We start from the raw sequence: 144,179 nt of genomic DNA, 5'->3' as shown, positions 1-144,179 counted from the left end.
CAAGGGTTATGATGCATTCTAATGTAAAGGCATAAGGTCATTGCATACGTATCCCGACAACTTAAACCAAACGAGACAAACAACATGACCCATGACATAGAGTTGGGAGTTGTAGTGTTTGCTTTGAAAATTTTTAGGCACTACCTATATGGAACAAAAGTGTGTCGTTGAAGGTTTGTATCGATCGGGTACACTTCAACAATAAAGAGCAAAAGAAAACTAATCTAAAAAAAATTACATAAAGTATAAAACAAAAGATATTCTACGAATTGTCTTTCGCCAAGAAAGAGTTTGTTTTCACCAAGAAAACGGGTTTGTCATAAGGACGGTCAAAAGATGATCAATGACACCAATCCGTAGATATATACATTACGGTTTCATCCTAATGTTGAATATATACTAGTCTATACAAGTATATCCCATTATTGAAGAGATTGTATCTTATCTATACTAAGAATCTGTTGGATTATATGTCTAAGCCCATAAGTATTATTGGTATGTATTCGACCCGACTTGGCACGGTACGTTTGGGTTGCACTTCACCGGAACTATTTATATGGATAGTCTTTTGAGAATCGTATGTTTATGGTTTATATTAATATATTATAAGTTCTAATATATTAATATGGAATCATGTTATTTAATTAGTATTGACACTAGTAAAAAAATTAGCTACGGGCACACTAAAAGTGTGACCATATGCGTATAGTGACATTTTATTTTTTCACTAAAAGTTTGACAGAAGGTGACTCATCGTATGGGTGTTATGGTCACTTTAAAATGTAGTGCCCGTATGATATGAAAAAATGTGACCATATTATAAAAGTGTGGCTAATGGGTAGGGAATTTTGTTACTAAAATTAATCATTTTATCCAATATTGTGACATTAAACCATCAGTGGACACATTTATTTAATAATTGTAGTGACTGTATATCACCAACTTGCGACATGCATATTGTTTTAGTATGTTGTTTTACTAATATATTGTCACACAGTTTAAAGTTTATTAAGACTATTCAGTATCTTTTGTAAACATGTAATTATGGTGAACATCACAATGTTCGCTAAATGGCCACATGTAATTAATTTCATAAGTGGCGATTTACTAATAATTAGTCACAAAAATAATCTTTCATTGTGACTATTGCCTATCGTATATAAACAATAGATGAACATGACTATTGTCTTCCATATTGTCACGTTATATGTATATTAACATGTCGTTTGGTTTATATTCTGACGCACAAATATTATCTAATCGTGATGATATAGGAATTATTAGTCACAGAGTATTGAATTTAGTGAAATGTGATTTATTTGACACATATTTTTTTTCAATGTTGTTATTGGTTAAGTTGTCGTCACAAAAACTCGACAAAACATGATCTTAAAAGACATGTAGACACATATTTAGTTTAGATCATGGTTATTATTAACCATTTAGCCACATGTCAAAAATAATGTAGAGCGACTATTGTATAATTTTAGAGACATTGAAAAACTTAAAAATATGGCCACATTTATATTATAGACACAAGAAAAATTTGAAGTGTTATTATTGTTTAACATTCGGTGACATTAATTCAATTTTTTTATTGTTACTTTAGCTTTATTTCATACACATCAAAACAATATAAATGAAAGTAACCATAAATCAACAATATGAAACAATAAAAATAAATCAATATTATTAATAATTGAAATACAAATTCATACATAAGATCCCTAATTAAAATAGCCAAAAGAACTTGTACTTATAACAAATCTAAAAATATGGTAAAGAAAACAAAAAAAAAACATAAGCCAAAAGTATTGAAATTTCTACATATAATAACCATTTATCCTTCTAAAAAATTTCATTAATGCAAATTGTGATATAGAATATCAAATGAGATCACTCCTTTTCGTAGATACTCATAATCTGCATTTCTTAACTCTAGGGCTTCATATATGCTAATATGCTTGTGAATAGAAAATAGATATAAACCATTTATAAGTCCAATCATACATGATCTTATAAAAAGAATCTATAAGGAAGCATGTTTTTGTATAAATTATTTATTAGTATACTACATCCATAACATATACTATCAAGAAACCAATCGAAACCACACTATACCAATAGAAACCACACTATAATACATGTTAAAGCAGCAGTAGGCGGTATGTCTCTAGCTCTGGCCAATGTTCCATTAGAGGGTGTAATATGAACCTAAAATTTGGAAATATTAAATATTAATATCAATTTCCACTTGTTTTAGTTTAACAACACCAACATCAACATCAATCTATCATCCAAGTTACATATAACACATACATATAGTTTCCAATTTACATAATCATACATCCAACCTATCAATCTACTACTGCATCAAGTTTTAACTCCATGGACCTAGACCTACAGTGGTTAATCCCTATTGAACTGGGTTTTATAGAAAAAAAAAAGAAAAGAAAAAAAAATGGGACCAATATTGTTTTGTTAGATCGTGTTTCAACTAGTTTTCAAAAAGAATCACCAGCAGTAAATAATAAAGTCCAATTCCATATAATAAACAACTCCAAATCCCTGTACAAACATCTCCAGGAAATCAAACGAAACTAGCGCTTGCTCTTTTAATTTCCTTTTACCAAATCACAAATTAAATAATTAAAATTTCATAAGGAATACTGACCTATGATTTTTAGTGGCAGAAATCAACATATAATAACACCTAAATCATATTAGATATATTAAGATTATGTGCGATATTATAAACCATGAAATCTAAGACTTGGTGAATCTTGCATCGTCGTCACAGGGTTAAAGCCAGGAGTACCCATACCAAATCAATGGTTTTAAAACCTTGGAAACAGCCATACGACAAATTCTTGGAGGTGTCGACCACGTTGATGTTAAGGAAGCAGAAGTTTCCGCAAGACAGAGGTTGCACCTAATTCCAAAATTAACTAAAGTCAGGAAAAAAGAAGAGTTAAATGATATTTCCCTATTAGTTGAACTTTGATTGTTAAAGAATCAGAGGATCTAGGGTTAAATTTGTGATGAAGGATTGAAAGGTATTATTGAATTCGTTCGAAATTATCGATAGAGCAAGTTCCTCTCAAATTTCTAGTGACGGACGACCCAATTCAGAAGTTTGGAAGACTATGTAAGAGAACATCAAGCATGCAAAACCACATAACTAGGAACAAATGCAAAGGAATCTGAATTATTACATGAAAAGGTACTCACAAGTTCTTTAGAAAGGCCATTAGATTTGAATGATTTATAATGATTCCTCCTTGTTTTACCCTTTCCTGAAACTCTAACAATGTCACCAATTGGTTTCGCATCTTCCACAGGTACTTCTTCTTCCTCTTCTTCTTCCGGGGCTAGGAAACTTCTTTCTCATCCTCTTCATCTTGGGTTTTTTCTTGTCTCGTTTAGAGGTCGAAATTGACTCATACAAAGATCGATCGACAATCAGATGTGTGAGAAGCGAGGTCACGGTGTGTGGACCGAAAATATGTGTTGTCAGCGTAGGTTATAGAGAAGATAAAGGGTAAGGAAGAGAGGGATGAGCGTATCAGGTGTGTTTAAAATGGAATTAGGTCTAGAAATAGGGAAAATTGAAACGGGGAAGGTGGAAATTAAAATGAGAGCGGCAACCTAAAATTATCAAGTTTAATTTTGAATATTTATAAAAACCTAAAATTTTCAAACTCTCAAACTTAAAGTTATGTTATTTAATTTTGAAAATTAATACAAAAAATAAAATTCTTAAACTCTCAAAGTGTATGTTGATATATATTATTAAATAAATTTCAAATAAATTAACCGATATATATACACATACACACACACACACACACACACATATATATATATATATATATATATATATATATATATACACACACACACGCACACACACAACAAACATAAATGGAGATTATACTTTTGTTGTGATTAAAAATAAATTTGAAATGTGTCTTGTTAGTCTTTAAAACTTCACATATAAAACTACACCTCACATTTAAGACCCAAGGTGTAAGGATTAGGTGGAGTGGGTGAGTCTAAATTCATGGGGTGATGTGTATGTGGTTTTGGATATTAGGATGGGTAGAATAGGGGTGAGGTGTGGTTATGGTTGGTGTAAGGGTGGGGTGGGAATGTAGGTGTTGTTATGGGCATGTGTGCGGAGGGTGGTAGGTAGTGGTTTGGGTTTCATCTATCTTATAGAAGTATGAGGTGAGTCAGAGGTGGGGCAGGTGGGTGGTGTATAGGTCACGCATGTGGATGGGTGGTGTAGGTAATATAAGGTGAGGGTGTGTGGGCATGGGAATATGGATATGGATGTAGATATGGGGTGATGTGGTGGTATGGGTGTGGGTGGGGGTAGAGTTGGGTTGATGAGTAGGTGTGTGTGGTGTGTGTGGTCTTGAGGTGGAGCGGGGTAGGCGTTAGTATGGGAATGTAGGAATGGGTTCTAGGCAATAAACTATAAACCAACACATATACCCTACCATATTCCAAATCCCTATATCCACCCACCTTACCCAAATCCACTCAAAATATATATACACTTAAACTTGAAAGGTCAAATATGAGTATAGGAAGGTGGCAAGAGGTTGGTGTGGGTATATGATATTTAGGGTGTATGGAATGGAGGTATAAGTGGGTTGGAGGTGAGGTGAGCCGATAGGATACAATGTGGGCTTGTGGGTGTGGGAGTGTGGTTACAGATGTAGGGTGAGGTAGGTGGTATGGGTGTAGGTGTGGGTGGGGATAGAGTTTGGTAGATGGTTGGGTGGGTATGGGGTGTGGGATGTGGAGGTGGTTGAGGTGGAAGTCAGCCTTTGTTTATAAGTTGATTCCCTAAGTATGCCTTATTCCTTATGTCATAAGCCATTCTCCTTAAGACCTAAGTTTTGACACCTAAGCCTTAAGACTTAAGCCAAAAGACATAAACCATTAGGCATAAGCTATAAGCAATAAACCATAAATCATAAGTTATAAACCATAAGTTGAACCCCATAAGCCCTAAGCTCTAAGTCATACTATAAAATCCTTATGACCTAATCCCTAAGTGCTAATCCATAAGACATAAGCCTTAATTCATATGACCTAATCATAATCCTCATGCCATAAGCCTTTAATCCTTAAGCCATAATTTCTAATATCCAAGCCATAAATCATAATACCCAAGGTGTATGCACTACCCTATACGTCATAAGCCTTAATCCATAAGCTATAGGTCATAAGGCCTAGGCCTAAGCCCTAATACATAAGCCATAAGCCGTAATACCTAAGCTATCAGCCTTAAGCCTTAATTCATAAGTCATAACTCATTATCCATTTGGGTTGCCCTAGGCTAACCTAAATCATAATTCATAATACATAAGTCATAATATATAATCCATAATCCCTAACTTATATGTATTAAACCATACATCATAAGTCATAAGTCAAAAGCCATAACCTATAATCCTTAAGCCATAAGTCATATGACACACACACACACACATACATATATACACCGCCACTTATTGGGAGGTTAATTTAAAAGACATTCAAACAAAAATTTAAGCATCAGGCATCAGCTAACCCCAAATTCATTTTCCCGCTATATTCAACAACATACACCGCCACTAATTGGGCGTGTGTGTTTGATAAATTCAGTAGGAAAAAGATAGGAGATATGAGATTAAGATAAGAGAGGGTGAGGAATCAATAGAAATCAAAAGAGAAAGATATAGATTTAAATGGAGAAAGAACAAGATTGGTGGGGGGAGGAGGCAACGCCCACCGACTCTACTGTGGAGGTCGACCCACAATGATAGAAGTGATCTCTGCTCCATTAATTTTACCCTTCTGCTTCCCCTTCTCTTCGTAAATCGGTAAGTTAAACATTAAACATTTCTTTTGTAGATCATTATCTATTATTGTTATTTTAATTGTCTGTTTATTTTGAAAATTGTGTGGATTTTAGCTAACATAATATACATATAATGATCAGGCTTCCTCTTTATCGTTTTCCTTTTTTTTGTTGTTTTAACAAATTAACGACTTTGCGTTTGAAATCTACACAAATCAATGATGAAATAGTATTATGATGTTCGATAATGATTAAGCTCCATGACATTAGTGTGAACTATGAACTAATGATCACTACATGAACCTTCAATTCGCTTTAGTTGTAATCAAGGGTTGATGATCAAGTTACCCTTAGGCAAAGGTTTAAGAACTTTAGGCCTTTAATTGAATATAATCAATGGATTGAAAAAATTCATCTTTGATAGCTTTTGATTTATTACTTATAAAAAAATTATGGATGCCACAGTTTTTCACAATCATATCTCGTGTTGCAACCATATTAAAGACAAGATACACCTCACCCGAATTTTGGAATGCTGGATTAGGGCTCTTTCTAGAAGTTGAACAAACGGTGGCTAAATCTTCTGAAAAGCAACATCTGAAGACTTACGTAGTTAACTGGTTCTTGATAAATTGTATATAGATTGGTCACTTCTAAGAAAGGGTAAAATGGTCATTTTTTGCAGGGTATTTTTTGAAGAACATTTAACTGTGGACCAAGAGCCTCCACAACCTCAGTGGTTGGTTCAATCAAATCTGATGATTGCCCTTGCTGCTACATTGTATCAAGCTAAAACATCTGAAAACAACACGTCAGATGGGCACACCAATATCCCACGAGAGCTCATGGATAGACTTCAAGAGTTTATGCCCAACAGATGAGATACCAGGAGCGAGTCCCTATCTCACCTTGTTCCACCTTTTTCAGTCAGACAAAAAGTTACAAATATTGTCCGGTTGATATCGGTCTTAGCCCCAGTCCAATGCATGACAAACGGAGTATACGACTCTCATGTTGTGTCTGGTCCAGGGGAAGGGCATAATAGTAATTTTTTATTGATGTTTATATACAATTTCCATAAGGGGATTCAATAGCGAGAGCACCACCAACAAGTAAAGAGGTGGTTGCAAAGCTTCTAGATATTGTTATTACAAATGAGATCTTGGCCAGTTTGGAGTTTATTAGATATATGTACGTATAATATTTTAGTAAATGTTTATATTCTTTTAATTGTACTATTTCAAGCACACATTGCTGTCAATTCATGTTTGATATTGTTATAAAAAATTATTTTGTACTCAAATGACAAAATACTTTCGTTAATCTCTTTTTACCATATTATACCATCAAAATTTTCTGTTGTAATGTTGTTATAACACGAAACTAGTTTTTTTTTTAGTTTTTTACTGTAATTCTGGATGACATTTTATAACATAAACTGCATATTATAGCAATGTACTTTCGTTATGCAATGTTAGAAAAAGTTGTATTCTTTTCATTTATTTGTCAAACTTTTCTGTTAAAGAAAGTTGTATTTTTTTTCATTTTTTAATGGTGTATGATCTGGTGCAATTAAAAGAGTACATGGCAAAAAAGGGCAATTCGGACCTTTATTATGGTTGTTACTGAAACTCCACCATTCAATATAACTTAACTAGGAAACAATTTCAGTTTTATAGCAACAAATTTTTAGTTTATGAGGACTATTCTTTAAACTTACAAATACAATAGTACACCCAAAATGAACATTTCATAATTATAGTAACATAATCAATGAACGACCCCTAATTATACTGATAATACGTTATTGTTTTTTTATAAATATATTTACATATAGACACATATAATAGTTGTAATCATAACTAAATGCTACCTATACTCACAATATTTGTTTCTTCTTAAAGCCAATTCAACATATTTTGACACTCATAATAAAAGGTACATGACCATAAACAACTAATACTAACTTGCTTTGTTTTCATGTGTTAACTAAGTAGAACTAGTACTAAACCGTCCTATGGACACACAAATATTTAGTGTGACCATATGTATCACATCTTAGCTACTTTGAATATTATGTGTCTAAAAAGGCACTAGGTTATAGACACACATACAACTGCCTCATGTCACAATACATTTATCTATTGTCTCTTATTAAAAAAGTATGACAATCTTAATCGATACTTGTGGCTAATTGTGACCTATGGCGTCAATGTTCGAGTGTGACTAATATTTGTCACTTTTGGTATAATTAAGTGTGGTTAAAGTTTTGATTATCTATACAATGGCCACACAAACTAATTTAATTGTATCCAAAAACAGTTTGTAAATTTTTTTAATGACCTTTGGGCACACTTTTAATAAAAATTGTGACAGGCCGTTTTTCGGAAAGTGTGACCGTAGGTCATTTTTGTACTAGTGTGATCAAGAATTAATTTAGCATTAATTTAGTGATCAAAAGAAACTAATTAAATATGGACTCTTATATATAGTATGGGCCAAGTTCATTTAGGTTGGGCTAAGCTTGCAAGGATAGTCCATGGAGTTTTTAACACATGGATCCTATGGAAATGAAAGGTCATGGGTATTAGGGTTTACATGGATGAAACCCTAATCCTCCATAATATATAAAGAGGTCTTTGGCATATGAAATGGGACTAGTGTGTGAGGATACAAGAGTGGGCCAATTTCTAGTGTGCTTACTATTCTCTCAAGTTTTTCCAAGGTGTTTTGGTGATTTATGATTCCACTTGAGGCTTCCACACTGTCACACCCCAAAACCAGAACGGCGGAAACGTTCTGGGGCAGGGACGTCATGTACAGTATCACAACACAGAATAATAGTAAACAAACAAACAAAATCATCCATTGCATTAATAATGTATTTTAATACAAGCGTGTTCTGTACAGTTTACAAGACACCAAAAATATGAATCAAAATAAAAAGATGAATCTTGAACTATGCTCCATCTTCTCAAAAGCTGATCTCGGTACCTGTCTACTGACGACCTGAGAATACAAGTTATTTTGAAAGAGTTTATTGGCATTAAAGCTGGTGAGTTCATAAGTATTTTAGTGTCGTTGATTGAATGAAAATGATTGTAAGTATTGAGTGTGTAATTTTGTAAAAATGTTTGTAGTAATTGCTTGTAACCCTTACAAAAACCTATATTTTCTATTAAAAGTAGCCTTCTACCAAGGCATCAAGTGATGTACGTTTGCTCATTGTAAAAGAGGTATTTCTCCCAATGTGACTATCATTTAATAAAATATAGTTCTATCATTACTATTTATGTGAGAAGGTCACAAAGTAGATGTAATGGAGAAATAACGAAGTATTTTAGTGTTATGATATAGTAATTGCTGTTGTACTTATTACCTTAAACCAAACGTTAATTAAGGTATAATGTTATATAATTGTAATCGTACTAAATGACTACGGGAAATCACGACGCTGTAATACATCAAACATTAATGACATTTGTCACCCGAAGATCTGCAGATCCCACTGTAGCTAGCAGTAAGGTGTAGGATTGTCAATCCAGTATAGATCTATACACAAATTCATGTTCTCCCTCCAGGAGATTCTAGATACATATCGAGCCATGGCAGGTGGTGCCATGCCATGAAACAGTGGTTCATATATATGTTATAGTATGTATGTATTGTTTGTATTAGTGTAGTGAATGTCCTCCCTGATTCTCATCATAGTATGTTCTTTAGTATAGTATTTAGTGTGTATGAATAGTGTGTAATAGTGTATGTTCTCTCTTTCTATGTTTAGTATGTTCAATTGTATTGTGTAGCGTATGTATTGTTTCCGGTATGTATTGACTCATGTATGAACTGACTCTTTGTATGTTCCATAGTATTAGAAATAGTAAGTAGAATACTTCTAAACTATACTTATTATAGTTTACTAGTAGTGTTGTATAAATGACTTTGTATATACATCTTTGCTACCCAAAGTGTTGGAACTAAGGTAAAAGCTTTATATCTATACATATATACATGATATGTAACTAAGGATCAAACGACACTCGGACAAGCAAAAAGGTACTCTAAGTCTGCAACCAAATAAGGAACATGAAGTAAAGTGAGTTATTAGTCCTAAGTCCTTCAAACCTTACTTATATAACTATATATGCATTAGATATGATTTAGCAATATATAAGTTTAAATAATTGAAAGTAAAGATTTGGTAACTAAAACTAAGTTTTATAAATCGTTTAACATGTAAAAGTGTTTGATAATCATTTTGAAATAGTTTTGTTGACAAAACAGTTAAAAGTATAGTAAATCCATTTGTTTGCAAATTATAAATCACATGTGATTGATATTATAACTAGTTTGATTCAACTTGTATTCCCCCCCCCCATAAAGCATTTAAAAACATTTCAAAGGCTGATTAAGGGGTATGAACTCACCTGTGGTGAGTAGATAGTATGGAAGTGTTGGACAAGGTGCTAGGTGTCAAGTGAAGACTTGAACACACACAATGATCCTAATAACATATAAAGACATATGTATGCATCTAATTACTCATTATAACACTAATTAAGTAAGTATAAACACCCTAAAGTGTGGAAAACACTTTGGTTTAAGGGTTAGAAGGCCAATGGGTTGCATCAAAAGAGGATGGAACGCATTGCTATTGAGTTCATGGCCCAAGGACCACTTCCCATGGAGTTTACGGCCCAAGGACCACTCCCCATGGAGTATACGGCCTAATGTTTATGGCCCTAGTGGCTTTACGGCCGTAAAACCATGGCAAAATCCACAAAATCGAAGTTTAAGGTCCCTAGTTCAATGGTGAAGGGTTCTATTCCAAGTTCTAAGCATTAGGAAGGAAGTTAGGGCAACATTGCACCCCTTCATGGAGTTTACGGCCTTGGGAGATGCCTTAGCCGTAAACTCTCATCCATTCCATTTTTTGTGATGTTTCTAAGGTGTAAACAAGTTCATTCAAGAACACAACAAGCTAGGAAAAGAGTACTTACAATAAAGAAGATTGTTTGGGTGTTTAAGGTCCAAGAACACTAATGTGTGTTCTTGGTGATTTGAAGAACACTTGAAGATCTATGTAAAAGTGTAGATTTCATGGATGAAATGGTGTATAACAACTAGATGAAAGCTTATAACAACAAATCAAAGAAAGAAAACACTTACATTTTGGAAGATTGGAAGAAAAGTGTTATGATACTTGAGAGAGAAGTTGATGTTCTTGAGTTTGAAAGTTGAGAAATGAGGAAATGAAGAGTAAAATCATGCTATATGCATGAGTTTACAGCCATAAGGGAGTTTATGACCCAAACTCCAAAAGTTTGGCCATGAACTCCTTTTTAAGGTGTTATGTGTCTGTTTACTACTCCAAGACCCTAGAAGGTACTTCCTTTTATTCATTCGTTTGAAGAAATATTAATAAAACACCCAAAACGGAGTTTAAACCGGCTAAAAATTAGCAGAAATGTGTTTGAATTTTATTTGAAGTGCTTGACTGTAGGGTTTGTACGAATGGAAATTTCGGGTTGTCACATCATCCCCCCGTTAGATGGAATTTTGTCTCGAAATTAGAGTTTAAGCAATAAAGTAGTTACAAATAACTAAGCCAAAAGATGAGGAAATTACAATTTCATTTGATCCTCCCGCTCCCAAGTGAATTCTGGTCCTCACTTGGTGTTCCAGTGAACCTTCACTATTGGGATGTGGCTTTGCTTCGTTCGCTTGACCTCACGGTCCATGATCTCTACCGGTTCTTCCACGAAGTTGAGGCTCTCGTTGATCTCAATCTTGTCGACTGGAATTACAAGAGTCTCGTCAGACATACACTTTTTCAAGTTTGAGACATGGAATGTAGAATGTATGTTACTGAGTTCGTGCGGTAGATTGAGTTTGTAAGCTACAGGCCCGATTCGGGCAAGAATCTCGAAAGGCCCTATGTATCTTGGATTTAGCTTTCCATGCTTTCTGAAGCGTATGAAGCCCTTCCAGGGTGAGACTCTCAAAAGAACGTGGTCTCCCATGTGGAATTCCAAAGGTTTCCTTCACTTGTCTGCGTAGCTTTTCTGTCGGTCTCTAGAGATTTTCAATCGTTCATGAATATGAACGATCTTTTTTTGTCGTTTCCCAAATCATCTCCGGACCTATGAGAGCGTTATCAGGAACTCGACCTTTATCTAACTGTGTGTCACCCACCTCAGCCTAGCATAGAGGGGATCTACATTTTCAGCCATAGAGAGCTTCAAATGGAGCAGCCTTTATGCTCGTGTGATAACTATTGTTATAGGAGAACTCGATAAGGGGCAAATGGGTATCACATGCTTTCCCAAATTTGATCACACATGCTCGCAACATATCCTCTAGTGTTTGGATAGTTCTCTCACTTTGTCCGTCGGTTTGTGGGTGGTAGGTTGTACTCATGTCCAGCCTTGTCCCTATGGAACTTTATAGCGACTGCCAGAACCTCGAAGTGAACCTACTATCTCTATCAGAGATAATGGATATAGGGACACCATGAAATCATACGATTTCCCTAATGTAAGTTCTTGTAAGCTTCTCCATCTTTTCAGTCTCCTTGATTGGTAGGAAATGCGCGGATTGGTCAATCTATCGATGATGAACCAAATGGTATCAAATCCACTTGTTTTCTTGGGTAACTTGGTTATGAAGTCCGTAGTAATCCGCTCCTATTTCCACTCAGGTATCTCTGGTTGTTGAAGTAAACCAGATGGTTTCTGGTATTTGACCTTAACCTTGGCGCAAGTAAGGCATTTACTCACGAAGGTAGCAATCTCTACTTTCATGTTAGGCCACCAGTAAAGCTCTTTAAGATCTAGATACATCTTGTTTGAACCCGGGTGGACAGAATATCTAGTGTTGTGCGCCTCGGTCACGACCAAGTCTCTGAAGCCACCATGTTTCAGTGTCCAGATCCGGTTCATGAGAAATAAGGCTCCGCCATCCTTGACTTCCAGATTCTTCTCCTTCCCTCGCAGGGATATACCCGGCACATTTTCAGGTTTCAAAGCTTCGAACTGAGCCTCCTTAATTTGTGTGGATAGATGCGAATGGATAGTCATAGTCAGTGATTTGACTCTTCGGCCAGAATATTCTTTCCGACTTAGGGCGTTTGCTACTACATTGGCTTTACCCGGATGATAACGAATTTCATAGTCATTGAGTAGCTCGACCCACCGTCGTTGCCTCATATTGAGTTCCTTCTGGTTGAATATGTGTTGCAGGATTTTGTGGTCTGTAAAGATAGTGCTTTTTGTACCGTACAGGAAGTGTCTCCAGATCTTTAGAGCAAACACAACTCCTCCTAGCTCAAGATCGTGTGTAGTGTAGTTCACTTCATGTGTCTTCAGCTGCCTTGAGGTATAGGCGATGACCTTACCTCATTGCATCAGAACACACCCGAGACCTTGATTTGACGCATCGCAGTAGACTACGAAGTCTTATATTCCTTTGGGGAGGGATAGTATCGGCGCGGTGCACAAGGCTCGTTTTAGCATTTGGAATGCCTTCTTACTTTTCTCTTCCCTGTCAAAGGCCACACCCTTCTGGTCAACGTTGTAAGAGGTTTCACAATTCGGGAGAAGTTCTGTATAAATCTGTGGTAGTAGCCAACGAGGCCTAGAAATTGACGAATTTTGGTAGGCTCCTTTGGTGCTGACCAATTCTCAATGGCCTTAATTTTGGAAGGGTGCACGTGGATTCCTTCTTCACTAACCACGTGTCCTAATAATTCGACCCTCCGGATCCAAAATTCACATTTAGAAAACTTGGCATAAAGCTTCTCTGTTCGCAGGGTTCCTAGGACTTGCCGCAGATGCTCACTATGTTCCTCCTTACTTCGAGAGTAAATAAGCATGTCATCGATGAAGACGATGACGAACTGATCCAAGTAAGGATGACATACTCGATTCATTAAGTCCATAAACACTTTTGGTGCATTTGTCAATCCGGATGGCATCACCACAAACTCGTAGTGTCCGTAACGAGTTTGGAATGCTGTCTTTTGAGCATCCTCCACTAACACTCGCAACTGGTGATATCCAGACCTCAGATCAATCTTTGAAAAGTACGACAACCCTTGTAGTTGGTCAAACAAATCGTCTACGCGAGGCAAAGAGTAGCGATTTTTAACCGTTAGCTTGTTGAGCTCCCTGTAGTCGATGCACATACGAAACGATCCGTCTTTCTTCTTGACGAACAAGATTGATATTCCCTAGGGTGAGAAGTTTGGTCTAATAAAGTCGTTGTTGAGTAGTTCGTTAAGTTGACCGGATAGCTCCTGCATCTCAGCTGGTGCTAGAAAATAGGGAGATTTGGCTACTAGGGTAGCTCCTGGAACTAGGTCGATTCTGAACTCGACTTGTCGCTGCGGGGGTAATCCTGGTAGTTCTTTTGGAAAGATGTCGAGAAAGTCGCATACTACGGGGATGTTTTTTAGGTCTTTGGGTTCTTGACTCGTATCAACAACGTGTGCAAGGAATGCACAATATTCCTTACGTAGGTCCTTTTGAGCTTGAATACTTGAGATGATGCTAAGGATTGTGTCGGGTTTGTCGTCGTAGATAATAAAAGTTTCGTTAGACGAGAGATTAAGGCGAACATCCTTTTTGTAACACATAATGTCAGCACGGTGTAGACTCAACCAATCCATGCTGATGATGACATTGAAACTTTTAATCGAGACGGGCATGAGGTCGATTGGAAATGAATGGCTATCTAGAGTTAGGGTACGTCCTATGTATATACTACTAGTGCTCCCAGTCTTCCCACTAGCCATTTCTACAGTGAATGGTTGTTTAAGTGTGCGTGGTTGTTGTTTAAGTAAGTGTGCAAATTTATGGTTCATGAAACTTGTCTCCGGTCCACTACCAAATAGTATGGATGCATAAGTGTTTTCAAGGAGAAACATACCAGTCACCATTGTTGGGTCAGCAACTGCTTCCTTGTGGCCTATAGCCAAAACTCTTCCCGCTCCACCGACATTTCCTGCCTTGGGGCAGTCACTTTTGTAGTGGCCCACTTCGCCACATCCATAACAAGACTGGGTCACACCAGATCCATAACAATTCCCGGCAAGGTCCATTGTGGTGGAAGCTACATTTGTTGCACTTCGGCAAATTCCCCGCACACTGCTTTATCAGAGTAGCAGCGACCGGTGTTATCGCGGCATTGATGAGATTAAAAACCTTTAATCTATGAAGATCGATTAGATCTCAAACAGGTAAGTAAATATAAAACTGTAAGAACACGAAAATAAGAACAAGACAAGAGTGAATCAAACGTGTCGAATGATTAAACAAAATCCTCAGAAGAGCTCGATTAAGAACATCAACTGTAGAGGATTAGTAGGTTACAAGAACGATCAAAGAAATCTATAATACTATCGTTACGCTATAGCATAATCGTTAACCTAATATGCATGCAAGCATATACTTATATATTAAACAAAATGGGCTCTCGGTTGGACAGGCCCAAACCGGAATACAAATAAAATAAATAAACATTCGAGCCCAAAGACGCAACACTTGAGCAAATCTTCAACCCAACAATCTCCCCCTTTGCGTCAATTGGAGCGAGACCTTCATTTGTTACTTGGGCCAGCAGCGGAGCCAGGTACCTTCTTCTTCACAGTGTTAAACAGACGAGAGATTAAAGCCAGAATCGTCTGCCTAAACCTGATGTACCACAGGATCATGTCATTGAAGTACTTGACATCATCTGCTGTATTCTCTTTACACCTTCGAATGATCGATAATACATGCTCTAGACAAGCAGTGGTGTAGAGATGTTTGTCAGCTAAAGCAAAGAGACATTTCTGTCCTTCTGCTCTAGTGAACATGATCGAATTGCGTCTCGGGTCGATCTTGCCCATCTTCATCTGATTGAGATCACTGGCCGATCCCACAAGAGCTATCTTCGGTTTCTTCTTGAAGACAGTAGCAACCTCCTGATCCATCAGGGCAACCTCCATGATATAATAGACAATCATCCTCTTGATATGGTCTATAATCGGACCATATTCAGCTTCATTCATCAAGAGGATGTTGTGCAGAACAATCCAATCATGAGGATTTAAGTTCGGTAGATCCGCCAGGGAGATATGATGTGCAGTTCTAGCAGATCCTCGAATCACCTTGAACCGAACGTTTATGAATCTACCTTCGGTGTAAGGCTTCAGTACCCGAACGCTTACTATCTTCTGGGCGCTCCAAGTTAGATATTGAGGACGAGCAGCCATCAGATAGAAGTCGATGAGCTCCCTATCAAGCTCAGCGTTCGGATGAGGGACTTCAAAGATATTTGAGAAGGCATGGAAGATGAATGCCTTTCGAGTCAACGACATGTCGAACTGCGAATCGACAGAATTAACGCAGTCGAACGAAATCACCGGCTCGAGCCATAATATGTTGGGAGTGTCTATGGCCTCTTTGATCATTCTCTCCCGAGTCCATGCAGGGAAGAGAGTCTTCCTGCTCTCGAGGAGATCGTGGGCTTCCTTCTGCTTTCGTTCGGCTTCTTCAGCCTCTCGCGCCACACGATTTACGTCTTCATCCACATTGCAACTGTTCTTTCGTTTCAACATGTCCGCAATGGTCTCGTTGTCTTCATCTTCATCTTCTTCCTCAGCTATATTTTTCCCTTTGTCCTTCACACCCGAACCCGAAGCTTGACCAGTCGGAGGTGGTTCGGTTGTGTGAGTAGCTTTGGAGGAAGGAGGTGGTTTCGATCCGGTCTTCTTCTCTTTTCCCCCTTGTTTCGGAATGGACACGAAACTAGGTAAGCCTTCTATTTTGCTGAGAAGGTCCATGGCCGGAGATAGCTTTTCAGCAAGGGTTCGCCTCACCGAATGGTTTAGAATCGGATCATGTGCTTCTAGGATGTTGGATAGGGCAGCGTGTACATCCGAAACACATGTCTTGATGACCTCCCTTTCGGATCGAAGAGCTTCCAGCTGTTGTTGAGAGTTGGATAGCTGAGTGCTCTTGACCTTTAGGGCGGTGGTTTTGCTTGCGAGAACATCCATCAAAGAGTTTTCAGCCGCAAGATCCTCTTGTAGCTTAGCAAGGCGTTCATCGATGGAGGCACGAAGGGCCGAGTTGTCGTCGCTTATGGTTTGGCGAAGGGCAGCGAACGAAGTCAACTCCGTTGAGACGAACTTTGCCAATTGCTGAACAATTGGTTCCAAAGTTGTCTTGGTGGAATCCGCACTCTCCTGCAATGACTTCAGCAGAGAAGAGGCGTCTGAGAATAGTTTATTGACTTTTGCGGTCGAAGCCTCACAGGCTTTGGTAGAGGCGTCGATGGCGGCAGTTGCTGAGGCTACCGAATCATGCTGAGCCCTGGAGAAGGCATCAACAATCTTCTGAAGAGCAGCTTCAGATAAGGAGGACTGTTGGTTGGAAGAGGAGGCGAGAAGTAAGTCAACCTTCTCGTTGAGCTCCTTAAGATGCTTCTTTGTCACTGAAGCATCATCCTCTTCATCACTTTGAACCTAAAACGGACTGAAATAGACCGAATCAAAGGTCATGTGATCACCGCCAAGAAAAGGGTTTTCTCCATCAGAGGCATTTTCTGGAGATGGAGGGGGTGGTGAAGCTGGGGGTGTTGTGGGTTTTGAGGATTCAGGTTGAGTATGGGGTGGGGTAGTTTCGGGTGGTGGTTGAGTGTGGGTATGTTCGGTTGTATGGGTTTCGTTTCGTGGTGGTTCGGTTGCGGGTGGGGTTTCGGTTGCACTGGTATGAACCCCCGTATCAAATACGTTGGTTGTAACCTTTGCAGTGGTTGTTGTTGTAGTAGTGAAAATGGGTGGTGGTATAGGGAAAGAGGTTAGGGGAATAGTGGTAGTGGGGTTTATGGTCAGAATGGAAGTAAGGATAGTTTGTGTGGGTGAAGGGATGGGTGAATGATGGATTTCCATGTCTGGAGTAGGGGATCGGGGTGGGGTATTGCCTCTTTGAGGGGTTTCGCCTCCTTGAGAGCCGTTCGAACCCGAACTCTCACCTTCCGATTCACTTGAAGAGGAAGGGATGACAAGCTTGCGCTTCGGTTGAGTCTTCCTCCTCTTCGGCTGTGGGGACTGAGCAGTCTTTGTCTGTTTCCTCTTCTTGGGAGAAGGACCCTTAGTAGCTTTGGTCGCTTGCTTCCCTTTGTCCGCCTTTTTGCCCCTTGGCACCGGTTTGTCCGCATCGTGGATGGACTTGAGCATTTCCGGTGTGAGTTCCCTTGGCCCTGACTGTTTGAACTCCTTGATCGTCCTGATGATCCTGCTATCAGAAGGAACATCGCCATACATTGTCTCCGGAATTGAGCCAATGAAGGAAAATTTGGACGCATCAGAGACGATTATCTTGGTGGTATGAAAAGTACCAACCGAAGACATCACTGCACCAGCAGCAGTAGGGATATCCAGCTTATCCATCGCCCACTTGGTGATGAGAATCCAGAACCGGGCCAGCGACACCTCAGAATGTCGAGATGAAGAAGAAAGGCTCTGGATGAGCTGTTGCCAGAGGTCCAACCCAAAGTCCAAGTTAATCCCGTTGTAGACCGCATACATGATCGACAAGAAAAGTCGACTGGCACTGTCGGATCCTGAGCTCCGTTCCGACAAGCCCTTGAAGAGGACTGTGAACATGCCATTCCACTGCGGCGGCAAGCATGACTTCTTGAATTTCGCAACGGAGACGGGCGCCTCCGTGTACCCCATGTTATAAAACATGTTGTAAAGATGGCCCACTGGAATCGATTCCGGATGGATTCTTGAAGAGTCAGCAGCAAACCCTAGCAGAGTGCAGAATCGCTACCTTGAAATCGAGGTCTTGTGATCGGCAACTTCAAAGAATACCCGCTCAACTGCTTTGTCGTAATACGCAGTTGCATACACCTGTGAGAGAGCCACCATTGGTACAGACTCAATCCTTGAGAGAGCTGGAGCTATTTGGGAGTACTTCAAGCACTCAATGATCGGCGACATGTAGGAGTCGTACGCCAGAGGGTTGGGATCAATCACCAAACATTGTTGTGGACGAATGGGAAGGATTTGTGAGGTAGCATGGACGGAAGAGGATTCTGCCATTGTTGAAGGTATGAAGAAGATGATGAACAGGAAAGCTTTTTGAGAGTGTTTGGTCGCTTGAAATTTCGGAGGCAGTAAAGAGGTAAATAGTGGTGAAGACGGCCTTTTATAGTGGATGATAGGAGAGAGAAAAATCGTTTCAAATCTTCTATGGAGATACGAAAAGGTTTCCTGAGTGACAGATGGATGACAGTTGAGGCGTGCGATGATCACGTAGGAGAGAGAGTGTCAGTTTCCTAGGATCACGCCACCCAACAAGCGCCGTTTCAGGAGAAAACCGTTTCAATTCCTCACGCGCCTTTAATGTTCAGAGAGATGACGCTTGGATTTTGCACACGCGTCCACGTTGTCAGTAAAAGTATGGCTGTTTCAAATTCAATCCTTGGATTTTGCACACGCGCCCATTTTTAATTACCGGTTGAAATTCAATCCTTGTAATTTCCCGCCTGAGTCAGCAACTCTTCGTCTTATCTATTTGAATCGCATCTTTTGAATTAACTGCCCACGTGGAGGATTGTTGATCACGTCTTAATTATTAACCACCAATTGAATAAATCATCCTGAAATTAATTAGTAACGGAATTTTGGAAAATCAATGATTTTCGTGCAAAGAGTGTAAAATGAAAAGAAATAAAGCAACTCTTTATAGGATTAACTGTGATGTCAATAATGACACGAAACTGATGATCCCGGGCACGAATCTCTTCCTTCAAGGTCAAGAGAGACCTTAAAGTGTTAATGTGGATTCCCGTTGAATTACGATCAAACACTTTTTAAGAAATGTTGAAAGGCTTCTTTTAATTAGGCTACTTTATGGTGGGTTTCGCTTTGATGCAACAATTCTAATCTTAAAATAAGAGAGAAAGTGATCAAAGTACTTGTGAGACCGGTTAGTCTGTTGAACAAGTAGGTAGGAATTTATTTGAAATTGGCTTGGAGAATATAAAATCTCAAAAAAAAAATTAAAAACTGGATCCCAAGGGAAGAAATGTTATGGTGTCTAACAATTTCATAGGAATCACACAAAATAAAATTTGAGATTTCATGAAAGGTTATCCGTCAATTCTTTGGTGAAACCTTGAGCAAATTAATTGATCACCGTCAATTCAGTTTCGGTGTTGAATTTTGGGTTTCACTCAGCTCGTAGTGACACAAAACTAAGATCATAAACACAGATGTTGTGTAACCATAAACCTCAGTGGTAATTTCTGAGAGTCTCAAGGGTTATGTTGATGAAACGAATGTAATGGAGAAGTGTAATGGAGATGGTGTAAGAAGCTAAAGTACCTCTGCTGCGAAAATAAGGACCAAGCAGAAAAACTCTTAACTCATGTGAGAAGAGAGCGAGGTAGCTCATGATTAGAATAAATGAGGTAGCCTTATGGGGATGACAAGGTTTGTGTATACCAGGTCATGAAGGCTGTTATTCAAAATCTTATGAGGCTTGGGACACATACAGCAGCATGCTTCTAGGGACACTTAAGTAATTCATCAATTATAACCCCATAAACGAACGAACACACATCAAAAAAATAAAAAATATTTTTGGAGTTTTTGAGATTTATTAAAGAAATAAGAAAGAAATAAAAGAAAAAAAATTGAATAAAATTAAACAAATAGTAAGAGAAAAAAATAAGTCTTAAAAAAAACTTTGGAAAAAAAATGAAAAACCGAACCCGAACGTTCGGTTGGTTTCGGTTGGGAAAAAGTTGAAAAACCGAACCCGAGCATTCGGTTGGTTTCGGTTCCAGAAAATTTTGAAAAACCGAACCCAAACGTTCGGTTGGTTTCGGTTCCAGAAAATTTTGAAAAACCGAACCCGAACGTTCGGTTGATTTCGGTTCAACAAAATTTTGAAAAACCGAACCCGAACCTTCGGTAGGTTTCGGTTCAACAAAATTTTGAAAAACCGAACCCGAACCTTCGGTAGGTTTCAGTTTTGGAAAATTTTAAGAAACCGAACCCGAACCTTCGGTAGGTTTCGGTTTTGGAAAATTTTGAGAAACCAAGGATTTTAGACATGCAATTGGAAAATATTTTCAACACTAAGAAAAACAATTTTGTACAAGTAATATAGAACCAAGAAAAACTACCTTTGAAGTGATGAGCGAGTCAGATGGTTTAACCGAACCCGAGCGTTCGGTTGGTTTCGCTTCTTATGTTTGAGGTTGAGAGGTAGTGTGAGGTACTGACTCTGATTCCATCATACCTAGCCCTTGCAATATTCTATTGAATGATGCTTCAGGAAGAGCTTTGGTAAAGACGTCAGCCAGTTGATCAGTGGTCCTTATGAAGTGAACTTCGACGTTTCCATCTTCCACGTGATCTTTGATGAAGTGATACCTCAGTGCTATGTGTTTGGTTTTAGAGTGTTGCACTGGGTTATGACAGATCCTAATTGCACTTTCAGAGTCACAATATAGTGGGATCTTCTTCATATTGAGTCCATAGTCTCGAAGTTGACTCTGGATCCAAATCACTTGTGAGGTGCAGGAAGCAGCAGCAATGTATTCCGCTTCGGCAGTAGACAACGACACACACGTTTGTTTCTTGGATTGCCAGCTGACCAACTTCCCGTCAAGGAATTGACAGCCACCAGTAGTGCTTTTTTGATCGAGTCCACATCCTACAAGGTCAGCATCAGAATAGGCTTGAACGAAGAAGCCTGAGTTGGATGGATACCATAGACCTAAGGAGGTGGTTCGCTTGAGATAGCGTAAAATGTTCTTCACTGCAAGCATGTGAGGTTCGCATGGGTTTGCCTGAAATCGAGCACAATAACACACAGAAAACATGATGTCAGGCCTGCTAGCAGTAAGATACATTAGTGAGCCTATCATTTGACGATAGAGCGTAATGTCGACAGCCGGTTTGTCTAGGGATGGAGTTAGCTTGGTGCCGAATGCCATTGGGACTTTGACTTTGGAGTCTCCCATCATACCAAACTTTTCTAGGAGAGTCTTCGTGTAAGCTTCCTGATTGATAAAGATGCCTTCGGGTCCCTGTCTAATATTTAAACCAAGGAAAAAGTTAATAGGACCCATTGAGCTCATTTCAAATTTAGTCTCCATCAACTTTCTGAATTCAGCTGTTAAGCTGGGATTCGTAGAGCCAAAGATGATGTCATCGACATAAATTTGAACTATCATAAGGTGGTTACCTTCCTTTTTGCGAAAGAAGGTTGGGTCAACCGAACCTTGTTTGAATTTAGACATCTTTAAGAATTTAGTCAGCGTTTCATATCAGGCTCTCGGAGCTTGTTTAAGGCCATATACAGCTTTATCCAGAATATAGCAATGGTTTGGATACTTTTCGTTCACGAACCCAGGAGGTTGCTCCACATACACGGTTTCTTCGAGTTCTCCATTAAGAAATGCACATTTGACGTCCATTTGGAAAACTTCAAAGTTTTTGTGGGCAGCATAAGCCAGAAATATTCTTACAGATTCCAGCCTAGCTACAGGAGCGAAGGTTTCTTCATAATCAATTCCTTCCTCCTGACAGTATCCCTTTACAACCAGACGAGCTTTGTTCCTTATAACATTCCCTTCCTTGTCCATTTTGTTCCTAAAGACCCATTTGAGACCAACAACCGAAGCATCTGGAGGAGTTGGAATAAGGCGCCAGACTTTGTTCCTTTCAAATTCGTTCAGTTCGTCTTGCATTGCTTGAACCCAATCAGAGTGGTCGAGGGCAGTGTTAACTGTCTTCGGTTCAACTTTTGATACAAATGAGTTAAACATACAAAACTCAACCTTTGAAAATAAGGATGTTTGTTTTGCCTTCAGTTGTGCTCGGGTCAGAACCTTCTCAGAGACATCACCAACCACTTGAGAGATAGGATGATCTCTGGTCCATTTGGTAAGAGGAGGATAGTTTGGATCAAAGGTAGGGTCTAGTTCAGCATTGATCATTTCTTCTGGCTCAGATTGGCTATCGTAATCAAGCATCATATCATCATGCTCCCCCTCGATTGATGAGCTTTGAGAAACTTGAGGTTCAGAGGTTTCTTGTGGTGCTGGACTTTCAGGCGTTGAAGCACCTTCGGTTGGAGAAGCACCTTCGGTTGGAGAAGCACCTTCGGTTGCGGTTGTAGAACTTGGCTCCCCCTCGACATGTGAGCTGGTCTCCCCCTCGACATGTGAGCTGGTCTCCCCCTCGACAGAAGCATTGTTGAATGGAGGTTCATTAGAAGTCGATCCTCCTTCATTCATTTTTCTTGCAGCTTCTTCGACAATCTGCTTCATGTGGTCAACCTTGTTGTCTGCTGCACCTGCTTCTGAGAGAGAAGCTTTCTCTGGTTCATCAAAGAGCTCCAGAAATTTCTCGTATAGATTAGCGATCGAGACTGTGACTTGGCCAGTTTGAGGAAAGATTTCCCCAGCGGTGTCTTCTTTGGCCTGTAGCTTTTTGACATAGCTATCGTCAAAGGTCACATAATATGTCTCTTCAATTTTTCTCGAAGGCTTGTTTAGGACCCTGTATGCCTTGGATGTGAGAGAATAGCCCAGAAAGATTCCCTCGTCGGCTTTGACATCGAACTTGTTGCGGTGTTCTTTAGAGTTAAAGATGAAACACCATGAGCCGAACACATGGAAAAATTTCACATTGGGCTATCTGTTGTTTAGTATCTCATAAGGTGTGAGCGTGAATCGCTTGTTGAGATAACACCTGTTCTGTGTAAAACAAGCAGCAGAAATAGCATCAGCCCAAAAATAAAGAGGTAAGGAAGCGAAACTTAGCATAGTTCGGGCAGCTTCACACAAAGGTCGGTTTCGTCTTTCGACTATTCCGTTCTGTTGAGGTGTGTAGGGAGCTGAGAAGTTGTGACTTATTCCCTTTTCTGCTAGAAACTCTTCAAACTCCTTGTTCTTGAATTCCAGACCATTGTCGCTCCTAATGTTGCAAACGACCTTCTTGAGTTGTACTTCAATCTGCTTGATAAACATTTTCAGCTTATGAGTCGCTTCAGATTTGAGCTTTAAAAAGAACACCCATGTAAATCGTGAAAAGTCATCAACAATAACAAGAATATACTTGCTACCACCGATGCTTTCGATAGATGAAGGACCACACAAATCGATATGAAGTAATTCGAGTGGTTCAACAACTTTTGTGTTAATTACAGATGGATGACTTTGACGACTCTGCTTCCCCATTTCGCATGCAACACACAAATGATCTCTATCAAACTTGAGCAATGGAAGACCCTAACATGACCTCCAGTGACAAGTCGGTTGATATCTTTAAAGTTGAGATGAGAGAGTCTTCGGTGCCACAACCATCTTTTGTCAGATTGAGCTTTTGATAACAGGCATATAGCTGGGTTTCCTTTGATGGGTTTAAGGTTTAGAGGAAACATTTCACCTTTTCGCTCCGACTTGAGAATTACTTTCTTTGTCTTTTTCTCAATAATTTCAGAACCTTCATCATCGAATGAGACTTTGAGACCTGTACCTCCAACAAGCTGAGATACACTGATGAGGTTGTATTGGAGTCCTTCCACATAAGCCACCTTCCTTATAGTAAAGTCACCATTTGTTATCATCCCGTATCCTTTTATGGTGCCGAAAGAGTTATTTCCAAACTTGACATTGCCACCATTTGCAAGAGATCTGTATTCTCTGAGCTCCTCTTTCCTCCCTGTCATGTGACGAGAGCAGCCACTATCGATGTACCATTCTTCGTCGAACTGCTCGTCACTTATAACCTGCAAAAATTAAGCAGATTTAGGAACCCAAAGTTTCTTGGGTCCACGTGAGCTTTTCATGGGAACAGGAACAATAAGAGAGACGTCAACAAGATATGTTCGTTTTATGAGTGTTGTTTCATCTTTATTTTTAATGGTAAAAACTTTTATCTTATTAGGATTGGGTGCGTTTGGTTTGGACTCTGGTTTGGATTCATTGACCTTCTGTTTGCCCTTTTGTTCAGCTGACGAATGAGATTTTTGAGAACGAACAGAATTAGCTTTAGAGCAAGATGGAGATGAATTGGTGGAAGTAGAAGAATTAGATGAACTGGAAGGAGTGGGTTTGGATTGAGAGGACTTCTTGGCTGGAGACTCTAGGTGACCCTTTTTCTTTTGATCATTGGAGGGACTGACTTTAGAGTTTTGTTCTCTTTTAACTTCAGAACCGAACCTTTGCATTCGGTTGGAATCATTCTTTGAACCGAACCTTTGCTTTCGGTTGAAGTCATTCTCAGAACCGAACCTTTGCTTTCGGTTGGTATTCTCTTGTGAACCGAACCTTGGCTTTCGGTTATTGTGGCTCTCAGGCTTTCCGACAGGATTGTTTTCACACTTCAGATTCTTGTCTTGATGTGAGAAGTATGTATTTTGGGATTGCCAGAATTGCCTCCTTTCAGAGAGATTCTTCCTGTATCTTTTGTTCCTTTCACGTTTCTTATTCCTCATCTGCTTTGGTTGATGATGAATATTTGCCTTCATTTTCGGTTTTTCCTTGGCTGGTTCCTTTTGAACTGAAGGAGTTTCACTTTGAGCTGAGGGAGTAGAGGGAATGTCTTCTTTTGCCGAACTTTCATCCTCCTTAGGAATGTCTTTCGTACCACTGGTGCTTGGCTCATCGAAATTATCTGGCTTATTCAAGGGTTCAGGTATGTATCTACATTTACTCATCCAGGAGGTCCTTTCATATAAGCCTACAGTTTCGTTTGCATTATCTATTGGAGCTGACCAGAAGTACTCATCACATCCATCAGCATTGTCTTCGTTTACAATAGCTGTGAGTTCAGCCGTCTGATGTTCGGTTACTCCAGTGACCTTGTATACTTGATTTGGAGTGGTCCTGACCTTTTGATACACAACTGCTTTCTCTGCTAAGATCGGGGACTTTTGTTGGGACAATCGAGCGAACTCCACTGAATTTTCAGAAATAAGATTCTTGTGGTTTTCAGGTTCGTTTTTAACAAATTCTGAGCAGTCAACCGTGTCCTCTACAGAAATTTCACTCATGTTGTCGTCCTCGTTAAGCTCAGATGCATTTTCAACATCAATTTTGTTTTCTGAGCTTACGTTGGCGTTTAAAGAGTCAAATTTTTGTATGGTTTCGGTTCTCAGTTTAAGTCTATCATTTTCATCCAAAAGGTTTTTAAGCATGTCCTTGTGGTCCTTGGATTTAATGAAGGACTCAATTTTGTCCAGTCCATACATGTAGGTCGGATTGATATCATCAGACGATATCACACTTTCACAATTATAGGCTTCAGCATCGATCTCATCCTCCTTAAACTCAAGGAAGGGCAAAATCATGCGATGGATCTTTTGGCCTATTTCACAGTCCAAGTGAAGCTGAATAATATTAGAATATAGACGTTTTGCAATTACACAAAAAACATTCCGCTGTTTTAACAACTTTAAATTGTCTCTTTGTAAATAAATGTTTTCGTCTTTTATTTTAACTAATTCAGACTCCTTCAACTCGATCCACATCCGCCGCTCCTCACTCTTCGAAGACACCCTGCTTAATTGATCAGTTAGGTTAGAATTGGTGACTCGAGTTTGAGTTAAGCTACTATCTAGATGAGAAATTCTTGTATTAACGTTTTTTAGTTCTTTCTCATATGAGGATTGTGGTACTATAAATATAATGAAAGCCGATTGTACCTTCTTTATCAGTTCATCAAGCTCATTGAACTGCTGGCTGAGTGGTTTGGCCGTAAAGCACATGTCCTCCTGCCCCTTCGGTTCATCGCTTCCACCATCAGTGTTGTATCCCCTCATCTGAGATACATCAGACACCATGAAGCATCTTCCTCCACTGCTCTCCTCCTTTGCCACATAAGCCTTTCCATGAGTAGGCTTCCTCACTTCATCGTCTTCTGAGTCGGTAGACCAAACTTCCGTGCTACCGAACTCGTCATCAGCAACCGAACCCTGCACAATAAGAGCATTAATAGAAGGGTTAGCGGTAGACTTCTTCTTTCTCAACTCATCCAGCCTTTTCTGCAACACAGCTTCCTCATCCTTTTCATCATCCTTTTCAGCCATCTTCTTAAGGACACAATCTTTAGCATAGTGGTTTTTCCCACCACAGTAGTAACAGCTTACTCCGGAATCGCCATCCACCTTCGGCTCCTTCTTGGGCTCCTCAACCTTCGGTTCATTGTTAACCTTTTCTGAACTGTAACTCCCCTGCCAGTTTCGGTTTTTATTGTTGGGGAATCTCTTCTTTATGAACCTCTTGGGATTGGACACCATCATAGCATAATCCTCAGACGTGAGGTCATACTCCTCCAAGTTGAGGTCTTCATCCTCCATCACAGCTTTACTTTTTGATAGGAGGGCCAATGAACCAAGGCTTGAAACAACGTTCTTCTCCTGCAGCACAATCTTCTCTTGGGATTTGAGAATACCCAGCAGTTTCGCCAAAGAATATGATTTAAACTGCTCATGGGCTTTGACTGTAGACACCACTGCTCTCGATTCAGACCTCAGACCATTTAAGAATGTAACCTTCTGCTCGATAAGCTTCCTTTCAATGTCATGTTTGATCATCTTGCTGAGAAGATGATTGAAGCGATCGAACGTCTGGGTCACCGTTTCTTCGGCTCCTTGCCTGAATTCTCCAAACTCAGATAAGAGCAAGGTTTGGATGGAATGTTCAAGATCCTCGTCTGTAGAATACAGTTCGCGAAGTCTATGCCAAACTTCCTTTGCCGTCGTGCATGAGCTGACCAACCTAAAGGTGTCAGACTGAAGAGCGAATCTTATCAACCTTAATGCCTTGATATTGCACTGGAATTTGTCCTTTTCATCTTGTGCAATATCCTTAACATCCTTCAGCAGATCATTGTACTCCTTTTGTGTCTTAATAATCCTGGACGTTGCAGAATGAGAAAACGGTCCATTAATGATGGCTTCCCATATGAGGTACCCATTATCCTCAGATCCTATCACGTAGTCTTCGAAGTGATGCGCCCATACTTCATAGTCATGGGTGTATAGGATTGGAATCTTCGTGGTTGAACCGATGCTGTTGGAAATATTGATAGGATTTGATTGCGACTCGTCCATTATGATCGAAAAAACCTGTTCAAAGATCAGACTTGTAATAAAGCAGATTAGGGCAAAACAATAAATATCAAGATACGTCAATAATGAGATGACGGCTCAATAAATATCGGTAGTTGTGGAAAAACCCTAATTGAAACCTTTTCACAGAAAAGATGTGTATCGATTACACAGCCTCCTGCTCTGATACCAATTGATGAGATTAAAAACCTTTAATCTATGAAGATCGATTAGATCTCAAACAGGTAAGTAAATATAAAACTGTAAGAACACGAAAATAAGAACAAGACAAGAGTGAATCAAACGTGTCGAATGATTAAACAAAATCCTCAGAAGAGCTCGATTAAGAACATCAACTGTAGAGGATTAGTAGGTTACAAGAACGATCAAAGAAATCTGTAATATTATCGTTACACTCTAGCATAATCGTTAACCTAATATGCATGCAAGCATATACTTATATATTAAACAAAATGGGCTCTCGGTTGGACAGGCCCAAACCGGAATACAAATAAAATAAATAAACATTCGAGCCCAAAGACGCAACACTTGAGCAAATCTTCAACCCAACAGGCATGAACCACCACAATCTGTTGCTTTTTGGCAGCCTTTTGTTTCTTATTGTCCTCCCAGAACTTCCGCTTGTTGTCAGCAGGTTTGGAAGGTTCAGGGATGGCTATGGTTGTTGTTGCAGATAGGGTACGGACCCCATGGTCAATGAGACGTTGTGCCAATCGCTTGGCACTATTGAAGGTAGTGGGGTTTGAAGCTAAAACATGCCCCTGAACTGGCAGCAACAGCCCCCAGATATACCTCTCTATTTTCTTTCCATTCGTGGGAACCATGTTGGGACAGAGGGCCGCCAGCTCACTGAATCTAGCGGTACAAGACACTATGTCAGAGCCCTTCATGGTTAGGCTCCACAGTTCGTGTTCCAACTTATGGATTTCGCCCCTTGGGCAGTATTCCTTGATCATGAGGTCTTTCAAGGTTTCCCAGCCCATGTCGTTAGCCACTACAAGAGTTAGTGACTTGACATGGCTATTCCACCATGTCAGGGCTTTTTCTTCGAAGGTACATGCAGCAAACTTGACTTTACTTGTTGCATGGCAGGAGTAGATCTCAAAGATCGACTCCTTCTTTTCGAACCATTGCGAGAGGGCAATGACTCCGTGAGTCCCTTTGAAGGGCTTTGCCTTAAAGTTAGTGAAGTCCTTGTAGGAGCACTCCCTCGAGCGCACTAGGAGCTCACCTTGAGTAGAGTTAACAAGGGTTCCACCTCCGCTGGCACCAGTAGATTGATACTGAGACATGGTTGTTGCCACAGCCGCAGCTACTACAACATTTAGAGCTACTGCATTGAATTGTGGAGGAGGTGGTGGTGTTGGAGTTGGAATAATCGGAGGATTACTCCTTGCCGACTTTCGAGGAGGCATCTTTCAACTATAAGCTTAAAAGATGAACATCATAGTTAGAATCAATTGTATGTACAGTGAGAGTGATCCATGGGCTAAATCGCCATAGTCCAATAGTTGAATGAGTGTATGTTTTGAAATAGAAGTATAGTAGAAAAGTAGAGAAACACAAGAGTACAAATTTTTCCAGCAGATTAGATAACTGTCATTATTACTAGTATTATTGATGTAACATGTGACAACCCAGAATTTTCATTTCGTCAAACCCTAAAAGTCAATCACTTCATATTATAAGTCAAGTTCACTTTTATTTGTTTTTAGGAAATCTAAGTTCGTTTGATTATCTTAATAATTAATCTTTAAATGAACGAGTGAACGGATGGGCCGTCTCGGGTCTTGAAATTTCAAAACCGCAAATACCACGTAGCTTAGAAGTTCACGGCCAAACTTTTATGTTTGGGCCGTAAACTACCCTAAAACCCGTAAACTCATGCCTTAAGCATGAGTTTACTCCCCAAAGTAGATCACTTTTCATTTTCACCCTAAAAGAGTAAACTCAAAACACTCTCAAGTATCATCCCGGTTTTCGCCCGATTTCCCAAAAACGTAAGTACTTGTTGGCTTGATTTGTTGTTATATCACAACATCTAGTGATTATACATCCTTTAATCCATCAAATTTCATGTTTTGATTAGATTTCCAAAACACCAAGAACATACACTAGTGTTCTTGGACTTTAAGTTCATTTCAAGCTTCCACAAAGTAAGTACTTCCATCCTAGAGTCATTTAAAGCTAGTTATACATATTAATATCAAGGAAAAGTCCCAAGAACACCAAGAACAAGGTGTTCACGATTTTGGGAGGCTCCCAAAACCGTAAACACCAAGTATAGTGCCAAAGGGTGCTTTAGGGTGTCTAGATGCTTCACAATGCCTTAGGGACTTGCCTAGATCATTCCTTGAAGTGTTTACCACATGAAAGAACAAGAAAACACTCATTTATATGTGTTTACGGTTTTGAGATCTCCCAAAACCGTAAACACCCCAAAAAGGGTATAAATGGCCCATATTCCTTCCTTTTGCCTTTAATCTAACCAAGGCTATTACCTTGAAGTGTTTAGAACTTGAAAACATCATAAAACCTAAGTCCATGAGAGTTTACGGTAGTAAACTCATGGATAAATGGTCCATAGACTGTAAACTCCATTTAGGAGTGTTTTGATGCCACACAACACTTCCTAAGGCTTAAACATGAAGTAGGAATTCTTGGATTGGATTAGAAAGCTTCAAACAACAAATGGTCAATAAGAGGGTGAGTTTACGACCATAAACCCAAGGGTTTACGGCTGTAAACCCTTTTCCTAGTGACCACAAAACCGTAAACTCCTTAAAGGAGTGTTCCTTGAACCCCAAGCACACTAGCCCTTCCCGACAACACTTAGATGCAATCCTTGAGACTTATAACACTTGTATAAAGAGTTTAACATGTCCTAGGGTGTCTTGAATTGTTTATTAGTTGTTTAAAGACTAATTGGATACATATATGTGATATTATATGTTAACTAGGATCATAGAGTGTGTTCAAGACTTCACTTGACACCTAGCATCCTACCTCTTCAGTTCATCCGTACCACTCACTATAGGTGATTTCATACCCCTTAATCAATGGAATAAATGTTTTTAAATGATTTTATGGGGGGGGGGGGATACAAGTTGAATACTTATAGTTATTACATCAATCACATGTGATTAATAACTATAAAACCAGTGATTTTATTACTGTTCAGACTGTTTTTCAAACTGTTTTACAAATTCTTATACTTATCAAATACATTTACTCAAGCTCGGTTATACTTATTATCAATTGCATGTCCATGTGTGTATAGTTATATAATCAATGTCTAAAAGGCTTAGGAAGGCCTGCCCGCCTTATTTCCTTTTCGACGTTGAGATGTGGTCTGGTGGGGTATCGGGTATGTGTCCGAAGGTCGTTTAAGTATTAGTTATATATCATGTGTACATATATAGTCATAAAGGTTCTTCCAGTTCATTCAATACCCTTGGGTAGCAAGGGTATACTTCCATGTTCATACGTACCAATTACATCACTAGTAAGTTACCATAGGGGTAGCACAGGAGGATACTAATACTATTACTAGAACAATAAAACATACAATGAGTCAGTTCATTCATGAGTCAGTACGAGTAATACATACATTACATTACTATACATGTTAGATAGAGAGAACATACATTACAGCTAGCACACACAGAACATTTCAGTACATACAGGCTAGACAGAGAAAGAGTACACTTTCAGTTAACACATTCATTACATACAAATTCATCCAGTTATGTGAACCATTAAGCGGGTCATGGCACTTCCTGCGATGACCGCTCTTGTATCCCGAATCTCCTTAATTGGGGAGCGTATGAGTTTGTGTATAGATCTAGACTGGATTGACTATCCTACACCTTGTTGCTCGCTACAGTGGGACTTGAAAGTCTACGGGTGCCAAATGTCATTTCTTACGGCGTCTTACATCGTCGTTTTACTAGAGTCGATAGCAGGATACAGGTCGATCACATGTTACTTTGAACACCTTTTGTTCTAAGGTAGTTAGTACCACGGTAGTCACTTATTACAAATACTACAGTACGATAATATTTTCCCATTACATTCACTTCTTGAATATTCACACGATGCACGGTAATGTAGAAACTATATTTTTGGTTAATGATAGTCAGAATTGGGAAAATACACACTCTAAAAAGAGACATACACACAGACACTAGATGCCTTGGTAGAAGGCTACAGTTAGTAGGAAACATAGGGTTTTCTAGGAGAATTCAAACATTATACAAAACAATGTACAAAACATCTTACAGAAACATATCACAAATGTTTTCATACAAACATAGACATTAATATACTTATGATCTCACCAACATTAAGCTGATACTCGCTTTAAAAATAACTTGTATTCTCAGGTCACCACTAGACAGGTACCGGTGCCATGCTTTTGAGAAGATGGAATTCATTCAAGACTCATCTTTTATTTTGATATGTGTATTTTTAGTGTCTATAACTTTGACAGAACACACATGTGTGAAATTATATTATTAATGCAATGGATGATGTTGTTGCTTGTTTACTACTATTCATTGTTGTGATATTGTACATGACATCCTCCGCCCCAAAATGTTTCCCCCATTCATGGTTTTGGGGTGTGACAGATTGGTATCAGAGCATTGTTTATAGTGAATTGAGTATATCAACCCATAAAAGATATACTAACTATAAATACATTGGGGATTAAAATACTCTGACCAAGAGTTTATACTTTAAATAATAAAATATTTAATTAAGTATACGTGCCTGCATTCATAGTAAAGTCAGTGTCACTAGGACAAGACAAAAGAATTATGATTGCTGGGCAACACAGGTGGACTTAGAGACATATAGTCAAAACTGGGAAGATATAGCCTGATCAACTATATTATCCGAGGGTTGACTAGCATGTGCCTAAGTGTAGTTGTGTGGTTGCAACAAGTCTAAAATCTTACCAACAATACCACAATGAGAACAGTAGAACATAACATTAAACTTAAAATACTAAAGGGGTATTTGGTGTTACTAGAAGTACTTTATACTTGAGAACTAAAATGGGATCTTCATTACTAAGTTGATAGTTGCTAAGTGGATAAACTAAGGCTATATGTAACTAGGATGTTATAGACTTAGAATCTGTGAATTTTTTTGCTTTACCCCTATTCTGTGTGAATTTGGAGTTAAGGTCACTTATTCGAAGGCCTATCCTGTTTCGATTACATATAACTGGTATGTACTTCACAAATAGTGATGTAACTAATGAAGATTTTCTATATAATTATCTAGATAGTTCGTCTAAAAATTATTTTCTTACCCCAATTCTCGCGTAGATAACATGGCCAGACTCCATCCCCACGACAACCAGTACCTTCCGAATGCGGTCATTGCTGGATGGTTTGAAGAAGAACTAGAGAATGATCATCCTATCCCTGTGAATGATCACCATGATGAAGACCTTTTAGACAGTGCTAACTCCGAACCCGAGGTTGAGAACCTACCCCAGGTTGCTCCTTTTCCAAATCCTAACCCTTGTCCGGCTTTTCATGGCCTGACGCCTTAGTGGGTGGAATGCTTGGAAGCATGGAGCCAAGGACAAGATCAGCCCATGCCATTTAAGGGTGACCGAAGCTTTTATGACCTGAGCAATGGGGGCTCAGCAGATAGAGTCTTTCCAATCTTGCTCCGTAGAGTGGCTCGAAATGAGATTCAAGGCAGGACCGCCCTACATCAGATCACAGAAGTTGTCGCCGATGCGAGAATGCATACCCTCCGCACCATTCTCCTGGAAGATGCTCGTGAGAGATCTGAGAGAGACCATGAAACCCTGTTTCAAGCACTGGCTGAATCACGAGCCGAAGTCATAGAACTCCGAGTACGCCAAAGGGTGTACGAAAGACACCTACTGGATGTGGAACGCCAGCTGGCTGAACTGAGAGTTCACTAGAGGGATGAACGTCGCCAATAGTAGATGCCTTACTTTATTTTCCTTGATAAAAGGAATCGTTTTCTGTCTATGCCCGATGTGGCATTTTCTATGAAACTATCTTGTACTGTAAGTACTTTAGTTAGGTCTTTATGCTGTCAAGGACTATCTACTCTAGATATGATGTAAGACCTGTTACAAGGTCATTTTTTCTCGAATTCTTACGTCATGAATATCAAAGATATTGACAGTCGGCTAACTTCTATGTCATTCTTTATTCAAGTACTCTCATCATACTTTCATTTGAGTATATCTGAAACATGCTTTAGTCAAGACATTGGACTATAACAATTTAGCTCCGGAGACATACCCAAGTCTCTTCTACTGGTTGGAGCATGTTATTCACCAACCAACAATACCTCGGCTTGAACGACAAGCGTCTTGAGACCATTCTACGAACTTACTTCCACTCATTACTAGGGCTTCATCATAGGGATGTAGGTCAAACTTTTGAGAACATACTCTTACTCTTTACTTGAACAGTCGAAGTATATCTGGGGTCAACCAGAATCACTCACAAAATCCTTATCTTTCGTGATACAGAATCATGTCGTCATCCGGAAACAATCAGTCGAGCAACGAAACCCTTATCCTCAATATCAACGCCACTACGTTACAAGCAGCAGTAGCAGTTGCAGTGACAACTTTCCTTACACACATAAACTCCAGCAACACAAGCACGGACCTACAAAGCCAAAAAACTGAGAGGAATAAACGTAAGCGCCAAGCCAAAAAGGATCGCAAGAGATCCCAAAGACTTGCCATGCCACAACACCAAGTGGCAACTCCTGTAGAACTCTTTAGGAGGCAATTTCCAAGGTGGAGTAATGAGGAAGGGATGCGTGTCCACGTAACTCTGGCTAAACACCTCACTCCCACCACCAATGCTAGTGCTAGCCAGTCATGCCACCAATGCGGTGAGATAGGGCACTTTAAGAAGGATTGTCCTATAACAACGAACTCCGGCGCAGACGGCAGAATTCTAAGGATCACTGCCGCAGGGGAGACTACTCCAAGCCCACATAAAACTAATTAAGGCGTTTCATTGTAACAGACTTATAAACCATTTTAATTTAGTGTGACTCGCGTGTTACCTTTTGAGGGAGCCCGTCAGTTAAGGGGCCCCTGTGCTGCGTATACTTGTCTTTAGTAGTATACCTTGTTCACAACAATAGTCTTATAGTAAGTCTAAGGTACTGTAACTCTGTTGATGGTTGCACGGTTGTGTTTGTCTGTAACGCCTTATGTTCAAATCTAATGTCTTTAAGTTTCCTTATGATTCTGACATTATCATACGACTAGATTCAAAATGAACCGCACAAAACCAGCTTCATACGTACACCTCTTTCTTCGAAATCGCCTTTCCAATGAAGTCGTCATATCAGAACACCGAAGTACTCATGCATGGAGTACCTCATTGTTCTTTTTCCTTTCCAAAGAAATCCCCGAAGTACCATTCGTATAGTATGTCAAGTTCAATCCAAAGATCCATACGGTTTATCTGTCGCTGAAGAATGTATACATAGGAGTGATATATAATCAAGGTTCCACAGGTTTAGAATTGATGATTCCACTTTAACTTCTTTTTCCGCGATGGGATGTGAGTTAAAAGAAGAATCAGTTATTCGACTATCTTTTCAATCTTAATTCTATACGACTCGTATACACGAGATTGTGATCGTTGAGCCATGTATGAATTCTAATATGAACTTCAGGACGGAGAACTTCCCAATGCTACGAGTAATCGCATCGTCATGTGAACAAACTTAGAACCCAATATGACTCATGTAACCAAATCGCCCTATCGTTTTAGCACCTACAGAGATGCAAGAACTGTCCGGTAAACTTAACGAACTGCTCAGCAAGGGCTTTATAAGACCAAGCTTCTCACCCTCGGGAGCTCCAGTCTTGTTCGTCAAGAAGAAAGACGGATCGTTTCTTATGTGCATCGACTACAGGGGGCTCAACAAGCTAACTGTCAAAAATCGTTATCCTTTGCCTCGGATCGACGATTTATTTGAACAACTTCAAAGGGCGAACTTCTTTTCAAAAATCAACTTAAGATCCGGATATCACCAATTACGAGTGCTAGGGGAGGATGTTCCAAAGACAGCCTTCCGAACTCATTATGGGCACTACGAATTCGTAGTGATGCCGTTCGGATTGACAAACGCGCCCGCAGTGTTCATGAACTTAATGAATAGGGTGTGTTGTCCTTACTTGGCTAAGCTCTTCATCGTCTTCATCGATGACATACTTATCTACTCTCTTAGTAAGGAGGAGCATAGTCAACATCTGCGACAAGTACTCGAAACATTACGTTCAGAGAAACTCTACGCGAAGTTCTCGAAATGCGAATTTTAGATTCGACGAGTCGAATTCTTAGGGCACGTGGTTAGCGAAGAGGGTATACACGTTGTGACATCCCCAAAATCACGGCCAAAAAAGACCAGTTTGTTTATGCTTTGTTTAAAATTCAGAGTAACATTTTAAATAAAAGTGTTGCGGAATATGTCCCAAAACAAAATATGATAAAGATTTATCAAAAGCATTTCCATAGAAATGTTTTCACACCCCGAAACCGGAACGGCGGAAACGTTCTGGGGTGGATGACGTCATGTCAAGTATCACAACACATGCATTATAGTAATCAAAGTACAACAAAACATTGCATTAATAGTAATAATTTTACATGGTTACATTACAATACATCAAAGTAATACAGACAAATGTAATAAGTACAGCAAGGTACTAAGCTATCTTCTTCAACGGCTCCTGGAATGTACCTGTCTAATGCTAACCTGAGAATACAAGTTATCTGAAAAGCGAGTATCAACATTTTTACAAATGCTGGTGAGTTCATAAGTATTTAGTGACATTTATCCAAATAACTTTATAAAGTAGTAGTTTAAGTGTTTAATGTGTATTAGAGTTCTTTCCAGAAAATCCTATATTTTCTTTAATAAAGCAGCCTTCTACCAAGACTGGTAAGTGTTATGTGGTAAAAAGTAGTTTTCCCTTAATTGCTATCATTATCAAAATACTGAATTTGATTATTAAAGAAAGCACGAGACGTTAGGGAAATACATATGCCTCAGCAGTGAGGACTGCTGACTAAGGCAAAGGAATCATAGACTCCAAGAGAGTATCGAACAAACGACATGTCTGGTTCAGTCTAACAAATAGAGACTCAGACCCCAGAAGGTACCAAATGAAAGGTACAGCTGGTAAGGTCTAAAACAGTGAACAACAGACCCCAGACAATATCAAATGAAAGATACGTCTTGTAAGGTCAAAACAGTGTGGCTCTGAAAATGAATTACCAACATACAGTGTAAATTGCTGGCGAAATACCGTTACCTTAAAGCCAATGAATTATAAGGTAACCCGGGATACTCGTAACCATACTGACTAGAGTACCAGACGCCCTACAAGCGTCTATAATGTGACATTTTTCACCCGTTGGCTTGGTAGGTCGGGACTGTAGCTAGCAGTCTGGGTGCGGGGTTGTCAATCCCGTATAGATCTATACACACAATGTCCGCTCTCCCTACGGGAGATTCTGGTTACCAACTAGATGATGGAGAAGGCCGTGTCCTGAAGATGCATCCCAAATAGTGGGTAGAGACTTCCAAATAGTGGGTAGTGTGTAAGTGTTGAACTAGAGGTAGAGACTTCCCAATAGTGGGTTTCTAATGTAAGTGTAGACTAGAGGTAGAGACTTTTAACTGAACTGACTAGAGAATTCCTATATGTCCATACTCATATACATAGTATATAACTAATGAATCAAACGACCTTCAGACGGCCATCCGATCCCACCAGACCACATCTCAACGAAGAAAAGGAAATAGGGCGGACGAGCCTTCCTAAGTCTGTCGATCATTACTTATATGTACCTATATAAGCACAGACATACATCTAACTACGACTGAGTGTGTATCAAGTAGAAGTGATTCTTGTGAAGTAGGAGTGTCTAACAAGTGAAGTAGGAGCGGTCGCAAGTGAAGTAGAAGTGTCGAACAAGTGAAGTAGGAGCGGTCGCAAGCGAAGTAGGAGTGTCGAATAAGTATAAGCGTATCACGAAGTAGAGACGACAATAAGCGAAGTAAGAGCGTATATCGGTATAAGCGACTACAAGTATAAGTGAAAACATTACCAAGTAGAAGTATAAAATAAGTATAAGCGAATCAGCAGTATCTAATAAGTAAAAGTATACGTCGTGAAAGGGAAACTTTGATGAAAAGCCTTTATACTAGGGGAAAATCACAATTTGTATTCTTTTGTAAAAACATGATTTAAAACCTTTGGAAATCTTTCATAAACCAGTTTATAATGAATTTAGATAAAATAGTATAAGTAAAAGTTTTGAAACAAATGAAAACCTTTTAGAAAAACCATTATAGTGTCCTACTCGGTAAAACAGTGTACAGTGTCGTAAAATCTTGTGCATGCGGGTTATCAATCACATGTGATTGATATGATAACTGGCATGTTTAGCTTGTATTCCCCCCTATAAAACATGTAAAAACATTTAAAAGGTTCATTCAGGGGTATGAACTCACCTGGTGTAAGTAGGTCCGACGAAGGTGTCATTTGGGCGTTCGGTGTCACGCAAGGACTCGAACACACACAATGACCTATTTAACATATGATAACATATGTTCACATACAATGAGTATATTTAATACTAATTAAACAAATATACGCGCTCAAAGGAGCGGAAAAAACTTTGGATAAGTGTTTGGGTGTCCCGGGTAGCGTCTAAAGGTGTGTATGGCTTAGGAATGGAGTTTACTCTCCAAGAGTAAACCCTTATTACATAGTTTACGGCCCATAGACTACTCACCATGAGTTTACGGCCGTAAACTCATGGTGAACGGTTCTAGGGTGTTTAAGGCTTCTAGCTTGTTCATGGGGTTTTTCTAAGTACTTTTCCAAAAAGGCATGAGTGGTTTTAAGGCTTCTAAGGGCACCTTATAGGAGTTTACGGCCTAGGGACAACTCCTAAGGGAGTTTACGGCCGTAAACTCTCATTCTTTGAGTTTTGTGAAGATTCAAGCCCCTAATGCCTTGCTGGTAATTTATAATGAAGTGTGATGCCATTTTGGGGGATTAAATCAACGTTTTGGGCATGTTTAAGGGTGTTTACGGCCTTGACACATGTCTGGGCTGTAAACTCCTTTTACTCCTTCAATTTGATGTGTTTAATTGATCCAAACCCCAAATACTAAGTCCCTAAATTATGTATGAAGCCTAAGGGTGGTTTAGGAGTGTTTTTGGGGCACTTTTGCAAGGTTTAGAGGTGTTTACGGCCTAAGCATGTGCTTGGGCTGTAAACTCTCTTTTATGCCTCATTTTGATTTTTTTAAATGAGCAAACACTCCTAGGCTAATTCCTCTATTTATTTCCAAGCTTTTAGGGACAAGTTTGGGTCTTTTTGGCCTCAAATAAGGGGTTTACGGCCTAAGCATGCTCTTAGGCCGTGAACTCCTTTCCAACAGCTTAAATGGTCGAATTTTAGGCTATAAACACGAATCATAATGTTTAGAATAAGCTAGGGTAAGCGGACTTACGATTTGGAAGCGTTTGGTTGCGGATTCGGGGCGAAAACAAGTCTAGAGAGAGAGTATAGAGAGAGAGGGTGGAAAAGCTCCAAATGGAGTTTACTCCCCTATATATATGTGTGGGAGTTGGAGCTCAGTGGAATTCTACCCAATATTGCCGTTAAACGGGGCTTTTGGTCGTGCCCGATTTAGTGGTCGTAATAATAAAAACTAACTTTTCCAATTAAATGGAAATGTGTGTTATGTGTTTTTATTTCTTTTTATCACGACTTAACGGCATATTAAATGTAAACAAATGGAATGTTTATTAAATTGACGACCTCTAATTAACGGAACTTTATAAACTGGAATATTCCGTTAACGGTAACGGGGAAATGTAATGGAACAACTTGGGTTGTCACAAATGTATTTAATTAAAAGAATTGGGATGTCATGTTCGTATAGATCAAAAGCATAAACAGTAAAATATAAGCCTCACTGCATTATTTCATATCTACATGCCTATATCCGTAATCCCTCGTCCAAACAACATATCTATGCTCAAGCGCCACTACCTATAATACATAAAACTGAGTGGGTCAGGCTTGGGAGCCTGGTGAGCACATAGGGTTTTCAACCCACAATAAATACGTTTATTAATTTCATCAATCAACAATAACCCGATTACTCGTTCCCGTTATCCTCACTTTACGTCCCTAAACACCTATCATAAGGGACCTAGCCTAAGGATCATCATCGGGACAAACACTACTGCTAAGGGGATTCCTCAGCAATAAATGTCCTAAAGGCAACCATGTGGGGGATGGAGTACACCGGTGAACACATCATTCACAAACACCCACAGGTTGCGAGCCTGCTAGTGTTCCACTGGACTGTCTAGAAGAGTCTGTGGTCGTCATCCATACTCCGCTAGATGACAGAATCAACAACATCAACATCGAGGCCTCTCATCATTTTATCACACATCACCTATTACATCTACCCAGGTTTTACCCCAACATTTTCATAGATATAAAATACATATACAGTTTAAATCATTGAAAACATGTATAACAATGTTCATCCAACATAGATAGCAAGTATTCAGATAATATGCACACATAGCACGTAATTTATATAAAATACTTCATATCTATGTGTAAGCTGAAAGTAACTATGCACTCACCTGAAAGGTGGTGACTCAGCACTCGGACAGCGCTTTGATACTCTCAAAACGATATTCCTTCGATAAAACCTAGTATCGATACCACTAGGGTTTAGTCTAACGATAACCGCGACAAATTAATAGTCTGACTATTATTATTATTACATAAGCGTTAATAACACTCAATATAACTCATAATAATAGCCCAAATATTTATTTTAAGGACCTAATAACATTCCTATAATTATTTGAAAGCTATATTAAAAATTGCGTAAGCATAGCTCACTTACAGCGAATTTTATCGAAAACCGAAACTTAATTGAAGCAGCGTTTCGAAACCGAAAGACTCCTTTTTCTCAGGACTCCGGGAGCCTTAGGGCTTCCTTAGGGTGGTAGGGGGTTTATCTAGGGTTTAGGGGGGCTTTGGGGTTGTAGAGAGAGAAAGTTTGTAGAGAGAGAAGTGAAAAAGGTGTGGAAAATGGAGCTGCCTTCGGTCCTATATATAGCCTGCGAGGCCTCGGTACGCTGGGCGTACCTCGGACCTACATTGGGCGTAATCGCTCGGATGAGGCCTCCAACTGTCTCGCACATGGCTCATTCTCGGAGTGGATAAGAGCGAAGGTACGCGGGGCATACAGACTTCGGACGCGGGGTGTAAAGCGAGGGAATGTGTCAAGATCCGAAGCGAGGACCGTGGGCCGCAAGCGACGGCTGGGATCGTGCCACGTCATCAATCTCGCACCAGGTTTCGCATTTTCGAGTCCCATCTTCAAAAATTCGTATCTTCCACATACGAGCTCTGTTTTTGACGTTCTTTATATCCACGCGAAGGTGGGAACATACTCTACAACTTTCTTTTAGACTCCGTCGGCTAATATAGAATCGATTTTAAACTTTATATTATTAACGGGCCGGGACAGGATTCGTCCGTTAAATCCTCATAACTTCTTCATCTGACATCCGTTTTCGCCCATCTTTTTCTCGTTACGCTACTTTTAACGAGAAATTTGATTCTCGTTTAGGTTGTGTTGGCTAAAATCCGCTCGATCTAATATTCGAATTTCGGGCTGTACACTGCTAACTCGAAACTTCGAAAAATCATAACTTCTTCATACGAAGTCAGATTTGGGTTTTTTTTATTGATGTTCTTAGTTTAAAATATTTTGCGGCTTTCGTTTAGATCGCTAAAGCTAAATCTTGCTCTATCGTAAATTCACTATTTACGCTTTCTGGTATCGTGTCGGTTCTGTCGCGAAACTTCGACGAGTCATAACTTCTTCGTTATAACTCTGATTTCGGCGTTCCTTATGTCCCCGTAATCCTTGTTTCGACAAATACAACTTTCTATAAAGATATCGGGCTTATCTCACACTTTAATTTTGACACTTATTTTTATTCTTTGTTAATTATACATTTATAATTAAATAATAAACACATATACACACATAATTCACATAATACTCAAATATTTCATCTTTATTACTTCAAAAAGAGTTACAATAGTTGACCTAGACTATTACATTGACAAAAATGCTTAGCCCTGAAACCCGGGCGTTACAATTCTCTCCCGCTTAGGATGATTCCGTCCCGGAATCATGCATCAGCAAACAAATGTGGATAGCGACTCATCATGTCATCCTCTGTTTCCCAAGTGAGATTCGGCTCATTCGAATGTTTCCATCAGACTAGCACTAAGTTGACCATCTTGCGGCGTAACTTCTTAGTCTTACGGTCAACAATTGCCTCAGGCTCTTCGATCAGTCTTTTGTTCTCATCCATCCTTAACTCTGAGATTGGAATTATATTAGGAACATCTCCTGTGAATTTCCTCAAATAACACACATGGAAGGTGTTATGAATACCATTGAGTTCTTCGGGCAATTCCAGCTTGTAAGCTTGGTTCCCAATCTTCTGAAGAACTTTGAACGGTCAAATAAACCTTGGAATCAACTTTCCTTGTTTCCCAAATCATATAAGTCCCTTCCACGGTGAGACTTTAAGCAAAATGGAATTCCAAACTTCAAAAGTTATCGGTCATCTTTTCTTGTCAGCATAGCTCTTCTGATGATCCTGGGCCGCTAACATTCTTTCCCTAATCACCTTCAACTTCTCAGCAGTCTCATGGACTATCTCGGGGCCCATAAACTGCTTCTCTCCGGCTTCAAGCCAACAAGATGGCGTACGACACTTTTGTCCATACAAGGCTTGGTAAGGTGCCATCTTGATGCTCGAGTGGAAACTGTTGTTGTAGGAGAATTCTACAAGAGGTAAGTGCTCGTCCCAATTCCCTTGGAATTTGAGGGTACATGCTCTCAGCATATCTTCCAATGTCTGAATTGTTCTTTCGCTTTGAACATCAGCTTGCGGATGGTAAGCCGTACTCAAACATAATTTCGTTGCAGACTCCTCCAAAACCTCGACGTGAAACGACTATCATGATCTGATACAATCGTAAGAGGGACACCATGAAGTCTCATAATTTCCTTCACGTAAGCATTTGCGAGCTTATCCATAGACCACTTCTCATTGGCTGCTATGAAGTGTGCACTCTTTGTGAAACGATCCACGACTACCCAAATCATGTCGTATCCGTTCTTCGTCCTGGGTAGTTTAGTCACAAAATCCATGGTGATGTCTTCCTATTTACCCATGGGTACAGGTAAAGGTTCTAAACTCCCATGTTATTTCTGATGTTGTGCCTTAACTCTCGCACACGTCACACACTCGACCACATACTTCGCTACATCGAGCTTCATCGTTGGCACCAGTAGTAGGGTTTTAGGTCCCTATACATTTTAGTGCTACCTGGATGAATTGAGTACATGGTTTTATGTGCTTCTTCCATCAGAAGGTCTCTTATTCCTCCCGTCTTAGGTACCCAAATTCAATCTTGGAATACCTTCAGTCCTCAACTGTTTGTACCGAACACTAACGTTCTTCCTTTTAGTCATTCTTCTCTAAAGCTTTTTCTTGAGCTTTCCAGATGCTTTCCACAATTGTCGAGACGACTTCAATTCTTAACGCTCTTGGCCTTTTCCTTTCAAGATTGACTTTCCGGCTGAGAGCATCAGCAACAATATTTGTTTTACCTGGGTGGTAAAGTATCTCACAGTCATAGTCCTTGAGAAGTTCTAGCCATCGTCGTTGCCTCATGTTCAACTCCTTCTGATTAAAGAGATACTGGAGACTCTTATGATCGGTGAAAAGCTTGCACTTCGTGCCGTAGAGGTAATGCCTCCATATTTTTAAGGCAAATACTACCGCTGCCAACTCCAGATCATGAGTGGGGTAGTTCTTTTCGTGCTCTTTCAATTGTCGAGATGCGTATGCAATCACCTTTTCTCTTTGGGTCAGAACACAACCCAACCCGACTCCAGAAGCGTCACTATAAACCACGAAATCTTCGACTCCATCGGGTAGAGAAAGTATCGGTGCTTCACATAACTTCTTCTTTAGCTTCTCGAATGCCTCATCGTGTTTCTCACTCCACGTATATGTAACTCCTTTATGAGTCAAAGCTGTTAATGGATCAGTTATCGAAGAAAAGCCTTGGATAAATCGTTGATAATATCCGGCTAATCCTAGAAAGCTTCGAATCTCCGTGGTTCTCTTTGGACGTTCCCACTTCATTACAGCCTCGATCTTTGCAGGGTCAACCATTATTCCCTACTGGTTAACAACATGACCAAAGAATTGGACTCCCCGTATCCAAAAGTCGCATTTGGAGAATTTTGCAAAAAAGCTTCTCCTTCTTCAACACTTCTAATACTTCCCGTAGATGCTTGCCATGCTCCTCTTGGCTTTTCGAGTAGATGAGAATGTCGTCGATGAACACTATCATGGATTTATCGAGGAATGGTTTACAAACCCTGTTCATCAAATCCATGAGTGTTGCAGGAGCATTGGTTAGCCCAAATGACATAACCAAGAACTCATAGTGTCCATATCTTGTTCTGAATGCAGTCTTCTAAATATCTTGCTCTCTCACCTTCAGCTGATGATATCCTGACCTAAGATCCATCTTTGAGAAGTAGCTCGAACCTTGCAGCTAATCGAATAAGTCATCAATCCTCGGCAATGGATACTTGTTCTTCACCGTTGCCTTATTCAACTCTCGGTAGTCTATACACATTCTCATACTTCCGTACTTCTTCTTCACGAATAACACCGGAGCTCCCCAGGGTGATGAATTAGGTCGAATGAAACCGTTGTCCAACAGCTCCTGAAGTTGCGTCATGAGCTCCTTCATCTCCGTCGGTGCTAATCGGTAAGGTGCTTTTGCTATCGGTGTTGTTCCTGGTAACAAGTCTATACGAAACTCCACTTGTCTATCAGGTGGTAATCCAGGAAGATCTTCGGGAAAGACTTCCTGATAATCACATACAACCGGTATATTCTGCACCTCTTTCTTTTCATTCTTAGCATTGATTACGAATGCCAAGTACGATGCACATCCTTTGGACAAACATTTCCTGGTTTTCATCAGGGAGATGATTCCAGAATTCACTCTGCGTTTGTCCCCGTACACCATAAATGATTCCTTTCCGGGTGGGTTTACCCTTACTATTTTCTTTCGGCATTGAATCTCAGCATCGTTGGCGCTAAGCCAATCCATACCCAAAACGCTGTCGAAACCGTTTAACTTTATGGGTAATAGCTCTTCGTGGAATTCTTTTCCGTTTAGGTCAATGACGATGTTCCTAATACGATTACTAACAGGTACGAATTTGCCACTAGGAACTTCTACAATCAGGACATTATCTAGTTTTTCTACAGGCAATGCTAATTTCCCACCAAATTTATCGACACAAAGGAGTAGTTGGCTCCAGAATCAAATAGTATATTTGCAGGCAAACCATTTACAAGAAAGGTACCTGAAGCGACGTCTACTGCCTCCTTCGCAGCCTCGAGCGTTATCTGGAAGCCTCTCGCCTTCAGTTTCGGTGGTATGTTGGGTTTTCCTGCCTCCTTCTTCTTCGGGCAATCCTTTGAAATGTGCCCCTCCTCGTTGCACTCATAACAGACCTTCTTAGTGAATGTGCATTCGTTGGCGTACTGCCCAGACTTTCCGCATTTGAAACAAGTGACCCCTCTGTCACACTTCCCAGAGTGCTTCTTCTTACACTTGTCACACCACTTCGCTTCTGATCCTCCTCCTCTCGAACCAGACTTCGAGAATCTATCCTTCTTACCGGACCTCGAGGATCCGTCAAATTTCCTTTTCTCTCCCACTTCTGCTCTCTCCAGACCCTTCTCTCTTATATGGGTCTCCACATTCTTAGCAGCCCAGATGGCGGCTTTCAGAGTGGTAGTTTGCTTGACCATTGGACCGAAGTCCGTTGGTAATCTGAGGGAAAATTTGTTAACCTAGGAGAGTTTAGTTAGGACGAGGTGAGGAACAAGCTTCATTTTCCAAGTAAATCTTGCAGCATATTCAGTAATGCTCATTCTTCCCTTCTTCAGATTCTGGAATTCGTTGTTGATTTCCAGAAGATCCTGCTCAGAGCAGTATTGCATCTTCAACTGTACACAAAAATCCTCCCACGACATCTTGCTTGCTTCACCTTTGGGCATTGAATCAGCTAGTAGCTTCCACCAGCTTAGTACTCCAGATTTCAACAGAGGAACCGCGAGAGCGGTCTTTTGCCTATTGCTACACTTGCAATTCTCGAAGATCGTCTCCATCTCAGAGATCCAGTTCATGACTTCCACCGGCGTCGGGCTTCCAGATAGACTCGGTGGCTTGGATACCATGAAATCCTTGTATTTTCATCCACATGCGTCATTTCCTCCTTCCTGGTGGTTTTGCCTAACTATCGGTGGGTTGGCTTGACCAACAGTCCCACTATAGTTTCCCTCCTCAGTCTGCCTTTCGTTCAACTCGGTCTGTTCGATCTGAATAGTCTCTTCCTCTCGATTTTGCTGGAGCAAACGTCTGCTTTCCTCCATTAGACGATCCAACATAGCCTGGATCATTGCTTGCACTCTGGCCATCGTGACTGGTTCAGGTGCAACTTCTTCTACAACAGGTATTTGTTGAAAAACTGGGGATTGGTTCCTATCTCCATTTGCGTTTACGTTTCCGCTACGGGTCCTTTCCATCTTGATCTATACACCGAATAAGGTGAATTTAGATCTTTATTTATGATAGACGTCTAAATCGTCCTTATCACTCCGAAACGTTTACATGCTAGTTCTAATATCATAGTCGTACGTTTAGAATCCTAAACACATAAGGTTTCCAGATCCGGTCAGCAACAGACCATAGATCCGAACAACATATTAAGCACAAAGCATTTAGCACATAAAAGCATTTTAGGCACAATTCCTAAAATAAGCTAGTGCTCACACTTCACAATCATCGCATAGCATTCTAAGTTTAAGTCTAGAAATCCTACAAATTCCTAGTTCGCTTAAACTAATGCTCTGATACCAACTGTGACATCCCCAAAATCACGGACAGAAAAGACCGGTTTGTTTATGATTTGTTTAAAAATCAGAGTAACATTTTAAATAATAGTGTTACGGAATTTGTCCCAAAACAAAATATGATAAAGATTTATCAAAAGCATTTCCATAGAAATGTATTTCATTAAAAGACTTGGGATGTCATGTTCGTACAGATCAAAAGCATAAACAGTACAATATAAGCCTTACTACATTATTTCATATCTATAGGCCTATATCTGTAATCCCTCGTCCAAACATCATATCTATGCTCAAGCGTCACTACCTGTAATACATAAAACTGAGTGGTTCAGGCTTGGGAGCCTGGTGAGCACATAGGGTTTTCAACCCACAATAAATAAGTTTATTAATTTCATCAATCAACAATAACCCGATTACCCATTCCCGTTATCCTCACTTTACATCTCTAAACACCTATTATAAGGGACCTAGCCTAAGGATCATCATCGGGACGAACATTACTGCTAAGGGGATTCCTCAGCAATAAATGTCCTAAAGGCAACCATATGGGGGATGGAGTACACCGGTGAACACATCGTTCACAAACACCTACAGGTTGCGAGCCTGCTAGTGTTCCACTGGACTGTCTAGAAGAGTCCGTGGTCATCATCCATACTCCGCTAGATGACAGAGTCGACAACATCAACATCGAGGCCTCTCATCATTTTATCACACATCACCTATTACATCTACCCATGCTTTACCCCAACAATTTCGTAGATATAAAATACATATACAGTTTAAATCATTGAAAACATGTATAACAATGTTCATCCAGCATAGATAGCAAGTATTCAGATAATATGCACACATACCACGTAATTATTATAAAATACTTCATATCTATGTGTAAGATGAAAGTATCTATGCACTCACCTGAAAGGTGGTGACTCAGCACTCGGACAGCGCTTCGATACTCTCAAAACGATATTCCTTCGATAAAACCTAGTATCGATACCACTAGGGTTTAGTCTAACGATAACCGCGATAAATTAATAGTCTGACTATTATTATTATTATATAGGCGTTAATAACACTCAATATAACTCATAATAATAGCCCAAATAATTATTTTATGGACCTAATAGTATTCCTATAATTATTTGAAAGCTATATTAAAAAATGCGTAAGCATAGCTCACTTACAGTGAATTTTATCGAAAACTGGAACTTAATTCAAGCAGCGTTTCGAAACCGAAAGACTCCATTTTCTCGGGACTCTGGGAGCCTCGGGGCTTCCTTAGGGTGCTAGGGGGTTTATCTAGGGTTTAGGGGGGTTTGGGGTTGTAAAGAGAGAAATTTTGTAGAGAGAGAAGTGAAAAAAGTTTGGAAAATGGAGCTGCCTTCGGCCCTTTATATAGCCTGCGAGGCCTCGGTACGCTGGGCGTACCTCGGACCTACGTTGGGCGTAATGGCTCGGATAAGGCCTCCAGCTGTCTCGCACATGGCTCGTTCTCGGAGTGGATAAGAGCGAAGGTACGCGGGGCGTACAGACTTCGAACGCACGGCGTAAAGCGAGGGCATGTGTCAAGAACCGAAGCGAGGACCGTGGGCCGCAAGCGACGGCTGGGATCGTGCCACGTCATCAATCTCGCACCAGGTTTCGCATTATCGAGTCCCAATTTCAAAAATTCGTATCTTCCACATACGACCTCCATTTTTTATGTTCTTTATATCCACGCGAAGGTGGGAACGTACTCTACAACTTTCGTTTAGACTCCCTCGGCTAATTTTGAATCGATTTTAATTTTTATATTATTAACGGGACGGGACAAGATTGGTCCGTTAAATCCTCATAACTTCTTCATCTGACATCCGTTTTTGCCCATCTTTTTCTCGTTACGCTACTTTTAACGAGATCTTCGATTCTCTTTTAGGTCGTGTCGGCTAAAAACCGCTCGATCTAATATTTGAATTTCGGGTTCTACACTGCTAACTCGAAACTTCAAAAAATCATAACATCTTCATGCGAAGTCAGATTTGGGCATTCTTATTATCGATGTTCTTAGTTTAACATATTCTATGACTTTTGTTTAGATCGCTAAGGCTAAATCTCGCTCTATTGTAAATTAACTATTTACGCTTTCCGGTATCGTGCTGGTTTTGTCGCGAAACTTCAACTGGTCATAACTTCTTCGTTATAACTCTGATTTCAGCGTTCCTTATATCCCCGGAATCCTTGTTTAGACCACTACAACTTTATATAAAGATATCGGGGGCTTATCTCACACTTTAATTTTGACGCATATTTTTATTCTTTATTAATTATACATTTATAATTAAATAATAAACACATAAACACACATAATTCACATAATACTCAAATATTTCATCTTTATTAATTCAAAAAGAGTTACAATAGTTGACCTAGACTATTACATTAACAAAAATGCTTAGCCCTGAAACCCGGGCGTTACACACGTGGACCCTTCCAAAATCAAGGCCATTGAGAACTGGTCAACACCGAAGACGCCTACAGAAATTCGTCAATTTCTAGGCCTCGCTGGCTATTATCGCAGGTTCATTCAGAACTTCTCCCACATAGCGAAACCTTTTTCAAGACAGACCCAGAAGGGCGTGGCCTTTGACTGGGAAGAGAAGCAGGAGAGAGCATTCCAAACGCTCAAACGAGCCTTGTGCACCGCACCAATACTATCCCTTCCCAAGGGAATAGAAGACTTCGTTGTCTATTGTGATGCATCGAACCAAGGGCTCGGATGTGTTCTGATGTAGCGAGGTAAGGTCATCGCCTATGCCTCGAGACAGCTGAAAACACATGAGGTCAACTACACGACCCACGATCTTGAACTAGGAGCAGTTGTGTTTGCTCTGAAGATCCGGAGACATTACTTGTACGGGACGAAAAGCACTATCTTTACAGACCACAAGAACTTACATGAGGGAGATTGTAAGACTGCACGGTGTTCCCTTATCCATTATCTCAGACAGATATAGTAGATTCATTTCGAGGTTCTGGCAGTCGTTACAAAGTTTCCTAGGAACTAGGCTGGACATGAGTACAGCCTACCATCCACAGACCGACGGGCAAAGTGAGAGAACTATCCAAAACTTGGAAGATATGTTGCGAGCCTGTGTGATAGACTCCGGGAAAGCATGGGATACTCATTTACCCCTTGTCGAATTTTCCTACAACAACAGTTATCACACGAGCATACAGGCTGCTCCATTCAAGGCCCTCTATGGCCGAAAGTGTAGATCCCCTCTATGTTGGGCTGAGGTGGGTGATACCTAGTTAGCTAAAGGATGAGTTCCTGAAAGAACTCTCACAGGTCCGGAAATCATACGGGAAATGATGGAGAAGATCGTTCAGATCCGTGAACGATTGAAAGCCTCCAGAGACCGAAAGAAAAGCTACGCTGATAAATGTAGGAAACCGTTGGAATTCCAGGTGGGTGACCGTGTTCTATTGAAGGTCTCACCCTGGAAGGGCTTGATACTCTTCAGAAAGCGTAGAAAGCTAAATCCAAGGTACATTGGGCCTTTTGAAATTCTCTCAAGAATCGGCCCTGTAGCTTACAAACTTAACTTACCGCGCGAACTCAGTAACGTACATTCTACCTTCCACGTATCGAACTTGAAAAAGTGTCTGTCTGACGAGACTCTTATTATTCCACTAGATGAGATCGAGATCAACGAGAGCCTCAACTTTGTGGAGGAACCAATAGAGATCATGGACCAAGAGGTCAAGCAAACCAAACAAAGCCGCATCCCGATTGTGAAGGTTCGCTGGAACGCCAAGCGGGGAACGGAATTCATTTGGGAGTGTGAGGATCAGATGAAACTGAAATATCCTCATCTTTTTGCTTAGTTATTTGTAACTACTTTATTTGCTTAGACTTTAATTTCGGGACGAAATTCCCTTTAACAGGGGGATGATGTGACAACCCGAAATTTTCATTCGGTCAAACCCTAAAAGTCAATCACTTCATATTATAAGTCAAGTTCACTTTTATTTGTTTTTAGGAAATTTAAGTTCTTTTTATTATTTTAATAATTTATCTTTAAATGAACGGGTGAACGGATGGGCCGTCTCGGGTCTTGAAACTTCAAAACCGCGAATACCACGTAACTTAGAAGTTCACGGCCAAACTTTTATATTTGGGCCGTAAACTACCCTAAAGACCGTAAACTCATCCCTTAAGCATGAGTTTACTCCCCAAAGTAGATCACTTTTCATTTTCACCCTAAAAGAGTAAACTCAAAACACTCTCAAGTATCATCCCGGTTTTCACCCGATTTCCCGAAAACGTAAGTACTTCTTGGCTTGATTTGTTGTTATATCACAACATCTAGTGATTATACATCCTTTAATCCATCAAATTTCATGTTTTGATTAGATTTCCAAAACACCAAGAACATACACTAGTGTTCTTCGACTTTAAGTTCATTTCAAGCTTCCACAAAGTAAGTACTTCCATCCTAGAGTCATTTAAAGCTAGTTATACATATTAATATCAAGGAAAAGTCCCAAGAACACCAAGAACAAGGTGTTCACGATTTTGGGAGGCTCCCAAAACCGTAAACACCAAGTATAGTTCCAAAGGGTGCTTTAGGGTGTCTAGATGCTTCACAATACCTTAGGGACTTGCCTAGATCATTCCTTGAAGTGTTTACCACATGAAAGAACAAGAAAACACTCATTTATATGTGTTTACGGTTTTGAGATCTCCCAAAACCGTAAACACCCCAAAGAGGGTATAAATGGCCCATATTCCTTCCTTTTGCCTTTAATCTAACCAAGGCTATTACCTTGAAGTGTTTAGAACTTGAAAACATCATAAAACCTAAGTCCATGAGAGTTTACGGTAGTAAACTCATGGATAAATGGTCCATAGACCGTAAACTCCATTTAGGAGTGTTTTGATGCCACACAACACTTCCTAAGGCTTAAACATGAAGTAGGAATGCTTGGATTGTCTTCGATTGCTTCAAACAACAAATGGTCAATAAGAGGGTGATTTTACAACCGTAAACCCAAGGGTTTACGACTGTAAACCCTTTTGCTAGTGACCACAAAACCGTAAACTCCTTAAAGGAGTGTTCCTTGAACCCCAAGCATACTCGCCCTTCCCTACAACACTTAGACGCAATCCTTGAGACTTATAACACTTGTATAAAGTGTTTAGCATGTCCTAGGGTGTCTTGAGTTGTTTATTAGTTGTTTCAAGACTAATTGGATACATATATGTGATATTATATGCTAACTAGGATCATAGAGTGTGTTCAGGACTTCACTTGACACCTAGCATCCTACCTCTTCAGTTCATCCGTACCACTCACTACAGGTGAGTTCATACCTCATAATCAATGGTTTAAATGTTTTTAAATGCTTTTTATGGGGGGAATACAAGTTGAATACTTATAGTTATTACATCAATCACATGTGATTAATAACTACAAAACCAGTGATTTTCTTACTGTTCAAACTGTTTATCAAACTGTTTTGCTTCAAACTGTTTTACAAATTCTTATACTTATCAAATACATTTACTTAAGCTCTGTTATATTTATTATCAATTGCATTTACATGTATTTATACTTATATAAGCAATGTTTAAAAGGCTTAGGAAGGCCTGCCCGCCTTATTTCCTTTTCGCCATTGAGATGTGGTCTGGTGGGGTATCGGGTATCCGTCCGAAGGTCGTTTAAATATTAGTTATATATCATGTGTACATATATAGTCATAAAGGCTCTTCCAGTTCATTCAATACGCTTGGGTAGCAAGGGTATACTTCCATGTTCATACGTACCAATTACATCACTAGTAAGTTACCATAGGGGTAGCACAGGAGGATACTATTACCATTACTAGAACAATGAAACATATAATGAGTCAGTTCATTCATGAGTCAGTATGAGTAATACATACATTACATTACTATACATGTTAGATAGAGAGAACATACATTACAGCTAGCACACGCAGAACATTTCAGTACATACAGGCTAGACAGAGAAAGAGTACACTTTCAGTTAGCACATTCATTACATATACATTCATGCAGTTATGTGAACCATTGAGCGGGTCATGGCACTTCCTGCCATGACCATTATTGTATCTTGAATCTCCTTAATTGGGGAGCATATGAGTTTGCATATAGATCTATACTGGATTCACTATCCTACACCTTGCTGCTCGCTACAGTGGGAGTTGCAAGTCTACGGGTGCCAAATGTCATTTCTTACGGCGTCTTACATCTTCGGTTTACTAAAGTCGGTAGTAGGATACAGGTCGATCACATGTTACTTTAAACACCTTTTGTTTTAAGGTAGTTAGTATCACGGTAGTCACTTATTACAAATACTACGGTACGATAATATTTTCCCATTACATTCACTTCGTGAATATTCTTACGATTCACGGTAATGTAGAAACTATATTTTTGGTTAATGATAGTCAGAATTGGGAAAATACACACTCTGACAAGAGACATACACACAGACACTAGATGCCTTGGTAGAAGGCTACAGTTAGTAGGAAACATAGGGTTTTCTAGGAGAATTCAAACATTATACAAAACATTCTACAAAACATCTTACAGAAACATATCACAAATGTTTTCATACAAACACATACATTAATATACTTATGATCTCACCAGCATTAAGCTGATACTCGATTTCAAAATAAATTGTATTCTCAGGTCACCACTTGACAGGTATAGGTGCTAGGCTTTTGAGAAGATGGAGTTTGTTCAAGACTCATCTTTTATTTTGATATGTATATTTTTAGTGTCTATAACTTTGACAGAACACACATGTATGAAATTATATTATTAATGCAATGGATGATGTTGTTGATTGTTTACTATTATTAATTGTTGTGATACTGTACATGACGTCCTCCGCCCCAGAATGTTTCCACCATTCATGGTTTTGGGGTGTGTCATAACAAGTGCGGGGAAAAATTACCTAACAATAGGTCTTACATCATACCATAAGGGAAAAAGGTTGACAATTTTTTAGAAGTCTAGTTAGAGTACTTGGGACGTAGGAATATTTACAGAAAAATGCATCATCGAGCATAGTTCAGAAAGGCTATTCCTTAAATCAAAAGAAAAGATGTACTAGAAATCTTTTACCGGCGACGGGAATTCCTCGGGCGAACCCTTAGATCAGCCAGTTGACGAACCACTTCTTGAAGGTGACGCTCATGAGCCCTTCGGCGAACTCGAAGTTCTATGACTTCGGCTCGGGAGGCAGCTAGCTATTTCCGTAGAGTCTCATTGGTTCTCCTGGTCTTTTCCATATCCTCTTCGATACGGCGAATGCGGACCATGTTGACACCAGAGTTGGCATCAATTTCCATGATCCGGTGATGGCTGCTTGACCTTGCCCGACATTCCGAGCAATCTTACGGACCATGATGGGCAAGACTCGGTCAGCTGATCCACCCTTGCTTATGTTGTAAAAGCTCTGGTCCCCGTTGTAGGGTAAAGATTAACCCTGCTCATCACTCCAGCGATTCAAGTTTGTTGCCCACAAGGGTGTGGGCCCTTGAAACGCGGGTCGGGGGTTGAGATTTAGAGCTTGGCCCTCTTGGGGTAGGTTGTTGACTTCTGGCTCAGAGTCGGAACCATCCGAAAAGCCTTATGTGAGGTGATCATCCAAAGGTATTGGATGGTCATCTTCCGGCTCATAGTTAAGCCATCCAACATTGCCTTGATTTGGGAAGTACGTGTCGCCAGGAGGATGGAATCCAACCATGATATCTACGCGAGTTATAATATGATCTTTATTAGTTACTTGTATACTTGCATAGCGCATACCAGTTATATGTATTCAAAACAGGATAGACCTTTAAATAAGTGACCCTAACTCTAAACCCTCAACCAAACAAGGAACAGGGAATAAAGCAAAGATCACATATTCTAAGTCTATAACATCCTAGATACATATAACCTTAGCGTATCCACTTCGCAACTATTGACCTACCAATAAAGACCATTTTAGTTCTCAATCAAATAACTATAGTAACACAAAATACTCCTATAGTATTTTACGTTTATGTTTTGTTCAAATGTTATCAATGTAGTAGTGTTGGTAACTTTTTAAGCCTGCTTCCATATCACAACCATTCTCGGGCATATGCTAATCATTTCTCAGACCAGCATAGTGGATCAGGCCATGCCATTCGCAGAACTGACCATACATCCTTGAGCTTACTTGTGATATTCAACAATCGTAATACTTTTGTTCTGTCCTAGTGACACTGATTTTAGTGTTAATGCAGGTTTGTATACTTAGTTAAATATTTTATTATTTAAAAGTATAAACTCTTGGTCAGAGTATTTTAATCCCATTGTGTTTATAGTTAGTATATCTTTTATGGATTGATATACTCAATTCACTATAAACAACGCTCTGATACCAATCTGTCACACCCCAAAACCAGAACGGCGGAAACGTTTTGGGGCGGAGGACGTCATGTACAGTATCACAACATAGAATAATAGTAAACAAGAAAACAACATCATCCATTGCATTAATAATGTATTTTAATACAAGCGTGTTCTGTACAGTTTATAAGACACCAAAAATATGAGTTAAAATAAAAAGATGAATCTTGAACTATGCTCCATCTTCTCATAAGTATTTTAGTGTTGTTGATTGAAAGAAAATGATTGTAAGTATTGAGTGTGTAACTTTGTAAAAATGTTTTAAGTAATTGCTTGTAACCCTTAGAAAAACCTATATTTTCTATTAAAAGTAGCCTTATACCAAGGCATGAAGTGTTGTACATTTGCTCATTGTAAAAGAGGTATTTCTACCAATGTGACTATCATTTAATAAAGTTCTATCATTACTATTTATGTGAGAAGGTCACAAAGTAGATGTAATGGAGAAATAACGAAGTACTGTAGTATTATGATATAGTAATTACTGTTGTACTTATTACCTTAAACCAAATTTTAATTAAGGTATAATGTGATATAATTGTAACCGTACTAAATGACTAGGGGAAATCACAACGATGTAATACGTCGAACAGTAATGACATTTGTCACCCGAAGATCTATAGATCCCACTGTAGCTAGCAGTAAGGTGTAGGATTGTCAATCCAATATAGATCTATACACAAATTCACGTTCTCCATCCAGGAGATCCCGAACACATATCGATCCATGGCAGGTGGTTCCATGCCACGAAACAGTGGTTCACATAGATGTTATATTATGTATGTATTGTATGTATTAGTGTAGTGAATGTCCTCCCTGATTCTCATCATAATATGTTCTTTAGTATAGTATTTAGTGTGTATGGATAGTGTGTAATAGTTTATGTTCTCTTTCTAGTGTCTAGTATGTTCAATTGTATAGTGTAGAGTATGTATTGTTTATAGTATGTATTGTTTATAGTATGTATTGACTCATGTATGTACTGACTCTTTGTATGTTCCATAGTATTAGAAATAGTAAGTAGAATACTTCTAAACTATACCTATTATAGTTTACTAGTAATGTTGTATAAATGACTTTGTATATAAATCTTAGCTACCCAAAGTTTTGGAACTGAGGTAAATGCTTTATATCTATACATATGTACATGATATATAAGTAAGGATCAAACGACACTCGGACAAGAAACATGGTACTCTAAGTCCACAACTAAACAAGGAACAAGAAGTAAAGTGAGTTATCAGTCCTAAGTCCTTCAAACCTTACTTATATAACTATATATGCATTAGATATGATTTGGCAATATACAAGCTTAAAGAATTGAAAGTAAAGATTTGATAACTAAAACTAAGTTTTATAAATCGTTTAACATGTAAAAGTGTTTGATAATCATTTTGAAATAGTTTTGTTGACAAAACAGTTAAAAGTATAGTAAATCCATTTTTTTTTGCAAGTTATAAATCACATGTGATTGATATTATAACTAGTTTGATTCAACTTGTATCCCCCCCCCCATAAAAGCATTTAAAAACATTTAAAAGGTTGATTAAGGGGTATGAACTCACATGTAGTGAGTGGATAGTATGGAAGTGTTGGACAAGGTGCTAGGTGTCAAGTGAAGACTTGCACACACAATGATACTATTAACATATAAAGATATATGTACAAGGTTGTAGAACTCATTACTGGGTACCCGTTCGGCCGACTACCGAGTAGCGAGTACCCGGGAGTACTCGGGGTGTACTCGGATTCGGTAATTCATGTAGAAATATTTTTAGGGAAATTATATATGTCAAAATTATAAGTTAAAATCATAAGTTGATTGAAATATATAACAAAATTGCTGAAAATTTAAGATATATATGTAGTAATAATCACATGTGTGTGTTAAATAATAAATCATTAAGTATATATTATACATATTAATCACTGAGTTGACCGCGTTTTACAACACTACTCAGTTCAGTAAAGGGTTGATCACGGAGTACTCGGGATTCTGTAACTCGCCTCGGTAACGGACTGAATAGCGAGTACTCGGAGGAGTAATCGGCCAACTCGGCAAGTTTTACAACATTGCATATGTATGCATCTAACTAGTGATTATAACACTAATCAAGTAAGTATAAACACCCTAAAGTGTGGAAAACACTTTGGTTTAAGGGTTAGAAGGCCATTGGGTTGCATCAAAAGGGGATGGAAAGCATTTCTGTTGAGTTCACGGCCCAAGGACCACTTCCGATGGAGTTTACTGCCCAAGGACCACTCCCCATGGAGTTTATGGCCTAGTTTTTATGGCCCTAGTGGGTTTACGGCCGTGAACCCATGGAAAACTCCACAAACTCGAAGTTTAAGGTCCCTAGTTCAATGGTGAAGGGTTCTAGTCAAAGTTCTAAGCATTAGGAAGTTAGGGCAACTATAACGCCCCGTTCTTGAAATATCTATGTATGGGTTTCCGAGAGCAAGAGTAAGGGCGTTTCGGTCCTTGATGTGGATATAGAGTTTAGCGGGAACGGCTTGATGGAAGGGATGTTGTAAATTATGGATATTGGCAGCAATGGTCCCTAAGTGGGGGGGGGGGAATTAGCAAAGGGGTCCCATGCATGCCAAGCATGCGCGCTTGTGGTTGGCTGGGTACACCTAGCGTAAGTTGGATGTACGCCCAACATAGTGGAGGAAAGGAACGCGGAGGCCCCTCGGCGTACGCCCAACGTACGTCTATCATCGAGAAACCCTAAATTTAGGGTCAGCCACTATATAAAGAAGATAATGGTTCTTACCCTAGCCTCCATAAGCACTCTCTTAACCTCAGAAACCCTAGATAGCCGTCCCACATCCATTGTTGGGTGTGTTTGGCCTTGGAAAGCTTGTTTTGGCAAAAGAGAGTTTTAAAGAAGAAAGAGGAAGTTGTCAAAGAAGGAGTTGAGTGGCTGGAGCTTGTAGATCTGGAAAGACATCATATTCTGAGGCTCTTTTGAGGTAAAAAGTCTCTAGCTTGATAATCATATTGTGTAGATCTATGTGTTGTGAAGTTTTGACATCATTCTTGTCCCAAAAACCTCATCTTGATGCATGTATCGAGTTGGTTGGGATTAGTTGTCCTTTTAGACCTTAAGAGAGGTCTTGAGTAAGAAAAATGAGGTCCCAAAGGCTTTGGTTGTCTCACATGTGTTATAGATAGGTCTTAATGGATTAAGACCTTAGATTAAGAGCTTCATGGACGTCCCAAGTAATAAAGTTTGAGACTTTATGAATCCTAGGCATATGTGGTCTATGGATCTGAAGTTTGGACTTAAGAGCTAAAGCCATTAAGGCCTTATGAGAAGTTGTAGTCCAGCGGAGTTACGCCCGGCGTAACTGAGAGTACGCCCAACATAGTGGATTTGTGTCTCGTTTCCATTTCGCGATCAGCGTTGTAAGCCCATCGTACCAAGGAGGGTACGCCCAGCGTACTCCCTCTGTTGGGTTTTCATTTTGGGCCTTAGGAGATTGGGCTGTTATTGGGCTATTGGATTTTGGGTCGTGACTGGACATTATGGATGGAGTATTGTGGACTCACTAATTATTATGGACCTTGGATCTAGGCCCATTTGGTGAGGTGGGGCCAATTTACTAAATTGGGCCAATATTGGGCTTTGCTTCGGACTTTTGGTCTTTGGGCCATTAGTGGGCTTGAGAACTTATCTAGTGATGGGCCTTTCATATTTTGATTGTGGGCCTTAGTTGTGGACCAGATTGAGTTAAGGGTAAATTGGTCAATTTACCCTTGGAAGGATATTGTGTGGGTCTAATGGTTATTTTGCTATTTCGGATAGTTCGGGATTTTTGGTGAGGCGGTGGTTCGGGAATCTACTTCTTCAGTTCAGAGTTTCGACAGTTGCGAGGTGAGTTATCCTCACTATATCAACAGGGTCTAAGGCACCAAGGTCGGCCCTTTTATCGGATTGAGATCCGGGTATCGTTGTTATGTTATTGCTTTGTTATGTTTGCATCCTGATAGTTAGGATGGTATATGTTAGAGACCTGGTTAAGGTTGGTATCCTGCTATATAGGATGGTGCTATGCTAGTGACTGGTTAGGTCGGTATCCTGGTTAGGATGATGATATGTTATGTGATCTGCTAGATCGGCTTGGTTGAATGTGAATTATTATATGATTGAATGTTTATGTGCACATGGTTGTTGGACTGGGGTTGGGTTGAGGCGGGTCCTGCTTTGTGTTGTAGGCCAACATACCCAGGGCGGACCGGTTGTCCCGAAGGCCCAGCGAGCGGTTCGGATAGGCTGCAGGCCCCAAGAGGGCGGACCAGACGTGCCGAGGCTCGGAGAGTGGACCAGACCGACTAAAGGCCCAGTGCGGGTGGACCAGTCATACTGTAGACTCAGAGAGTGGACCAGGTGGATTGAAGGCCCAGTGCGGGCGAACCAATCACACTGTAGACTCGATGTATATGGCTAGACTCGGAGGGTGGACCAGGTGGACTGAAGGCCGGTGCGGCGGACCAGTCACACAGTAGACCCGAAGTGCATGGCTGTTCTGTGTTCTGTTATGATATGGCATGTTGTGCGTGTATGGTATATGTGGTTGGTATTTGGGGCTATCTCACTAAGCTTTCGGGCTTACAGTTGTGGTTTAATGTTTTTCAGGTTCTTCAGGAGACTGTGGCAAGGCAAAGGCGTGATCGTACCGCTCCTCATGATTATGTTTTATGATGTGGATCTAGGGAGACTCTGATAATAATTGTATTAAAAACCTTTTTGTAATAACACTATGAAAATGGGTTGTTTTTGAAAAGGTAAAGTTGCTTGAAATTTTATGGTTGTTACAACAACATTGCACCCCTTCATGGAGTTTACGACCTTGGGAGATGCCTTGGCCGTAAACTCTCATCCATTCCATTTTTGTTATGTTTCTAAGGTGTAAAAAAGTTCATTCAAGCACACAACAATCTAGGACAAGATTACTTACAATTAAGAAGCTTGTTGGGGTGTTTAAGGTCCAAGAACACTAGTGTGTGTTCTTGGTGTTTTGAAGAACACTGGAAGATCTATGTAAAAGTGAAGATTTCATGGACGAAATGGTGTATAAAAATTAGATGAAAGGTTATAACAACAAATCAAAGAAATAAAACACTTACATTTTGGAAGATTGGAAGAAAAGTGTTATGATACATGAGAGAGAAGTTGATGTTCTTGAGTTTGAAAGTTGAGAAATGAGGAAAGGAAGAGTAAACTCATGCTATATGCGAGAGTTTACGGCCCAAACTCCAAAAGTTTGGCTGTGAACTCCTTATTAAGGTGTTATATGTGTGTTTGCTACTCCAAGACCCTAGAAGGTACTTCCTTTTATTCATTCTTTTGAAGAATTATTAATAAAACTCCCAAAACGGACTTTCAACCGGCTAAAAATTAGCAGAAATGTGTTTGACTTTTATTTGAAGTGCTTGAATGTAGGGTTTGTACGATTGAAAATATTGGGTTGTCACACACACTATTTGGGCTAAGCTCTTAAAGTTTAAGACTTCAAGCTTCATTAAAAGGTATGTCATCTAACTAGGCTTTTGTAGTATAGTTGCTTCATATTATGCTAGTTAGGATGAAACCTTGGAATATTGAATATTTGCATGTATAATATAGAAAACAAAGATCCAAGGTTTATAAGGTTGCATGTACACCATAGGAGTGTTAGAATGCTAAAAACCCTTTAGCGGTATCAGAGCCTAGGCTTGTTTTCTATTATACTTGATGCAACTTATTTTTCAAAACCAAGAAACTGTCTAGACTTAAAACTCGATGAGTTCTGGCCAAAAACTCGACGAGTTCACGAGTTAAGGCTTGAACTCGACAAGTTCCTAATAGAACTCGACGAGTTGGTCTTCCAGTTTGCATATTTTTGAGTTTTTTGGCTGGAATTGGACTAGTAACGTTACCCTAAGTTGTTTTTGAGCTTGTAAACCTATTTTTCATGAGGTAATGTTCATGCTAATCCAATTTCATAGATAATTGTCAATAGATTCATGTTTTGTATTAGTTTGATGGTTAGGCTAATTACATGAAAATTGTTTGATTTGAATTATCATGTTCTTATGAGTTGATTTAGATTAATAGAAAAGTTATGTGATAATATGTTTTCAATCCAAATTGATCTAAAAGTTGTTCATAATATGTGTTTTTGTAACTTGTCCTCAAGTTATATGAAAATTCATATTTATCATTATTAAAACTCATAAGATTTCCATAAGTTATGAAAATGAAGAGTCTCATTTTTTTTAAATGTTTTAAAGTATTCCATAACTTGTCCTCAATGGAACTTGAAGAGTTTTTCATTAAAACTACTTTAAACTCATAAGTTATGGAATTGAATAGTTTTTGAATTGTTCAAAACTTGCCCTCAAGTTTTGGAATTTGTAAAGTTTCACACACACTTCAATTCCAAACCCTAGGGTTTTAAAAGTTCAAATTCAACCCATATACTTTATAGTATTATAAGTTAATAATATATATATATATATATATATATATATATATATATATATATATATATATATATATAAAAGATCAAGTCAGTCTTACCGTTAGTAGGCCTCATTCACGAAGTTGGTCTATAAGGGGGCTATAAGGTTACTAACTATAAAATGGCAGTTTAATGGGTGTCCACTCTCACCCACCGCTTCATTGACTGGTGGAGGGTCATTAGCCGAACGGGTAGGACAAGGACTATAATTCTCCCTTCATTATAAGTATAATGATAAATATAAAGTAACTAAACATTTTATAAATTCCCAATCTTAGTTACTTTAGGAAAATGTGAATTTGGTGCTAACCCATGAAATTACACTTTGCACTTTGCTTAAGTCGTTAGTGGAGCGTGTGTGGTTAACCGGCACACTAACTTGGATTTAACAAGGTAGGCAAAGGGTAACTTAATGTTTATCATAGGATTGGTGGAGCGCGTGTGATTAACCGACACATCGATTAAGTGAAAAATATTAAGGGTACCAAGTATATTTTCATGGTTATTAACACCTTATATTGTGATCCTCGGCATGCCAGTCTCAAAAATTGAGAGGGCACAATCGATATTGAAACATGATATTGAAAAGTTCAATGAATCTCAAAAGATCTAGGAGTTTCAAATCCAATTAAAACCTAATAAATTATTTAGTTTTTCATGGTGGAAATAGGTGAATCGTCATTCGCCTACCTTCAAATATTTTATAGCTTGGATTACGACATCCCTCTTCCAAGTTATAAAGTATTGTGTTGGGTCCTAGCCTTAATATCTCGTATTGGGTGTTATATTAACGATTTAAATCAAATAACTAGAAATCTCTCCCATTGTAAACGTCTGGTTCAAACAGCTATGATCTTCCCAAATCTCATGGAACAAGCTTTCCTAATGAAGATGATGTCCCGTGGTTGGCTTATGGAAATAATAGTTCACTTCCTCCACCTCCTCCAATTATTCTCCCTAACCTACAAGTTCTTGAATAGTTCAAGGTCACTCAAGCCCTATTGGCAAGCGAGTTCTATGTGTGCTCACATCTTGGAGATGAAGTCACATATTGACAAGCCGGAAGAGTTGGGTGTCAACGTCTTGAGAAAGTTGGTTGCTGAATCACTTTGTAAATCACATAGTGAGTTTCCTTTGGGACTACTATGTAAAAGACTATGACATGACCCTTAATGATCTGACCTATTTGCTTGGTTCTACTGAATCAGCAATGATTTCGAGCACTGGTAAAGCAAATTTGATTGGAAGATCAACTTCCAAAACTTCGATGGACATTGACAATGCTGACATTGGAAATCCAGAAAGCTTTTTCTTCCCAATGGAAAGGGATCGGCCATAGTCAACTCGGTTGAAAAAATGGTAAATAGAAAGGATAAATCTGAGATAGTTCCATGTACCATTTGTAACACCCTGAATTCAGACGGCTGGCACAGAGAAGAAACCCTCAAATGAGGAAGTGACTCGTAGAGTAGATGGGTGACTCGACGAGTAGGAGCGCGGTATTGTCGCGGGTTTAGTGACCTACTCGACGAGTCAAAAGACTGACTCGACAAGTTGGCCAGGTTTGTGGAGAACCCTAAATTCGGGCCTTGTACCCTATTTAAGGAACATTATAGCCTTCATCATCCCCCTTGATACTCTCTCAACTCCAGAATAAAAACCCTAGAGCCTCCCTTGAGTTGTGAGTCATTCTGAGAGTTATGGATCATTCTTGAAGCTTGGAGGAGCAAGAAGAAGGTTGGAGGTTCAAGGAGGAATGAGTAGATCTAGAAGATTCACTCCATTTTCTGTTCATTTTGGTAATCAAGTTCCTTCCTTGACTTCTTGTTTGTTAGATCTCTTTATGTCCCTTTTTATGAAGTTTATGGACCAATGGTGATTTCATGTGGGATTTGGACGTCCCCAAGCTAGATCTTTTCAGATCTAGGAGTGTCTTGAGTAGTAAAAGCATAAAGGTGGAAGCTTTATGCAATTAGAATTTCCCATGCAAAGTTTAAGGATTTGTTTTGGCCTTTTGAGCAAAAAGGGCCATGTATGGGTGCAAAGGTAGTGGCTTCGTGTGATATCCTGACCCTAGCAGGCTAGATCTGGGTCTTGGATGCCTTGAGCTTGTCTAAAATCGTCTAATTAGAGTTGGAAATAGAGGGACTTAGCAAGTCACTTGTGGGACTCGGCGAGTCAGGCCAGTTATTGCCCTAAAACCCTTCTGATAAGGGTATGAGTTGAGTTTGGTAAGGGACTCAGCGAGTCTGAGTCCATAATGGTCATGAAGTTCATCGTACTCGACAAGTTCAAGGAAGAACTTGGCGAGTCTAAGGCAAACTCCTTTGTTTATGAAGACGGACTCGACGAGTTGTTCATACAAATCGGTGAGTCACAGCCTGTGACAATTCGAAAGTTTTATCTCATGCATATTCAAATCAATCAAGGTCAAACTCGTTTTTGATATTTTGTAGCACTGTTTGGAGTCAAATAGAGTGATTAAAGCCTAGTATAAGTAGGGTAGGAGTCTTGGGATGAGTATTGTGGGTGTATCGCCATGCTTTTGAGCCAATCACACCAACACAAGGTGTTTGCGGCCACACACCCATCCTAACCGCACACTCTCCCTATATATAGAACACTTAGCCATTTGGAACACTTTCTAGACTTCTACAAAGCTAGGACCCGAAATCCTCTCAAGTATCATTCAAATCTCCTTGGGGATCTTCGTAAAAGGTAACCTCTTCACCAAGAGCACCAAGAACACTAGGTGTGTGTTTTGACCATACACTCCCTAGTATGGCTATATACCCCTTATATACAATTGTATATGGTTGTAACACTTCAATATAAGTGTTTAATAGTCCCTAAGGTGGTCCCAATTCAATAATTAGTTGTTTTAAAACACTAATTATATTCATATATGTATCTTTATATGTTAAATAGGATCCGCATGTGTGTACAAGTCTTCACTTGACACTTAGCATTCCCGCACAATCCGTTCATCCAAAGCACTCACTACAGGTGAGTTCATACCCCTTAATTAATCTTTTATATGTTTGTAAATGCTTTTATGATGGGGGGATACAAGTTGAACTGTTTACCAAACTGTTTTACTTCAAACTGTTTTACAAACTCTTTTACTTGTCAAATACTTTTACTTAAACTCTTATATATTGTCAAATGCCTGCCTATATATGTATAGTTATATAAGAAATGTTTAAAGGACTTAGGAAGCCTAGCTCATTTTAATTCCTTTTCCTTGTATGGATGTGGCTTTAAGGCATCGGTTATCCGTCCGAAGGTAGTTTAAATATTAATTGTATATCCTGTATACATATATAGTCATAAAAGTTCTTTCATTCAGATCCATACCTTTGGGTAGCAAAGGTATTGAAACATGTTCATACATTGCTAGTAAACTACTATAGGAGTAGTTTAGGAAGATACTAATACTATTACTATAACAATGAAACATACAATGAGTCAGTTCATACATTCGTAAATAGATATAGAGTGATGAGAAACAAACATAACACTATGATGAGAAACCACATATGATACTATAATGAGAAACAAACAATAGACACTATGATGAGAAAAAAACATACAGGCTAGACAGAGAAAGAACACACAATACAGCTAGCACTTCCATATACATATACATATACATTACATACAGTTATGTGAGCCACTAAACGGGGCATGGCACTACATGCCATGACCGTTTTTGTATCCAGAATCTCCTTAATTGGGGAGTGTATGAGTTTGCATATAGATCTATACTGGATTGACTATCCTACACCTTGTTGCTCGCTACAGTGGGACTTGCAAGTCTACGGGTGCCAAATGTCATTACCTATGACATCTTACATCATCGTTTTACAATTGAGTCGGTAGCAGGATACAGGCCGATCACATGCTACCTTAAATTAACAATTAGTTAAGGTAGTTAGTACAGTCATAGTTACTTAATACAACACTACAGTACTATAATATTTATCCCATTACATTCACTTCGTGATTATTCACATGATGCATGGTAATGTAAAAACTATATTTTTGGTCAATGATAGTAGGATTTGGGAAAATACACACTCTTACAAGTAACACACACATAGATACTAGATGCCTTGGTAGAAGGCTACTTTTAATAGGAAACATAGGGTTTTCTAGGAGAGTTCAAACAAACACAAAACTTATACATTACAAAGCATCATACAAACATCTTACTAATGCTTTCATACAACCGCAGACACTAATATACTTATGATCTCACCAGCTTTAAAGCTGATAAACTCTTTCAAAATAACTTGTATTCTTAGGTCACCAGTAGACAGGTACAGGTGCTAGGTTTTGAGAAGTTGGAGCTCGTTCAAGACTCATCTTTTATTTTTGATATATATTTTTGGTGTCTACATAACTTTACAGAACACACTAGTATGAATTATATTATTAATGCAATGGATGATGTTGTTGCTTGTTTACTACTGTGCATTGTTGTGATACTGCACATGACGTCCTCCACCCCGGAACGTTTCCGCCGTTCATTGGTTTTGGGGTGTGACACAGCCTAGACACATTCTTATGTGGATGATGAACTCGACGAGTTCAAGGTCGAACTCGGCGAGTCGGATGAAGATGGTCCCGGTTGTATGGTTGAAGGAGAACTCTTCGAGTTCTTGCTAGATTCGACGAGTGGAGTCGGGGTTGTATGGGGTTGGAGAAGTATGGACTCAATGAGTTGGTAGATCAAATCGGCGAGTCTTGTCTAGTGGAGGTTGAATTGGACCATTGATTTTGACCAATTTTGACATGGGTTAACTTTTGGGAATATTGTGGTCTAAATGCTATTTTGGGTATTGATAGTTCGGGAAGCCGAAGGGTCAGCGGTTCAAAAGTTGTCGGCTAGCAGTCCGAAGTGTTCAATGAGTTTTCAGCAGTGCGAGGTGAGTCTCCACACTGTGTGTATGAGTCTACGGCCACAATGCTTGCCAATTATGATTATGTTCATGTTTATGTTTATGTATAGAAGGAAGACCCGGGGGGTTAGTCCTAGGCACTTATTGATATATGTTTTGGGTTATGACCTGATGCCGGGTGAGGCCCGAGGAATGATAGGATGCTAGAGGTCTTTGTGATTCTTGCATGGTTCGGTACGATAGGTTCTGGACCGAGGGTCTGATGTCGGGGTAAGCCCGAGGTATGTTACATAATACTAGGTCTCCGGACTGGGGGTCCGATGCCGGGGTAATCTCGAGGAAGATTCTTATGTTGTATGTTCGATTATACTTGTGTCTCTGTGATACTAGTATGTGCCTGGTAGGGAGGTGAGTGTGGGCGAGGTCCCGTATCTCATCACTAGCTGAGTATGGATGGGGTTCCGTATCTCGAAAATAGTAGAGTAGGGGCGAGGCCTGTGACAGGAAGGATGTGAGTGTGGGTCGGGGCCTGTATCTCACTACTAGTAGGAGTATAGACGGGGTTCCACTACTCCAGTAGCAGACCAGGGGCGGGGCCCAAGTTAGGCGAATCCTTAGATTAGGTTACAGTTAGAGTATGTTTATGTATGTTATAGTATGCTATTCGATTGTATGTATGCATGTAGCGGGCAAGGCCCGAACAGGCGGGAACTAAGGGAGACAGATCTATATACCGAGCGGGGTCGATGCCAGGTGGGACCTGATGCCAGGCGGGGCCTGATGTCGGACGGGGTCCGATGCCGGGTAAGGCCCAATGCAGCGGGCGGCGGCGCAGTATGTGGTTATGTGTTTCTGGTTATGCGTATATGGTATGCGGTTGGTTGGGGAACTCACTAAGCTCCGTGCTTACGGTTTTCAGTTTTGGTTTCAGGTACTTCTGGTAGCGGAGGGAAGGGTTCGGATGATCGGATGGCACACACCATGAAGTTTAGCCTGGGATGCTTACTCTGATAAAATGAACAAGTGTTTTGAAAAGATACTCTGATTTGTTATAAAACCCTTTTAGTATGATTGAAATGTTTTAATATTTATGGGTTAGTAATGTTTTTAAAAGAAATTTTCGGTCGTGATTTTTGGAATGTTACACCATTACCAAAGATTCCCTATGGTTCTATTGCCAAAGGAAGGGGTATTGGTTGCGAAGCTGCCCTAACTACCTGAAAGATCTGAGAGAAGGTCAAGTCAAAAAGTTTGACTCTACTTCAGGTAAATCCACTATCTAACTCTGTTAAGTTCCTTATTCATGATTCTTAATACAAAATGTGACCTTGCTACATGTTGATGTTTGGCAAGATCAAGTAAAGGGAAGGAAACTTAAAGAAAGAGTATGCTGAATCTGATCGTGAAGATGGATTTCAATCGTATGGTTCGAAGACCGGATTCTTGAGCTACTACTTAGAGAGTTATGATAGATTGCTAGAAAATATATAATAGCATAGTTTTTCATTTAAAGTTGCATTGTAAGGAAAAAGTTTTTTCCCCATTTTTATAAATAAATAAAATTTTGTTTTATTTTATTATATCTCTTTGCAATGGCATTTATGAAAATTGATATTTGTATGTTTCTAGCGATATTGTAAATATGAATTTGATTGTTTCATTTGTGGAAGTGTCTAAATTTACCAAATAAGGAAAGATTCTCATCATCCAAGTTTCAGTTGGATAGAAACATGGAATCGTGCAAGTCGTATGATGAATGAGAATTTCATCTTTGGAAAATTAAGACTAATTCCTTGTTCACATGTATATGCGAGTCAAGTCAAGGACAAAGGGATCAAGTACACATTCTTGTGCACTGGTCAAAGTTCACCACAAAAGATTGATAAGACTATTCGTCATGATTTACTAAAGTTTAGTCAATATGGTTATACTTACAAAGTTTAAGTATAATTCTGAAACATCGGAAAAGTTTGATGTATGGCAGAACGAATGAGAAGAATCAAATTTGCCAAAAAGATAAAAGTTTCTCAAATCTGAAAAGATGGGAGAGTACTTTAGTATCATGTTTTTTGAGCATCTTAATGATTAAGAAATCATATCACAATTAGTCCTCTAAGGACATCTTAGTGCATTCTTTTGACTTAGAAGAGGAATCTTGAATTATTGAATTGGTTAAATAAAGAAGATGAGTCATACTTCGTTCCAAAACAAGTCTTAGAGTCATATTCCAAGATTGTAACTTGAGTGACATATCTTAAATAAAGGTTTATAACACTTGTTAAATGTAAGAGTAAAATGTGTCCTCTTCCCTGAACATTTGAAATTGGTATGTTGTGATGTTTTGGATAAAAGAGAGACCAACTTAGGCCAACTGTGTGAAGTGTTTGTCTTGATAAAGAATCCACACTATCCCTTCAATATTTGGCAAGGGCGTCTTATATGTCAAGAGGACAGTGGGAGTCTTAAAGATCTTGAAAGAGTTTCAAGAACTAATTAAGAATAAAACATGTAGTTTATCACTAGCACACGACTTGAGGTTTATAACCTATCGTGTTGACATATTCCATTTATGTGCCCATTCTAGTTAAATTTAGCTTTGCATATGAGTTCTGATAGTTCTCAATTGGTTGCATAATAACTTGGAAGCAATGGCAGGCCCTTGGGCTTCCAGGTGGAAAGAAGTTAAGACTGCACAAGTTCAGTCCATATGAATTTGGATTTGTCACTAACTGTGTCTTGTGGTTATGGTGTTGACAAATTCACATGGATAGGAACATATACACCATATAAATCTAAGTTTCATAAGGTTTCTCTCTTACTTATGAAAATGATGGTGAGGAAACGCTTTCACTAAGTAGATTTTAAGTAGATAGCAATTGTGATATTTCCATTGTCAAAGTCGTTAGTCGAGTGTGTGTGGTTAACCGGCACACTAACATGGACTTGTGAGGAATGACAAAGGTCTAAACAATTGAGACTATGATTATGACATCCCTTTTCATAGTTTTGAAATTGTTTAGACACACATGTGTGATATCTAAGGAAAGGTGTATGATTCTGATAAAGTTTTATCAATGCATCTCGTATCAGAAATTTGAACTTTTGTAAGAAATTCAATAAAATATTGATTTCTAGAAGTCCAGCTGATTTCTGAGTACATGTCAAAGCTAGTGGGAGCATAAGTGTTATGCTAATAATCATCATGTTAGCGGGAGCATGATAATTATTATAAGTGTTGCAAGTTAGCAATGTTAATTATAGAAAACAAAAGTTTCAATTGGGGAAAAGTTGTTTTGCTAAAACTAAGGGAGAGGAAATTATACTTCATTTCAATTCTAAAAGGTTAGATTGAGATTTTAATAAAAATTAGTCAAGTATATATATGAATGTTATGTTAGAATGGTTCAACATAAGTTCATTTCAATTCTAATAGCTTAGATTGAGTTTTAATCAAGTTTAATCAAGTATATATATGAATGTTATGTTGGAATGGTTCAACATAAGGAAATTCTATATATATGGGAGCATTATTTGCGTTCTATAATTCGATTATGATTACGACATCCCTTTCATAATCTGAATTATGAGAACATGACAAATAGAAATAGAAATATTATAGCAAAAGACTGGTCTAGTATCATGTATTTATGTGAGACATAATGAATCGTGTCCCATATGCTTCGGATATAGGGTCGATTGCATGTGCTATAATATTCATATGTTCTAAAATTTTCAAATACCTAGAGCATTAAAAGGGAAAAAGTATTAGAACTAGATATAAATAATTTGATTAAGCTATTGTCGAGGACAATCTATGGTTTACCAAAGATTGGTTTCTCAGGGACAGTTGGAAGTATGGTGTAAATTTTTGGAAAGGACCATATTGACATATTCTGAAAAGAGGCAACTCTTGTTCAGAAGTGATAGTCAAAAAGAATATGGAAATTTTCTCATAGGTGGAAGTTATTCATTAAATCTGTGTAAGATTAGGAAACTTAATGCTAGAAGGATGTTCAAAGCAATGTACATTGAATTTGAGACTTCATTTCCATGGAATGTTCTCCATTGGAAAACTCTATAATAACTATTGACAAGTCTTTGTGACTTTGTGCATAATCATTACAAGAGGATCAATGCATATAAGTATAAAATCTAACATATTTCGGTAAATGGCAGGAATTTGGAATTCTTGCATTTGCGGTAAGAATTTGGGACTGTGAAATGAGAATCATTGGAATTATGTTCAATCGATCTATTTCATAAAGTAAAGATCATAGACAAACTTAGTGTGCACACTTGGTGTATGGCATAACTAATGTTTGGATAAACATAGTGTGCAACTTGGTGTATGGCATGGCTAGTGTTTAGAAAACATAGTGTACATGCTTGGAGCATGGGACAACTATTGTTTTAATTCAAGTATAAAGTTGATAATTTGAAACAGTATGCAATGAATAATGTGTAATCAATATGGTGATAAATAAAAGGTGTTCTATTTATATTCACAAGTTCTGAGACCATATTGGATTCGATTTGTAACGACCCAATTTTCACGTCCAAAAATTTCATTTTTCATTAAGTGATTTGCAAAACATTTGTAACAAAATATCATCCGATCATATCATTTAATAAAAATGTCTCGTATCTGAAAATCGAATTGTAAAACATAATAATGTCAGAGTACAAATCCTAGAATATCTCATATTCGGAAAACAAAGATCGTGTGTATGATGTGCCGCTACCACGCCAGCTCCTTCCCCTTTGCTGAAGAGGTACCTGAAACCAAAACTGTAAACTATAAGCACGAAGCTTAGTGAGTTCCACCATCGTACCACATACCATACAATCACATAGCATACATACTGCCAGGCAATTCTAGGGTGCCCGACCTACTCGGTACGGCCATTCTGGGGTGCCGACCTACCCATGCGGCCATTCTGGGGTGCCGTCCTGCCCATGTCAAGCCATTCTGGGGTGCTGACCTGCCCGTCGGTCCTAACAACCGACCCTCAGGGACTATTCCACCCCTACTCCTACTATCACATATATCATAACATAAACATATTATCAGACATATATGGGGTGTCCGAACTACCCTTCGGTCCTAACAACCAAACTTAGGGACTATTCCCCTCCTACTACCACTATCACATATAACATATCATGCCAGCATATAAATATAGCATCACATACTGTCAGACATATATGGGGTGTCTGACCTACACTTCGGTCCTAACAACCGAACTCTACTACTATCACATATAACATATCATGCCAGCATATAACATATCAGGTAGTAGCAAACCTAGATGATATCACAAAGACAATCATCTAACATACGACTCCTACTGGTGGACCGACATTGTGGTCGTAGACCCACCGCTACTAGAAGGTAACTCACCTCGAACAAGTAGTTGCTGATAATCCGTGTGGGAAGTCTCTGCCTGCTGCTGCTCCGGAAATCCTCCGGCTACAATCCCCACAAACACTTAGTCAGAAACAGACATCTACTCTTAGGGAAAAATGACCATTTTACCCCTGACCAAGTCAAAGTCAAAGTCAACTTCTTGTTGACCTGACTCGCTGAGTTGGCTCGCCAACTCGCCGAGTCCCTATCCTTCCATTAGACCTCGTACCCGTCTCTACTCGTCGAGTTAGGCGATGACTCAATGAATTTTCCTTCTAAATGAACATCGACTGAATCCTCATCCGACTCGCCGAGTTGTATGAACAACTCGTCGAGTTCATCATCAACTGATACACAGGTCCTGTCCTTGACTCCCTGAGTTGTATCAACAACTCAGCGAGTTCGTCTTCATCCTTAAGAAGATTGCCTTGGACTCACCGAGTATGTTCATGCACTCGCTGAGTCCCATGAATTTCCAGAACAATGGCTTAGTCCAGAATGTTGGGTCACTCCCTGGGACCCCCTTAAAACCTTTCCACACTCAACTGGGTCCTTATGACCCTCAACTGATATGGGTCAGAACCTTGGACTCGCCGAGTCCAAGAACGGACTCGTCGAGTTGGTCACATCAGTCACACCCCCAAACCAGAATGGCGGAAACATTCGGGGGTGGATGACTTCATGTAGTATCACAAAAATTGAATATTGTAAAGAAAGTAACACAACCATCGTATATATATAATGAAAACGTATATTGTGACGTTATACATATTAGCAAAAGAATATTACAATACGATGATAAATGTTCAATAATAAAACATCCTTATTGTTCCTTCTCCAAAAGCTGGTGGTTACCTGTATTACTGATTCCCTGAGAAATACAAGTGGTTTTGAAAAAGTGTCAACAATTAAGTTGGTGAGTTCATAAGTGTTTTGCATTGAAAAGTATGTCCTTTTTTGTAGTAAATCGATGAACGAGGTTTTCAGAAAATCCAATATTTTCTATAAGTGGTTTGAAAAGTTCCAGAGTTGGAGTGCGTTAGTATGTTCCATACTTGAATAATAATGATAAACTTTGTGCTAAAAATAAAGTGGAACACTGAATGCATATATGAATCTCGTAAATCAAACTTGTTTTTATACTTTTATGTGAGTTTTATAACCATACTATTGACACTGACGGCCTGTAACAACATTCTTCAGGTGTTGTAGTATTATGACATTTGTCACCCCAGACCTGCCGGTCTAACTATAGCTAATAGTTTAGGTGCGGGGTTGTCAATCCCGTATAGATCTATACACAAGTATCACGCTCTCTCTCCAAGAGATTATGGTATATAATACAGGACTTGAAATGCATACATACGAGTACGTTGAAGTTTGAATATCTCACATTACTTGGTATAAACAGATTTACGATGATAAAGACTTTACTTCATTTGAAAGTATTTCATTTGTCAAGATGTATATGTAAAATGTATGAATAACTTGTTAACTATACTCATTATAGTTTCTCAAAAGTATGTTTCCATTTAGTAAGAATAACTTAGTGATATAATAGCCCTCTAAACATAAAGATGTTCGTATCAATACCCTATAAGATAGATATTATAATTATGTTTATAAAAACGATACTTTGACTTGTAATGTACTTGTATTCCCCCCCCCCCCCCCCCCCCTAAAACATGAAAAGAATTGAAAAGTAGGGGCATGAACTCACTTGTTTGGTTTGAAGAGAGAGAGAGAGAGAGAGGCTAGAGTTGAGCAGAACTTCGACCACGGAAAGTTGCGTCTTCGGGCTCTTCGGGGATCTCTGCAGTGTAGATCTTTCGTCGGGGGCTCGAGTGCGGAAACCAAGGTGATGGAATGGTCTCTGGAGTTTAGAAGTATGGGAGAATGACTGAGGAATTGAGAATGGTGTTCAAAAACTCGAAGCTCAACCTCTCTATTTATAGGCTGGACACTCCTCGTACGCGGCGCGTACCTCCGAAGTACGCTGGGCGTACACAGTACGCGGGGCGTACCTCGGTTACGCGGGGCGTAATCATGCGTCATGGCTTACGACTCGGGTCTAGCTAAGCGTAGAGGGGGCAGCCGATGGGACTCGACTCTGGGCCTAGTACGCGGGGCGTACTCCCATATTACGCGGGGCGTAATTCTGGCTTCTATCTTCTAAATTCCGTAACTTTCGCGTACGAGCTCCGTTTTTCGTGTTCTTTATATCCACGCGTAGGTGAGATTATGCTCTACAACTTTCATTTAGACTCCGTCGGCTAGTTTTGACTTTATTTTTAATGATATAATTTTAATAGGCCGGGCCTCCTAAAGTCCGTTAAAATTTCATAGTTTCTTTATTCGACGTCGGTTTTCGTTTGTCTTTTTATCGTTTTATTACTATTGTGGAGATCTTCAACTTCCGTTTAGGTGGTGATAGCTAATTAACACTTGATCTTCAATTCGAGTTTTTAGCCCTCTACTACTGTTACGAAACTTTGAAAATTCGTAACTTCTTCATACGAGGTCCAAATTGGGCGATCTTTTTATGTATGTTTACAGTTTAATGGACTCTACATCTTTTGTTTAGATACTTAAGGCAAAAATGCATTTTATTGAAATTTCACTTTTTACGTTAAATAGCGTTTTAACGGCGTGTCGTAAATATACGAGTGGTTATAATTTCTTCAATATAATCCGGTTTTGAACGTTCTTTATGTTTTTGGAAACCTTGACACGTTATCTAATATTTGATGCATCCCAACTTAGATATTTGAACACTTTATTTTCAAGGTTAATTTAGTTGGTTCCAAATAGTTTTTGTTATATTTGACATTGGAGCGTTACACTGCTTTGGAAAAATATAGGGTTGTCACAACATCCACTCACTGAATCTTCGATTTCTAACGTACAACCTTAGATAAAAAGATAGATCTATGCTTCTACAATCGATCTAGCACGTAAAGTTACAAATTTTATGTGCTTGCATGGAAATTTGAGCTTAAAAGGTCCTTAAACAAGCCCTCTCAAAGCATGGGCCCTTGTTTGAGAGCAAGAGTCACTCCTTTCTGCATTGTAACCCATCTAAGGGCCTAGATCTGAAACATCAACTCCAACCATGCTTGCAATCATGTTTGGTGACCAAAATGGCTTAGAAAAGCCCTAAAAATTCACAAAATGGGATCGAGTAAATGAAAGAGCAAGGTACAAACTTTTTACCTTCAATGAGCTGAAAATGGTGCACAAACTCGGATCCCTTTAACCTCCTCTTGCTCCTTCAAGCTTTTCCTTCCCTCCTTGGATCAAAAAAGCACCAAAGTCACTCCAAATGCCTTAGATTGCTTCAATAACGGCTAGGGTTTGCTATGGGGGTCTTCTGGGAGCAAATGGGACGAAGGAGGCCGAGTTAAAGTGTTTAAATAGGGTGCAAACCCTGGGATTAGGGTTTTTGTCCAAACAGGGTCTATTTGCCGAGTCCATCGCTTAAGTCCCGTGTCCCTTATCGCTTCTACTCAGTGAGTTGGTCCTTCAACTCATCGAGTCCAAGGACAAAATGCAAAGTATTTATCAAAAGAATATGTACCAAGAACCAGGTGCTACAAATCTCCCTCACTTATTTTAGACTTCGTCCGCGAAGTCTGTTGCTCGATCCTAAAACAGCTCGGGGTAATGTTCCATCATCTCATCCACCGGTTCCCAAGTCCACTCTGACCCCTTCCGGTGCTGCCATTGCACCTTCACGAGTTCCACTCTTTTGTTCCTCAGATCCTTCAACTTCCGGTCAAGGATCGCTACAGGCCGCTCGATGTAATTCAGGCTATCATCAACCTGAATGTCCTCCAAGGTGACCACTGCTGAGTCGTCCACCAGGCACTTTCGTAGCTGAGAAACATGGAAATTGTTGTGTATTTGACTGAGTTCGGCTGGCAAATCCAGCCTATATGCCACCTTGCCTACCCGAGGAACGGTCCAATGTACCTGGGCCCCAACTTTCCCCGCTTCCTGAATCGGATAACGCCTTTCCATAGCGGCACCTTCAGGAGAACCATATCCCTGACCTGGAACTCCAGGTCTGATCGGCGCTTATCGGCATAGCTTTTCTGCCGACTCTGAGCAGTCTGAAGCCTGCTCCGGACCTGATGGATCTTCTCTGTCATCTTGGGCACTACCTCAGTGCTCCCCATTACCCTCTGTCCAACCTCGCCCTAACATATCGGGGTCCTGCACTTCCTCCCATATAGCATCGCGAAAGGAGGACGATCAATGCTCGCATGATAACTATTGTTATAGGAGAACTCTTCTAATGGAAGGTAGTTATCCCAACTTCCTCCGAAGTCTAATACGCATGCTCGCAGCATATCCTCCAGGGTCTGGTTGGTCCGCTCGCTCTGACCATCCGTCTGCGGGTGAAAAGCAGTGCTAAAATGCAGACAAGTACCCAACTCGTCATGAAACTTCCTCCAAAACCTGGAACTGAACCGCACATCCCTATCCGAGATTACAGAAACTGGCACACCGTGTCGCGTCACCACCTCCCGGATATAGACATCGGCAACTTCTCAGCCGAGATGCTCTCCTGAATCGGCATAAAATGGGCGCTCTTGGTCAATCGATCAACGATGACCCAGATCGAATCCACTCCCCGCGCGGTCCTACGAAGCTTGGTGATAAAATCCATCGTGATGTCTTCCTATTTCCACAGCGGAATATCCAACGGCTGAATCTTGTCATGAGGTCTCTGATGCTCCGCATTGACCTTCCTGCAGGTCAAGCACTGCTCCACAAACCATACCACATCCCACTTCATGCAGGACCACTAATAGTCCAGGCGAAGATCCCTATACATCTTCGTCGCCCCGGGATGAATGAAAAACCGAGATTTGTGTGCCTCCTCCAACAGAACCTGGCGCACAACCCCGTGGTATGGCACCCACACCCTACGGTGTAGTGTCAGTAATCCTCGGCTGTCATAGTTGAAGGAGGAAACCTACCGCACGATCCGATCGCTCTTCCGATGTTCCTCCTTCATGGCCTCCTGCTGGGCCTCCCGAATCTGCTCCAACAGTGGAGTTACCACTGTCATCCTCAGACAGATATCCCTGATTGGCGCTGCCTTGCGGCTAAGCGCGTCGACCACCACATTGGCCTTACCCGGGTGATAAAGGATCTCGCAATCGTAATCCTTTACGACGTCCATCCACCGACACTGCCTAATGTTTAGATTCAGTTAATCCATGAGGTACCTCAAACTCTTATGGTCTGTGTAGATGGTACAGCGAACCCATAGAGGTAGTGACGCCAAATCTTGAGGGCGAATACAACAGCCCCTGATATGGGCATATTTAGTTATAAAATTCATGCATTATCTTAATACTTTATGTTGATTTTATCTCATTTAATGAACAAAAGGTGCTTAATTAGTTTATAATTTCAATTTTAAGCAACAATTACATGCTCGAAAAGAAAATGAAGTGGAACTAGCGATTGGAAGCTTGGATCTTGGATTTTGAAGAAAGAAGGATGTTGTTGGACAGCTTGACCCCTTGTCAGTGTTTTAGTCATATCTCATGAACCGTAACTCCGATTGACGAGATTCAAAATGTTCTGAAATGTAGACACAATTTCGGACGACTTTTGTGTTTTGAGAGAATGCTGATTCGAAACGTACTCGGCGAGTAGGGTCGATTACTCGGCGAGTTGTATCGAACTTTCGCGATTCTCGACGCGCTGACTTGCCGTATATGAGTTTTAAGTGATGTACTCGGCGAGTAGGTCACTGGACTCGCCGAGTAGCATCTGTTTTGTGAAAATCTATATAAAGGGACTTTCAGATCGATACCATGACATGGAAAGAACCCCTTGGAGGCCAATTGTCGACTAAAGGTGCTGCTGGAGCGTGGGAAGCAAGGGAATCAACCCTACATTCAATTTTAAGGAGAATCAAGGCAAAATCAAGTTTAATCTTTACCTAATCTCTTGTTTGAACTATGTTTTTACCAATTGATTTCGTTTTTGTGCTTGTTTCTGCTGTAATCATGAGCTAAAAACTCATAACTTCTGTTTATGTAGATGAATTTGTGAACATGGATTGATTATTTGATTAGGATTAATTTTAATTGGTGATTATGTTTTATTAAGCTTGTTAAAGAACCTTATGTGTTAACAATAACTATTCTTCTGTTAATAAATCAATAATTAAGTTGTATGAACATCTCTTAGTTGCTAATTTCATATGATTTACGTGATCACATAGTTGTATGTCTAGGAATAACGAATGTAAAACTAGAATTAACTTGAAGATAGGTAAGTTAATGTGTGAGCTTGTGTGATACACCATCAACAAGAGGTTAATTGAATCCCTAATTTTATTAGCTAAATACAAGTCTTTCTAAACCCGAATCAACAAACTAGGAAATTCATTAATTTAGACAACTGGCCATTGCTTGAATTAATCTGTTTTCTAAGGATTAGCTATAGCGAATGTGAATCTAATCACTTTAGTCGGTAACCAATGAAGAATTAATCCGATGTATTTACCATAAAATCATCCATGGGAACAAATGATTCGAACCTAAACAGAAGGCCTTTTTAATCATTGAATTCCGTTGATCTTTGTTTTCTTAGCTATTAGTTGCTTCGTTTGCGTGTTAGTAAAGTATTTAAGTTTCTAGTCTTGCAAAAATAGAGAAAACTTTTTTTTTACTTGTTTTATTTAGATAATATTAGCATTTATTTTAATTGTTTACCGTTCCCTGTGTTCGATACCCTACTTACCTGAACTAAACTGCTAATCGATAGGTACACTGCCTTTCGTGTGTTTGTCTTTGTGTTTAAGTTAGTAGGATTAAAACTAGTTGGTTTTACACACATCAAGTTTTTGGCGCCATTGCCGGGGAACGGTTCAAATATTTAATTTCATTTGCTAATTGTTATCGTTTTTTATTTTATTGATTAATTTTTTTATATAGTTTAATTTTAATTTTAATTTTTATTTTAATTTATTATGTATTTTCCAAATCTCGATGCTTTTGATGCTTTTCTTGAGGATGTAGTACAGGAAATTAAGCAAGAAGATGAGGAGTATGACTCAGATGAAGATTTGAAGAAATTTGGAAGGTGGTTAGATAACATCTTGCCCAACACAGAAGGGACATCTGAGTTACAAGATGAAGAATTTAATCCAGAAAGAGACTTGGAGGAGCTGGAAAGATTGCTAGCAGAGAGGTCAGATGAAGAACAAGAACAAGCTGAATTGCAGGAACCAAGATGTGGTTTGACCATTACCACGACATGGCCCCTTGTATTTTCAGTTTGTGTTTCGAACCATGGGGTGACGATTCCAACTTTGGAGAAAGTTCTGAGGCACGATCCGTTTTTGATTAGTATCCAACCGTTGTCAAGATTCTTGGGTTTTATGTATTCAAGCTTGTTTTGCCAATTTTAGAAGAAAAGAGCCAAATTTTACAAATTGGTCCAAAGAAAATATTCAATGCAACGGGTGGATTGGCATTGAGTATATTGGAAATTTATTAAGTTGAGAGTCCAGCTCAAGACTCGCACAAAAAGAAGCGCTTGCGGGAGGCAACCCGTCATTAGAGTTTGCTTTTCTTTTTCTTTTAAACTTCTAGTATTTAGGGATAATATAGGAATTTTTATTTTGATGTTTGTTTTCCTTTTTTTTTACTTGTGTGTTGTGTTGATCTTTTCAGTTTGAAGCTTAGGATTGCATGTCAGGGTGTAGAGTCAAGGCTGACAAAGTGAGAAATCGAGTCTAGGCGAGAGAGGAAACGAAGTTTTGAGTCAAGCTATGAGTCCAATTGATAGAACGGTTATAGAGTGTTTATTCCCTGATGAAAAATGAGAGAAATTATTGGGTTATATAACCCCCATACATCAGCAACGGACTTGGGCAGAATAAAATTTTTGTCACACAGCGGTTTACTCGCCGAGTGCATCTTATGGACTCGTCGAGTCCATGTGAAAATTCACGATTCTTTTGCCATTTACGCTTCAACTCGGCGAGTCTAGATACTTACTCGATGAGTCGCTCATTCTTCTTACTTTTGAGCTGAAGATTTGATGACATTTGATATGGGCATTGGTTCTATTCTTTGAAGATCATTTTCCGAGTGTTTCCAAGAGTTTTCCCTTATATTTGGAGCTTTTATAAAGACTGTACCACACAAGATTTTGACACCTAAGACATGGATGAGTTGTTCCCATGTCTAAAGTCAATTGAAGTTGGAGCTTCACATGAAGAAGATTAACCTTGCAACTACTATCCCAGGGGAGTTTGTTCCAATTCTCTCTTTATTTTATTGTTCTTTATCATGCATAATATGCAATGGGGACATTTCATAAATTAAGTGTGGGGTAGGGGGTTGGTTAAATTAGTTAAAATTTTAGTTAAAATTCGAAAATGTTGAAATTTTAGTTAAATTTTGAAAAATTTGAAATTTTTGCATTAAAATTTCTAGGGTTAATTTAGAAATTTTTGGTAAAGCAATTAGGGTTCATGCTAGTATTATGTTGATGATTGCATGAAAACCCAAATGTTTAGTTGAGCCTAAACACGTTCTAGTGCATTTGTTGCTTCCATGATGTTTTTGTCGCATGATGTTAGTCGAGCCTAAACACGTTATAATGCATTTGTGGCTTCCCTTATTCTAGTGAAATCATGGGACAAAAACACGACCTCACTTAGTTTGAAGGATGCAAGATGTTTACCATCGGGTACCAGAAATGTATCTAGGAAAATTATTATCGTTAACCAATAAAGGTTGAAGTTGAGCGCCCCTGCTTAAGCATGTAGGGTTTTGAGTGGAAAAAGTGAGTTACATGTAAAATAAAAAATAAATAAATATAAAAAAAAGAGTGAATTACAAGAAAAAGTTTGAAGAATTTTTGGAGCATCAAAGTTAAAGTATGAAGTTCAAAGATCAAAAATTCTGAAGAAATTCAAAAGTTGAAGATACCCAAAAATTAAAGATCAAATGTCAAAAAAGTGAAGAATTCCAAAGAGCTCCAATGTGGTATCATAAATTGTAAATGTCTAGATTATGTATGCTTGGGTTGCTCAACCAAAAATACCTTGAGGTTAAGAGGTTTTCTGAGGATGGATTCGGAGGGATGCATAAAATGAGCATTGTTTGGAAAAAGTGGGCGAATGTTTATGAGGATTGTGAGTATTTGGAGTATGGGAGGTTATTAGGAAAATTTTAGACACAAATGCATGCGTTGCGGTCTTGGCATAATGGATGGGTTCGATTGGGATTGTCTTATGTAATATTAGTGTACTAAAATTCAGTTTTGCTTAGGGGCAAGCAAAAGTCAAGTGTGGGGTATTTTGATATGGGCATATTTAGTTATAAAATTCATGCATTATCTTAATACTTTATGTTGATTTTATCTCTTTTAATGAACAAAAGGTGCTTAATTAGTTTATAATTTCAATTTTCAGCAACAAATTACATGCTCGAAAGGAAAATGAAGCGGAACTAGCGATTGGAGGCTTGGATCTTGGATTTTGAAGAAAGAAGGATGTTGCTGGACAGCTTGACCCCTTGTCAGTGTTTTGGCCATATCTCATGAAACGTAACTCCGATTGACAAGATTCAAAATGTTCTGAAAAGTAGACACAATTTCGGACGACTTTTGTGTTTTGAGAAAATGCTGATTCGAAACGTACTCGGCGAGTAGGGTCGATTACTCGGCGAGTCGTATCGAACTTTCGCGATTCTCGATGCGCTGACTTGCCGTACACGGGTTTTAAGTGATGTACTCGGCGAGTAGGTCACTGGACTCACCGAGTAGCATCTGTTTTGTGAAAATCTATATAAAGGGACTTTCAGATCGATACCATGACATGGAGAGAAACCCTTGGAGGCCAATTGTCGACTAAAGGTGCTGCTGGAGCGTGGGAAGCAAGGGAATTAACCCTACATTCAATTTTAAGGAGAATCAAGGCAAAATCAAGTTTACTCTTTACCTAATCTCTTGTTTGAACTATGATTTTACCAATTGATTTCGTTTTTGTGCTTGTTTCTGCTGTAATCATGAGCTAAAAACTCATAACTTCTGTTTAGGTAGATAAATTTGTGAACATGGATTGATTATTTGATTAGGATTAATTTTAATTGGTGATTATCTTTTATTAAGCTTGTTAAAGAACCTTATGTGTTAACAATAACTATTCTTCTATTAATAAATCAGTAATTAAGTTGTATGAACATCTCTTAGTTGCTAATTTCATATGATTTACGTGATCACATAGTTGTATGTCTAGGAATAACGAATGTAAAACTAGAATTAACTTGAAGATAGGTAAGTTAATGTGTGAGCTTGTGTGATACACCATCAACAAGAGGTTAATTGAATCGCCAATTTTATTAGCTAATTACATGTCTTTCTAAACCCGAATCAACAAACTAGGAAATTCATTAATTTAGACAATTGGCCATTACTTGAATTAATCTGTTTTCTAAGGATTAGCTATAGTGAATGTGAATCTAATCACTTTAGTCGGTAACCAATGAAGAATTAATCCGATATATTTACCATAAAATCATCCATGGGAACAAATGATTCGAACCTAAACAGAAGGCCTTTTTAATCATTGAATTTAGTTGATATTTGTTTTCTTAGCGATTAGTTGCTTAGTTTGCGTGTTAGTAAAGTATTTAAGTTTCTAGTCTTGCAAAACTAGAGAAAACTTTTTTTTTACTTGTTTTATTTAGATAATATTAGCATTTATTTTAATTGTTTACCGTTCCCTGTGTTCGATACCCTACTTACCTAAACTAAACTGCTAATCGATAGGTACACTGCCTTTCGTGTGTTTGTCTTTGTGTTTAAGTTAGTAGGATTAAAACTAGTTGGTTTTACACACATCAAGTTTTTGGCGCCATTGCCGGGGAACCGTTCAAATATTTAATTTCATTTGCTAATTGTTATCGTTTTTTATTTTATTGATTAATTTTTTTATATAGTTTAATTTTAATTTTAATTTTAATTTATTATGTATTTTCCAAATCTCGATGCTTTTGATGCTTTTCTTGAGGATGTAGTACAGGAAATTAAGAAAGAAGATGAGGAGTATGACTCAGATGAAGATTTGAAGAAATTTGGAAGGTGGTTAGATAACATCTTGCCCAACACAGAAGGGACATCTGAGTTACAAGATGAAGAATTTAATCCAGAAAGAGACTTGGAGGAGCTGGAAAGATTGCTAGCAGAGAGGTCAGATGAAGAACAAGAACAAGCTGAATTGCAGGAACCAAGATGTGGTTTGACCATTACCACGACATGGCCCCTTGTATTTTCAGTTTGTGTTTCGAAGCATGGGGTGACGATTCCAACTTTGGAGAAAGTTCTGAGGCACGATCCGTTTTTGATTAGTATCCAACCGTTGTCAAGATTCTTGGGTTTTATGTATTCAAGCTTGTTTTGCCAATTTTAGAAGAAAAGAGCCAAATTTTACAAATTGGTCCAAAGAAAATATTCAATGCAACGGGTGGATTGGCATTGAGTATATTGGAAGTTTATTAAGTTAAGAGTCCAGCTCAAGACTCGCACAAAAAGAAGCGCTTGCGGGAGGCAACTCGTCATTAGAGTTTGCTTTTCTTTTTATTTTAAACTTCTAGTATTTAGGGATAATATAGGAATTTTTATTTTGATGTCTGTTTTCCTTTTTTTTACTTGTGTGTTGTGTTGATCTTTTCAGTTTGAAGCTTAGGATTGCATGTCAGGGTGTAGAGTCAAGGCTGACAAAGTGAGAAATCGAGTCTAGGCGAGAGAGGAAACGAAGTTTTGAGTCAAGCTATGAGTCCAATTGATAGAACGGTTATAGAGTGTTTATTCCCTGATGAAAAATGAGAGAAATTATTGGTTTATATAACCCCCATACATCAGCAACGGACTTGGGCAGAATAAAATTTTTGTCACACAGCGGTTTACTCGCCGAGTGCATCTTATGGACTCGTCGAGTCCATGTGAAAATTCACAATTCTTTTGCCATTTACGCTTCAACTCGGCGAGTCTAGATACTTACACGACGAGTCGCTCATTCTTCTTACTTTTGAGCTGAAGATTTGATGACATTTGATATGGGCATTGGTTCTATTTTTTGAAGATCATTTTCCGAGCGTTTCCAAGAGTTTTCCCTTATATTTGGAGCTTTTATAAAGACTGTACCACACAAGATTTTGACACCTAAGACATGGATGAGTTGTTCCCATGTCTAAAGTCAATTGAAGTTGGAGCTTCACATGAAGAAGATTAACCTTGCAACTACTATCCCAGGGGAGTTTGTTCCAATTCTCTCTTTATTTTATTGTTCTTTATCATGCATAATATGCAATGGGGACATTGCATAAATTAAGTGTGGGGTAGGGGGTTGGTTAAATTAGTTAAAATTTTAGTTAAAATTCGAAAATGTTGAAATTTTAGTTAAATTTTGAAAAATTTGAAATTTTTGCATTAAAATTGCTAGGGTTAATTTAGAAATTTTTGGTAAAGCAATTAGGGTTCATGCTAGTATTATGTTGATGATTGCATGAAAACCCAAATGTTTAGTTGAGCCTAAACACGTTCTAGTGCATTTGTTGCTTCCATGATGTTTTTGTCGCATGATGTTAGTCGAGCCTAAACACGTTATAATGCATTTGTGGCTTCCCTTATTCTAGTGAAATCATGGGACAAAAACACGACCTCACTTAGTTTGAAGGATGCAATATGTTTAGCATCGTGTACCAGAAATGTATCTAGGAAAATTATTATCGTTAACCAATAAAGGTTGAAGTTGAGCACCCCTGCTTAAGCATGTAGGGTTTTGAGTGGAAAAAGTGAGTTACATGTAAAATAAAAAATAAATAAATATAAAAAAAAAAAAGAGAATTACAAGAAAAAGTTTGAAGAATTTTTGGAGCATCAAAGTTAAAGTATGAAGTTCAAAGATCAAAAATTCTGAAGAAATTCAAAAGTTGAAGATTCCCAAAAATTAAAGATCAAATGTTAAAAAAGTGAAGAATTCCAAAGAGCTCCAATGTGGTATCATAAATTGTAATTGTCTAGATTATGTATGCTTGGGTTGCTCAACCAAAAATACCTTGAGGTTAAGAGGTTTTCTGAGGATGGATTCGGAGGGATGCATAAAATGAGCATTGTTTGGAAAAAGTGGGCGAATGTTTATGAGGATTGTGAGTATTTGGAGTATGGGAGGTTATTAGGAAAATTTTAGACACAAATGCATGCGTTGCGGTCTTGGCATAATGGATGGGTTCGATTGGGATTGTCTTATGTAATATTAGTGTACTAAAATTCAATTTTGCTTAGGGGCAAGCAAAAGTCAAGTGTGGGGTATTTTGATATGGGCATATTTAGTTATAAAATTCATGCATTATCTTAATACTTTATGTTGATTTTATCTCATTTAATGAACAAAAGGTGCTTAATTAGTTTATAATTTCATTTTTCAGCAACAAATTACATGCTGGAAAGGAAAATGAAGCGGAACTAGCGATTGGAGGCTTGGATCTTGGATTTTGAAGAAAGAAGGATGTTGATGGACAGCTTGACCCCTTGTCAGTGTTTTAGCCATATCTCATGAACCGTAACTCCGATTGACAAGATTCAAAATGTTCTGAAAAATAGACACAATTTCGGACGACTTTCGTGTTTTGAGAAAATGCTGATTCGAAACGTACTCGGAGAGTAGGGTCGATTACTCGGCGAGTTGTATCGAACTTACACGATTCTCGATGCGCTGACTTGCCGTACACGGGTTTTAAGTGATGTACTCGGCGAGTAGGTCACTGGACTCACCGAGTAGCATCTGTTTTGTGAAAATCTATATAAAGGGACTTTCAGATCGATACCATGACATGGAGAGAAACCCTTGGAGGCCAATTGTCGACTAAAGGTGCTGTTGGAGCGTGGGAAGCAAGGGAATTAACCCTACATTCAATTTTAAGGAGAATCAAGGCAAAATCAAGTTTACTCTTTACCTAATCTCTTGTTTGAACTATGATTTTACCAATTGATTTCGTTTTTGTGCTTGTTTCTGCTGTAATCATGAGCTAAAAACTCATAACTTCTGTTTAGGTAGATGAATTTGTGAACATGGATTGATTATTTGATTAGGATTAATTTTAATTGGTGATTATCTTTTATTAAGCTTGTTAAAGAACCTTATGTGTTAACAATAACTATTCTTCTATTAATAAATCAGTAATTAAGTTGTATGAACATCTCTTAGTTGCTAATTTCATATGATTTACGTGATCACATAGTTGTATGTCTAGGAATAACGAATGTAAAACTAGAATTAACTTGAAGATAGGTAAGTTAATGTGTGAGCTTGTGTGATAGACCATCAACAAGAGGTTAATTGAATCGCCAATTTTATTAGCTAATTACATGTCTTTCTAAACCCGAATCAACAAACTAGGAAATTCATTAATTTAGACAACTGGCCATTACTTGAATTAATCTGTTTTTTAAGGATTAGCTATAGCGAATGTGAATCTAATCACTTTAGTCGGTAACCAATGAAGAATTAATCCGATATATTTACCATAAAATCATCCATGGGAACAAATGATTCGAACCTAAACAGAAGGCCTTTTTAATCATTGAATTTAGTTGATCTTTGTTTTCTTAGCTATTAGTTGCTTAGTTTGCGTGTTAGTAAAGTATTTAAGTTTCTAGTCTTGCAAAACTAGAGAAAACTTTTTTTTTTAACTTGTTTTATTTAGATAATATTAGCATTTATTTTAATTGTTTACCGTTCCCTGTGTTCGATACCCTACTTACCTGAACTAAACTGCTAATCGATAGGTACACTGCCTTTCGTGTGTTTGTCTTTGTGTTTAAGTTAGTAGGATTAAAACTAGTTGGTTTTACACACATCAAGTTTTTGGCGCCATTGCCGGGGAACGGTTCAAATATTTAATTTCATTTGCTAATTGTTATCGTTTTTTATTTTATTGATTAATTTTTTTATATAGTTTAATTTTAATTTTAATTTTAATTTATTATGTATTTTCCAAATCTCAATGCTTTTGATGTTTTTCTTGAGGATGTAGTACAGGAAATTAAGCAAGAAGATGAGGAGTATGACTCAGATGAAGATTTGAAGAAATTTGGAAGGTGGTTAAATAACATCTTGCCCAACACAGAGGGACATCTGAGTTACAAGATGAAGAATTTAATCCAGAAAGAGACTTGGAGGAGCTGGAAAGATTGCTAGCAGAGAGGTCAGATGAAGAACAAGAACAAGCTGAATTGCAGGAACCAAGATGTGGTTTGACCATTACCACGACATGGCCCCTTGTATTTTCAGTTTGTGTTTCGAAGCATGGGGTGACGATTCCAACTTTGGAGAAAGTTCTGAGGCACGATCCGTTTTTGATTAGTATCCAACCGTTGTCAAGATTCTTGGGTTTTATGTATTCAAGCTTGTTTTGCCAATTTTAGAAGAAAAGAGCCAAATTTTACAAATTGGTCCAAAGAAAATATTCAATGCAACGGGTGGATTGGCATTGAGTATATTGGAAGTTTATTAAGTTGAGAGCCTAGCTCAAGACTCGCACAAAAAGAAGCGCTTGCGGGAGGCAACCCGTCATTAGAGTTTGCTTTTCTTTTTCTTTCAAACTTCTAGTATTTAGGGATAATATAGGAATTTTTATTTTGATGTTTGTTTTCCTTTTTTTTTACTTGTGTGTTGTGTTGATCTTTTCAGTTTGAAGCTTAGGATTGCATGTCAGGGTGTAGAGTCAAGGCTGACAAAGTGAGAAATCGAGTCTAGGCGAGAGAGGAAACGAAGTTTTGAGTCAAGCTATGAGTCCAATTGATAGAACGGTTATGGAGTGTTTATTCTCTGATGAAAAATAAGAGAAATTATTGGTTTATATAACCCCCATACATCAGCAACGGACTTGGGCAGAATAAAATTTTTGTTACACAGCGGTTTACTCGCCGAGTGCATCTTATGGACTCGTCGAGTCCATGTGAAAATTCACGATTCTTTTGCCATTTACGCTTCAACTCGGCGAGTCTAGATACTTACTCGACGAGTCGCTCATTCTTCTTACTTTTGAGCTGAAGATTTGATGACATTTGATATGGGCATTGGTTCTATTCTTTGAAGATCATTTTCCGAGCGTTTCCAAGAGTTTTCCCTTATATTTGGAGCTTTTATAAAGACTGTACCACACAAGATTTTGACACCTAAGACATGGATGAGTTGTTCCCATGTCTAAAGTCAATTGAAGTTGGAGCTTCACATGAAGAAGATTAACCTTGCAACTACTATCCCAGGGGAGTTTGTTCCAATTCTCTCTTTATTTTATTGTTCTTTATCATGCATAATATGCAATGGGGACATTGCATAAATTAAGTGTGGGGTAGGGGTTGGTTAAATTAGTTAAAATTTTAGTTAAAATTCGAAAATGTTGAAATTTTAGTTAAATTTTGAAAAATTTGAAATTTTTGCATTAAAATTGCTAGGGTTAATTTAGAAATTTTTGGTAAAGCAATTAGGGTTCATGCTAGTATTATGTTGATGATTGCATGAAAACCCAAATGTTTAGTTGAGCCTAAACACGTTCTAGTGCATTTGTTGCTTCCATGATGTTTTTGTCGCATGATGTTAGTCGAGCCTAAACACGTTATAATGCATTTGTGGCTCCCCTTATTCTAGTGAAATCATGGGACAAAAACACGACCTCACTTAGTTTGAAGGATGCAATATGTTTAGCATCGTGTACCAGAAATGTATCTAGGAAAATTATTATCGTTAACCAATAAAGGTTGAAGTTGAGCGCCCCTGCTTAAGCATGTAGGGTTTTGAGTGGAAAAAGTGAGTTACATGTAAAATAAAAAATAAATAAATATAAAAAAAAAAGAGAATTACAAGAAAAAGTTTGAAGAATTTTTGGAGCATCAAAGTTAAAGTATGAAGTTCAAAGATCAAAAATTCTGAAGAAATTCAAAAGTTGAAGATTCCCAAAAATTAAAGATCAAATGTCAAAAAAGTGAAGAATTCCAAAGAGCTCCAATGTGGTATCATAAATTGTAATTGTCTAGATTATGTATGCTTGGGTTGCTCAACCAAAAATACCTTGAGGTTAAGAGGTTTTCTGAGGATGGATTCGGAGGGATGCATAAAATGAGCATTGTTTGGAAAAAGTGGGCGAATGTTTATGAGGATTGTGAGTATTTGGAGTATGGGAGGTTATTAGGAAAATTTTAGACACAAATGCATGCGTTGCGGTCTTGGCATAATGGATGGGTTCGATTGGGATTGTCTTATGTAATATTAGTGTACTAAAATTCAATTTTGCTTAGGGGCAAGCAAAAGTCAAGTGTGGGGTATTTTGATATGGGCATATTTAGTTATAAAATTCATGCATTATCTTAATACTTTATGTTGATTTTGTCTCATTTAATGAACAAAAGGTGCTTAATTAGTTTATAATTTCAATTTTCAGCAACAAATTACATGCTCGAAAGGAAAATGAAGCGGAACTAGCGATTGGAGGCTTGGATCTTGGATTTTGAAGAAAGAAGGATGTTGCTGGACAGCTTGACCCCTTGTCAGTGTTTTAGCCATATCTCATGAACCGTAACTCCGATTGACAAGATTCAAAATGTTCTGAAAAATAGACACAATTTCGGACGACTTTCGTGTTTTGAGAAAATGCTGATTCGAAACGTACTCGGCGAGTAGGGTCGATTACTCGGCGAGTTGTATTGAACTTTCGCGATTCTCCATATGCTGACTTGCCGTACACGGGTTTTAAGTGATGTACTCGGCGAGTAGGTCACTGGACTCACCGAGTAGCATCTGTTTTGTGAAAATCTATATAAAGGGACTTTCAGATCGATACCATGACATGGAGAGAAACCCTTGGAGGCCAATTGTCGACTAAAGGTGTTGCTGGAGCGTGGGAAGCAAGGGAATTAACCCTACATTCAATTTTAAGGAGAATCAAGGCAAAATCAAGTTTACTCTTTACCTAATCTCTTGTTTGAACTATGTTTTTACCAATTGATTTCGTTTTTGTGCTTGTTTCTGCTGTAATCATGAGCTAAAAACTCATAACTTCTGTTTAGGTAGATGAATTTGTGAACATGGATTGATTATTTGATTAGGATTAATTTTAATTGGTGATTATCTTTTATTAAGCTTGTTAAAGAACCTTATGTGTTAACAATAACTATTCTTCTATTAATAAATCAGTAATTAAGTTGTATGAACATCTCTTAGTTGCTAATTTCATATGATTTACGTGATCACATAGTTGTATGTCTAGGAATATCGAATGTAAAACTAGAATTAACTTGAAGATAGGTAAGTTAATGTGTGAGCCTGTGTGATACACCATCAACAAGAGGTTAATTGAATCGCCAATTTTATTAGCTAATTACATGTCTTTCTAAACCCGAATCAACAAACTAGGAAATTCATTAATTTAGACAACTGGCCATTACTTGAATTAATCTGTTTTCTAAGGATTAGCTATAGCGAATGTGAATCTAATCACTTTAGTCGGTAACCAATGAAGAATTAATCCGATATATTTACCATAAAATCATCCATGGGAACAAATGATTCGAACCTAAACAGAAGGCCTTTTTAATCATTGAATTTAGTTGATCTTTGTTTTCTTAGCTATTAGTTGCTTAGTTTGCGTGTTAGTAAAGTATTTAAGTTTCTAGTCTTGCAAAACTAGAGAAAACTTTTTTTTTTACTTGTTTTATTTAGATAATATTAGCATTTATTTTAATTGTTTACCGTTCCCTGTGTTCGATACCCTACATACCTGAACTAAACTGCTAATCGATAGGTACACTGCCTTTCGTGTGTTTGTCTTTGTGTTTAAGTTAGTAGGATTAAAACTAGTTGGTTTTACACACATCAAGTTTTTGGCGCCATTGCCGGGGAACGGTTCAAATATTTAATTTCATTTGCTAATTGTTATCGTTTTTTATTTTATTGATTAATTTTTTATATAGTTTAATTTTAATTTTAATTTTAATTTTAATTTATTATGTATTTTCCAAATCTCGATGCTTTTGATGCTTTTCTTGAGGATGTAGTACAGGAAATTAAGCAAGAAGATGAGGAGTATGACTCAGATGAAGATTTGAAGAAATTTGGAAGGTGGTTAGATAACATCTTGCCCAACATAGAAGGGACATCTGAGTTACACGATGAAGAATTTAATCCAGAAAGAGACTTGGAGGAGCTGGAAAGATTGCCAGTAGAGAGGTCAGATGAAGAACAAGAACAAGCTGAATTGCAGGAACCAAGATGTGGTTTGACCATTACCACGACATGGCCCCTTGTATTTTCAGTTTGTGTTTCGAAGCATGGGGTGACGATTCCAACTTTGGAGAAAGTTCTGAGGCACGATCCGTTTTTGATTAGTATCCAACCGTTGTCAAGATTCTTGGGTTTTATGTATTCAAGCTTGTTTTGCCAATTTTAGAAGAAAAGAGCCAAATTTTACAAATTGGTCCAAAGAAAATATTCAATGCAACGGGTGGATTGGCATTGAGTATATTGGAAGTTTATTAAGTTGAGAGTCCAGCTCAAGACTCGCACAAAAAGAAGCGCTTGCGGGAGGCAACCCGTCATTAGAGTTTGCTTTTCTTTTTCTTTTAAACTTCTAGTATTTAGGGATAATATAGGAATTTTTATTTTGATGTTTGTTTTCCTTTTTTTTTACTTGTGTGTTGTGTTGATCTTTTTCAGTTTGAAGCTTAGGATTGCATGTCAGGGTGTAGAGTCAAGGCTGACAAAGTGAGAAATCGAGTCTAGGTGAGAGAGGAAACGAAGTTTTGAGTCAAGCTATGAGTCCAATTGATAGAACGGTTATAGAGTGTTTATTCCCTGATGAAAAATGAGAGAAATTATTGGTTTATATAACCCCCATACATCAGCAACGGACTTGGGCAGAATAAAATTTTTGTCACACAGCGGTTTACTCGCCGAGTGCATCTTATGGACTCGTCGAGTCCATGTGAAAATTCACGATTCTTTTGCCATTTACGCTTCAACTCGGCGAGTCTAGATACTTACTCGACGAGTCGCTCATTCTTCTTACTTTTGAGCTGAACATTTGATGACATTTGATATGGGCATTGGTTCTATTCTTTGAAGATCATTTTCCGAGCGTTTCCAAGAGTTTTCCCTTATATTTGGAGCTTTTATAAAGACTGTACCACACAAGATTTTGACACCTAAGACATGGATGAGTTGTTCCCATGTCTAAAGTCAATTGAAGTTGGAGCTTCACATGAAGAAGATTAACCTTGCAACTACTATCCCAGGGGAGTTTGTTCCAATTCTCTCTTTATTTTATTGTTCTTTATCATGCATAATATGCAATGGGGACATTGCATAAATTAAGTGTGGGGTAGGGGGTTGGTTAAATTAGTTAAAATTTTAGTTAAAATTCGAAAATGTTGAAATTTTAGTTAAATTTTGAAAAATTTGAAATTTTTGCATTAAAATTGCTAGGGTTAATTTAGAAATTTTTGGTAAAGCAATTAGGGTTCATGCTAGTATTATGTTGATGATTGCATAAAAACCCAAATGTTTAGTTGAGCCTAAACACGTTCTAGTGCATTTGTTGCTTCCATGATGTTTTTGTCGCATGATGTTAGTCGAGCCTAAACACATTATAATACATTTGTGGCTTCCCTTATTCTAGTGAAATCATGGGACAAAAACACGACCTCACTTAGTTTGAAGGATGCAATATGTTTAGCATCGTGTACCAGAAATGTATCTAGGAAAATTATTATCGTTAACCAATAAAGGTTGAAGTTGAGCGCCTCTGCTTAAGCATGTAGGGTTTTGAGTGGAAAAAGTGAGTTACATGTAAAATAAAAAATAAATAAATATAAAAAAAGAGAGAATTACAAGAAAAAGTTTGAAGAATTTTTGGAGCATCAAAGTTAAAGTATGAAGTTCAAAGATCAAAAATTCTGAAGAAATTCAAAAGTTGAAGATTCCCAAAAATTAAAGATCAAATGTCAAAAAAGTGAAGAATTCCGAAGAGCTCCAATGTGGTATCATAAATTGTAATTGTCTAGATTATGTATGCTTGGGTTGCTCAACCAAAAATACCTTGAGGTTAAGAGGTTTTCTGAGGATGGATTCGGAGGGATGCATAAAATGAGCATTGTTTGGAAAAAGTGGGCGAATGTTTATGAGGATTGTGAGTATTTGGAGTATGGGAGGTTATTAGGAAAATTTTAGACACAAATGCATGCGTTGCGGTCATGGCATAATGGATGGGTTCGATTGGGATTGTCTTATGTAATATTAGTGTACTAAAATTCAGTTTTGCTTAGGGGCAAGCAAAAGTCAAGTGTGGGGTATTTTGATATGGGCATATTTAGTTATAAAATTCATGCATTATCTTAATACTTTATGTTGATTTTATCTCATTTAATGAACAAAAGGTGCTTAATTAGTTTATAATTTCAATTTTCAGCAACAAATTACATGCTCGAAAGGAAAATGAAGCGGAACTAGCGATTGGAGGCTTGGATCTTGGATTTTGAAGAAAGAAGGATGTTGCTGGACAGCTTGACCCCTTGTCAGTGTTTTGGCCATATCTCATGAACCGTAACTCCGATTGACAAGATTCAAAATGTTCTGAAAAGTAGACACAATTTTCGGACGACTTTCGTGTTTTGAGAAAATGCTGATTCGAAACGTACTCGGCGAGTAGGGTCGATTACTCGGCGAGTTGTATCGAACTTTCGCGATTCTCGATGCGCTGACTTGCCGTACACGGGTTTTAAGTGATGTACTTGGCGAGTAGGTCACTGGACTCACCGAGTAGCATCTGTTTTGTGAAAATCTATATAAAGGGACTTTCAGATCGATACCATGACATGGAGAGAAACCCTTGGAGGCCAATTGTCGACTAAAGGTGCTGCTGGAGCGTGGGAAGCAAGGGAATTAACCCTACATTCAATTTTAAGGAGAATCAAGGCAAAATCAAGTTTACTCTTTACCTAATCTCTTGTTTGAACTATGTTTTTACCAATTGATTTCGTTTTTGTGCTTGTTTCTGCTGTAATCATGAGCTAAAAACTCATAACTTCTGTTTCGGTAGATGAATTTGTGAACATGGATTGATTATTTGATTAGGATTAATTTTAATTGGTGATTATCTTTTATTAAGCTTGTTAAAGAACCTTATGTGTTAACAATAACTATTCTTCTATTAATAAATCAGTAATTAAGTTGTATGAACATCTCTTAGTTGCTAATTTCATATGATTTACGTGATCACATAGTTGTATGTCTAGGAATAACGAATGTAAAACTAGAATTAACTTGAAGATAGGTAAGTTAATGTGTGAGCTTGTGTGATACACCATCAACAAGAGGTTAATTGAATCGCCAATTTTATTAGCTAATTACATGTCTTTCTAAACCCGAATCAACAAACTAGGAAATTCATTAATTTAGACAACTGGCCATTACTTGAATTAATCTGTTTTCTAAGGATTAGCTATAGCGAATGTGAATCTAATCACTTTAGTCGGTAACCAATGAAGAATTAATCCGATATATTTACCATACAATCATCCATGGGAACAAATGATTCGAACCTAAACAGAAGGCCTTTTTAATCATTGAATTTAGTTGATCTTTGTTTTCTTAGCTATTAGTTGCTTAGTTTGCGTGTTAGTAAAGTATTTAAGTTTCTAGTCTTGCAAAACTAGGTACAACTTTTTTTTTACTTGTTTTATTTAGATAATATTAGCATTTATTTTAATTGTTTACCGTTCCCTGTGTTCGATACCCTACTTACCTGAACTAAACTGCTAATCGATAGGTACACTGCCTTTCGTGTGTTTGTCTTTGTGTTTAAGTTAGTAGGATTAAAACTAGTTGGTTTTACACACATCAAGTTTTTGGCGCCATTGCCGGGAACGGTTCAAATATTTAATTTCATTTGCTAATTGTTATCGTTTTTTATTTTATTGATTAATTTTTTATATAGTTTAATTTTAATTTTAATTTTAATTTATTATGTATTTTCCAAATCTCGATGCTTTTGATGTTTTTCTTGAGGATGTAGTATAGGAAATTAAGCAAGAAGATGAGGAGTATGACTCAGATGAAGATTTGAAGAAATTTGGAAGGTGGTTAGATAACATCTTGCCCAACACAGAAGGGACATCTGAGTTACAAGATGAAGAATTTAATCCAGAAAGAGACTTCGAGGAGCTGGAAAGATTGCTAGCAGAGAGGTCAGATGAAGAACAAGAACAAGCTGAATTGCAGGAACCAAGATGTGGTTTGACCATTACCACGACATGGCCCCTTGTATTTTCAGTTTGTGTTTCGAAGCATGGGGTGACGATTCCAACTTTGGAGAAAGTTCTGAGGCACGATCCGTTTTTGATTAGTATCAAACCGTTGTCAAGATTCTTGGGTTTTATGTATTCAAGCTTGTTTTGCCAATTTTAGAAGAAAAGAGCCAAATTTTACAAATTGGTCCAAAGAAAATATTCAATGCAACGGGTGGATTGGCATTGAGTATATTGGAAGTTTATTAAGTTGAGAGTCCAGCTCAAGACTCGCACAAAAAGAAGCGCTTGCGGGAGGCAACCCGTCATTAGAGTTTGCTTTTCTTTTTCTTTTAAACTTCTAGTATTTCGGGATAATATAGGAATTTTTATTTTGATGTTTGTTTTCCTTTTTTTTACTTGTGTGTTGTGTTGATCTTTTCAGTTTGAAGCTTAGGATTGCATGTCAAGGTGTAGAGTCAAGGCTGACAAAGTGAGAAATCGAGTCTAGGTGAGAGAGGAAACGAAGTTTTGAGTCAAGCTATGAGTCCAATTGATAGAACGGTTGTAGAGTGTTTATTCCCTGATGAAAAATGAGAGAAATTATTGGTTTATATAACCCCCATACATCAGCAACGGACTTGGGCAGAATAAAATTTTTGTCACACAGCGGTTTACTCGCCGAGTGCATCTTATGGACTCGTCGAGTCCATGTGAAAATTCACGATTCTTTTGCCATTTACGCTTCAACTCGGCGAGTCTAGATACTTACTCGACGAGTCGCTCATTCTTCTTACTTTTGAGCTGAAGATTTGATGACATTTGATATGGGCATTGGTTCTATTCTTTGAAGATCATTTTCCGAGCGTTTCCAAGAGTTTTCCCTTATATTTGGAGCTTTTATGAAGACTGTACCACACAAAATTTTGACACCTAAGACATGGATGAGTTGTTCCCATGTCTAAAGTCAATTGAAGTTGGAGCTTCACATGAAGAAGATTAACCTTGCAACTACTATCCCAGGGGAGTTTGTTCCAATTCTCTCTTTATTTTATTGTTCTTTATCATGCATAATATGCAATGGGGACATTGCATAAATTAAGTGTGAGGTAGGGGGTTGGTTAAATTAGTTAAAATTTTAGTTAAAATTCGAAAATGTTGAAATTTTAGTTAAATTTTGAAAAATTTGAAATTTTTGCATTAAAATTGCTAGGGTTAATTTAGAAATTTTTGGTAAAGCAATTAGGGTTCATGCGAGTATTATGTTGATGATTACATGAAAACCCAAATGTTTAGTTGAGCCTAAACACGTTCTAGTGCATTTGTTGCTTCCATGATGTTTTTGTCGCATGATGTTAGTCGAGCCTAAACACGTTATAATGCATTTGTGGCTTCCCTTATTCTAGTGAAATCATGGGACAAAAACACGACCTCACTTAGTTTGAAGGATGCAATATGTTTAGCATCGTGTACCAGAAATGTATCTAGGAAAATTATTATCGTTAACCAATAAAGGTTGAAGTTGAGCGCCCCTGCTTAAGCATGTAGGGTTTTGAGTGGAAAAAGTGAGTTACATGTAAAATAAAAAATAAATAAATATAAAAAAAAGAGAGAATTACAAGAAAAAGTTTGAAGAATTTTTGGAGCATCAAAGTTAAAGTATGAAGTTCAAAGATCAAAAATTCTGAAGAAATTCAAAAGTTGAAGATACCCAAAAATTAAAGATCAAATGTCAAAAAAGTGAAGAATTCCAAAGAGCTCCAATGTGGTATCATAAATTGTAATTGTCTAGATTATGTATGCTTGGGTTGCTCAACCAAAAATACCTTGAGGTTAAGAGGTTTTCTGAGGATGGATTCGGAGGGATGCATAAAATGAGCATTGTTTGGAAAAAGTGGGCGAATGTTTATGAGGATTGTGAGTATTTGGAGTATGGGAGGTTATTAGGAAAATTTTAGACACAAATGCATGCGTTGCGGTCTTGGCATAATGGATGGGTTCGATTGGGATTGTCTTATGTAATATTAGTGTACTAAAATTCAGTTTTGCTTAGGGGCAAGCAAAAGTCAAGTGTGGGGTATTTTGATATGGGCATATTTAGTTATAAAATTCATGCATTATCTTAATACTTTATGTTGATTTTATCTCATTTAATGAACAAAAGGTGCTTAATTAGTTTATAATTTCAATTTTCAGCAACAAATTACATGCTCGAAAGGAAAATGAAGCGGAACTAGCGATTGGAGGCTTGGATCTTGGATTTTGAAGGAAGAAGGATGTTGCTGGACAGCTTGACCCCTTGTTAGTGTTTTGGCCATATCTCATGAACCGTAACTCCGATTGACAAGATTCAAAATGTTCTGAAAAGTAGACACAATTTCGGACGACTTTCGTGTTTTGAGAAAATGCTGATTCGAAACGTACTCGGCGAGTAGGGTCGATTACTCGGCGAGTTGTATCGAACTTTCGCGATTCTCGATGCGCTGACTTGCCGTACACGGGTTTTAAGTGATGTACTCGGCGAGTAGGTCACTGGACTCACCGAGTAGCATCTGTTTTGTGAAAATCTATATAAAGGGACTTTCAGATCGATACCATGACATGGAGAGAAACCCTTGGAGGCCAATTGTCGACTAAAGGTGCTGCTGGAGCGTGGGAAGCAAGGGAATTAACCCTACATTCAATTTTAAGGAGAATCAAGGCTAAATCAAGTTTACTCTTTACATAATCTCTTGTTTGAACTATGTTTTTACCAATTGATTTCGTTTTTGTGCTTGTTTCTGCTGTAATCATGAGCTAAAAACTCATAACTTCTGTTTAGGTAGATGAATTTGTGAACATGGATTGATTATTTGATTAGGATTAATTTTAATTGGTGATTATCTTTTATTAAGCTTGTTAAAGAACCTTATGTGTTAACAATAACTATTCTTCTATTAATAAATCAGTAATTAAGTTGTATGAACATCTCTTAGTTGCTAATTTCATATGATTTACGTGATCACATAGTTGTATGTCTAGGAATAACGAATGTAAAACTAGAATTAACTTGAAGATAGGTAAGTTAATGTGTGAGCTTGTGTGATACACCATCAACAAGAGGTTAATTGAATCCCCAATTTTATTAGCTAATTACATGTCTTTCTAAACCCGAATAAACAAACTAGGAAATTCATTAATTTAGACAACTGGCCATTACTTGAATTAATCTGTTTTCTAAGGATTAGCTATAGCGAATGTGAATCTAATCACTTTAGTCGGTAACCAATGAAGAATTAATCCGATATATTTACCATAAAATCATCCATGGGAACAAATGATTCGAACCTAAACAGAAGGCCTTTTTAATCATTGAATTTAGTTGATCTTTGTTTTCTTAGCTATTAGTTGCTTAGTTTGCGTGTTAGTAAAGTATTTAAGTTTCTAGTCTTGCAAAACTAGGTACAACTTTTTTTTTACTTGTTTTAGTTAGATAATATTAGCATTTATTTTAATTGTTTACCGTTCCCTGTGTTCGATACCCTACTTACCTGAACTAAACTGCTAATCAATAGGTACACTGCCTTTCGTGTGTTTGTCTTTGTGTTTAAGTTAGTAGGATTAAAACTAGTTGGTTTTACACATCAAGTTTTTGGCGCCATTGCCGGGGAACGGTTCAAATATTTAATTTCATTTGCTAATTGTTATCGTTTTTTATTTTATTGATTAATTTTTTATATAGTTTAATTTTAATTTTAATTTTAATTTATTATGTATTTTCCAAATCTCGATGCTTTTGATGTTTTTCTTGAGGATGTAGTATAGGAAATTAAGCAAGAAGATGAGGAGTATGACTCAGATGAAGATTTGAAGAAATTTGGAAGGTGGTTAGATAACATCTTGCCCAACACAGAAGGGACATCTGAGTTACAAGATGAAGAATTTAATCCAGAAAGAGACTTCGAGGAGCTGGAAAGATTGCTAGCAGAGAGGTCAGATGAAGAACAAGAACAAGCTGAATTGCAGGAACCAAGATGTGGTTTGACCATTACCACGACATGGCCCCTTGTATTTTCAGTTTGTGTTTCGAAGCATGGGGTGACGATTCCAACTTTGGAGAAAGTTCTGAGGCACGATCCGTTTTTGATTAGTATCAAACCGTTGTCAAGATTCTTGGGTTTTATGTATTCAAGCTTGTTTTGCCAATTTTAGAAGAAAAGAGCCAAATTTTACAAATTGGTCCAAAGAAAATATTCAATGCAACGGGTGGATTGGCATTGAGTATATTGGAAGTTTATTAAGTTGAGAGTCCAGCTCAAGACTCGCACAAAAAGAAGCGCTTGCGGGAGGCAACCCGTCATTAGAGTTTGCTTTTCTTTTTCTTTTAAACTTCTAGTATTTAGGGATAATATAGGAATTTTTATTTTGATGTTTGTTTTCCTTTTTTTTTTTTACTTGTGTGTTGTGTTGATCTTTTCAGTTTGAAGCTTAGGATTGCATGTCAGGGTGTAGAGTCAAGGCTGACAAAGTGAGAAATCGAGTCTAGGCGAGAGAGGAAACGAAGTTTTGAGTCAAGCTATGAGTCCAATTGATAGAACGGTTATAGAGTGTTTATTCCCTGATGAAAATGAGAGAAATTATTGGTTTATATAACCCCCATACATCAGCAACGGACTTGGGCAGAATAAAATTTTTGTCACACAGCGGTTTACTCGCCGAGTGCATCTTATGGACTCGTCGAGTCCATGTGAAAATTCACGATTCTTTTGCCATTTACGCTTCAACTCGGCGAGTCTAGATACTTACTCGACGAGTCGCTCATTCTTCTTACTTTTGAGCTGAAGATTTGATGACATTTGATATGGGCATTGGTTCTATTCTTTGAAGATCATTTTCCGAGCGTTTCCAAGAGTTTTCCCTTATATTTGGAGCTTTTATAAAGACTGTACCACACAAGATTTTGACACCTAAGACATGGATGAGTTGTTCCCATGTCTAAAGTCAATTGAAGTTGGAGCTTCACATGAAGAAGATTAACCTTGCAACTACTATCCCAGGGGAGTTTGTTCCAATTCTCTCTTTATTTTATTGTTCTTTATCATGCATAATATGCAATGGGGACATTGCATAAATTAAGTGTGGGGTAGGGGGTTGGTTAAATTAGTTAAAATTTTAGTTAAAATTCGAAAATATTGAAATTTTAGTTAAATTTTGAAAAATTTGAAATTTTTGCATTAAAATTGCTAGGGTTAATTTAGAAATTTTTGGTAAAGCAATTAGGGTTCATGCTAGTATTATGTTGATGATTGCATGAAAGCCCAAATGTTTAGTTGAGCCTAAACACGTTCTAGTGCATTTGTTGCTTCCATGATGTTTTTGTCGCATGATGTTAGTCGAGCCTAAACATATTATAATGCATTTGTGGATTCCCTTATTCTAGTGAAATCATGGGACAAACACACGACCTCACTTAGTTTGAAGGATGCAATATGTTTAGCATCGTGTACCAGAAATGTATCTAGGAAAATTATTATCGTTAACCAATAAAGGTTGAAGTTGAGCGCCCCTGCTTAAGCATGTAGGGTTTTGAGTGGAAAAAGTGAGTTACATGTAAAATAAAAAATAAATAAATATAAAAAAAAGAGAGAATTACAAGAAAAAGTTTGAAGAATTTTTGGAGCATCAAAGTTAAAGTATGAAGTTCAAAGATCAAAAATTCTGAAGAAATTCAAAAGTTGAAGATACCCAAAAATTAAAGATCAAATGTCGAAAAAGTGAAGAATTCCAAAGTGCTCCAATGTGGTATCATAAATTGTAATTGTCTAGATTATGTATGCTTGGGTTGCTCAACCAAAAATACCTTGAGGTTAAGAGGTTTTCTGAGGATGGATTCGGAGGGATGCATAAAATGAGCATTGTTTGGAAAAAGTGGGCGAATGTTTATGAGGATTGTGAGTATTTGGAGTATGGGAGGTTATTAGGAAAATTTTAGACACAAATGCATGCGTTGCGGTCATGGCATAATGGATGGGTTCGATTGGGATTGTCTTATGTAATATTAGTGTACTAAAATTCAGTTTTGCTTAGGGGCAAGCAAAAGTCAAGTGTGGGGTATTTTGATATGGGCATATTTAGTTATAAAATTCATGCATTATCTTAATACTTTATGTTGATTTTATCTCATTTAATGAACAAAAGGTGCTTAATTAGTTTATAATTTCAATTTTCAGCAACAAATTACATGCTCGAAAGGAAAATGAAGCGGAACTAGCGATTGGAGGCTTGGATCTTGGATTTTGAAGAAAGAAGGATGTTGCTGGACAGCTTGAACCCTTGTCAGTGTTTTGGCCATATCTCATGAACCGTAACTCCGATTGACAAGATTCAAAAGGTTCAGAAAAGTAGACACAATTTCAGACGACTTTCGTGTTTTGAGAAAATGCTGATTCGAAACGTACTTGGCGAGTAGGGTCGATTACTCGGCGAGTTGTATCGAACTTTCGCGATTCTCGATGCGCTGACTTGCCGTACACGGGTTTTAAGTGATGTACTCGGCGAGTAGGTCACTGGACTCACCAAGTAGCATCTGTTTTGTGAAAATCTATATAAAGGGACTTTCAGATCGATACCATGACATGGAGAGAAACCCTTGCAGGCCAATTGTCGACTAAAGGTGCTGCTGGAGCGTAGGAAGCAAGGGAATTAACCCTACATTCAATTTTAAGGAGAATCAAGGCAAAATCAAGTTTACTCTTTACCTAATCTCTTGTTTGAACTATGTTTTTACCAATTGATTTCGTTTTTGTGCTTGTTTCTGCTGTAATCATGAGCTAAAAACTCATAACTTCTGTTTAGGTAGATGAATTTGTGAACATGGATTGATTATTTGATTAGGATTAATTTTAATTGGTGGTTATCTTTTATTAAGCTTGTTAAAGAACCTTATGTGTTAACAATAACTATTCTTCTATTAATAAATCAGTAATTAAGTTGTATGAACATCTCTTAGTTGCTAATTTCATATGATTTACGTGATCACATAGTTGTATGTCTAGGAATAACGAATGTAAAACTAGAATTAACTTGAAGATAGGTAAATTAATGAGTGAGCTTGTGTGATACACCATCAACAAGAGGTTAATTGAATTGCCAATTTTATTAGCTAATTACATGTCTTTCTAAACCCGAATCAACAAACTAGGAAATTCATTAATTTAGACAACTGGCCATTACTTGAATTAATCTGTTTTCTAAGGATTAGCTATAGCGAATGTGAATCTAATCACTTTAGTCGGTAACCAATGAAGAATTAATCCGATATATTTACCATAAAATCATCCATGGGAACAAATGATTCGAACCTAAACAGAAGGCCTTTTTAATCATTGAATTTAGTTGATCTTTATTTTCTTAGCTATTAGTTGCTTAGTTTGCGTGTTAGTAAAGTATTTAAGTTTTAGTCTTGCAAAACTAGAGAAAACTTTTTTTTTACTTGTTTTATTTAGATAATATTAGCATTTATTTTAATTGTTTACCGTTCCCTGTGTTCGATACCCTACTTACCTGAACTAAACTGCTAATCGATAGGTACACTGCCTTTCGTGTATTTGTCTTTGTGTTTAAGTTAGTAGGATTAAAACTAGTTGGTTTTACACACATCAAGTTTTTGGCGCCATTGTCGGGGAACGGTTCAAATATTTAATTTCATTTGCTAATTGTTATCGTTTTTTATTTTATTGATTAATTTTTTTATATAGTTTAATTTTAATTTTAATTTTAATTTATTATGTATTTTCCAAATCTCGATGCTTTTGATGTTCTTCTTGAGGATGTAGTACAGGAAATTAAGCAAGAAGATGAGGAGTATGACTCAGATGAAGATTTGAAGAAATTTGGAAGGTGGTTAGATAACATCTTGCCCAACACAGAAGGGACATCTGAGTTACAAGATGATGAATTTAATCCAGAAAGAGACTTGGAGGAGCTGGAAAGATTGCTAGCAGAGAGATCAGATGAAGAACAAGAACAAGCTGAATTGCAGGAACCAAGATGTGGTTTGACCATTACCACGACATGGCAGCTTGTATTTTCAGTTTGTGTTTCGAAGCATGGGGTGACGATTCCAACTATGGAGAAAGTTCTGTGGCACGATCCGTTTTTGATTAGTATCCAACCGTTGTCAAGATTCTTGGGTTTTGTGTATTCAAGCTTGTTTTGCCAATTTTAGAAGAAAAGAGCCAAATTTTACAAATTGGTTCAAAGAAAATATTCAATGCAACGGGTGGATTGGCATTGAGTATATTGGAAGTTTATTAAGTTGAGAGTCCAGCTCAAGACTCGCACAAAAAGAAGCGCTTGCGGGAGGCAACCCATCATTAGAGTTTGCTTTTCTTTTTCTTTTAAACTTCTAGTATTTAGGGATAATATAGGAATTTTTATTTTGATGTTTGTTTTCCTTTTTTTTTACTTGTGTGTTGTGTTGATCTTTTCAGTTTGAAGCTTAGGATTGCATGTCAGGGTGTAGAGTCAAGGCTGACAAAGTGAGAAATCGAGTCTAGGCGAGAGAGGAAACGAAGTTTTGAGTCAAGCTATGAGTCCAATTGATAGAACGGTTATAGAGTGTTTATTCCCTGATGAAAAATAAGAGAAATTATTGGTTTATATAACCCCCATACATCAGCAACGGACTTGGGCAGAATAAAATTTTTGTCACACAGCGGTTTACTCGCCGAGTGCATCTTATGGACTCGTCGAGTCCATGTGAAAATTCACGATTCTTTTGCCATTTACGCTTCAACTCGGCGAGTCTAGATACTTACTCGACGAGTCGCTCATTCTTCTTACTTATGAGCTGAAGATTTGATGACATTTGATATGGGCATTGGTTCTATTCTTTGAAGATCATTTTCCGAGCGTTTCCAAGAGTTTTCCCTTATATTTGGAGCTTTTATAAAGACTGTACCACACAAGATTTTGACACCTAAGACATGGATGAGTTGTTCCCATGTCTAAAGTCAATTGAAGTTGGAGCTTCACATGAAGAAGATTAACCTTGCAACTTCTATCCCAGGGGAGTTTGTTATAATTCTCTCTTTATTTCATTGTTCTTTATCATGCATAATATGCAATGGGGACATTGCATAAATTAAGTGTGGGGTAGGGGGTTGGTTAAATTAGTTAAAATTTTAGTTAAAATTCGAAAATGTTGAAATTTTAGTTAAATTTTGAAAAATTTGAAATTTTTGCATTAAAATTGCTAGGGTTAATTTAGAAATTTTTGGTAAAGAAATTAGGGTTCATGCTAGTATTATGTTGATGATTGCATGAAAACCCAAATGTTTAGTTGAGCCTAAACACGTTCTAGTGCATTTGTTGCTTCCATGATGTTTTTGTCGCATGATGTTAGTCGAGCCTAAACATGTTATAATGCATTTGTGGCTTCCCTTATTCTAGTGAAATCATGGGACAAACACACGACCTCACTTAGTTTGAAGGATGCAATATGTTTAGCATCGGGTACCAGAAATGTATCTAGGAAAATTATTATCGTTAACCAATAAAGGTTGAAGTTGAGCGCCCCTGCTTAAGCTTGTAGGGTTTTGAGTGGAAAAAGTGAGTTACATGTAAAATAAAAAATAAATAAATATAAAAAAAAGAGAGAATTACAAGAAAAAGTTTGAAGAATTTTTGGAGCATCAAAGTTAAAGTATGAAGTTCAAAGATCAAAAATTCTGAAGAAATTCAAAAGTTGAAGATACCCAAAAATTAAAGATCAAATGTCAAAAAAGTGAAGAATTCCAAAGTGCTCCAATGTGGTATCATAAATTGTAATTGTCTAGATTATGTATGCTTGGGTTGCTCAACCAAAAATACCTTGAGGTTAAGAGGTTTTCTGAGGATGGATTCGGAGGGATGCATAAAATGAGCATTGTTTGGAAAAAGTGGGCGAATGTTTATGAGGATTGTGAGTATTTGGAGTATGGGAGGTTATTAGGAAAATTTTAGACACAAATGCATGCGTTGCGGTCTTGGCATAATGGATGGGTTCGATTGGGATTGTCTTATGTAATATTAGTGTACTAAAATTCAGTTTTGCTTAGGGGCAAGCAAAAGTCAAGTGTGGGGTATTTTGATATGGGCATATTTAGTTATAAAATTCATGCATTATCTTAATACTTTATGTTGATTTTATCTCATTTAATGAACAAAAGGTGCTTAATTAGTTTATAATTTCAATTTTCAGCAACAAATTACATGCTCGAAAGGAAAATGAAGCGGAACTAGCGATTGGAGGCTTGGATCTTGGATTTTGAAGAAAGAAGGATGTTGCTGGACAGCTTGACCCCTTGTCAGTGTTTTGGCCATATCTCATGAACCGTAACTCCGATTGACAAGATTCAAAATGTTCTGAAAAGTAGACACAATTTCGGACGACTTTCGTGTTTTGAGAAAATGCTGATTGGAAACGTACTCGGCGAGTAGGGTCGATTACTCGGCGAGTTGTATCGAACTTTCGCGATTCTCGATGCGCTGACTTGCCGTACACGGGTTTTAAGTGATGTACTCGGCGAGTTGGTCACTGGACTCACCGAGTAGCATCTGTTTTGTGAAAATCTATATAAAGGGACTTTCAGATCGATACCATGACATGGAGAGAAACCCTTGGAGGCCAATTGTCGACTAAAGGTGCTGCTGGAGCGTGGGAAGCAAGGGAATTAACCCTACATTCAATTTTAAGGAGAATCAAGGCTAAATCAAGTTTACTCTTTACCTAATCTCTTGTTTGAACTATGTTTTTACCAATTGATTTCGTTTTTGTGCTTGTTTCTGCTGTAATCATGAGCTAAAAACTCATAACTTCTGTTTAGGTAGATGAATTTGTGAACATGGATTGATTATTTGATTAGGATTAATTTTAATTGGTAATTATCTTTTATTAAGCTTGTTAAAGAACCTTATGTGTTAACAATAACTATTCTTCTATTAATAAATCAGTAATTAAGTTGTATGAACATCTCTTAGTTGCTAATTTCATATGATTTACGTGATCACATAGTTGTATGTCTAGGAATAACGAATGTAAAACTAGAATTAACTTGAAGATAGGTAAGTTAATGTGTGAGCTTGTGTGATACACCATCAACAAGAGGTTAATTGAATCGCCAATTTTATTAGCTAATTACATGTCTTTCTAAACCCGAATCAACAAACTAGGAAATTCATTAATTTAGACAACTGGTCATTACTTGAATTAATCTGTTTTCTAAGGATTAGCTATAGCGAATGTGAATCTAATCACTTTAGTCGGTAACCAATGAAGAATTAATCCGATATATTTACCATAAAATCATCCATGGGAACAAATGATTCGAACCTAAACAGAAGGCCTTTTTAATCATTGAATTTAGTTGATCTTTGTTTTCTTAGCTATTAGTTGCTTAGTTTGCGTGTTAGTAAAGTATTTAAGTTTCTAGTCTTGCAAAACTAGAGAAAACTTTTTTTTTACTTGTTTTATTTAGATAATATTAGCATTTATTTTAATTGTTTACCGTTCCCTGTGTTCGATACCCTACTTACCTGAACTAAACTGCTAATCGATAGGTACACTGCCTTTCGTGTGTTTGTCTTTGTGTTTAAGTTAGTAGGATTAAAACTAGTTGGTTTTACACACATCAAGTTTTTGGCGCCATTGCCGGGGAACGGTTCAAATATTTAATTTCATTTGCTAATTGTAATCGTGTTTTATTTTATTGATTAATTTTTTTATATAGTTTAATTTTAATTTTAATTTTAATTTATTATGTATTTTCCAAATCTCGATGCTTTTGATGTTTTTCTTGAGGATGTAGTACAGGAAATTAAGCAAGAAGAAGAGGAGTATGACTCAGATGAAGATTTGAAGAAATTTGGAAGGTGGTTAAATAACATCTTGCCCAACACAGAAGGGACATCTGAGTTACAAGATGAAGAATTTAATCCAGAAAGAGACTTGGAGGAGCTGGAAAGATTGCTAGCAGAGAGGTCAGATCAAGAACAAGAACAAGCTGAATTGCAGGAACCAAGATGTGGTTTGACCATTACCACGATATGGCCCCTTGTATTTTCAGTTTGTGTTTCGAAGCATGAGGTGACGATTCCAACTTTGGAGAAAGTTCTGAGGCACGATCCGTTTTTGATTAGTATCAAACCGTTGTCAAGATTCTTGGGTTTTATGTATTCAAGCTTGTTTTGCCAATTTTAGAAGAAAAGAGCCAAATTTTACAAATTGGTTCAAAGAAAATATTCAATGCAACGGGTGGATTGGCATTGAGTATATTGGAAGTTTATTAAGTTGAGAGCCCAGCTCAAGACTCGCACAAAAAGAAGCGCTTGCGGGAGGCAACCCGTCATTAGAGTTTGCTTTTCTTTTTCTTTCAAACTTCTAGTATTTAGGGATAATATAGGAATTTTTATTTTGATGTTTGTTTTCCTTTTTTTTTTACTTGTGTGTTGTGTTGTTCTTTTCAGTTTGAAGCTTAGGATTGCATGTCAGGGTGTAGAGTCAAGGCTGACAAAGTGAGAAATCGAGTCTAGGCGAGAGAGGAAACGAAGTTTGAGTCAAGCTATGAGTCCAATTGATAGAACGGTTATAGAGTGTTTATTCTCTGATGAAAAATAAGAGAAATTATTGGTTTATATAACCCCCATACATCAGCAATGGACTTGGGCAGAATAAAATTTTTGTTACACAGCGGTTTACTCGCCGAGTGCATCTTATGGACTCGTCGAGTCCATGTGAAAATTCACGATTCTTTTGCCATTTACGCTTCAACTCGGCGAGTCTAGATACTTACTCGACGAGTCGCTCATTCTTCTTACTTTTGAGCTGAAGATTTGATGACATTTGATATGGGCATTGGTTCTATTCTTTGAAGATCATTTTCCGAGCGTTTCCAAGAGTTTTCCCTTATATTTGGAGCTTTTATAAAGACTGTACCACACAAGATTTTGACACCTAAGACATGGATGAGTTGTTCCCATGTCTAAAGTCAATTGAAGTTGGAGCTTCACATGAAGAAGATTAACCTTGCAACTACTATCCCAGGGGAGTTTGTTCCAATTCTCTCTTTATTTTATTGTTCTTTATCATGCATAATATGCAATGGGGACATTGCATAAATTAAGTGTGGGGTAGGGGGTTGGTTAAATTAGTTAAAATTTTAGTTAAAATTCGAAAATGTTGAAATTTTAGTTAAATTTTGAAAAATTTGAAATTTTTGCATTAAAATTGCTAGGGTTAATTTAGAAATTTTTGGTAAAGCAATTAGGGTTCATGCTAGTATTATGTTGATGATTGCATGAAAACCCAAATGTTTAGTTGAGCCTAAACACGTTCTAGTGCATTTGTTGCTTCCATGATGTTTTTGTCGCATGATGTTAGTCGAGCCTAAACACGTTATAATGCATTTGTGGCTTCCCTTATTCTAGTGAAATCATGGGACAAATACACGACCTCACTTAGTTTGAAGGATGCAATATGTTTAGCATCGTGTACCAGAAATGTATCTAGGAAAATTATTATCGTTAACCAATAAAGGTTGAAGTTGAGCGCCCCTGCTTAAGCATGTAGGGTTTTGAGTGGAAAAAGTGAGTTACATGTAAAATAAAAAATAAATAAATATAAAAAAAGAGAGAATTACAAGAAAAAGTTTGAAGAATTTTTGGAGCGTCAAAGTTAAAGTATGAAGTTCAAAGATCAAAAATTCTGAAGAAATTCAAAAGTTGAAGATACCCAAAAATTAAAGATCAAATGTCAAAAAAGTGAAGAATTCCAAAGAGCTCCAATGTGGTATCATAAATTGTAATTGTCTAGATTATGTATGCTTGGGTTGCTCAACCAAAAATACCTTGAGGTTAAGAGGTTTTCTGAGGATGGATTCGGAGGGATGCATAAAATGAGCATTGTTTGGAAAAAGTGGGCGAATGTTTATGAGGATTGTGAGTATTTGGAGTATGGAAGGTTATTAGGAAAATTTTAGACACAAATGCATGCGTTGCGGTCTTGGCATAATGGATGGGTTCGATTGGGATTGTCTTATGTAATATTAGTGTACTAAAATTCAGTTTTGCTTAGGGGCAAGCAAAAGTCAAGTGTGGGGTATTTTGATATGGGCATATTTAGTTATAAAATTCATGCATTATCTTAATACTTTATGTTGATTTTATCTCATTTAATGAACAAAAGGTGCTTAATTAGTTTATAATTTATATTTTCAGCAACAAATTACATGCTCGAAAGGAAAATGAAGCGGAACTAGCGATTGGAGGCTTGGATCTTGGATTTTGAAGAAAGAAGGATGTTGCTAGACAGCTTGACCCCTTGTCATTGTTTTGGCCATATCTCATGAACCGTAACTCCGATTGACAAGATTCAAAATGTTCTGAAAAGTAGACACAATTTCGGACGACTTTCGTGTTTTGAGAAAATGCTGATTCGAAACGTACTCGGCGAGTAGGGTCGATTACTCGGCGAGTTGTATCGAACTTTCGCGATTCTCGATGCGCTGACTTGCCGTACACGGGTTTTAAGTGATGTACTCGGCGAGTAGGTCACTGGACTCACCGAGTAGCATCTGTTTTGTGAAAATCTATATAAAGGGACTTTCAGATCGATACCATGACATGGAGAGAAACCCTTGGAGGCCAATTGTCGACTAAAGGTGCTGCTGGAGCGTGGGAAGCAAGGGAATTAACCCTACATTCAATTTTAAGGAGAATCAAGGCAAAATCAAGTTTACTCTTTACCTAATCTCTTGTTTGAACTATGTTTTTACCAATTGATTTCGTTTTTGTGCTTGTTTCTGCTGTAATCATGAGCTAAAAACTCATAACTTCTGTTTAGGTAGATGAATTTGTGAACATGGATTGATTATTTGATTAGGATTAATTTTAATTGGTGATTATCTTTTATTAAGCTTGTTAAAGAACCTTATGTGTTAACAATAACTATTCTTCTATTAATAAATCAGTAATTAAGTTGTATGAACATCTCTTAGTTGCTAATTTCATATGATTTACGTGATCACATAGTTGTATGTCTAGGAATAACGAATGTAAAACTAGAATTAACTTGAAGATAGGTAAGTTAATGTGTGAGCTTGTGTGATACACCATCAACAAGAGGTTAATTGAATCGCCAATTTTATTAGCTAATTACATGTCTTTCTAAACCCGAATCAACAAACTAGGAAATTCATTAATTTAGACAATTGGCCATTACTTGAATTAATCTGTTTTCTAAGGATTAGCTATAGCGAATGTGAATCTAATCACTTTAGTCGGTAACCAATGAAGAATTAATCCGATATATTTACCATAAAATCATCCATGGGAACAAATGATTCGAACCTAAACAGAAGGCCTTTTTAATCATTGAATTTAGTTGATCTTTGTTTTCTTAGCTATTAGTTGCTTAGTTTGCGTGTTAGTAAAGTATTTAAGTTTCTAGTCTTGCAAAACTAGAGAAAACTTTTTTTTAACTTGTTTTATTTAGATAATATTAGCATTTATTTTAATTGTTTACCGTTCCCTGTGTTCGATACCGTACTTACCTGAACTAAACTGCTAATCGATAGGTACACTGCCTTTCGTGTGTTTGTCTTTGTGTTTAAGTTAGTAGGATTAAAACTAGTTGGTTTTACACACATCAAGTTTTTGGCGCCATTGCCGGGGAACGGTTCAAATATTTAATTTCATTTGCTAATTGTTATCGTTTTTTATTTTATTGATTAATTTTTTTATATAGTTTAATTTTAATTTTAATTTTAATTTATTATGTATTTTCCAAATCTCGATGCTTTTGATGCTTTTCTTGAGGATGTAGTACAGGAAATTAAGCAAGAAGATGAGGAGTATGACTCAGATGAAGATTTGAAGAAATTTGGAAGGTGGTTAGATAACATCTTGCCCAACATAGAAGGGACATCTGAGTTACAAGATGAAGAATTTAATCCAGAAAGAGACTTGGAGGAGCTGGAAAGATTGCTAGCAGAGAGGTCAGATGAAGAACAAGAACAAGCTGAATTGCAGGAACCAAGATGTGGTTTGACCATTACCACGACATGGCCCCTTGTATTTTCAATTTTTGTTTCGAAGCATGGGGTGACGATTCCAACTTTTGAGAAAGTTCTGAGGCACGATCCGTTTTTGATTAGTATCCAACCGTTGTCAAGATTCTTGGGTTTTATGTATTCAAGCTTGTTTTGCCAATGTTAGAAGAAAAGAGCCAAATTTTACAAATTGGTCCAAAGAAAATATTCAATGCAACGGGTGGATTGGCATTGAGTATATTGGAAGTTTATTAAGTTGAGAGTCCAGCTCAAGACTCGCACAAAAAGAAGCGCTTGCGGGAGGCAACCCGTCATTAGAGTTTGCTTTTCTTTTTCTTTTAAACTTCTAGTATTTGGGGATAATATAGGAATTTTTATTTTGATGTTTGTTTTCCTTTTTTTTACTTGTGTGTTGTGTTGATCTTTTCAATTTGAAGCTTAGGATTGCATGTCAGGGTGTAGAGTCAAGGCTGACAAAGTGAGAAATCGAGTCTAGGCGAGAGAGGAAACGAAGTTTTGAGTCAAGCTATGAGTCCAATTGATAGAACGGTTATAGAGGGTTTATTACCTGATGAAAAATGAGAGAAATTATTGGTTTATATAACCCCCATACATCAGCAACGGACTTGGGCAGAATAAAATTTTTGTCACACAGCGGTTTACTCGCCGAGTGCATCTTATGGACTCGTCGAGTCCATGTGAAAATTCACGATTCTTTTGCCATTTACGCTTCAACTCGGCGAGTCTAGATACTTACTCGACGAGTCGCTCATTCTTCTTACTTTTGAGCTGAAGATTTGATGACATTTGATATGGGCATTGGTTCTATACTTTGAAGATCATTTTCCGAGCGTTTCCAAGAGTTTTCCCTTATATTTGGAGCTTTTATAAAGAGTGTACCACACAAGATCTTGACACCTAAGACATGGATGAGTTGTTCCCATGTCTAAAGTCAATTGAAGTTGGAGCTTCACATGAAGAAGATTAACCTTGCAACTACTATCCCAGGGGAGTTTGTTCCAATTCTCTCTTTATTTTATTGTTCTTTATCATGCATAATATGCAATGGGGACATTTCATAAATTAAGTGTGGGGTAGGGGGTTGGTTATATTAGTTAAAATTTTAGTTAAAATTCGAAAATGTTGAAATTTTAGTTAAATTTTGAAAATTTTGAAATTTTTGCATTAAAATTGCTAGGGTTAATTTAGAAATTTTTGGTAAAGCAATTAGGGTTCATGCTAGTATTATGTTGATGATTGCATGAAAACCCAAATGTTTAGTTGAGCCTAAACACGTTCTAGTGCATTTGTTGCTTCCATGATGTTTTTGTCGCATGATGTTAGTCGAGCCTAAACACGTTATAATGCATTTGTGGCTTCCCTTATTCTAGTGAAATCATGGGACAAAAACACGACCTCACTTAGTTTCAAGGATGCAATATGTTTAGCATCATGTACCAGAAATGTATCTAGGAAAATTATTATCATTAACCAATAAAGGTTGAAGTTGAGCGCCCCTACTTAAGCATGTAGGGTTTTGAGTGGAAAAAGTGAGTTACATGTAAAATAAAAAATAAATAAATATAAAAAAAGAGAGAATTACAAGAAAAAGTTTGAAGAATTTTTGGAGCATCAAAGTTAAAGTATGAAGTTCAAAGATCAAAAATTCTGAAGAAATTCAAAAGTTGAAGATACCCAAAAATTAAAGATCAAATGTCAAAAAAGTGAAGAATTCCAAAGAGCTCCAATGTGGTATCATAAATTGTAATTGTCTAGATTATGTATGCTTGGGTTGCTCAACCAAAAATACCTTGAGGTTAAGAGGTTTTCTGAGGATGGATTCGGAGGGATGCATAAAATGAGCATTGTTTGGAAAAAGTGGGCGAATGTTTATGAGGATTGTGAGTATTTGGAGTATGGGAGGTTATTAGGAAAATTTTAGACACAAATGCATGCGTTGCGGTCTTGGCATAATGGATGGGTTCGATTGGGATTGTCTTATGTAATATTAGTGTACTAAAATTCAGTTTTGCTTAGGGGCAAGCAAAAGTCAAGTGTGGGGTATTTTGATATGGGCATATTTAGTTATAAAATTCATGCATTATCTTAATACTTTATGTTGATTTTATCTCATTTAATGAAAAAAAGGTGCTTAATTAGTTTATAATTTCAATTTTGAGCAACAAATTACATGCTCGAAAGGAAAATGAAGCGGAACTAGCGATTGGAGGCTTGGATCTTGGATTTTGAAGAAAGAAGGATGTTGCTGGACAGCTTGACCCCTTGTCAGTGTTTTGGCCATATCTCATGAACCGTAACTCCGATTGACAAGATTCAAAATTTTCTGAAAAGTAGACACAATTTCGGACGACTTTCGTGTTTTGAGAAAATGCTGATTCGAAACGTACTCGGCGAGTAGGGCCGATTACTCGGCGAGTTGTATCGAACTTTCGCGATTCTCGATGCGCTGACTTGCCGTACACGGGTTTTAAGTGATGTACTCGGCGAGTAGGTCACTGGACTCACCGAGTAGCATCTGTTTTGTGAAAATCTATATAAAGGGACTTTCAGATCGATACCATGACATGGAGAGAAACCCTTGGAGGCCAATTGTCGACTAAAGGTGCTGCTGGAGCGTGGGAAGCAAGGGAATTAACCCTACATTCAATTTTAAGGAGAATCAAGGCAAAATCAAGTTTACTCTTTACCTAATCTCTTGTTTGAACTATGTTTTTACCAATTGATTTCGTTTTTGTGCTTGTTTCTGCTGTAATCATGAGATAAAAACTCATAACTTCTGTTTAGGTAGATGAATTTGTGAACATGGATTGATTATTTGATTAGGATTAATTTTAATTGGTGATTATCTTTTATTAAGCTTGTTAAAGAACCTTATGTGTTAACAATAACTATTCTTCTATTAATAAATCAGTAATTAAGTTGTATGAACATCTCTTAGTTGCTAATTTCATATGATTTACGTGATCACATAGTTGTATGTCTAGGAATAACGAATGTAAAACTAGAATTAACTTGAAGATAGGTAAGTTAATGTGTGAGCTTGTGTGATACACCATCAACAAGAGGTTAATTGAATCGCCAATTTTATTAGCTAATTACATGTCTTTCTAAACCCGAATCAACAAACTAGGAAATTCATTAATTTAGACAACTGGCCATTACTTGAATTAATCTGTTTTCTAAGGATTAGCTATAGCGAATGTGAATCTAATCACTTTAGTCGGTAACCAATGAAGAATTAATCCGATATATTTACCATAAAATCATCCATGGGAACAAATGATTCGAACCTAAACAGAAGGCCTTTTTAATCATTGAATTTAGTTGATCTTTGTTTTCTTAGCTATTAGTTGCTTAGTTTGCGTGTTAGTAAAGTATTTAAGTTTCTAGTCTTGCAAAACTAGAGAAAACTTTTTTTTTACTTGTTTTATTTAGATAATATTAGCATTTATTTTAATTGTTTACCGTTCCCTGTGTTCGATACCCTACTTACCTGAACTAAACTGCTAATCGATAGGTACACTGCCTTTCGTGTGTTTGTCTTTGTGTTTAAGTTAGTAGGATTAAAACTAGTTGGTTTTACACACATCAAGTTTTTGGCGCCATTGCCGGGGAACGATTCAAATATTTAATTTCATTTGCTAATTGTTATCGTTTTTTATTTTATTGATTAATTTTTTTATATAGTTTAATTTTAATTTTAATTTTAATTTATTATGTATTTTCCAAATCTCGATGCTTTTGATGCTTTTCTTGAGGATGTAGTACAGGAAATTAAGCAAGAAGATGAGGAGTATGACTCAGATGAAGATTTGAAGAAATTTGGAAGGTGGTTAGATAACATCTTGCCCAACATAGAAGGGACATCTGAGTTACAAGATGAAGAATTTAATCCAGAAAGAGACTTGGAGGAGCTGGAAAGATTGCTAGCAGAGAGGTCAGATGAAGAACAAGAACAAGCTGAATTGCAGGAACCAAGATGTGGTTTGACCATTACCACGACATGGCCCCTTGTATTTTCAATTTTTGTTTCGAAGCATGGGGTGACGATTCCAACTTTGGAGAAAGTTCTGAGGCACGATTCGTTTTTGATTAGTATCCAACCGTTGTCAAGATTCTTGGGTTTTATGTATTCAAGCTTGTTTTGCCAATGTTAGAAGAAAAGAGCCAAATTTTACAAATTGGTCCAAAGAAAATATTCAATGCAACGGGTGGATTGGCATTGAGTATATTGGAAGTTTATTAAGTTGAGAGTCCAGCTCAAGACTCGCACAAAAAGAAGCGCTTGCGGGAGGCAACCCGTCATTAGAGTTTGCTTTTCTTTTTCTTTTAAACTTCTAGTATTTGGGGATAATATAGGAATTTTTATTTTGATGTTTGTTTTCCTTTTTTTTTACTTGTGTGTTGTGTTGATCTTTTCAATTTGAAGCTTAGGATTGCATGTCAGGGTGTAGAGTCAAGGCTGACAAAGTGAGAAATCGAGTCTAGGCGAGAGAGGAAACGAAGTTTTGAGTCAAGCTATGAGTCCAATTGATAGAACGGTTATAGAGGGTTTATTACCTGATGAAAAATGAGAGAAATTATTGGTTTATATAACCCCCATACATCAGCAACGGACTTGGGCAGAATAAAATTTTTGTCACACAGCGGTTTACTCGCCGAGTGCATCTTATGGACTCGTCGAGTCCATGTGAAAATTCACGATTCTTTTGCCATTTACGCTTCAACTCGGCGAGTCTAGATACTTACTCGACGAGTCGCTCATTCTTCTTACTTTTGAGCTGAAGATTTGATGACATTTGATATGGGCATTGGTTCTATTCTTTGAAGATCATTTTCCGAGCGTTTCCAAGAGTTTTCCCTTATATTTGGAGCTTTTATAAAGAGTGTACCACACAAGATTTTGACACCTAAGACATGGATGAGTTGTTCCCATGTCTAAAGTCAATTGAAGTTGGAGCTTCACATGAAGAAGATTAACCTTGCAACTACTATCCCAGGGGAGTTTGTTCCAATTCTCTCTTTATTTTATTGTTCTTTATCATGCATAATATGCAATGGGGACATTTCATAAATTAAGTGTGGGGTAGGGGGTTGGTTATATTAGTTAAAATTTTAGTTAAAATTCGAAAATGTTGAAATTTTAGTTAAATTTTGAAAAATTTGAAATTTTTGCATTAAAATTGCTAGGGTTAATTTAGAAATTTTTGGTAAAGCAATTAGGGTTCATGCTAGTATTATGTTGATGATTGCATGAAAACCCAAATGTTTAGTTGAGCCTAAACACGTTCTAGTGCATTTGTTGCTTCCATGATGTTTTTGTCGCATGATGTTAGTCGAGCCTAAACACGTTATAATGCATTTGTGGCTTCCCTTATTCTAGTGAAATCATGGGACAAAAACACGATCTCACTTAGTTTCAAGGATGCAATATGTTTAGCATCATGTACCAGAAATGTATCTAGGAAAATTATTATCATTAACCAATAAAGGTTGAAGTTGAGCGCCCCTACTTAAGCATGTAGGGTTTTGAGTGGAAAAAGTGAGTTACATGTAAAATAAAAAATAAATAAATATAAAAAAAGAGAGAATTACAAGAAAAAGTTTGAAGAATTTTTGGAGCATCAAAGTTAAAGTATGAAGTTCAAAGATCAAAAATTCTGAAGAAATTCAAAAGTTGAAGATACCCAAAAATTAAAGATCAAATGTCAAAAAAGTGAAGAATTCCAAAGAGCTCCAATGTGGTATCATAAATTGTAATTGTCTAGATTATGTATGCTTGGGTTGCTCAACCAAAAATACCTTGAGGTTAAGAGGTTTTCTGAGGATGGATTCGGAGGGATGCATAAAATGAGCATTGTTTGGAAAAAGTGGGCGAATGTTTATGGGGATTGTGAGTATTTGGAGTATGGGAGGTTATTAGGAAAATTTTAGACACAAATGCATGCGTTGCGGTCTTGGCATAATGGATGGGTTCGATTGGGATTGTCTTATGTAATATTAGTGTACTAAAATTCAGTTTTGCTTAGGGGCAAGCAAAAGTCAAGTGTGGGGTATTTTGATATGGGCATATTTAGTTATAAAATTCATGCATTATCTTAATACTTTATGTTGATTTTATCTCATTTAATGAACAAAAGGTGCTTAATTAGTTTATAATTTCAATTTTCAGCAACAAATTACATGCTCGAAAGGAAAATGAAGCGGAACTAGCGATTGGAGGCTTGCATCTTGGATTTTGAAGAAAGAAGGATGTTGCTGGACAGCTTGACCCTTATCAGTGTTTTGACCATATCTCATGAACCGTAACTCCGATTGACAAGATTCAAAATGTTCTGAAAAGTAGACACAATTTCGGACGACTTTCGTGTTTTGAGAAAATGCTGATTCGAAACGTACTCAGCGAGTAGGGTCGATTACTCGGCGAGTTGTATCGAACTTTCGCGATTCTCTATGCGCTGACTTGCCGTACACGGGTTTTAAGTGATGTACTCGGCGAGTAGGTCACTGGACTCACCGAGTAGCATCTGTTTTGTGAAAATCTATATAAAGGGACTTTCAGATCGATACCATGACATGGAGAGAAACCCTTGGAGGCCAATTGTCGACTAAAGGTGCTGCTGGAGCGTGGGAAGCAAGGGAATTAAACCTACATTCAATTTTAAGGAGAATCAAGGCAAAATCAAGTTTACTCTTTACCTAATCTCTTGTTTGAACTATGTTTTTACCAATTGATTTCGTTTTTATGCTTGTTTCTGCTGTAATCATGAGCTAAAAACTCATAACTTCTGTTTAGGTAGATGAATTTGTGAACATGGATTGATTATTTGATTAGGATTAATTTTAATTGGTGATTATCTTTTATTAAGCTTGTTAAAGAACCTTATGTGTTAACAATAACTATTCTTCTATTAATAAATCAGTAATTAAGTTGTATGAACATCTCTTAGTTGCTAATTTCATATGATTTACGTGATCACATAGTTGTATGTCTAGGAATAACGAATGTAAAACTAGAATTAACTTGAAGATAGGTAAGTTAATGTGTGAGCTTGTGTGATACACCATCAACAAGAGGTTAATTGAATCGCCAATTTTATTAGCTAATTACATGTCTTTCTAAACCCGAATCAACAAACTAGGAAATTCATTAATTTAGACAACTGGCCATTACTTGAATTAATTTGATTTCTAAGGATTAGCTATAGCGAATGTGAATCTAATCACTTTAGTCGGTAACCAATGAAGAATTAATCCGATATATTTACCATAAAATCATCCATGGGAACAAATGATTCGAACCTAAACAGAAGGCCTTTTTAATCATTGAATTTAGTTGATCTTTGTTTTCTTAGCTATTAGTTGCTTAGTTTGCGTGTTAGTAAAGTATTTAAGTTTCTAGTCTTGCAAAACTAGAGAAAACTTTTTTTTTACTTGTTTTATTTAGATAATATTAGCATTTATTTTAATTGTTTACCGTTCCCTGTGTTCGATACCCTACTTACCTGAACTAAACTGCTAATCGATAGGTACACTGCCTTTCGTGTGTTTGTCTTTGTGTTTAAGTTAGTAGGATTAAAACTAGTTGGTTTTACACACATCAAGTTTTTGGCGCCATTGCCGGGGAACGGTTCAAATATTTAATTTCATTTGCTAATTGTTATCGTGTTTTATTTTATTGATTAATTTTTTTATATAGTTTAATTTTAATTTTAATTTTAATTTATTATGTATTTTCCAAATCTCGATGCTTTTGATGTTTTTCTTGAGGATGTAGTACAGGAAATTAAGCAAGAAGATGAGGAGTATGACTCAGATGAAGATTTGAAGAAATTTGGAAGGTGGTTAAATAACATCTTGCCCAACACAGAAGGGACATCTGAGTTACAAGATGAAGAATTTAATCCAGAAAGAGACTTGGAGGAGCTGGAAAGATTGCTAGCAGAGAGGTCAGATCAAGAACAAGAACAAGCTGAATTGCAGGAACCAAGATGTGGTTTGACCATTACCACGACATGGCCCCTTGTATATTCAGTTTGTGTCTCGAAGCATGAGGTGACGATTCCAACTTTGGAGAAAGTTCTGAGGCACGATCCGTTTTTGATTAGTATCAAACCGTTGTCAAGATTCTTGGGTTTTATGTATTCAAGCTTGTTTTGCCAATTTTAGAAGAAAAGAGCCAAATTTTACAAATTGGTCCAAAGAAAATATTCAATGCAACGGGTGGATTGGCATTGAGTATATTGGAAGTTTATTAAGTTGAGAGCCCAGCTCAAGACTCGCACAAAAAGAAGCGCTTGCGGGAGGCAACCCGTCATTAGAGTTTGCTTTTCTTTTTCTTTCAAACTTCTAGTATTTAGGGATAATATAGGAATTTTTATTTTGATGTTTGTTTTCCTTTTTTTTTTACTTGTGTGTTGTGTTGTTCTTTTCAGTTTGAAGCTTAGGATTGCATGTCAGGGTGTAGAGTCAAGGCTGACAAAGTGAGAAATCGAGTCTAGGCGAGAGAGGAAACGAAGTTTGAGTCAAGCTATGAGTCCAATTGATAGAACGGTTATAGAGTGTTTATTCTCTGATGAAAAATAAGAGAAATTATTGGTTTATATAACCCCCATACATCAGCAACGGACTTGGGCATAATAAAATTTTTGTCACACAGCGGTTTACTCGCCGAGTGCATCTTATGGACTCGTCGAGTCCATGTGAAAATTCACGATTCTTTTGCCATTTACGCTTCAACTCGGCGAGTCTAGATACTTACTCGACGAGTCGCTCATTCTTCTTACTTTTGAGCTGAAGATTTGATGACATTTGATATGGGCATTGGTTCTATTCTTTGAAGATCATTTTCCGAGCGTTTCCAAGAGTTTTCCCTTATATTTGGAGCTTTTATAAAGACTGTACCACACAAGATTTTGACACCTAAGACATGGATGAGTTGTTCCCATGTCTAAAGTCAATTGAAGTTGGAGCTTCACATGAAGAAGATTAACCTTGCAACTACTATCCCAGGGGAGTTTGTTCCAATTCTCTCTTTATTTTATTGTTCTTTATCATGCATAATACGCAATGGGGACATTGCATAAATTAAGTGTGGGGTAGGGGGTTGGTTAAATTAGTTAAAATTTTAGTTAAAATTCGAAAATGTTGAAATTTTAGTTAAATTTTGAAAAATTTGAAATTTTTGCATTAAAATTGCTAGGGTTAATTTAGAAATTTTTGGTAAAGCAATTACGGTTCGTGCTAGTATTATGTTGATGATTGCATGAAAACCCAAATGTTTAGTTGAGCCTAAACACGATCTAGTGCATTTGTTGCTTCCATGATGTTTTTGTCGCATGATGTTAGTCGAGCCTAAACACGTTATAATGCATTTGTGGCTTCCCTTATTCTAGTGAAATCATGGGACAAAACACGGCCTCACTTAGTTTGAAGGATGCAATATGTTTAGCATCATGTACCAGAAATGTATCTAGGAAAATTATTATCGTTAACCAATAAAGGTTGAAGTTGAACGCCCCTGCTTAAGCATGTAGGGTTTTGAGTGGAAAAAGTGAGTTACATGTAAAATAAAAAATAAATAAATATAAAAAAAGAGAGAATTACAAGAAAAAGTTTGAAGAATTTTTGGAGCATCAAAGTTAAAGTATGAAGTTCAAAGATCAAAAATTCTGAAGAAATTCAAAAGTTGAAGATACCCAAAAATTAAAGATCAAATGTCAAAAAAGTGAAGAATTCCAAAGAGCTCCAATGTGGTATCATAAATTGTAATTGTCTAGATTATGTATGCTTGGGTTGCTCAACCAAAAATACCTTGAGGTTAAGAGGTTTTCTGAGGATGGATTCGGAGGGATGCATAAAATGAGCATTGTTTGGAAAAAGTGGGCGAATGTTTATGAGGATTGTGAGTATTTGGAGTATGGGAGGTTATTAGGAAAATTTTAGACACAAATGCATGCGTTGCGGTCTTGGCATAATGGATGGGTTCGATTGGGATTGTCTTATGTAATATTAGTGTACTAAAATTCAGTTTTGCTTAGGGGCAAGCAAAAGTCAAGTGTGGGGTATTTTGATATGGGCATATTTAGTTATAAAATTCATGCATTATCTTAATACTTTATGTTGATTTTATCTCATTTAATGAACAAAAGGTGCTTAATTAGTTTATAATTTCAATTTTCAGCAACAAATTACATGCTCGAAAGGAAAATGAAGCGGAACTAGCGATTGGAGGCTTGGATCTTGGATTTTGAAGAAAGAAGGATGTTGCTGGACAGCTTGACCCCTTGTCAGTGTTTTCGCCATATCTCATGAACTGTAACTCCGATTGACAAGATTCAAAATGTACTGAAAAGTAGAGAAAATTTCGGACGACTTTCGTGTTTTGAGAAAATGTTGATTCGAAACGTACTCGGCGAGTAGGGTCGATTACTCGGCGAGTTGTATCGAACTTTCGCGATTCTCGATGCGCTGACTTGCCGTACACGGGTTTTAAGTGATGTACTCGGCGAGTAGGTCACTGGACTCACCGAGTAGCATCTGTTTTGTGAAAATCTATATAAAGGGACTTTCAGATCGATACCATGACATGGAGAGAAACCCTTGGAGGCCAATTGTCGACTAAAGGTGTTGCTGGAGCGTGGGAAGCAAGGGAATTAACCCTACATTCAATTTTAAGGAGAATCAAGGCAAAATCAAGTTTACTCTTTACCTAATCTCTTGTTTGAACTATGTTTTTACCAATTGATTTCGTTTTTGTGCTTGTTTCTGCTGTAATCATGAGCTAAAAACTCATAACTTCTGTTTAGGTAGATGAATTTGTGAACATGGATTGATTATTTGATTAGGATTAATTTTAATTGGTGATTATCTTTTATTAAGCTTGTTAAAGAACCTTATGTGTTAACAATAACTATTCTTCTATTAATAAATCAGTAATTAAGTTGTATGAACATCTCTTAGTTGCTAATTTCATATGATTTACGTGATCAAATAGTTGTATGTCTAGGAATAACGAATGTAAAACTAGAATTAACTTGAAGATAGGTAAGTTCATGTGTGAGCTTGTGTGATACACCATCAACAAGAGGTTAATTGAATCGCCAATTTTATTAGCTAATTACATGTCTTTCTAAACCCGAATCAACAAACTAGGAAATTCATTAATTTAGACAACTGGCCATTACTTGAATTAATCTGTTTTCTAAGGATTAGCTATAGCGAATGTGAATCTAATCACTTTAGTCGGTAACCAATGAAGAATTAATCCGATATATTTACCATAAAATCATCCATGGGAACAAATGATTCGAACCTAAACAGAAGGCCTTTTTAATCATTGAATTTAGTTGATCTTTGTTTTCTTAGCTATTAGTTGCTTAGTCTGCGTGTTAGTAAAGTATTTAAGTTTCTAGTCTTGCAAAACTAGAGAAAACTTTTTTTTTACTTGTTTTATTTAGATAATATTATCATTTATTTTAATTGTTTACCGTTCCCTGTGTTCGGTACCCTACTTACCTGAACTAAACTGCTAATCGATAGGTACACTGCCTTTCGTGTGTTTGTCTTTGTGTTTAAGTTAGTAGGATTAAAACTAGTTGGTTTTACACACATCAAGTTTTTGGCGCCATTGCCGGGGAACGGTTCAAATATTTAATTTCATTTGCTAATTGTTATCTTTTTTTATTTTATTGATTAATTTTTTTATATAGTTTAATTTTAATTTTAATTTTAATTTATTATGTATTTTCCAAATCTCGATGCTTTTGATGCTTTTCTTGAGGATGTAGTACAGGAAATTAAGCAAGAAGATGAGGAGTATGACTCAGATGAAGATTTGAAGAAATTTGGAAGGTGGTTAGATAACATCTTGCCCAACATAGAAGGGACATCTGAGTTACAAGATGAAGAATTTAATCCAGAAAGAGACTTGGAGGAGCTGGAAAGATTGCTAGCAGAGAGGTCAGATGAAGAACAAGAACCAGCTGAATTGCAGGAATCAAGATGTGGTTTGACCATTACCACGACATGGCCCCTTGTATTTTCAGTTTGTGTTTCGAAGCATGGGGTGACGATTCCAACTTTGGAGAAAGTTCTGAGGCACGATCCGTTTTTGATTAGTATCCAACCGTTGTCAAGATTCTTGGGTTTTATGTATTCAAGCTTGTTTTGCCAATTTTAGAAGAAAAGATCCAAATTTTATAAATTGGTCCAAAGAAAATATTCAATGCAACGGATGGATTGGCATTGAGTATATTGGAAGTTTATTAAGTTGAGAGTCCAGCTCAAGACTCGCACAAAAAGAAGCGCTTGCGGGAGGCAACCCCTCACTAGAGTTTGCTTTTCTTTTTCTTTTAAACTTCTAGTATTTAGGGATAATATAGGAATTTTTATTTTGATGTTTGTTTTCCTTTTTTTTTACTTGTGTGTTGTGTTGATCTTTTCAGTTTGAAGCTTAGGATTGCATGTCAGGGTGTAGAGTCAAGGCTGACAAAGTGAGAAATCGAGTCTAGGCGAGAGAGGAAACGAAGTTTTGAGTCAAGCTATGAGTCCAATTGATAGAACAGTTATAGAGTGTTTATTCCCTGATGAAAAATGAGAGAAATTATTGGTTTATATAACCCCCATACATCAGCAACGGACTTGGGCATAATAAAATTTTTGTCACACAGCGGTTTACTCGCCGAGTGCATCTTATGGACTCGTCGAGTCCATGTGAAAATTCACGATTCTTTTGCCATTTACGCTTCAACTCGGCGAGTCTAGATACTTACTCGACGAGTCGCTCATTCTTCTTACTTTTGAGCTGAAGATTTGATGACATTTGATATGGGCATTGGTTCTATTCTTTGAAGATCATTTTCCGAGCGTTTACAAGAGTTTTCCCTTATATTTGGAGCTTTTATAAAGACTGTACCACACAAGATTTTGACACCTAAGACATGGATGAGTTGTTCCCATGTCTAAAGTCAATTGAAGTTGGAGCTTCACATGAAGAAGATTAACCTTGCAACTACTATCCCAGGGGAGTTTGTTCCAATTCTCTCTTTATTTTATTGTTCTTTATCATGCATAATATGCAATGGGGACATTGCATAAATTAAGTGTGGGGTAGGGGGTTGGTTAAATTAGTTAAAATTTTAGTTAAAATTCGAAAATGTTGAAATTTTAGTTAAATTTTGAAAAATTTGAAAATTTTGTATTAAAATTGCTAGGGTTAATTTAGAAATTTTTGGTAAAGCAATTACGGTTCATGCTAGTATTATGTTGATGATTGCATGAAAACCCAAATGTTTAGTTGAGCCTAAACACGATCTAGTGCATTTGTTGCTTCCATGATGTTTTTGTCGCATGATGTTAGTCGAGCCTAAACACGTTATAATGCATTTGTGGCTTCCCTTATTCTAGTGAAATCATGGGAAAAAACACGGCCTCACTTAGTTTGAAGGATGCAATATGTTTAGCATCATGTACCAGAAATGTATCTAGGAAAATTATTATCGTTAACCAATAAAGGTTGAAGTTGAACGCCCCTGCTTAAGCATGTAGGGTTTTGAGTGGAAAAAGTGAGTTACATGTAAAATAAAAAATAAATAAATATAAAAAAAGAGAGAATTACAAGAAAAAGTTTGAAGAATTTTTGGAGCATCAAAGTTAAAGTATGAAGTTCAAAGATCAAAAATTCTGAAGAAATTCAAAAGTTGAAGATACCCAAAAATTAAAGATCAAATGTCAAAAAAGTGAAGAATTCCAAAGAGCTCCAATGTGGTATCATAAATTGTAATTGTCTAGATTATGTATGCTTGGGTTGCTCAACCAAAAATACCTTGAGGTTAAGAGGTTTTCTAAGGATGGATTCGGAGGGATGCATAAAATGAGCATTGTTTGGAAAAAGTGGGCGAATGTTTATGAGGATTGTGAGTATTTGGAGTATGGGAGGTTATTAGGAAAATTTTAGACACAAATGCATGCGTTGCGGTCTTGGCATAATGGATGGGTTCGATTGGGATTGTCTTATGTAATATTAGTGTACTAAAATTCAGTTTTGCTTAGGGGCAAGCAAAAGTCAAGTGTGGGGTATTTTGATATGGGCATATTTAGTTATAAAATTCATGCATTATCTTAATACTTTATGTTGATTTTATCTCATTTAATGAACAAAAGGTGCTTAATTAGTTTATAATTTCAATTTTCAGCAACAAATTACATGCTCGAAAGGAAAATGAAGCGGAACTAGCGATTGGAGGCTTGGATCTTGGATTTTGAAGAAAGAAGGATGTTGCTGGACAGCTTGACCCCTTCTCAGTGTTTTGGCCATATCTCATGAACCGTAACTCCGATTGACAAGATTCAAAATGTTCTGAAAAGTAGACACAATTTCGGACGACTTTCGTGTTTTGAGAAAATGCTGATTCGAAACGTACTCGGCGAGTAGGGTCGATTACTCTGCGAGTTGTATCGAACTTTCGCGATTCTCGATGCGCTGACTTGCCGTACACGGGTTTTAAGTGATGTACTCGGCGAGTAGGTCACTGGACTCACCGAGTAGCATCTGTTTTGTGAAAATCTATATAAAGGGACTTTCAGATCGATACCATGACATGGAGAGAAACCCTTGGAGGCCAATTGTCGACTAAAGGTGCTGCTGGAGCGTAGGAAGCAAGGGAATTAACCCTACATTCAATTTTAAGGAGAATCAAGGCAAAATCAAGTTTACTCATTACCTAATCGCTTTTTTGAACTATGTTTTTACCAATTGATTTCGTTTTTGTGCTTGTTTCTGCTGTAATCATGAGCTAAAAACTCATAACTTCTGTTTAGGTAGATGAATTTGTGAACATGGATTGATTATTTGATTAGGATTAATTTTAATTGGTGATTATCTTTTATTAAGCTTGTTAAAGAACCTTATGTGTTAACAATAACTATTCTTCTATTAATAAATCAGTAATTAAGTTGTATGAACATCTCTTAGTTGCTAATTTCATATGATTTACGTGATCACATAGTTGTATGTCTAGGAATAACGAACGTAAAACTAGAATTAACTTGAAGATAGGTAAGTTAATGTGTGAGCTTGTGTGATACACCATCAACAAGAGGTTAATTGAATCGCCAATTTTATTAGCTAATTACCTGTCTTTCTAAACCCGAATCAACAAACTAGGAAATTCATTAATTTAGACAACTGGCCATTACTTGAATTAATCTGTTTTCTAAGGATTAGCTATAGCGAATGAGAATCTAATCACTTTAGTCGGTAACCAATGAAGAATTAATCCGATATATTTACCATAAAATCATCCATGGGAACAAATGATTCGAACCTAAACAGAAGGCCTTTTTAATCATTGAATTTAGTTGATCTTTGTTTTCTTAGCTATTAGTTGCTTAGTTTGCGTGTTAGTAAAGTATTTAAGTTTCTAGTCTTGCAAAACTAGAGAAAACTTTTTTTTTTACTTGTTTTATTTAGATAATATTAGCATTTATTTTAAATGTTTACCGTTCCCTGTGTTCGATACCCTACTTACCTGAACTAAACTGCTAATCGATAGGTACACTGCCTTTCGTGTGTTTGTCTTTGTGTTTAAGTTAGTAGGATTAAAACTAGTTGGTTTTACACACATCAAATTTTTGGCGCCATTGCCGGGGAACGGTTCAAATATTTAATTTCATTTGCTAATTGTTATCGTTTTTTATTTTATTGATTAATTTTTTTATATAGTTTAATTTTAATTTTAATTTTAATTTATTATGTATTTTCCAAATCTCGATGCTTTTGATGCTTTTCTTGAGGATGTAGTACAGGAAATTAAGCAAGAAGATGAGGAGTATGACTCAGATGAAGATTTGAAGAAATTTGGAAGGTGGTTAGATAACATCTTGCCCAACATAGAAGGGACATCTGAGTTACAAGATGAAGAATTTAATCCAGAAAGAGACTTGGAGGAGCTGGAAAGATTGCTAGCAGAGAGGTCAGATGAAGAACAAGAACCAGCTGAATTGTAGGAACCAAGATGTGGTTTGACCATTACCACGACATGGCCCCTTGTATTTTCAGTTTGTGTTTCGAAGCATGGGGTGACGATTCCAACTTTGGAGAAAGTTCTGAGGCACGATCCGTTTTTGATTAGTATCCAACCGTTGTCAAGATTCTTGGGTTTTATGTATTCAAGCTTGTTTTGCCAATTTTAGAAGAAAAGAGTCAAATTTTACAAATTGGTCCAAAGAAAATATTCAATGCAACGGGTGGATTGGCATTGAGTATATTGGAAGTTTATTAAGTTGAGAGTCCAGCTCAAGACTCGCACAAAAAGAAGCGCTTGGGGGAGGCAACCCGTCATTAGAGTTTGCTTTTCTTTTTCTTTTAAACTTCTAGTATTTAGGGATAATATAGGAATTTTTATTTTGATGTTTGTTTTCCTTTTTTTTACTTGTGTGTTGTGTTGATCTTTTCAGTTTGAAGCTTAGGATTGCATGTCAGGGTGTAGAGTCAAGGCTGACAAAGTGAGAAATCGAGTCTAGGCGAGAGAGGAAACGAAGTTTTGAGTCAAGCTATGAGTCCAATTGATAGAACAGTTATAGAGTGTTTATTCCCTGATGAAAAATGAGAGAAATTATTGGTTTATATAACCCCCATACATCAGCAACGGACTTAGGCAGAATAAAATTTTTGTCACACAGCGGTTTACTCGCCGAGTGCATCTTATGGACTCGTCGAGTCCATGTGAAAATTCACGATTCTTTTGCCATTTACGCTTCAACTCGGCGAGTCTAGATACTTACTCGACGAGTCGCTCATTCTTCTTACTTTTGAGCTGAAGATTTGATGACATTTGATATGGGCATTGGTTCTATTCTTTGAAGATCATTTTCCGAGCGTTTCCAAGAGTTTTCCCTTATATTTGGAGCTTTTATAAAGAGTGTACCACACAAGATTTTGACACCTAAGACATGGATGAGTTGTTCCCATGTCTAAAGTCAATTGAAGTTGGAGCTTCACATGAAGAAGATTAACCTTGCAACTACTATCCCAGGGGAGTTTGTTCCAATTCTCTCTTTATTTTATTGTTCTTTATCATGCATAATATGCAATGGGGACATTTCATAAATTAAGTGTGGGGTAGGGGGTTGGTTATATTAGTTAAAATTCGAAAATGTTGAAATTTTAGTTAAATTTTGAAAAATTTGAAATTTTTGCATTAAAATTGCTAGGGTTAATTTAGAAATTTTTGGTAAAGCAATTAGGGTTCATGCTAGTATTATGTTGATGATTGCATGAAAACCCAAATGTTTAGTTGAGCCTAAACACGTTCTAGTGCATTTGTTGCTTCCATGATGTTTTTGTCGCATGATGTTAGTCGAGCCTAAACACGTTATAATGCATTTGTGGCTTCCCTTATTCTAGTGAAATCATGGGACAAAAACACGACCTCACTTAGTTTCAAGGATGCAATATGTTTAGCATCATGTACCAGAAATGTATCTAGGAAAATTATTATCGTTAACCAATAAAGCTTGAAGTTGAGCGCCCCTGCTTAAGCATGTAGGGTTTTGAGTGGAAAAAGTGAGTTACATGTAAAATAAAAAATAAATAAATATAAAAAAAGAGAGAATTACAAGAAAAAGTTTGAAGAATTTTTGGAGCATCAAAGTTAAAGTATGAAGTTCAAAGATCAAAAATTCTGAAGAAATTCAAAAGTTGAAGATACCCAAAAATTAAAGATCAAATGTCAAAAAAGTGAAGAATTCCAAAGAGCTACAATGTGGTATCATAAATTGTAATTGTCTAGATTATGTATGCTTGGGTTGCTCAACCAAAAATACCTTGAGGTTAAGAGGTTTTCTGAGGATGGATTCGGAGGGATGCATAAAATGAGCATTGTTTGGAAAAAGTGGGCGAATGTTTATGAGGATTGTGAGTATTTGGAGTATGGGAGGTTATTAGGAAAATTTTAGACACAAATGCATGCGTTGCGGTCTTGGCATAATGGATGGGTTCGATTGGGATTGTCTTATGTAATATTAGTGTACTAAAATTCAGTTTTGCTTAGGGGCAAGCAAAAGTCAAGTGTGGGGTATTTTGATATGGGCATATTTAGTTATAAAATTCATGCATTATCTTAATACTTTATGTTGATTTTATCTCATTTAATGAACAAAAGGTGCTTAATTAGTTTATAATTTCAATTTTCAGCAACAAATTACATGCTCGAAAGGAAAATGAAGCGGAACTAGCGATTGGAGGCTTGGATCTTGGATTTTGAAGAAAGAAGGATGTTGCTGGACAGCTTGACCCCTTGTCAGTGTTTTGGCCATATCTCATGAACCGTAACTCCGATTGACAAGATTCAAAATGTTCTGAAAAGTCGACACAATTTCAGACGACTTTCGTGTTTTAAGAAAATGCTGATTCGAAACGTACTCGGCGAGTAGGGTCGATTACTCGGCTAGTTGTATCGAACTTTCGCGATTCTCGATGCGCTGACTTGCCGTACACGGGTTTTAAGTGATGTACTCGGCGAGTAGGTCACTGGACTCACCGAGTAGCATCTGTTTTGTGAAAATCTATATAAAGGGACTTTCAGATCGATACCATGACATGGAGAGAAACCCTTGGAGGCCAATTGTCGACTAAAGGTGCTGCTGGAGCGTGGGAAGCAAGGGAATTAACCCTACATTCAATTTTAAGGAGAATCAAGGCAAAATCAAGTTTACTCTTTACCTAATCTCTTGTTTGAACTATGTTTTTACCAATTGATTTCGTTTTTGTGCTTGTTTCTGCTGTAATAATGAGCTAAAAACTCATAACTTCTGTTTAGGTAGATGAATTTGTGAACATGGATTGATTATTTGATTAGGATTAATTTTAATTGGCGATTATCTTTTATTAAGCTTGTTAAAGAACCTTATGTGTTAACAATAACTATTCTTCTATTAATAAATCAGTAATTAAGTTGTATGAACATCTCTTAGTTGCTAATTTCATATGATTTACGTGATCACATAGTTGTATGTCTAGGAATAACGAATGTAAAACTAGAATTAACTTGAAGATAGGTAAGTTCATGTGTGAGCTTGTGTGATACACCATCAACAAGAGGTTAATTGAATCGCCAATTTTATTAGCTAATTACATGTCTTTCTAAACCCGAATCAACAAACTAGGAAATTCATTAATTTAGACAACTGGCCATTACTTGAATTAATCTGTTTTCTAAGGTTTAGCTATAGCGAATGTGAATCTAATCACTTTAGTCGGTAACCAATGAAGAATTAATCCGATATATTTACCATAAAATCATCCATGGGAACAAATGATTCGAACCTAAACAGAAGGCCTTTTTAATCATTGAATTTAGTTGATCTTTGTTTTCTTAGCTATTAGTTGCTTAGTCTGCGTGTTAGTAAAGTATTTAAGTTTCTAGTCTTGCAAAACTAGAGAAAACTTTTTTTTTACTTGTTTTATTTAGATAATATTATCATTTATTTTAATTGTTTACCGTTCCCTGTGTTCGGTACCCTACTTACCTGAACTAAACTGCTAATCGATAGGTACACTGCCTTTCGTGTGTTTGTCTTTGTGTTTAAGTTAGTAGGATTAAAACTAGTTGGTTTTACACACATCAAGTTTTTGGCGCCATTGCCGGGGAACGGTTCAAATATTTAATTTCATTTGCTAATTGTTATCGTTTTTTATTTTATTGATTAATTTTTTTATATAGTTTAATTTTAATTTTAATTTTAATTTATTATGTATTTTCCAAATCTCGATGCTTTTGATGCTTTTCTTGAGGATGTAGTACAGGAAATTAAGCAAGAAGATGAGGAGTATGACTCAGATGAAGATTTGAAGAAATTTGGAAGGTGGTTAGATAACATCTTGCCCAACACAGAAGGGACATCTGAGTTACAAGATGAAGAATTTAATCCAGAAAGAGACTTGGAGGAGCTGGAAAGATTGCTAGCAGAGAGGTCAGATGAAAAACAAGAACAAGCTGAATTGCAGGAACCAAGATGTGGTTTGACCATTACCACGACATGGCCCCTTGTATTTTCAGTTTGTGTTTCGAAGTATGGGGTGACGATTCCAACTTTTGAGAAAGTTCTGAGGCACGATCCGTTTTTGATTAGTATCCAACCGTTGTCAAGATTCTTGGGTTTTATGTATTCAAGCTTGTTTTGCCAATTTTAGAAGAAAAGAGCCAAATTTTACAAATTGGTCCAAAGAAAATATTCACTGCAACGGGTGGATTGGCATTGAGTATATTGGAAGTTTATTAAGTTGAGAGTCCAGCTCAAGACTCGCACAAAAAGAAGCGCTTGCGGGAGGCAACCCGTCATTAGAGTTTGCTTTTCTTTTTCTTTTAAACTTCTAGTATTTAGGGATAATATAGGAATTTTTATTTTGATGTTTGTTTTCCTTTTTTTTTTACTTGTGTGTTGTGTTGATCTTTTCAGTTTGAAGCTTAGGATTGCATGTCAGGGTGTAGAGTCAAGGCTGACAAAGTGAGAAATCGAGTCTAGGCGAGAGAGGAAACGAAGTTTTGAGTCAAGCTATGAGTCCAATTGATAGAACGGTTATAGAGTGTTTATTCCCTGATGAAAAATGAGAGAAATTATTGGTTTATATAACCCCCATACATCAGCAACGGACTTGGGCAGAATAAAATTTTTGTCACACAGCGGTTTACTCGCCGAGTGCATCTTATGGACTCGTCGAGTCCATGTGAAAATTCACGATTCTTTTGCCATTTACGCTTCAACTCGGCGAGTCTAGATACTTACTCGACGAGTCGCTCATTCTTCTTACTTTTGAGCTGAAGATTTGATGACATTTGATATGGGCATTGGTTCTATTCTTTGAAGATCATTTTCCGAGCGTTTCCAAGAGTTTTCCCTTATATTTGGAGCTTTTATAAAGACTGTACCACACAAGATTTTGACACCTAAGACATGGATGAGTTGTTCCCATGTCTAAAGTCAATTGAAGTTGGAGCTTCACATGAAGAAGATTAACCTTGCAACTACTATCCCAGGGGAGTTTGTTCCAATTCTCTCTTTATTTTATTGTTCTTTATCATGCATAATATGCAATGGGGACATTGCATAAATTAAGTGTGGGGTAGGGGTTTGGTTAAATTAGTTAAAATTCGAAAATGTTGAAATTTTAGTTAAATTTTGAAAAATTTGAAATTTTTGCATTAAAATTGCTAGGGTTAATTTAGAAATTTTTGGTAAAGCAATTAGGGTTCATGCTAGTATTATGTTGATGATTGCATGAAAACCCAAATGTTTAGTTGAGCCTAAACACGTTCTAGTGCATTTGTTGCTTCCATGATGTTTTTGTCGCATGATGTTAGTCGAGCCTAAACACGTTATAATGCATTTGTGGCTTCCCTTATTCTAGTGAAATCATGGGACAAAAACACGACCTCACTTAGTTTGAAGGATGCAATATGTTTAGCATCATGTACCAGAAATGTATCTAGGAAAATTATTATCGTTAACCAATAAAGGTTGAAGTTGAGCGCCCCTGCTTAAGCATGTAGGGTTTTGAGTGGAAAAAGTGAGTTACATGTAAAATAAAAAATAAATAAATATAAAAAAAGAGAGAATTACAAGAAAAAGTTTGAAGAATTTTTGGAGCATCAAAGTTAAAGTATGAAGTTCAAAGATCAAAAATTCTGAAGAAATTCAAAAGTTGAAGATACCCAAAAATTAAAGATCAAATGTCAAAAAAGTGAAGAATTCCAAAGAGCTCCAATGTGGTATCATAAATTGTAATTGTCTAGATTATGTATGCTTGGGTTGCTCAACCAAAAATACCTTGAGGTTAAGAGGTTTTCTGAGGATGGATTCGGAGGGATGCATAAAATGAGCATTGTTTGGAAAAAGTGGGCGAATGTTTATGAGGATTGTGAGTATTTGGAGTATGGGAGGTTATTAGGAAAATTTTAGACACAAATGCATGCGTTGCGGTCTTGGCATAATGGATGGGTTCGATTGGGATTGTCTTATGTAATATTAGTGTACTAAAATTCAGTTTTGCTTAGGGGCAAGCAAAAGTCAAGTGTGGGGTATTTTGATATGGGCATATTTAGTTATAAAATTCATGCATTATCTTAATACTTTATGTTGATTTTATCTCATTTAATGAACAAAAGGTGCTTAATTAGTTTATAATTTCAATTTTCAGCAACAAATTACATGCTCGAAAGGAAAATGAAGCGGAACTAGCGATTGGAGGCTTGGATCTTGGATTTTGAAGAAAGAAGGATGTTGCTGGACAGCTTGACCCCTTGTCAGTGTTTTCGCCATATCTCATGAACTGTAACTCCGATTGACAAGATTCAAAATGTACTGAAAAGTAGAGAAAATTTCGGACGACTTTCGTCTTTTGAGAAAATGCTGATTCGAAACGTACTCGGCGAGTAGGGTTGATTACTCGGCGAGTTGTATCGAACTTTCGCGATTCTCGATGCGCTGACTTGCCGTACACGGGTTTTAAGTGATGTACTCGGCGAGTAGGTCACTGGACTCACCGAGTAGCATCTGTTTTGTGAAAATCTATATAAAGGGACTTTCATATCGATACCATGACATGGAGAGAAACCCTTAGAGGCCAATTGTCGACTAAAGGTGCTGCTGGAGCGTGGGAAGCAAGGGAATTAACCCTACATTCAATTTTAAGGAGAATCAAGGCAAAATCAAGTTTACTCTTTACCTAATCTCTTGTTTGAACTATGTTTTTACCAATTGATTTCGTTTTTGTGCTTGTTTCTGCTGTAATCATGAGCTAAAAACTCATAACTTCTGTTTAGGTAGATGAATTTGTGAACATGGATTGATTATTTGATTAGGATTAATTTTAATTGGTGATTATCTTTTATTAAGCTTGTTAAAAAACCTTATGTGTTAACAATAACTATTCTTCTATTAATAAATCAGTAATTAAGTTGTATGAACATCTCTTAGTTGCTAATTTCATATGATTTACGTGATCACATAGTTGTATGTCTAGGAATAACGAATGTAAAACTAGAATTAACTTGAAGATAGGTAAGTTAATGTGTGAGCTTGTGTGATACACCATCAACAAGAGGTTAATTGAATCGCCAATTTTATTAGCTAATTACATGTCTTTCTAAACCCGAATCAACAAACTAGGAAATTCATTAATTTAGACAACTGGCCATTACTTGAATTAATCTGTTTTCTAAGGATTAGCTATAGCGAATGTGAATCTAATCACTTTAGTCGGTAACCAATGAAGAATTAATCCGATATATTTACCATAAAATCATCCATGGGAACAAATGATTCGAACCTAAACAGAAGGCCTTTTTAATCATTGAATTTAGTTGATCTTTGTTTTCTTAGCTATTAGTTGCTTAGTTTGCGTGTTAGTAAAGTATTTAAGTTTCTAGTCTTGCAAAACTAGAGAAAACTTTTTTTTTTACTTGTTTTATTTAGATAATATTAGCATTTATTTTAATTGTTTACCGTTCCCTGTGTTCGATACCCTACTTACCTGAACTAAACTGCTAATCGATAGGTACACTGCCTTTCGTGTGTTTGTCTTTGTGTTTAAGTTAGTAGGATTAAAACTAGTTGGTTTTACACACATCAAGTTTTTGGCGCCATTGCCGGGGAACGGTTCAAATATTTAATTTCATTTGCTAATTGTTATCGTTTTTTTATTTTATTGATTAATTTTTTTATATAGTTTAATTTTAATTTATTATGTATTTTCCAAATCTCGATGCTTTTGATGCTTTTCTTGAGGATGTAGTACAGGAAATTAAGCAAGAAGATGAGGAGTATGACTCAGATGAAGATTTGAAGAAATTTGGAAGGTGGTTAGATAACATCTTGCCCAACATAGAAGGGACATCTGAGTTACAAGATGAAGAATTTAATCCAGAAAGAGACTTGGAGGAGCTGGAAAGATTGCTAGCAGAGAGGTCAGATGAAGAACAAGAACCAGCTGAATTGTAGGAACCAAGATGTGGTTTGACCATTACCACGACATGGCCCCTTGTATTTTCAGTTTGTGTTTCGAAGCATGGGGTGACGATTCCAACTTTGGAGAAAGTTCTGAGGCACGATCCGTTTTTGATTAGTATCCAACCGTTGTCAAGATTCTTGGGTTTTATGTATTCAAGCTTGTTTTGCCAATTTTAGAAGAAAAGAGTCAAATTTTACAAATTGGTCCAAAGAAAATATTCAATGCAACGGGTGGATTGGCATTGAGTATATTGGAAGTTTATTAAGTTGAGAGTCCAGCTCAAGACTCGCACAAAAAGAAGCGCTTGCGGGAGGCAACCCGTCATTAGAGTTTGCTTTTCTTTTTCTTTTAAACTTCTAGTATTTAGGGATAATATAGGAATTTTTATTTTGATGTTTGTTTTCCTTTTTTTTTTTACTTGTGTGTTGTGTTGATCTTTTCAGTTTGAAGCTTAGGATTGCATGTCAGGGTGTAGAGTCAAGGCTGACAAAGTGAGAAATCGAGTCTAGGCGAGAGAGGAAACGAAGTTTTGAGTCAAGCTATGAGTCCAATTGATAGAACGGTTATAGAGTGTTTATTCCCTGATGAAAAATGAGAGAAATTATTGGTTTATATAACCCCCATACATCAGCAACGGACTTGGGCAGAATAAAATTTTTGTCACACAGCGGTTTACTCGCCGAGTGCATCTTATGGACTCGTCGAGTCCATGTGAAAATTCACGATTCTTTTGCCATTTACGCTTCAACTCGGCGAGTCTAGATACTTACTCGACGAGTCGCTCATTCTTCTTACTTTTGAGCTGAAGATTTGATGACATTTGATATGGGCATTGGTTCTATTCTTTGAAGATCATTTTCCGAGCGTTTCCAAGAGTTTTCCCTTATATTTGGAGCTTTTATAAAGATTGTACCACACAAGATTTTGACACCTAAGACATGGATGAGTTGTTCCCATGTCTAAAGTCAATTGAAGTTGGAGCTTCACATGAAGAAGATTAACCTTGCAACTACTATCCCAGGGGAGTTTGTTCCAATTCTCTCTTTATTTTATTGTACTTTATCATGCATAATATGCAATGGGGACATTGCATAAATTAAGTGTGGGGTAGGGGGTTGGTTAAATTAGTTAAAATTTTAGTTAAAATTCGAAAATGTTGAAATTTTAGTTAAATTTTGAAAAATTTGAAATTTTTGCATTAAAATTGCTAGGGTTAATTTAGAAATTTTTGGTAAAGCAATTAGGGTTCATGCTAGTATTATGTTGATGATTGCATGAAAACCCAAATGTTTAGTTGAGCCTAAACACGTTCTAGTGCAATTGTTGCTTCCATGATGTTTTTGTCGCATGATGTTAGTCGAGCCTAAACACGTTATAATGCATTTGTGGCTTCCCTTATTCTAGTGAAATCATGGGACAAAAACACGACCTCACTTAGTTTGAAGGATGCAATATGTTTAGCATCGTGTACCAGAAATGTATCTAGGAAAATTATTATCGTTAACCAATAAAGGTTGAAGTTGAGCGCCCCTGCTTAAGCATGTAGGGTTTTGAGTGGAAAAAGTGAGTTACATGTAAAATAAAAAATAAATAAATATAAAAAAAGAGAGAATTACAAGAAAAAGTTTGAAGAATTTTTGGAGCATCAAAGTTAAAGTATGAAGTTCAAAGATCAAAAATTCTGAAGAAATTCAAAAGTTGAAGATACCCAAAAATTAAAGATCAAATGTCAAAAAAGTGAAGAATTCCAAAGAGCTCCAATGTGGTATCATAAATTGTAATTGTCTAGATTATGTATGCTTGGGTTGCTCCACCAAAAATACCTTGAGGTTAAGAGGTTTTCTGAGGATGGATTCGGAGGGATGCATAAAATGAGCATTGTTTGGAAAAAGTGGGCGAATGTTTATGAGGATTGTGAGTATTTGGAGTATGGGAGGTTATTAGGAAAATTTTAGACACAAATGCATGCATTGCGGTCTTGGCATAATGGATGGGTTCGATTGGGATTGTCTTATGTAATATTAGTGTACTAAAATTCAGTTTTGCTTAGGGGCAAGCAAAAGTCAAGTGTGGGGTATTTTGATATGGGCATATTTAGTTATAAAATTCATGCATTATCTTAATACTTTATGTTGATTTTATCTCATTTAATGAACAAAAGGTGCTTAATTAGTTTATAATTTCAATTTTCAGCAACAAATTACATGCTCGAAAGGAAAATGAAGCGGAACTAGCGATTGGAGGCTTGGATCTTGGATTTTGAAGAAAGAAGGATGTTGCTGGACAGCTTGACCCCTTGTCAGTGTTTTGGCCATATCTCATGAACCGTAACTCCGATTGACAAGATTCAAAATGTTCTGAAAAGTAGACACAATTTCGGACGACTTTCGTGTTTTGAGAAAATGCTGATTCGAAACATACTCGGCGAGTAGGGTCGATTACTCGGCGAGTTGTATCGAACTTTCGCGATTCTCGATGCGCTGACTTGCCGTACACGGGTTTTAAGTGATGTACTCGGCGAGTAGGTCACTGGACTCACCGAGTAGCATCTGTTTTGTGAAAATCTATATAAAGGGACTTTCAGATCGATACCATGACATGGAGAGAAACCCTTGGAGGCCAATTGTCGACTAAAGGTGCTGCTGGAGTGTGGGAAGCAAGGGAATTAACCCTACATTCAATTTTAAGGAGAATCAAGGCAAAATCAAGTTTACTCTTTACCTAATCTCTTGTTTGAACTATGTTTTTACCAATTGATTTCGTTTTTGTGCTTGTTTCTGCTGTAATCATGAGCTAAAAACTCATAACTTCTGTTTAGGTAGATGAATTTGTGAACATGGATTGATTATTTGATTAGGATTAATTTTAATTGGTGATTATCTTTTATTAAGCTTGTTAAAGAACCTTATGTGTTAACAATAACTATTCTTCTATTAATAAATCAGTAATTAAGTTGTATGAACATCTCTTAGTTGCTAATTTCATTTGATTTACGTGATCACATAGTTGTATGTCTAGGAATAACGAATGTAAAACTAGAATTAACTTGAAGATAGGTAATTTAATGTGTGAGCTTGTGTGATACACCATCAACAAGAGGTTAATTGAATCGCCAATTTTATTAGCTAATTACATGTCTTTCTAAACCCGAATCAACAAACTAGGAAATTCATTAATTTAGACAACTGGCCATTACTTGAATTAATCTGTTTTCTAAGGATTAGCTATAGCGAATGTGAATCTAATCACTTTAGTCGGTAACCAATGAAGAATTAATCCGATATATTTACCATAAAATCATCCATGGGAACAAATGATTCGAACCTAAACAAAAGGCCTTTTTAATCATTGAATTTAGTTGATCTTTGTTTTCTTAGCTATTAGTTGCTTAGTTTGCGTGTTAGTAAAGTATTTAAGTTTCTAGTCTTGCAAAACTAGAGAAAACTTTTTTTTTACTTGTTTTATTTAGATAATATTAGCATTTATTTTAATTGTTTACCGTTTCCTGTGTTCGATACCCTACTTACCTGAACTAAACTGCTAATCGATAGGTACACTGCCTTTCGTGTGTTTGTCTTTGTGTTTAAGTTAGTAGGATTAAAACTAGTTGGTTTTACACACATCAAGTTTTTGGCGCCATTGCCGGGGAACGGTTCAAATATTTAATTTCATTTGCTAATTGTTATCGTTTTTTATTTTATTGATTAATTTTTTTATATAGTTTAATTTTAATTTTAATTTTAATTTTAATTTTAATTTATTATGTATTTTCCAAATCTCGATGCTTTTGATGCTTTTCTTGAGGATGTAGTACAGGAAATTAAGCAAGAAGATGAGGAGTATGACTCAGATGAAGATTTGAAGAAATTTGGAAGGTGGTTAGATAACATCTTGCCCAACATAGAAGGGACATCTGAGTTACAAGATGAAGAATTTAATCCAGAAAGAGACTTGGAGGAGCTGGAAAGATTGCTAGTAGAGAGGTCAGATGAAGAACAAGAACAAGCTGAATTGCAGGAACCAAGATGTGGTTTGACCATTACCACGACATGGCCCCTTGTATTTTCAGTTTGTGTTTCGAACCATGGGGTGACGATTCCAACTTTGGAGAAAGTTCTGAGGCACGATCCGTTTTTGATTAGTATCCAACCGTTGTCAAGATTCTTGGGTTTTATGTATTCAAGCTTGTTTTGCCAATTTTAGAAGAAAAGAGCCAAATTTTACAAATTGGTCCAAAGAAAATATTCAATGCAACGGGTGGATTGGCATTGAGTATATTGGAAGTTTATTAAGTTGAGAGTCCAGCTCAAGACTCGCACAAAAAGAAGCGCTTGCGGGAGGCAACCCGTCATTAGAGTTTGCTTTTCTTTTTCTTTTAAACTTCTAGTATTTAGGGATAATATAGGAATTTTTATTTTGATGTTTGTTTTCCTTTTTTTTTACTTGTGTGTTGTGTTGATCTTTTCAGTTTGAAGCTTAGGATTGCATGTCAGGGTGTAGAGTCAAGGCTGACAAAGTGAGAAATCGAGTCTAGGCGAGAGAGGAAACGAAGTTTTGAGTCAAGCTATGAGTCCAATTGATAGAACGGTTATAGAGTGTTTATTCCCTGATGAAAAATGAGAGAAATTATTGGTTTATATAACCCCCATACATCAGCAACGAACTTGGGCAGAATAAAATTTTTGTCACACAGCGGTTTACTCGCCGAGTGCATCTTATGGACTCGTCGAGTCCATGTGAAAATTCACGATTCTTTTGCCATTTACGCTTCAACTCGGCGAGTCTAGATACTTACTCGACGAGTCGCTCATTCTTCTTACTTTTGAGCTGAAGATTTGATGACATTTGATATGGGCATTGGTTCTATTCTTTGAAGATCATTTTCCGAGCGTTTCCAAGAGTTTTCCTTTATATTTGGAGCTTTTATAAAGACTGTACCACACAAGATTTTGACACCTAAGACATGGATGAGTTGTTCCCATGTCTAAAGTCAATTGAAGTTGGAGCTTCACATGAAGAAGATTAACCTTGCAACTACTATCCCAGGGGAGTTTGTTCCAATTCTCTCTTTATTTTATTGTTCTTTATCATGCATAATATGCAATGGGGACATTGCATAAATTAAGTGTGGGGTAGGGGGTTGGTTAAATTAGTTAAAATTTTAGTTAAAATTCGAAAATGTTGAAATTTTAGTTAAATTTTGAAAAATTTGAAATTTTTGCATTAAAATTGCTAGGGTTAATTTAGAAATTCTTGGTAAAGCAATTAGGGTTCATGCTAGTATTATGTTGATGATTGCATGAAAACCCAAATGTTTAGTTGAGCCTAAACACGTTCTAGTGCATTTGTTGCTTCCATGATGTTTTTGTCGCATGATGTTAGTCGAGCCTAAACACGTTATAATGCATTTGTGGCTTCCCTTACTCTAGTGAAATCATGGGACAAAAACACGACCTCACTTAGTTTGAAGGATGCAATATGTTTAGCATCGTGTACCAGAAATGTATCTAGGAAAATTATTATCGTTAACCAATAAAGGTTGAAGTTGAGCGCCCCTACTTAAGCATGTAGGGTTTTGAGTGGAAAAAGTGAGTTACATGTAAAATCAAAAATAAATAAATATAAAAAAAGAGAGAATTACAAGAAAAAGTTTGAAGAATTTTTGGAGCATCAAAGTTAAAGTATGAAGTTCAAAGATCAAAAATTCTGAAGAAATTCAAAAGTTGAAGATACCCAAAAATTAAAGATCAAATGTCAAAAAAGTGAAGAATTCCAAAGAGCTCCAATGTGGTATCATAAATTGTAATTGTCTAGATTATGTATGCTTGGGTTGCTCAACCAAAAATACCTTGAGGTTAAGAGGTTTTCTGAGGATGGATTCGGAGGGATGCATAAAATGAGCATTGATTGGAAAAAGTGGGCGAATTTTTATGAGGATTGTGAGTATTTGGAGTATGGGAGGTTATTAGGAAAATTTTAGACACAAATGCATGCGTTGCGGTCTTGGCATAATGGATGGGTTCGATTGGGATAGTCTTATGTAATATTAGTGTACTAAAATTCAGTTTTGCTTAGGGGCAAGCAAAAGTCAAGTGTGGGGTATTTTGATATGGGCATATTTAGTTATAAAATTCATGCATTATCTTAATACTTTATGTTGATTTTATCTCATTTAATGAACAAAAGGTGCTTAATTAGTTTATAATTTCAATTTTCAGCAACAAATTACATGCTCGAAAGGAAAATGAAGCGGAACTAGCGATTGGAGGCTTGGATCTTGGATTTTGAAGAAAGAAGGATGTTGCTGGACAGCTTGACCCCTTGTCAGTGTTTTGGCCATATCTCATGAACCGTAACTCCGATTGACAAGATTCAAAATGTTCTGAAAAGTAGACACAATTTCGGACGACTTCCGTGTTTTGAGAAAATGCTGATTCGAAACGTACTCGGCGAGTAGGGTCGATTACTCGGCAAGTTGTATCGAACTTTCGTGATTCTCGATGCGCTGACTTGCCGTACACGGGTTTTAAGTGATGTACTCGGCGAGTAGGTCACTGGACTCACCGAGTAGCATCTGTTTTGTGAAAATCTATATAAAGGGACTTTCAGATCGATACCATGACATGGAGAGAAACCCTTGGAGGCCAATTGTCGACTAAAGGTGCTGCTGGAGCATAGGAAGCAAGGGAATTAACCCTACATTCAATTTTAAGGAGAATCAAGGCAAAATCAAGTTTACTCTTTACCTAATCTCTTGTTTGAACTATGTTTTTACCAATTGATTTCGTTTTTGTGCTTGTTTCTGCTGTAATCATGAGCTAAAAACTCATAACTTCTGTTTAGGTAGATGAATTTGTGAACATGGATTGATTATTTGATTAGGATTAATTTCAATTGGTGATTATCTTTTATTAAGCTTGTTAAAGAACCTTATGTGTTAACAATAACTATTCTTCTATTAATAAATCAGTAATTAAGTTGTATGAACATCTCTTAGTTGCTAATTTCATATGATTTACGTGATCACATAGTTGTATGTCTAGGAATAACGAATGTAAAACTAGAATTAACTTGAAGATAGGTAATTTAATGTGTGAGCTTGTGTGATACACCATCAACAAGAGGTTAATTGAATCGCCAATTTTATTAGCTAATTACATGTCTTTCTAAACCCGAATCAACAAACTAGGAAATTCATTAATTTAGACAACTGGCCATTACTTGAATTAATCTGTTTTCTAAGGATTAGCTATAGCGAATGTGAATCTAATCACTTTAGTCGGTAACCAATGAAGAATTAATCCGATATATTTACCATAAAATCATCCATGGGAACAAATGATTCGAACCTAAACAGAAGGCCTTTTTAATCATTGAATTTAGTTGATCTTTGTTTTCTTAGCTATTAGTTGCTTAGTTTGCGTGTTAGTAAAGTATTTAAGTTTCTAGTCTTGCAAAACTAGAGAAAACTTTTTTTTTACTTGTTTTATTTAGATAATATTAGCATTTATTTTAATTGTTTACCGTTCCCTGTGTTCGATACCCTACTTACCTGAACTAAACTGCTAATCGATAGGTACACTGCCTTTCGTGTGTTTGTCTTTGTGTTTAAGTTAGTAGGATTAAAACTAGTTGGTTTTACACACATCAAGTTTTTGGCGCCATTGCCGGGGAACGGTTCAAATATTTAATTTCATTTGCTAATTGTTATCGTTTTTTATTTTATTGATTAATTTTTTTATATAGTTTAATTTTAATTTTAATTTTAATTTATTATGTATTTTCCAAATCTCGATGCTTTTGATGCTTTTCTTGAGGATGTAGTACAGGAAATTAAGCAAGAAGATGAGGAGTATGACTCAGATGAAGATTTGAAGAAATTTGGAAGGTGGTTAGATAACATCTTGCCCAACATAGAAGGGACATCTGAGTTACAAGATGAAGAATTTAATCCAGAAAGAGACTTGGAGGAGCTGGAAAGATTGCTAGCAAAGAGGTCAGATGAAGAACAAGAACAAGCTGAATTGCAGGAACCAAGATGTGGTTTGACCATTACCACGACATGGCCCCTTGTATTTTCAGTTTGTGTTTCGAAGCATGGGGTGACGATTCCAACTTTGGAGAAAGTTCTGAGGCACGATCCGTTTTTGATTAGTATCCAACCGTTGTCAAGATTCTTGGGTTTTATGTATTCAAGCTTGTTTTGCCAATTTTAGAAGAAAAGAGCCAAATTTTACAAATTGGTCCAAAGAAAATATTCAATGCAACGGGTGGATTGGCATTGAGTATATTGGAAGTTTATTAAGTTGAGAGTCCAGCTCAAGACTCGCACAAAAAGAAGCGCTTGCG

Source organism: Lactuca sativa, chromosome 2, assembly GCF_002870075.4.
Source record: "Lactuca sativa cultivar Salinas chromosome 2, Lsat_Salinas_v11, whole genome shotgun sequence".
Lineage (NCBI taxonomy): Eukaryota > Viridiplantae > Streptophyta > Magnoliopsida > Asterales > Asteraceae > Lactuca > Lactuca sativa.
This window is presented reverse-complemented; position numbering follows the sequence as displayed.